At 41.2% G+C, this 144,179-nt stretch overlaps 2 protein-coding genes across 2 annotated transcripts; one reads left to right on the top strand and one right to left on the bottom strand.

The window, feature by feature from the left end:
* The first annotated feature begins 42,793 nt into the window (after positions 1 to 42,793).
* On the top strand, positions 42,794 to 54,178 carry LOC139696822 (uncharacterized). Its single transcript, XM_071595702.1, has 4 exons — positions 42,794 to 42,921; positions 44,263 to 44,334; positions 45,961 to 46,447; positions 51,208 to 54,178. Exons 1-4 carry the CDS (start codon positions 42,822 to 42,824, stop codon positions 53,927 to 53,929), a joined length of 3,381 nt encoding a protein of 1,126 aa, XP_071451803.1. The 5' UTR covers positions 42,794 to 42,821; the 3' UTR covers positions 53,930 to 54,178.
* A 5,259-nt stretch (positions 54,179 to 59,437) lies between these two features.
* Positions 59,438 to 124,800, bottom strand: LOC139696541 (uncharacterized). The gene is made up of 15 exons (XM_071595344.1): positions 124,770 to 124,800; positions 123,892 to 123,993; positions 118,456 to 118,593; positions 94,188 to 94,384; positions 91,536 to 92,090; positions 90,265 to 90,384; positions 88,865 to 88,998; positions 86,342 to 86,552; positions 81,406 to 81,584; positions 74,446 to 74,551; positions 72,138 to 72,316; positions 67,189 to 67,320; positions 66,504 to 66,675; positions 64,842 to 65,298; positions 59,438 to 63,052 (listed from the first exon to the last, which is right to left on the bottom strand). The coding sequence occupies exons 1-14, from the start codon at positions 124,798 to 124,800 to the stop codon at positions 65,143 to 65,145; spliced, it is 2,412 nt and encodes an 803-aa protein (XP_071451445.1). The 3' UTR covers positions 59,438 to 63,052; positions 64,842 to 65,142.
* Between the last annotated feature and the right edge of the window lie 19,379 nt (positions 124,801 to 144,179).

Raw genomic sequence — 144,179 nt, 5'->3', positions numbered from 1 at the left:
CAGCACTTCAAACGACAATCTCCAATCTGTTGGTCTTGTCACCCCTCTCGAAAACTAATTTATATATGTATTTATTTTTATTTTAAACATTTATAATGCCTTTTATATTGCAGTCGAATTGCAATGGTTTTCATCAGCAACAGGAGGAGTTGGCCATTTTAATTTGTGCTTTAATCCCTCTTGAACCTGTCTGTAAGAGGCACATTTTAAGGCCGATGACAAGGGTATTCTAAAGGGGTTCACCGTTTTTAGAACGGATGACACGACTGGCCAACGAGCTCAAGGTGGAGTAGCAGTTGCGACTCGTGAGGCCCTTTTCACCTCCCGAGTCCAAATGAACTCTCCATTTCAAGCCGTCGCTCTCACAGTGCACGCCCCTGAGAGGATGACGTTATGTAACGTCTATCTGCCGGAGGATGCACTAGTAACACGTTTTAACCTTGAAGCCCTAGTCCGTCAGCTACCTCGGCCAAAGAAATTGATTGGCGATTTTAATGCCCATGATCCTCTCTGGGCAGGGCCAACAACCACAAATAATAGGAGAGGACGAATTTTATCTTTTTTATTGAGGATTTTAACCTGTTTTTATTAAATAGTAGCGAAAAACTCGCTTTAACAGTTTTAATTTAACAGATATTGCTGAGAATTACCAATTAAATCAATTCCGCATTTTCTCTCTATTTGCGCAAGAAGTCTAGCCCCAAAGCTGAAGATATCCGCTCATAACGATGTCTGTGGGAGTGACCACTTTCCTCTCTACTCGCAAAAGAAGATATTCCGCCTAACATTTTACTATCTCCGGAAAACTGGCACATCAACCGTGGCTACTGTTGGCTATTCAAGCGCCTTTTTACTATTCAACATGTTGCTTGTTTCGACGCGTCGCACAACGTCGAGACAATAAGTTCAACGCTCTTAGCGGCAGCTACCCAAAGTGTCCCTCGTTCCTCGGGGAACCTTATTTGAGGACCTGTCCCTTGTTGGAACAAGGAATGCGACAGGGCGATCCGGATGAGGAAAATGGTGTTGAATGTTTTTCAATGATACCCCACGGCAACAAATCTGGCATCATTCCGCCGCCTGAGAGCGCGAGCTATATAGGCCGTGAAGCAGGCCAAAGGGCTTCCTGGACAAATACGTCTTTGTTGTTAATCATAGAACCCCACTTGCTCAGGTATGGGATAAAGTGAAGAAAATATCCGGGTCCAAGGGCTCAATTGTCATCTCACCATTGCATATAGTATAGCTGGCCGGTTGGTGACTTCACCCCCTTAAAAAAGCGACATATTTGCCAAGCAGTGAGCGGCCAACAGTAGTGACCAGGGCTGTGGCGCCCACTTTGTAAACGTAAAGAGGTGAGAGAGTCCCTCTTAATTTCGGTGAAGATCGAATACCGGCAGAATACAATGCGCCCTTCTCCCCTGGGAACTTAAATCCACCATCCAAGACTCCCACAACACCTCGCCAGGTGCGGACAAAATCCACAACGCTTCTCTCCAGAATATTTCGGAATCAGCGATGGGGCAGGTCCTCAATACCCTCAATCAGTTGTGGATCGAGGGTAATTTCCCAAGTTCCTGGCGGGAGTCCTTAATGATACCCGTTCCGAAACAGGGCAAGAACAAAAACGACCCGAATAGCTGTCGTGCCATCTCTCTTACCAGTTGCCTGTGCGAAGCGATGGTAAAAATGGTCATCTGATGTCTCGTATGGTGCTTGGAGAGACGACACCTTCTTTCAGACGCTCAGTGCGGCTTTCGGCGTGGGAGGTCCACGACAGACCATCTGGTCTGCACTGGCAATTTAATCGAGGATACCTTAGTACTACGCTAACACTTCGTACCAGTCTTCTTCGACCTGGAGAAGGCCTACGATACTGTTTGGCGAAGAAAAATTTTAAACACGTTGCATAAGAGGGGATTTAGAAGCAATATGGCCCTATTCATAAGGGATTTCTTAACAAACCGCTTTTCCAAAGGAAGGACTGGCAAGTAATTATCCTGATCCTTCATACAGGGGAACTGGGTACCTCAGGGATCAGTGCTGAGCGTGACGTTATTTGCCATCGCAATCAACGACGTGATGGAATGCATCAATGCTCCGGTGATGAAATCGCTCTATGTGGACGACCTAGCCATATTCCGTCAGTCCACACGATTGGCAAACGCCTCCATGCAAGCTCAGATGGCCCTAAAAAAACTGGGAGAGTGGTCGCGAAGGAACGGATTTCGTTTCTCTGCGGAGAAAACGAAATGTTTTCATTTCCACCGTCTTCGCGGAAAGCATATACCACCGACTTTTAGTCTGCTTGGCAGGAATCTCCCATTCACGGAGTCTATCCGCTTTCTCGGCATGATCCTGGACAAAAGGCTGAACTGGCGGGAACATATCCGCATATTACGCGAGAGGTGTCGCCAAACCCTTGATGTTTTAAGTCTTTTATTCCACTCCACATGGGAAGCAGATCACACTACCATGCTTTTATTGTATTGAGGCGTGGTCCGTTCGAAACTGGAATACGGTGCTATAATATACTCGTCAGGACGAGAGTCTTATTTGAGACCCCTTACTGGGTTCACAATGCTGGGATATGGTTGGCCACTTAGAACCAGCCCAGTCCAAGCCCACTTGCTGACGCAGGGGAGCCTCCGTGGCCTGGGCAAGCCCGAGACCGACTCCAGGTTGGTTGGACGTAAAGGCTGCCTGACGGAATTTAGTCCTAAACCAGTGGAAGACTGCTTGGCGGTCCTTTCAAAGCAACAAACTTAGGGCCATAAAATCAGTTGTTTCGACATTCTCTTCCATCCGGAACAATCGGAGGGAAGAGGTCACGATTACGCGCCTGAGGGTAGGGCACTCTGCCTTCACTCACTCGTACCTCTTTGCGGAGGTAAAAGAACAGCCCCGCTGCAATGAGTGCCTCCAACCCCTGGCAATAAAACATATCCTAACTGAATGTAGAACATGCCAAAGGGCCAGAGACATGTTTAATAAAAGGGGAGATTTAAGTAATATTTTAGGGGATGACCCTAACTCTTTAAAGAGAGTTTTTAATTTCCAAGGGAAACTGGCGTAATAGGGCAACTTTAATTGCGGTATCTTTTTTTCATGATTTTTTTAAATACATTTATTTTTTGTGTTTTATATACTTAATAAAATTGGTTTGAGGTGTGAAACGTTTTGACAGTCATGCAAAATGTTGATGCACCCTGTAAACCCCCAATACTGCTGCTATCGTCTTGATATACTAACGGGGGATGTATGGGAGGAGGGATAAGAGGACCGTGCCTCCACATCTTCTGCATCTCCCCATTTGCACCCATCTCGCCTCTCCCGCCTCACTCGGCTCCCGGCCCACTGAATGCAGCTCACGTCGGCCGCCGTCCCACCGCCCCATTACCGCATCAACTGCTCCATTGATGTGTTTTCAACGTCCATCATTTTGCGGCCAAGGTCACGCGCTGACCCAGGGTCACCCCCGCCCAGTGGTGGTGGGCGACCCAGGGACGGGAGGTGCGGGGGGGATCATCCAGCGAGCATTCGCTCCTCGTCCCTCGCCCCGCCGACACCTTTAAGAGTGCTCCTCATTCGTCGCTGCTATTGCCTCTCAGATTCGCTCTCGTATTCTTCATCCACTCGAGTCATATCCTGTAGGAGGGGGGTGAAATGTCGTAAATTTAATTTGAGGTAACTTTCCGGAATAAATTGCTGCATTTTTTTAAATCATTCTCACTTTCCGGTGATTTTCTGATTATGGCGTGACATTTTTTTTTAAATAAAAAGGCGTTTGAAAATAACTAACAGCGCTATCTAATTATCAGATGCGTTGGTTTTTTAGTTTAATTTTATTCACTACCCTGCGAGACACCACTAGGGTGTGTAGTAGGGGGTGATTACACACAAACGTTATATTATTTTGATCCTTTATCGTTTGTTGGAAAAATGACATTTTAAATCAGTCTGCACCAACCAGTCAGTCTGTTCTGCACCTAATCTCTCGAACTTATTTGACATGACCTTTCCTGCTGTAATACGAAGGGGGTAATAACACATTTTCAATATCATTGCTAACGAGAAATCCTTTCAATTTATGCAAGAGGCTTAATCTCCAATTTAGCCTACGCTTCGTGAGTGTTTCGTATAAATAAAGGGAAAGTTATAAATTAGAAAAAAATATAAGTAAAAAAAATTACCGCCATTCTTGAACATAAGGTTCCGCTAAAACATGAAATAACCCGGTTCACAGCACCCTATCTCTTGTGAAATTCAGAAAGTCATGATGTGGTCTTCCAATAATTTAGATACACTACTCAGTTTGTCATAATAGCGTTTCAGAAATCTAGCTCCTCTACGCCATTCCATTCCATTAGTCTATCCAACTTCATGAGGATCTCATATATTAGCATGGTATTCTAAATGAGGTCTAATGAGCGAAAGATAACATTTCGCTTTAACCTTTTCATCACATTTCCCTAACACTCTTTTAATAAATCCTAGTTTTTGTTAGCCAGCTTAATTATTTAGGAATGTGGGCATAGGGAATTAATTTTCAAAAGAAATGGAACTTGAGCCTTATCAATTTCTGCAATAATTTATTTTGATTATGAAGGTATGGCGAAGAACAAAAATTGTACTAATGAGACGCCATTCGACCTCTTTTGGTTACATTGTGATTAATTGGGACGATATGAAAACGTTCTGTATGTGGAAGGCGTAGTTCCGTCCATGTCAGCGTGAATGAACTACACCAAGCAAGCTAGCTTGCCATAGAACATACTGAAAACAATGATCATCATTAAAGAATTTTCCTAAAAATTTATTTCTGTAAGTTGAACACGGAAATGTATGTCGTAGCTTTCTGTAATAGTGGCATTTTCAGTCGCATAAATATTTTTAAAATATGTTAATAATGATGGGCCACCGGATAATATCCTGAGAGCAAAAGCTGGGCATGGTTGTATCTATTAAATAATATGTTGCATAAGACGTGCGAGTGAACGAATTCGCGCATATCACCAAAATATTTTGTTATTTTCAAATGTATCGAAGGGGAAGATCCACCCATTCCTAGGTTTTCTTCAAAAAGTGAGCCACTATTACTTTCAGATGGTTAGAATTTACCCGCTGAGTAGACCAACGTGTTTTCTCTCCACTGTCTATCTCTTGGTTGTTTTTATTATATTTTTGTAAATCACTCTTTAGCATAACTTTATTCCAGTTCTTTAAGGACATTGCAACGAGATTTATATAAAAATAATAATTCGATTGTACTTAATCCAGCCAATTAAAAACCGATGATGAAACTTTAAAACTTTCTAATTATAGAAAATTACTGTTGAATATTTCTTATTTCCATGATAATGGTACAGATACACTTACACTTGAAATATAATTAAGCCCATCCTGCTTCGAGTGAGCTGTGTACGAGAACTTCTTGGAACAATGAATTATGATATTACACTCCGTTTTAACTTCCTCGCGACAAAATCATTTGAATCATCAGATGGTTCAACCTTTATAAATGTGACCCTTCTCCGCAGATAGCTTTTTTCGGGGCATTTGGGGAAATTCCAGCAGATCAGTGGCCCGGGAAGCACCTCGATGCGGGACGACTTTAAGCAGCGAAAGCTTCCCGCTGCTTTAAGTCGGATTCGGCACCTTTCTACGTTTCTCGCCATCGCCCAGAGCGGGGCGTCCCATCACTCTTGGGCCACCGGCCGGAACGTTGCAGCGGTATCGCTTGCGCTGTTGAAAGCTTCACAAAGAAATGGAAAGTTTAAAAGTAAATGGAATTTTCTGAAAGGCTCTGAAGGTGAAGAACGCAATCTTTTGTCGCTATGTGAGGGATATTTAAATGCAGAGCCCATGGAAATAGAGGGAAGATGGTGTCATAGGCTGGCGATTCACGAGTGGGCGAACGATCCCCTATGCAGGCGGCTATGTATCTCGAGGCTGAGATGGCAGGCTGAGGCAGCACTCCGTGAGGTCAATTAATCGGAGCGATTCTGAACATCAAATGAATGCCGTGAGCGCTTGGCAAAGGAATTGATGACTTAACGACCTCTATCACAGGACCCTCTGCCAACACCCCTTTGACCACTAAGTCTATTGACGCAGAGCCTCTACGGAATGACTGCTTCTTTTGTTTTTATTGCTCTTCTCCTCTTGTTAAATAAAGAGGTCTGGACGAAGCCTCTGGATTCGAGGCCAACCCAACTCTCTGTGGTCTTGAAGAGCAAATGCTTAGTTCCCCTCACTTTCTCTGTCATTACTTTAAACTCGCAGCATAACTCACTTGAATGCATTCGTCTTTATGGAACACCTCTTTGGATATGTAAGTAATTACCATTCGGTCTCGTTTGCAGTTGTAGGATGTGTGGGCTTAAATTTCTTTTAACCTCCATTTAATAGTGAAACGAGGAGAACAGGAGGAAACATTTTTAAAAATGTGTATTTACAGAACGACGAAAAACCTGTGAAAAGTCGTGTATATTCAGGAAATATGAGAAAAATAAAATCACACTACACCTCGCCTGAATTTATTGAATATATTCAGAAGCACCAGAAATTCCGATTGCCATTCCAGCTTACATTGGTGTAAATTGCCCCCTTGATTCATGTCTTTCAGCTCCCGTTTATTTCCTTGCGGATGTCTGAAGAAAACTGTTTCTCAGAACAGACTGTATTCCTTGATTGAGTTTACGAGTAAGTCAAGTGATTGGGATAAGTAGATTGTAATGGAGATAGTCTGTTAGTCGTGAGCAATTGGCTTGAAGAATTACTGCAAGCATTGAGACGCATTGACTGACTTTGACCGATATTGTTTTAAAACATGTGATCTTTATAAATACAGTGCAGACAATTTATTTTTGCATTATTTTGATCAGCACGCACCCGAGGTTAGGGCGCTGCGCCCTAGACTCACGCGTATCTCTTCACTGGAGATTTCAAGTTGAACTATGGGGCGATGTCTGCAATTCCCTTCTGACTGCTTGTCATTTCTGACGATATTTAACAAAATAAGAGGCAGTTCGCTAACTACTAGGAGATACTTAAGTGGTATCCCCGTTGATGGCCATCTGCTGAGCACAATTACGTTATTGGAACTTTTTAAATGTTTCTTGTTATTATCTACAGGAATTTACTCGACATCACATACTAGTGTATTGTTCCGTGCGTGACGTGGATGACGTGAGAAGTTGGATTGTAAAAGTGTGTGATGCCAAAACGGTGCGTGATTTTGAAAGGGGTATGATGTTGGACCGTGCGTTGCTTTGTACGGTGTGAGCCTGGGCCATAATGTGATACTACAGGTACGTTTAGGAATTTCGAGAATCTTAAGGTGCCATTGTATTTAAATGCATTTTGTTTGACGCACATTTAATGTTCTTCTCGTGCGTTGTAAGGGTTCATCACTGAACCGTTTCAATCGGGCCATTTACTTAATTGTAACGAAATGTAAATAATAATAAGAATAAGCTTTCCTGTGATACTTTTCGTTTCATCGAGATTGGACGAGGAACATTGCGCAGACGCACTCGGGAAGCAGGAGAGGAAGTCGACCCGCACAGGGCGCGCGCCCTCCTAGCAGAGTGGAAATGAGCTCAGGAGGGTAAATCATCATGTCGGTAGCCTGGAAAGAATAAATATGTGTATTCGCCTCCCACTCCCATTTTTGGTCCAGCGGGAGTGCCTTCACAGAGTGGTTATTTGCTCAGGGAAGGCGGCGATAACGACAGGTTGCTGCATGTTCCCCTGCTTGGGAGATATCGCATCCGCATACGCACTTTCGAATTGCCAGCAGTCTTCGCCAGTTTTGGAATCCGAAAGGCACCGCGAAAACCGCGTGTGCGTGTCCCTCTCCCCCATCCACCCTCACTCAACCCCTTTCTCACATCCCTTTCGTCGTTCCTCTCTCTCACTCCATTCCTTTCTGTCTCTTACTACCAACGAATGCCCCTGCTTTACGCCCTCTTCCTCTCTCGTCACGCTCCCCGCCCTCACTTCTCCTCGCCCCGGCACTCTCCAAGCACGCAATTGTATCCATCACTGAAAGTTAACGAATATTACGCTCAAGCAAAGAGATTCATGACTTCAAATTTGAAAAGGAATAAAGGAGGAGGTCGATTAAACTTAAATACGTAGCGCAGCATTGTATTCTTCAAAAACTTGTTGTTTGACGAAATTCAATTCAATGTTCTAGAGGAGGATAGAAATAGTATAAAAAGTGAGGAACAGTTTCTAATGAGAAAACGGTAGAGTGAAAGTGGGAGGATGACTGAAGAAATGTTAGAGATGGCATAAGGAGGAATAGAGAAAGTTGTGCGAGAAATACGAAGGTAGAAATTGTGGATGAAGGAGATGTTGAGAGTTGGAGTGAGGTGTTGAGGTTGCGGTGGAAGAGGGACTATTGGCTAAATTAAGCTAAGAGGGATGATAAACGAAGGAAAGGCCTTGCGGACAGTTGAAGGGGTTTAGAAACTTCGTGATACCGAGGAAGAAAATAGTCTTCGCCACAAAGTTTAGAGTTTTATAAGTTTCAGAGTAAGTCGAATATTCGTTAGGAACAATCCAAGAGTTGAATTATTCAGCTTAATTACTGTAGGTCATCTTTAGTTAATATATTTCGTATATTCTGTCGACCTATCTCATGGGAGATTGTGAAAAGGCTGTACAAAATTAAATATTTGTGAAGAAGGTATCATTTGCGTAGCCAAAAACATTATTCTATCTAACTCTTAGTTTGTGCAACCCTAATGAAATCATCGTCTCGCATTGGGGGAGTATTTTACTCAAATTAACTACTGTGTTGCATGTATGTGGAGCTACTTATGAAGCTTATTTATGTTTTTGGATTGGTGTAATTTTACCGTTTGTCGGTGAGATTACATTTATTTTACTAACAATTGGTGAACTCATATTTAATAGATTTTCATGGTCTACGCCTATTGTGGAATCACCCCTACCAAAAACCTAGTTAGCTTGAGAAGTACCATATAGATTTACGATGCCCCGAATAAAATATGAGTCCCGAACAGTAAGCTACCGATGGACGCAAGGAACCATGCTCAACAATACTGCGGACCGCTACCTGCTCCTGCTTCATACACGACGCACCGCTTCCATTTTGATTTTTGCAACTCCTAGGGGGCGCAAATCTTGATATCGCGTGCTGTCACTAATATCATTCTCTGTAATTCTATTTTTCCCTGAAGTGAGCAGTTTTAGCATCACGGATCCTGCCTCTCACCTCCGGTGATTCGTGGCAGCATCGGGAATTGATATTTGGTTCGTTTTCCCAAATTTTAACAGCGTCTCCGTTACTCCTCGAGGTAATCACCGTAATGATAAGGCGTGCGCATTGTGAACATCTGATCTTGCCCCTATTCCTGATTAGTTAACGTCCCATATCCTGAAACAGTTAACTTTTTGATTTGTGCTTTAAAATAACTTTCCCAATGAGGACCACGGTTGCAAAGACGAGGAACGACAGAATTGATAAAATGATTTTTCCTTCGTGACCAAAGTCCTTATTCGGCGAACTCTCAAGAACCCCGCACGCGTGTGGATAAATGAAATGCCACTTAAAGAATAAAGGAACTGGATGGTCTCCAAATCTTTATATGCATTTTAAAGCCTTCTTCGAAGTGGTCTTCGAAAATGACAGTCATTATCCTGACGCTCACTTCCTTAATAAATAGGTCGTGACCCAAATGCTAGGTTTTCATAGCCAACCCAAATGTGGGTCGCGAAACACCATCACCCACATCTTGAGACCTTCGTCTGCAGTATCCTCTGGATCACGGATTCAACAATTGACAGAAGGTATGCGGTGCGACCGTCGCCCGGAAAGACTCTCATCACCCGCCCATTTTGTTGATCACAACGTTGTTCACAGATGGTCTGCGGCACGGTCGCGAGGAAACAATTTAATCCACAAGTTCTGGCCATTTTAGGTCAGTCGCCAATGAATTGAAGTTGAGCCAATGACGTATACCAGTGAATGAACAAAGCAAGATTAATAAAGTTTGCGGTGGAAACATTTGTGCTATCCAATGCTCTGACTGCATTTTGAGTGGATGTGAAGAATAATTCAAGACGGCAAAGTTGGGTCAAAACAGGATTTTGTAAATTACGATAAGTATTTTCATGTAAATGTACAAACAAGAATTTAAAAGGTTATTGTTCGTGAGAATGGATGGGAAGGTCTACCTAAACTTTCACAATGAATGATACCGTTGTCCTTGATTCATCCATTCTAAATGAAGTTTTACAATATTTACCGCTGAATGAAAATTAAGATAGAATGTGGAACTGTAAAACTATGAAATTATTGGCAAAACACGGAGAACAGAGCAGAATCTTTCAATAGATCCAATCGACACTTCCGCACGTTTGATGCAAGCTGACCCCGGTGGCGGCGGGGTAACGTCCTCGTCTGCCATTCCAAGGGTCGCGGGTTCGATTCCCGCCTGGGTGAGTTTTCCTCCACTTAGGGCTTGGGTGTTTGTAAATGTGACTATTGTTATCGTTGTTAATAGTTCGATGTAAAGGCCAAAATGTGCTGTTTTCGGACTCATACTAAATAAATAAATAAATGATCCTCCTGTGGTATTCCTGAGAAACTTCGAGCGGAAACCGATATCGCATTGGCACGGCAAAGACTCAAGCACACTTAAATGTGCCTTGCTCACCGCATTTGATGGGGCAGCACCTGATCGAAGGATTTCCGTTATGATCCAAAGAAATTGTTAACAACTTTCGCTCCATAAATATCCTCGGCCCTCTCTTAGCCATTCTTTATTTCTTACGTAGTGGTAATAGATGGTGGTGCTTGATGGTGTCCCCCCTCGATGCCTTCCCGTCCCCTCCGGCGTCCTCGGGTTCATTCCTCTCAGCCCTGAGCATCGATGATGTCGTTAACTGCGCTCTCTGCAACTCCCGTGGTATTAACATACGACCGCAAAATATCTAGAAGAATAACTACAGCTGTCAAAAATCAATCCCTCCAATCGTCATTTATTAACAAATCATGTTTTCGGAACAGTAAACATGTGGAATGCGTAACTAAATCGCATGTCCCACGCAATCATTAAAGTTTGTTCCAGAACTTCTGACGAGAAGTTGTGTTCGCGTAAATTTCTCATTGCAGCTGCTTTAAAGCGTAGCGTAAATACATATTCCAAGCTCACGTCATGGATGACTAACGTCATAGGGGTTTAAAATGTATGTTTGCATTCAACGACCATTGGATCAAATTTAGAAATCTTTTGATTTTTATACCTTAACTGCAGACAGCTTAAGAGTAGAGCTTAGACGCAATATAAGGAGCAGCAGAATATTTAAGAATTAAACTAAAGGAAATATTGGTTGCTAAGTGGAACACAACATAGCATATAACTAAACAATAATAACCTTGGGACTCTAAAACTCAAAGTCTCGCCTTGGACATCTTCCATCAGGACATGCGAGTGAGAGGATGTTATCGCCACGTGCCCGAAGCTTTAGCTTTAGCTTTAGCTTTAAAAGGAAGCTAGTCTATTCAAGATTGTATAATAACTTTTATGGTGGATTTAGATGTCGAATATTATTGTACATGACTAATGCATCATCAAAAGCACGTTCCAATTTTTAAAATTTCCTTTCTTTAATGTGGACCCAGTGGGATGCAATTGATATCAGTCGTTGAGGCATCTTAAAATTAAGTAGTTACTACACTACGAGAGGTAGGAAAATTGTGTTGATGTATGTATCTGGCGTATTATGACATCATGTATCGACATAACTTTACAACCTGCCGGAGCAAAAAAATGTCAAGTATTTTTAAAACTGTTGATATTTTGAAAGATAATTAGAACGACCATGGCGGTCGAATCGACCACGCTGCAGTAAACCTTAGGTTACGTCTCTCAAACGAGCGCACCGAAACACGGTGGGAAGGGAATTAGGAACCGAGGAAGAACCTATGCGATATGCGGGGGGTGCGGGGCTATGATGTATGTGGGACCGGGTGATATCTGATGTATTTATTGGGTATACTCATTAGCTTGTATTATTCCAGAATCTCCGACGTCATCACGGCATTGAATCGCACAAATCACCTGGTACGCATGTAGCAGCCACGTGATAGGACTTGTATCTTTAACAACTCTTGAGGAGACCCCCTCTCGCACGCACACGTTTGGACTAGAACATACGGTTCGACGAGTGATGTATGGCATTGAAACGGTAGCATGTTCCCATGGCCACGGCCGTCCCTCCATCCATTCTTCGTGCTGGAGGACTTTCGTCTCTACATGTACCATGTACAAATAAATAAATATGTATACACACACACATATAATTAATATTATATATATGTGTGTGTGTGTGTGTGTGTGTGTGCGTGTATATGTATATACTACCTTGATCAAAAATTTCCCGGAATTTATTCAGAAAATTAAAAATACAAGTTTATTCATCTAAATCTATATTGTCCCCTTCAAAGTAATCCCCATCGACTGTAACACACTTATGCCAGCGCTTGATCCAATCCTCGAAACATTTTTTATATTCGGTTTTCGGTATGTCCATCAGTGCTTCCTGCGATTTTTCCATTACTTCCTCTCGGCTGCTAAAACGCGTTCCCCGTAATGGTTTTTTAACTCGATTGAACAGAAAGAAGTCACAGGGAGCCAAATCAGGTGAATTCGGTGGCTGTTGGATGGTATTTGTTGCATTTTTCGTCAAAAAATTACGAATAATGATAGCACTGTGCGACAGTGCGTTATCATGGTGCAAAATCCACGAGTTTTATGCCCACATTTCTGGTCTCTTTCGGCGAATTGCTTCACGCAAACGTCTCATAACGCCCAAATAATACTCTTTGTTTACTGTCTGGCCTTCTGGCAAAAATTCATGATGCACTACACCGTTGTAATCCATGAAAACCGTCAGCATTGCCTTCTTTTTTGACTGAAAACGACGTCGTTTTTTTGGTCTCGGCTCATTTGGTGAACGCCATTCACTTGCCTGATGTCTGGATTGCGTGTCGTACTCATTAACCCACGTCTCGTCTCCAGTAATGATCCTTTTGATGAATGTGGGATCGGATTCAGCCTCGCAAATCATGTCTTTTGCGACGTCAACACGGTCTCTTTTTTGCATGAAATTGAGGTCTTTTGGCACCAACTTTGCTGCTACACGACGGAAACCCAAATCATTAACCACAATGTCTTGGGCGGATCCATAGGCAATGTTCAAGTCCTCCGCTATTTCTCTGATGGTTAATTTGCGGTTATTGACCAACATTTCTTTTACTTTATCAATTTTTTCACCGACTTTCGATGTCGATGGTCTGCCACTGCGTTCATCATCTTCGATTGACTCACGACCACTTCTGAACCGCTCGTGCCACTGGTAAAAGACCGTTTTTTTTAGAGAATCGTTGCCGAAACACTTTTCCAACATTTCCAACGTCCGTGCGCCACTAAATCCGTTTTTTACGCAAAATTTAATACAAGTTCGTTGTTGCAAATTTAAATCCATTTCTGCAATTGTAAAAAATCGCCAACACACACAGAGATAGATGTACTCTTGGCTACGTAACTTTTGCAAATGTCAAGTTATGACACTAAGATTTAAAGGGAATATCAACAACAGATGTACCAATTTAACAAAAAAACAGAACTCAAATCGGAACGATGGGAGCGCCACACGGTGGTTATTCCGGGAACTTTTTGATCAAGGTAGTATATACATGCAGATATATAAACATATATATATACATAAACATATATTTATATATTTATTTGTTTATTTATTATTATTGATAAGGTATTCTAATGGTAAAGGTAGGTTTTTGGATGTAGTTAACTACCTAATAAATTTTGTGAATCCTAACGAAGCACAATCCAGCAACCTAGTCTACATCAGGTCCCTCTTCATCTCTGAGTACTTCCTTCCTCCCTTCATTCCGTCTAACATCCCTATCCTGTCCCTGCCCTTTCCTCGTTTGCCTAACATTCTCCCCTCCATTACAGCCTTCAACATCCCACTACCGATCAATACACCCTTCATCCATTTTTCCTGCCTCCATAAGTTTTCTCCCAACAAACCCCTCTCTTCGCCCACCATACCAAGTACTTCTTCATTTGTTTTCTTCTCTGTCCATTTTACCTTCTCCATTCTTCTCCACACCCACATTTCAAAAGCCTCCAGTCTACGTCCATCCTCCTGCTTCGATGACTAAGTTTCCGCGCCGTACATAGCTACGCTCCGTATCAATGTTTTCACGAGTCATTTCTTAACATTCTTACTCAACGTCCCTGTCATCAACTCCCTCCTTGTGAAAGCCTCTTTGCCTAGCGCAATTCTTCTCCTTACGTCCCCACTACTTTGAACGTGTTGGTTCAAAACACTTCCGAGATACATAAACTGTTCTACCTGCTGTAGTTTTTCCCCTCCTATTTTAATTAAATCTATATATATATATATATATATATATATATATATATATATATATATATATATATGAATTAATAAAACAAAGGTTATGCGATTTTCTAGAAAGAAAAAGGCCAAGCTTAACATTAAAATAGGAGGGCAAAAGCTAGAGCAGGTAGAACAGTTTACGTATCTCGGTAGTGTTTTGGACCAACACGGTCAAAGTAGTAGGGACGTAAGGAGAAGAATTGCGCTAGGCAAAGAGGCTTTCACGAGGAGGAGGGAGTTGATGACGGGGACTTTGAGTAAGGATGTTAAGAAAAGACTCGTAAAAACTTTGATATGGAGCGTAGCTATGTACGGCGCGGAAACGTGGTCATTGAAGCAGGAGGATAGACGTAGACTGGAGGCTTTTGAAATGTGGGTGTGGAGAAGAATGGAGAAGGTGAAATGGACAGAGAAGAAAACAAATGAGGAAGTACTTGGTATGGTGGGCGAAGAGAGGGGTTTGTTGGGAGCAATCCTATGCAGGCAGGAAAAGTGGATGAAGGGGGTGTTGACCGGCAGTGGGATGTTGAAGACTGTGATAGAGGGTAGAATGTTGGGCAAAAGAGGAAAGGGAAGGAACAGGATAGGGTTGTTGGACGGGATGAAGGGAGGAAGGAAGTACTCAGAGATGAAGAGGGACCTGATATAGAGTAGGATGATTGATTTTGTGTTTTGTTGGGAGTGATAAGGTGTTTGTTTGGTAGTTGTGTCAGTCCAAAAACCTACCTTAACCGGTAGATTACTTAAAAAAAAAAAAAAAAAATATATATATATATGAGCCGCTTATTTTGAAAGTGACCTAACTCCATTTATCTTCAAATCGAGATATTTTAAGTTTTGCGCTTCAATGAATTAAAAAATATACGTATAGGATACTAATGAGTCATACTGCTTAAGCGCATCTAAGGATGTTAAATTTAAAGTTCCTATTAAAATTAACGGCAATGGCAATTCCTGGCAATTATTGAGTAAATAACGTGCGTATTCTTATCAAGAATGGAGTTGGACCACTTTCAAAATTAACAGCCAGATTCATTATAAAATTTGACGGTGCCCAAGTCCATTCAACATATTTTAAGTGTTTCAAATTGAAAAAAAACAATACTGAATTTCCAAAGAAACTGCGGGAGATGCCGCAACAGTAACTTTTAACGGAGCCTCGGTAGCTTAAGTGGCTAAAGCACTCGACCGGATATTGAGGGATCTAGGTTCGTATCACAGTCAAGGCGAATGATTTTTACACTCTGAAATTGTTGCATTGAAATACTGAATTTGTTTTACATATCTTGAAAATACTTCGGAAACATAATTTATGCGATTCAAAACATTTTTTAACTACAGAACATAGAAAATTACAAGCATAAGTTTATTACAAAACAATTTACTATTCGTCTACATTTTGTGCGTGTTTAAGGGATTTGAAGAAATCATGATGTTCTAGTGGTATTTATCGTAATAGGTCAATTATGTCCTTAAATTTTGCTGTTGTAATTTGTCTAATATTTTTATACAACGGTGTCAATACAATATTTTCGAACTTTCTTGGTCTACCCCGACGTGGTAATAAATTCAGGACTTAAAAATTTTCACTCTCATTCATTGATGTCTTATAGAAAATTTTATATGGTTCATTTCTGACAAAACGCATCCAACATATTCTCAACCAGTTTACTGATTCTCCATCAGAATTCTTTACCCTTTTAAAAATTACGTCTTCTAATAATTTTGTTGATACAAAATCTTCCTATCTCATTTCATTTACAATAAAATTATTACCCTTCCGACACTTTTTAATAATCTCGTAATAATCTTGGGGAACGAACAGTAAATTATTTTTTAATGCCATTTCTACCACGCCAAAATCTCTATCATTTGGTAAAATCGAATGTCCTGATATTAAAAATTTATGATCTATGATTTCCACATAATTATCCAAAGTTTGGACAATTTTAACCACATTAAAGCTACTTTAATGTTTCTATTTTGCCCGGTGCACATGTCACTGTAAGTTATAATGTGTCTTTCATTTCTTAAATTTTTCATATGTTTTAAGATGCATGAAACAACTTCTTGAGCACCTCTGGATGCAATAGTTTCATCCCAAACATTATTGTTATGAAAATTGTGTACACCTAAATTTAGAATATAAATATTGCGTTTGTAATATGCTACTGAAGTAGTCAGCTTGAGATACGGTAATGCTTTTTGCAAGTCGAACGAGAAAGCAAAATAATAATCCGAATTACGTGATACTTGTTCCTGAGCTTGTTTTAGTGAATTTCTGGCTGATTCTGCTAGTCTTAAATGGACATCGTGTTCTTCGGTGAGTTTATTCTTTTCTTCATCATTATTTGATGCTTTAATTTTAATGTTTAATAAGTCGCATTTTTGGCATGAATCTTTGCACGGTTGGTGGAAATGTAAATCAAAATCTCTTTTAAATATTTTCCTATAAGTCCACTCATTAACGGCTTTTATTCCATTTTCCTCACAGTGAAGCTCGTATAAATTAAACATTTTCCTGATAGTTAGATTTGGATGTAGATATCTTCCATTAGGATTATGAGATCTGGTATAATGGGATTCAAAATTAGGGAAACTTTTACTATGGTTTTGAACGTGCTTTTTCGCTTCTTCAGATAACTGTCTTGATGATCCAACCATCCTCCCACGTATATCATTGCCCACATTTGCAGAGTTTAGTACTCGTTTTAAGCGTCCATCGCTTACTTTAAAAGTATCAAAAAAGAATTTTTTACAGACGGGAATTTTTCCGTTTTTAGAACGTAACAAATATCTAAAACTAAAATTTCTTGGTGAACCTTTTCCGTTTGTTGGACGTCTTCGTTCCACAATTTTGCGCTCGACAGCTTCGTGAAGTAATACATTTTGTTTGTTAAAATCTGCCAAACCCCAAAACTTCTCAAAAATATTATTTCTTTCTTCTTCATTGCAATTTTTTGTGCAAGCATTCCGACAACCACAATCTTTATTTTCGAAATTTTTTTCAGGAACAATATTTCCGATTCGAGTGCAATATCTTTTTCCCGAATTCCGTTGAATCTTTCGCACTTTTTGGATGGATGATCCGTCAATCTTTTCTCCATTGTTTTTCGGATCCTCATCCTCTGAAGACGAATATTGTTCTATAATTCTCTTTCTTTTTTGATTTTTAAAAAATTATTAGTTACTATTTCTTCTTCACTATCTGAACTAATTAATGGTCTTGTTCTGTTTTTCCTCAAGGGTGAAATAATTTCTAAAATTTAATATTAAATTTTAAGTTTTATATTTATTAAACGTACTGGTTTTTCAACTAACGCAATTGTCCCAAAAATTAGGTTAACCTATAAATACTAATTAATTGAAATTACCGAGGTTTTACAAATCTAGCTCCTCTACGCTGCACGTGATCCTATTTGGCAATTAATCCAACTTAATGAGGGTCCAATATACTAGCAGCATATTCTAAATGAGACCTAACCAAGGACACATAATATTTCTCTTTGTTCTTTTCATCACATTTATGCAGTACACTTCTAATAAATCTTAATGCTTTGTTAGCTTGTCCACATATTCTCCGTATGTGTTTCACCCAGGAGTAGTCATAGGTGAGGATAAAGCCTAAGTATTTAATTGAGTCTACAAATTCCATTTCGGTGTACCTGATGTAGTAGGCGTTCGGAAGGGAATTGCTCTCTTTCCAAAAAATCATCACTATGCACTTTTGTACCTTTAATTCTTATTGCTAAGTGTTGAACCAGCATTGTAGAGCAATTAAGTCATCTGATCAAGCTGCTGTGTCCTCTTGATTACTTATATCACGGTAAACCACTGCATCGTTGGCAAATAAACGTGTATTACTAGTGACTATGGAGTCAGTGTATGGTTACTTGCTATATATGGTTATATGGTTACTATTCTTAATCAATCAGGCTCATGTCATCTAAGAATTTATTTCATTTATTGATTTGTAAATTACCATGAGGAAAAGTGGTTTTATGCCTTAAAAAATGCTCATAACTGCTCATGTCACTTCATTATAGTGTGAAATCATTTGATTTACTTTTCTATGAGAATCCATTTTATTTAATTTCATTCAGAGTTTTTCAAAAGAGGCAGTGCCATTTTTCTTGTCATCAAGACAACTAGCTACAGGTATGAAACCTTATTTTCAGGAAAATGAGGAGCTCAAGGTAGGTTGTAGTAAGTAGATATTTTAAGCAAACTCTCTCATTTAAATAGTCCTCGAAATGATTTCTACCTGATGAATAATTCTTTCAGACAATTAATAGCGCTGACATGAAGCAGCTGAGAACCATTGTACTATCCTTATAATGACTATTGCTATATTACCAGAACAAGGAAGTTGGTACATCTAATATGAGTATGTCACTATTTGGTATAAATATTATGCATTGCAATTCATCTTTTATTGAACTTTCAGTAATAATTCATTTTATTTAATTTCATTTTTTTTAATAGGTAGTTGTGTATTTCCTAGGCAACCTATAGAGAAATCTCACCAACAAATATTTCCTCAAGGCAGTGTATGCAGTCTGCAAAGAGTTCCAGCAAACTTGATCATGAGAATTTCTCACAATGGTGTCTAACCACAGAATAATTCTGCCGGAGAATCTAGAGCGCTGGATGTGTAATAGAAAGAAATGATTGTAATATTAAAGTTTTCACTCTTTAATAAAGTACCAAATAATATCAGGTGGTCTATCCAATAGATCACCATTTGGTTTCATATTATTTACAACTTTCACCTCATAACATTTTATTAAATTTTCTATAAGAATTTATTTTATTTACTTTTTTCTGAAATTTTCAAAATAGGTGTTCTGTATATCCTAGTCATCTAGTCAATGTATATTGAAATCTGAATGATATACTTAAGGCAGTGTGTATATCCCAGTCTTCATAGTTTCCTTTAAATGCATAGGATATGCATTCATCCAGTAATCTTAATCAAGAGATTGAAGCTCTCAAGGTATCATGTGCAGTTGGTATAGAATTCCACCAACTTCGCTGATGGAAACATCTCACAATGGTTTCCAATTGTTGAATAAATTTTTCAACCTCTGAGTCAAATGTTTGGTCTCTGACTTCTTCTAAGCCATCCTGGAAATATCCACAACCTCATATCAAGAAAGGTACTAAATCCAGGTTTAAATCAACGTTCAAGCAGCTGCAAATTCTTCCCACCTACTCTCCCGATGGCACTCTTACAAATGCAGGTAATGTCCTAAGTCATTTTTAGTAATTTCGTGCCAGCCCATAAACAATCATCATGTGGTGATTAAACACTATTTAAGAGTATTGAAATGAAATGAAATTATTGACTTTCCACACACTTTCGAAAGTGTAAGAAATTACAAAGTCAATAATTTCATTTAATTTCAATATGTTATGCAAATTCCATAAAGTTACGCTGGAGACAACAAACTATTTAAGAGGCTTAACATCAAAAAATAGCAAAACCGAGTTTGATGAAACTCATGGCATACTCCTGTGTTTGTGACTGTTTACAAGAGGATGAATGAGTTAAATCGTGGCCGCATACCCACATGTGATGAGCATTTTTCAGGACGACCAGTGGAAGTGATATCCTCAGAAATGATTGACTCAATCAACAATATGTTTTTGAGTGATCAATAAATAAAAATTTGCAAACCTGTGGAGGCCATACACTAATATCAAATTAGTGTTTTAAATTTTGCACAAAAAATTGGGTGTGAAAAAATAATATGGGTTCTGCATTTGCTCTCAGGGTCTATTTATTTATTTTAGTACCCTGCAAGCCACCGTTAGGGTATGTGGCATGGGGTGAATAGACACCAGACTAATTTTAACCCAAATATGACCCTATTGTAGTCGGACAATGTTATTCTGATCCTTATTTTTCGTGGAGAAAATTACATCTTAAATCTTTTCTGCCCTTGGTCTCTCTAATTTTATTGACATAATCTCTGTTACTGTAGTACAATGGAGGTAATAATGCATTTTCAACATGAAATGTTGATGTAGAGACTCCCTTCCAATACATGCAAGAGATTTAATCTGTAATTTAACCTTCGCGATGGGGGGGCTCCCCTGCCTAGCTGCTCTAATATTTTGGATGTGCTCCTAAGTTTATCATGACAACATGTCAATAAAATGAGAGAGATTAAGTGCAGAACAGAATGACCCAATGAGCAGAAAAACCATTAAACCCATAAAACATCCTAAGCTGCTCAACAAAAGCCTCCAGCTTCAATATTTGTTTAATCAGTTCTACATCACAATAATAAGGTATGGTATGAATAAATTTGTTCAGCCTTTAACATTGAGCAATACAAGTATTAGACTTACTGTTTTATTTATAAATTGTTACTTAAAGAAATCTAAATATTTATTAACATTTTATTATTCAAGAAATGAATGCTTACATAATTATATACTACAAAATTCAATGCTTATAAATGTTTCTCGTATTACACTTAGTTGAAACTCAAACAATGATCAAATCTGATGTCGATTGGTGGTTCTCGCAAATGTTTTGATCATTGTTAAGGTTGACCTACATGTCCCTGATTCCACTCCCTTCACTTTCATCCATTCCAGGCTGGACAACACATTCTCCTCCTTGAATCTGGTACGATGGTGCAACAGAAATATCTGTATCTTTGCATCTCCAATTGCCTGATCCTCCTTTCATCCTCTGTGGCAATGCAGTCCCTGGTGGGCAAGGCCAACATATAGCCACCTCTGATTAAAAGACTCCTTGGCATTGACTCTTCTCTCCCTCCTTTGCCAATGCACTCAGTGCACATTTCGTTAGCTGCATTTGAATTCAACCTGATGATTGGCGGCCATCTCAATACTGTTTTGGCCATTGTTGAGGCCAACTTTCATATCCTTGATTCCCCTCCCTTCACTCTCATCAATTCCAGGATGGACAAATCATTCTCCTCCTCAAAACCGGCACTATGACACAGCAGAAAAATCCACGCTTAAGCATCTCCATTTCACTGATCCTCCTGTTGGCCTTTGAAGTAGCACAATCCATGGAGGATGAAGGCAAAGTGACCACTTAGTGGTAACCTCTTCCCTGCTCTCCTTCCCAGTGCCCGTGGTGCCCTTGTAAGTGGAGAAGAGTGAGTATGGTGGTGCTAGGCTCATGTCCTCCATACAACTCTACCTTCCATTCTTTGATCAGGCTTATTTGTAGCAGTGCATATCCTGCAACAATTTTGTGCAAGCATTAATGCATATTAATATTATTTATTTATTTGTTTTTTATCAGTCCGAAAATAGAACTTCGACCTTTACATCAGACTTTGAATATTGATAATATAACTATTTGCCAATTTCATACACCCAAGCCCTAGGTGGAAGAAAAACCACCTATGTGGGAATTGAACCCGCGACCTCTGGGTTGGCAGAAGAGGATGTTATCCCGCCGCCACCGTGGCTGGAAAACGGCCAATTATCATAATTTATTCATTTTTTAAATTTATCGTGAAGGTCTGCATATGCTATACCATTGTGAGTGTATATCAATCATGATATATCGCCTATGATATTGAGAAGAGTCTCACAATAGGTTAATCGAATACTTAAGAGTTAATAGAGTTCAGTCAAAATATCTATAATAATGCTTGCAAAATTAAAAAATAATACTCCTCTGTCTTAGTACTATTTTGAAAAAAGCAGTTGCATGTTTGCAAAAATGGATGCAATTAGGAAATAGTTTATGAATTGGTGAATAAATCTTCTTTCTGCCATCCCCCTGATTCTCCTAGCCAAATCTCCTAACTCTTCAACCACCTCTTCCTCAAACTCACCCTCCAACTCATCCCCCAAATCCCCCCCAAATCATACCTCAAAACATCCCTATATCACCTCCCAAATCAACCCCCAAATCACATATCCTGGCAACAACGGGACTCGGTCCAATCGACCGTGTGTCGTGCCTGGCGGCCGGAGAGGCAAGGTTTCGGCAGTCGTCAACTCACGAAGTCCTTGGAAAGCAAAGCTGACAACAGCAGCACAGAAGGCATAGAAGAAGGCCGAATCAGTTAAAATAGGAACTTGGAACGTTAGGACAATGTTGAAGACTGGAAAATTAGAGAATATAAAGGGAGAAATGGGAAAAGGATGTAGAAGTTTTACGTTTATGCAATGTGAGATTTAAGGATAGCGGGGATTACTGGAGTGATACTTATAGAGTAATTTACGGCGAAGGGGATGAGACAATTTACGCCATCCACCTAAAAAAGAGGGGCTACTTACTTATTACGCTCTGGACAAAATATTCCCGCTGTTTAAAATGCTTGAAAATCGTGCGAGAAAGCGAAAAGGGAGGTTAAGGGAAACTTCTCAACAAACAGTAAAATTGCAGCGAGAGGTCGCCGAAAAACAAAGCCAATAGTAGTCTGCTCGCGATAACCTGACCAACACTCGTCTGTCTTCTTGCGCCGTGAGGTCGTCTAGTCCATTTTGGATCGCGCGAAAGTTCATGTTTACTCCGGGAGAGCAATGCTGCTGATATGGGGCAGAGAAGGAAAGGGAGAGTGGTGGAGAGGAAAGGCCAGTTTTCATTCTCACAACCGAGTAGGTGAGCTTTTTCCTATCTCTTTGACTGAACCCGATATTGAGTCATTTTAAAATTATTTTAGGTTATACATGTATTCGGCTCTCTTTTGCCCCATCCCCTTCTCTGTAAGGGTATGTGATTCATGCTTCTCCCATTTCCTCCCCCTCTCATGTTAAGGGTCGCAATCATCATTTAATCGAATTTGTAATTTTCCTCAAAGAAAAATAAAAATGCACATTTAAGTTTGATGGAAGCGTTTTTCACTGCTATCTCCTACGGCTGACTTCAATTAATTTTTTTCTGAAATTAAATTTTACTTTTAGTTTTATGTGTTACCCTGCGAACCATCCCTAGGATGTGTGACGGTGGGTTATTACACACCAGAATACCCTTGACCCAAATCACCTTTCCCTCCTACAGCGGTCCGGCAAACATTTTATTCTGATTCTTATCGGTGGAGGGAAAAATTACATCTTACATCTATTTCTTCTGTACGAGTACTTAATCTCTCCAATTTAGTTGACATGATCTCTCCTACCGTGAAACAATGAGGCTAGTAACACAAGTACGCCACCTAGAATGATATTTTAAAAAATTAAATGAAACAAAGTTTTCTAAACTCTTTTGCAAGATTTACAAGTTCTTGGACGATTCTGAGCGATATTTTCGCTCGGGAACATTGGGCCAACGTCGTTCTTTGATCATAAAAGCTCATAAAGATTCCCTTCATTGAAGTTATTGAAACAATCCAGTAATAAATCTACGGTAAGATTTTAGGCCCGCACCGAGAGTTGCCATAAGTCTTCGCACTCATGCGCCATAATCGCTTGCACTTCCTACAGAGAGTGGAAAAAAGCCTCATTCGAATTCGAAACATCATTTGTTTTAGCGAACAAAACAAAGGGAACCTTTGCCTTCCTCACGTAGACAACCTTCGAAAAGGAGATGAATATCCTTCCTAAAGGCTCGCTTCGTAGTTCGCTACTCTCGGCACGGGTCAACCCACCCTTGTCCACGATAAGGAGACTTGATGTAATGGCCCACACCACCGTCCCTCAAAAGCCTTGTGTCAAATTTAAGTACAGCAGCCCCAACTCGCCTCGTTTGGAAGGGCAGCCTACTAACTTGGGACTCGGCTTGAACAACACTCGGTCACTAATTTTGCCATGGTCGAATGGACCCGCGCTCATTGAAATCACTCCCACCCTCCACTTATTTCCCCTCCCACGTGCGAAGCCATCGGATTGGTCAGCATGAAAGGTCTTCCACCCCAACAACCTCATCCCCCTCCTCCTCATTTACTCATTTCACCATTCCAACACACTCATCAGCCAGGTCATCTAGAGAGGTCGAGTTTCTCCCCCCCTTTATTCTTGTCTCTCTCGTCCTAACTCTCCTTCCTTATATCCCCTTCCTGACCCAGGCGGGCGTCATAGTCTCCCATTGAAACCGCTAGCTCTCAAACATTTCCCGCGCCCGCATCTTCCAGTTCTTCATTCTCTGCATTCCTCCATCTCACCTATTTGCCTGCATTGCTTTATTCTGTTCCTAGCAGCATTCCTTCTCTCGAGCGGGGCATGAGAGGAGCTCTCTGGAAGCATTCTGTTCGTGGCAGCGGAGGGAGGACGAGGGGTGAACGTCGTAGTGAGGGAAGATTAAGCTGCTCCGGTGGGTAAATGGAATTACTGGACGCTGCTTCGCGTATTCCAGGTGGGCCGTCGATTAATATCTTCGTGATCGATCTGAAAGGATTTTTTGAATGATGAAGATGATTGTAAACCTGGCGAGCTCATAGCCGCCGAGAAACTCTTGAATACAGTGATTGGGAATATTCAAATCATATCTCTGTCCTAAAATATAGTTTTCCTCAATTTATGAACAACACATAACATTCCTATTGAAATTTTCAGATCTCTCCAAATATATCCACCATGATTTCATGCCGGGGACCACTTACCAGTGTGTAAAATTTCGGTCTTCTAGACTACCACGTCGCATCATTCAATGTGGAATATTAACGTGTAATACTTTTATCAAATTTTTGGAGCAGTTACTTGGCAAGGAAAGATCCAGGCAGATAAGTTGCTCATTCTTATCTCTTTTCATGTACATAAGTTAAAATTCGTTCTAAGTGAGTATAATTACTCATAGTCGAGTTATGTGTCATTTAAAACTGATGCCACGTAATTATGATCTGGTAAAAAATTTGCAACTTATAACAATCGTTACATAATATCAATAATTTTAGAATGTTTCTACATTCTAAGTTACTAGGTAAACATGTCTTCAATGAAGATCAGGTTGGTGCGGCAGCCAGTGTATTGGCTTCCCATGCTGAAGGTCTGGGTTCGAATCACAGTGATGCATGATTTTTCTAAGATATCACTACTTGGGTGCCATATGCTATAATAAAGTAATCCATCCATCAAATGGAGCATTAAATTGTGTAACCCCTAGGAATCTTTCCCTTATAGTAGACTAATGCTGACAATTTTGTCTTGTCCCCACCCCTATTCTCAGCTTGGTATCCTAGCTTATACAAGCACAATGAGAAGATTCATGAACTTCTACCTGAAATATGATCAAGGAGATGAAACTTTTGCTTTCTGTTTGTTTGATGATCCTTGTTTGCTTTTCTTCAAATGATAAATGAGCTTGAAATGAAATACAGGTATTTCAGGTATTTCTATCAGGTCTGAGATGTATCACATCCAGTGTGCCTATCTGTGCAAGTTATGCAGCTTCTTTTTCCCCAGAACTCTGTCAGCCCAAATGTATGTACTGAGTGGGAGCTTGCACCATGGTTTGCACCATTCCAACATCCTTTTATTACTGTGCACAAAATATTTTCACATTATTATGCCATCTTCAGGTACATTTGAGCACATGTGAACAAATGTGCCTCTTACTACTGGAATACAAATATAGATTCATACACAAAATATAACTAGGAGTAGTGCAGTCTTGCATTGTACTTGTATTTGGTAGTCATTTTCTGTAAGATTTTGTGGAAATAATTTTAATGAACAAATCATACAGACTGTGAGTAAATCAAGATTTAATGAATTTTCATAGTGTTGCATTTAATAGTAACTGAAAATAGGATTACTGTCAATGTAATCAGAATATACGTAGTTGTTTCTAAAATTAAAAAGTTTCAATGGTGAATTACTTTCATATACGTATTGGACAATTTACGGAAAAAAACTCAAACTCTCTAATCATACCCATCATATCAATCTGCATTCAAAAATATTACTTTTCTTACTTAATTTAGTCTTATTTTTATCTTGACCGTATTCATTTAACCATCTGCCATCCAGTTCGAATGACATGTTCAGAAAAAGTAAAATTAAAATTAGTTCAACCTCACAGATCCACAAATAGAGATTTTTTAACCAAATTTTCCTAGTTCCGTAACTTGTTGAATTTTTTCTTCGTTGCCTTGACCCCCAAACTTTTCATGTGGTTGAATGATTGGTACTTCTTTCAATCGCAAACTCCCCCATGCTGCCACCCCTCCCACTGTTGTACTTATCTAAATTTGTACTTCCTATCTAGAAATAAGATTGATGGGCCTCAACACTTACCGCAAGCCTAGAATGGACTCCACTTTGGAAGAAACTTTTTTATGATGTCTGCAACATCTCCTATTCATCATCAGCCTAACTTTGGTTTTGCCATTTGTAAGCTCTCGACCAAAAGAAGCCACGCTCTGATGTGTGCTCGACCACATGAGGTCTGCCGAGGCATAAGGGAGGATAGAGAGGAGAGCAAGATTCACTCTGCAAGTAGTGATGTAAGCTATTTTAAATCTTTATATATTTTATCCCTTCTGTGAAAATTTGGAGGTTAGGACTTAAAGATCTTTGCAGTGCTTCTACAAGAAGTAGTGAGGGATGTAGTTAGTGGCATGTCTCAAGCCAAAGGTGGTTTTTTGTTCTTCAAAAAGTTGAAAGCATTTAATTTTATTATTGAAATTTTGACTGAGTTTTCTTTTTCTTTCTCAAATGAATCTTTCAATCCAAGAAAAATGTTTCCAAATTAATTTCATATTTCTCTTTAACTGGTTTGATGCGAGTCAGCTAATGTGCTCTATGAAATGAAGTTTTCTTTGAACCTTGAGCATAAATTTGTTAGAGCACAGGCGTGTTGCTGTCTTTGTCTTTTAATTTATTTTAAAAAACACAAAAAACCTTGTTTAATCATAACAGTTTCAGGTTTAACTTTGTGGAATTCCTTCATCATGAGGGTAAAAAAGAAACTTAACACTTCCACAATAAAGATATAAAATTTCACGACCATGGTTTTGATGCTGTCCACCTGATGATGATGTGCAGCGTTGAAACCATGGTAATGAAATGTTAAATCTTTATTGTGGAAGAGTAAAGTTTCTTTTATACCCTCATAAAACCTTATGTTGATTGATGGATGGTGGCTAGGATGTTTTCTCTCCAATGAGCTCAAGGATGGATGGGGCACTTGGTCTTAGGAATAAAGGAGCTGGGTAGGGTGAGTTTTCAGAAAAAGGTTATAATAATCAGAGTATACATTAAATTCATTGGCCTTCATGGACCCTTGGTGATGTGAAGATGGTATCTCTGGTTTTCCTTAGTTTTGGCCATTTGAATTTTCACTTCCATGAGTTGGTGGGCATCCTCTATTGAAACTCAGCTTATTTGTATGATTTCTGTGGCTTCTATGATGATTGAAAGTTTCAACGACCCAGGTCATCATCAGGTGACCTGATGATGACTTTGTAAGTCAAAACCAAGGTAGTGTTTAATAAAATATATGTGGAATAACTAAGTATTTCTTTTCTAAATGAATTGCTTCCGCAAAGTGACATCTCAAACCATTCTATTCATTAGAATAAGCTCTAAATGGCCATTAATTTTGCCTCTCCAAATTACATGCTGAGCAAAGGCCACTCCACACATATTATGCAATCACCAATAAAGAGACCGGCTTGTTTTTTCAATGTCTCTCTTGTGTTATTGTAAGTGACAGTTGAGTTTCGTATGAATGGACAATGTAAGACTTGCCACATTAACCTTTCACCCTACAAATGCCTCCTGGGATGTTTTTAATAATAAAATTCTTTGGGTTAATTGCAAAACTGCTTTCAGGCCAGATGGACCAAAGCAGTGGAAAACCCAGGATGACTAATTCATTATTTCCCAGTCATTGCCTAACCCTCTGTTACTGCAATTAACACCTTAAACCCTTCTGTTACCTATTTTCTTCCCTATATATCCACCCCTCCCTCCACATTTATTTCAAATCTTTGCAATTTTCTCTGTACCTGCCTAATTTTCATTGCCTTGTTTTGCTCGGTCATATTGTCAAAGAAAGTCAGTTCACCTGCACCAGAATCTCACCGAAAAGTAATCTATAATGAACAAGATGTTTTGTATTTCAAGTGACCTTTCCTGGAACTCATGTGTCTGTATTGATAGCAATGATTAATTATAGCTTACTTCTTTTGAAATTTCACTCTTATTAACCAACTCTACTCACTGAAATTGATGCGGACTTGCCTGACGTGAAAATTTTTACTTTATCTGAGTAGAGAGAATTATTCAATCTTACTTACCTAAAGGGACCATTGAGTTTCTAATCAGTTATATCTATATGCCTTAATACTCAGGTTCTCATGGACCCATGGATTTTGACCCCAAATGGGACTCAGAAGGGTTTTATGTGGGATTTCCAGCTGAAATACACTAAAAATGATAAGTTTTTAACCCCCCCGCGGGTAGGGGGATAGAGAATACTCCCGCAGTATCCCTGCTTGTCGTAAGAGGCGACTAAAAGGGCGGGGAGAAAACCCCGAAAACAAACCCCAAGCCAGCAAGGGATGCGTCCGGACAGTGCTGTGGATCCACTGTCTGTGAGCGGCCATACCATCTGGCCTGCGATCCGCCCAGGTGTTTGCCGTGCCTGGAGACCCGTAAGGGAGAAAAGGGGATCCTGGAGGGTGAGCTTTCTGGTTCCCAGCAGGGTGTCGGATGCCCTGTATGGACCGGGGAGTGATACCCCTCTTCGGCCCCGGATTTCGTGTAAACGGGAGGCCGGGAGCTAGCCACTCCCGGTCAATCGGCTTCCGTCGCGTTTTCGCTCCGGTGGCGAGTGCCAAGGTTGTGGGGGTCTGCGTAGGGAGGTCGGAGATGTAAGGGTTTTGGTGGGCCCTTGCACCGAAGATCCACCCCGAAACAGACAACCACTCCAGAAGCGCTATATCCCTCGAGTTAGCCCTGGCGACCGCTCCGGTTTGGCGGAGTGGCGTCCCAAATGTGTGGCTCCGTGGTGGGTGGGGAGGCCGAGGGACGAATCATTTACTATTATGGAGGAAAAACCCTTTCCACCACTAAAAAGATCCCGTCCGGACACCGGCGGGGGAGAAAAGTGTATTGGCGCATGTAAGCGCTATTTAATTATGTCGTGCATAAAGGAAGGTGAAACCTTGAAAAAGGTTTCTCCTTTCTTAATTCGCAGAGTGTTGTCACAGATTGTGCCTGGGGACCCAAAGAGCGTGAAGAAGCTCCGGGATGGTACACTTCTTATAGAGACCCTGAACGATACACAAAGTGAAAAACTGCTTGCTATGGGAATGCTCCATGACATTCCGATTAAGGTGGAGGTGCACCGCACTCTTAACACCTGTCGGGGAGTCATCAGTCACTACGACCTCCTATACGTGGACATCGAAGAAATCAAGAGAGAAATGTTCTCTCAGGGAGTGACTGATTGTCGTCGACTCACCACGAGGCGCAACGGAGAAAACGTAAACAGCACCTCCGTGATCTTGACGTTTGCGCGTGATAGACTACCCGACAAGGTGTTTGTGGGCTATGAATCGGTACCAGTGAGGCCATTCATCCCGAATCCCGTGCGTTGTTTCAAATGCCAACGGTTCGGCCATGTCGCGTCGCGCTGCGAGGGCAAGGCCACCTGCCCGCGCTGTGGCAAAGACGCGCACGAGGATAAAGAGTGCTCTTCGGAACCTCTTTGTGTCAATTGCGAGGGTACACACCCAGTGTACTCTCGTGATTGCCCGAAGATGAAAGAAGAGAGGAAAGTCATGGAGATAAAAACACTGGAAAAAATCCCATATGCGGAAGCGAGGAGAAAATACAGGGCGCTAATCGCCCCAACTTTCTCCCGGTCCTTTGCTTCCGTTGCAACCACGCCATGTGTAAAGTGTACCATCGCCACGCAGACGGAGATACCGAAAGAATCCCCAAAGGAAAACACGCAAGTGCCTAAACCCAAAAGGGTGAAGGATGGAAAGAGTAAGGTGGACAAGGAGCCACCTACTCCTGTGGGCCCTTCAAAGAAGAGCCCACTAAAAACCACCAAGGGGAACACGCCAAAAGGGCGTGAGAATACACCTTCCCCGCCGCCTCCAGTGAAGCCAAAGAAGCCGGAGGTAATTGAAGAGGACCAGAGTATCTCTGATACAGAGGTCTTCGCAAACGAGTGGAAGAGGAAACATCGCTTCAAGCGATAACCTCAATAGAGTTGGTCATCTCCCTTTTTAGTCAACTTATTTATTTATATATTTATTTATTTATTTTAATTTAACATTTTAAATGTGTTCCATTCTGCAGTGGAACTGCAATGGTTTTTACCGGCACAAGGAGGAGCTGGCCATTTTAATCCAAGATTTTAAACCCTCTTGTATTTGTCTCCAAGAGACCCATTTTAAGGCTGAAGATAAGGGTATTCTGAAGGGGTTCACTGTTTTTAGAATGGATGACCTAAGTGGCCAACGAGCCCAAGGGGGAGTAGCAGTTGCGGCCCCTGAGGCCCTTTACACCTCGCGAGTCCAACTGAACTCTCCATTCCAGGCCGTCGCTGTCACGGTGCACACCCCTGAGAGGATGACGTTATGCAACGTGTATCTGCCAGAGGGTGCACCGGTGACTCGCCTGAACCTTGAAGCCCTTGTCCACCAGCTTCCTCAGCCGTTCATTTTGATGGGAGATTTTAATGCCCATGATCCTCTCTGGGGAGGGCCAGAAACCCAAAGTAATAGGAGAGGCCGAATTTTATCCAACTTTATTGAGGATTTTAACCTGTTTTTATTAAATAGCGGCGAAAAAACCCGTTTTAACAGCTTCAATGGGGAATTCTCAGCAATAGATCTTTGTCTATGCTCGAGAAGTCTAGCCCCAAAGCTGAAAATGTCCACCCACAACGATCTCTGTGGGAGTGACCATTTTCCTCTTCTACTCGTTAAAGAAGACTCTTCGCCCACCATTTCAAAACCTCCGGAAAAGTGGCGTATTAACCGTGCGGACTGGCCACTTTTCAAGCGTACGTTTACATATAAACACGACGCAAGTTTCGACGCGTTGCACAACGTCGATAAACTAAGTTCAACGCTGTTGGCGGCAGCTACCAAAAGTATCCCTCGTACGTCCGGGAATATAAATCGAGCTCCTGTCCCTTGGTGGAACGGGGAATGCGACCGGGCGATTCGGGCGAGGAAAAAAGCATTGAATATTTTTAAAAAATATCCCACGGCAACTAATCTGGCATCGTACCGCCGCCTGAGAGCGCGAGCTCGAAGGGCCGTGAAGGAGGCCAAGAGGGCTTCCTGGATAGAATACGTCTCTACCATCAACCATCGCACGCCACTTGGTCAGGTATGGGACAAAGTCAAGAAAATCTCCGGGTCCAAGGGCTCATTTGTCATCTCGCCATTGCTTGTTGCTGGCCGGGTGGTTAATTCACCTGCCGAAATAAGCAACATATTTGCCAGTCAGTTCGCGGCCAATAGCAGTGACGAGGGCTATGCCGCGGACTTTGCGAACCGGAAGAGGCGATGCGAGAGAGTCCCTCTCAATTTTGGTGCAGGTCCTACAAGCGAATATTACAATGAGCCTTTCACGTCCTGGGAGCTTAAATCCGCCATCGAAGACTCCCATTACACCTCGCCAGGGGCGGACGAAATCCACAACGCATTTCTCCGGAACATTCCGGAAACCGCGATTGGGGAGGTCCTAAATACCCTCAACCAACTCTGGAACGAGGGCAGTTTTCCAAATGCCTGGCGAGAGTCCATCGTGATACCAATCCCAAAACAGGGCAAGGACAAAAATGACCCGAACAACTACCGTCCCATATCTCTCACCAGCTGCCTGTGCAAGGTGATGGAACGGATGGTAAACCGACGTCTCATGTGGTGCTTGGAGAGTCGACACCTGCTCTCCGACGCTCAGTGCGGCTTTCGGCGTGGCAGGTCCACGACAGACCATCTGGTTCGCACTGAGAACTTCATCCAGGAAGCCTTTCTCCAACGTCAACACGTCATAGCAGTCTTCTTCGACCTGGAGAAGGCCTATGATAGTGTGTGGCGATGGAGAATCCTCAACACGCTCCACAAGTGGGGATTTAGAGGCAACATGGCCCTATTTATCAGAAATTTTTTAACCAACCGCCCTTTTAAAGTAAGGACTGGGAAGCACTTTTCCCGATCTTTTACACAGGAGAACGGGGTACCCCAGGGTTCAGTACTGAGCGTGACGTTATTTGCCATCGCCATCAACGACGTGGTGGAATGCATCAATGCCCCGGTGATGGCATCGCTCTATGTGGACGACCTAGCCATATTTTGCCGGTCGACACGACTGCCAAACGCTTCCAGGCAAGCCCAGGTGACTCTAAACAAACTGGGAGAGTGGTCGCGAAAGAACGGATTTCGTTTCTCCATGGAGAAAACGAAATGCGTGCACTTTCACCGTCTTCGCGGTTACCACGTTACCCCGACCCTAACCCTGTTGGGTAGGATTCTTCCATTTGTGGAGTCCGTCCGCTTTCTCGGCATGATCCTGGACCAAAAGCTGAACTGGCGGGAGCATATCCGCGTGTTACGTGAGAGGTGTCGCCAACCCCTCAACGTTTTAAAGTTTTTAACTCACTCCACTTGGGGAGCAGACCGCACCAGCATGCTTTTATTGTACAGAGGCTTGGTGCGATCCAAACTGGACTATGGTTCCATAGTGTATTCCTCAGGACGAGAGTCTTACTTGAGACCACTTACATGTGTCCACAATGCTGGGATACGGTTGGCCACCGGGGCATTTAGAACAAGCCCAGTCCCAAGCTTACTTGCAGACGCAGGGGAGCCTCCGTTGGAAACCCGCAGGATGATTTTAATGGGCAACTATGCCTGTAAAATTTTATCAGAGACAATCCACCCTTGTTTTAACATAGTTTTTAACCAACGGTTTTTAGACTTATTTAACAGGCGGAGAAGGGCAACTAGGCCCTTTGCCGTTCGTTTTAATGATTTTATTAACGCGGTAAATTTTACATTTCCTCAAGTATGCCCCGTCTCCTATGCTAAGTACCCGCCTTGGTTAACGCCAATGCCGGATATTAAACTCATTGCCAGTGCACGCCGCAAAGCCAAGACGACCGATTCCGAATACCAGCAGCTCTTCAGTGCCGTCCTCGGCTCACTTTCTGACTTTGTCCCGTTCTACACCGACGGGTCAAAGTCAGAATCTGCATGTGCCTATGCGGTCGTGTCCCACTACCATGGAGTCGTGAGGAAAAAACTGCACACTTCTTGCAGCATTTTCACAGCCGAGCTGTCAGCCATAAGGACGGCCCTAGGAGAAATAAAAGAAAGCGATGGCTCTTTCCTCATCTGCACCGACTCGTCGAGCGCCCTAAAATCTATATCGGTCTTTGCACCTGTGCACCCGATAGTCCAGGAGATCCATTATACCCTGTTGTCCCTTCAGAGAAAGGGGAACAGGGTCTCCTTTATATGGACTCCTGGTCACGTCGGCATAAGAGGTAACGAAAAAGCTGACCAGGCAGCGAAGGATGCCCTTCGAAAACCCGAGACCGACTCCACCTTGGTTCCAATGGAGGACGTAAAGGCTGCCTTGCGGAACTCGGTCCTGCATCAGTGGAAGGAGACTTGGCAGTCTCTGCAAAATAATAAACTCAGGGCAATAAAACCGGTCGTTTCACCATGGTCCTCTTCCATCCGGAAAATTCGGAGGGAAGAGGTCATGATTACGCGCCTGAGAATAGGACACTCTGCCCTCACTCATTCGTACCTCTTTGCGGAGGTAAAAGAACAGCCCCGCTGCAATGAGTGTTTCCAACCCCTGACGATAAAACATATCCTGACGGAATGCACAACATACCAAAGGGCCAGAGACATGTTGAAGATAAGGGGAGACTTAAAAAATATTTTAGGGGATGACTCTGGGTCTATTAACGTCTTAAGTTTTTTAAGGTCAACCGGTTTAATGGGGCAGCTTTAGCTTTGGAGCTCATAATTTTAATGCTTTTGATTTTAGCATTTTCCTTTTTTTTTATTTTATTTATTTATATATTAAAAATTAAAAAAAATGGAAATTTTCACTTGATATTTATATATATGGATAACCACATTGAAAAATCAGAGATATCAAGCTTTAAATAAAATTGAAATGAATGTCATACAAAATGAATTTTAGTGAAACAGATGCAATTCATCCATGACAATTTTTTGAAAATTATTTGATTAACAACTGCTGGTACTTCACTATTTCAATGTTTTATCCATTTGCCTAAAATTAATGGCTAGAACATTATTAAACAAATATATCCGTGATAAACAATGGTTAAGAATGGCTTTCAGAAATTAATAACTTCCGATCTTCGCTCATAAATACCATGTAAGAAGTTTGAATAGGTTAGGGCATGTTGATCAAATTAATTTTTTATAAGCATTTTTGTTTCAAAGAATTAAAATATATTCAAATAGTTGTCATATGAATGTGGACATTATTAGATTAAGTTAAAATAACAATTGAAACTCTTTGCTTTCAAGAAAAAGGAGACTAGGTACAATGGAACATGGAACAACATATTTTACTGTATCAAATATCTTTCTTTTATAGAAAATCACCTGGGTGTAATAATTAAGTTCACAACTTGTTTTTACAGATTTATTATGGATTTATAATTTTTCCTAAAGGAGCTCCAACCACTGCTTTGCTTCCCCTTCCACCCTCCTCACCTGCCCATGTATGTATATCCCAAAAAGGTGACCGAATATGAACCAAGGTATGCAGAAGATTGGGCTGTGAGAATAAGGACAGAATGAAAGTAGTGTTGGGCGAGTCCAAGGCAGGAGAGTAGGGAAACAGTGAGGGTAAACAAGGAAACGTCTCGCCAGTTATCAATCATAACATCTGCCTTGCTTAATATCCTTTGACAGAGGAAAGTAGCGCTTATTTAAACAAATTGCATTGCTATATCTTCACTTAAAACAATTATTAATGCCAGTGGATAAGCATATATCGGAAGCTTATGAAATGGTGTGGATATGGGAAAAAAATGAAATGGGAATGAACTTAATAAGTTTGCAGTATTGTAGGGGAGGAGGGAGAAGTTTTTTGGGAATAATTTGAAGAAAGGGGTAATTATTGCAGGGCATATTGAATGGGCATAAAAATTCAACAAACGTGATAGAAAGAAGAATGCTGGGTATGTGAGGTGGAAGGAAATAAGTAAGTTAGTTTTAATGTTTTAAGGGGGCGTCAACAGCTAAGGTCATTTTGCACCATTGCCAATTAATTTAAGAAAATATAGCTTATAAGTAAATTTAACGGCATTTTAGATTAAAAGGTAGGATGCAGGGAAAAAGTTGATACTCAGGCTGAAATTGAAAATATGTATTAAACTTGTGTGGTGGAATACCTGACACCCAGTAAACATCACAGCTTTGACAGAAGTGACCTAATGGACACCACAGGAGGAAAATCAATTGTAAACCTCAAGATCAGAATGTCTCCATCACTGAAGAACATCATTCATAGGAGAAATTTTTTGACCATCTGGTGAAATTGCTAATTACCTCGAAAACAAAAAAGAATGAAACGGAGAATTGTACAAACAATAACTAAAGGAATAAGAGCCCAATTGATATTTTTATTGTCCACAGACCATGCATATCATGTATGCATAGGAGTCTTCAAACAAAGAAATTTACAGAATACATTTTGGCACTATGAACATGCTTAAAAAAGTGTACATATTAAATTATGCAATAAAAACTAGGCATTACAATTACTTTGTGCGAAAATTTCCACAGCATTGCATTGCTTGTCTTTGCATTTCTAGGTTCTTCATCCTCGTTGATTATCTTTTGGTGACAACACTCTTCATATAGGGCTAGTAGTCAAGTTCTGTGATCCGATTGGATTGTCCTTTTCCATATACTATTAAATGAATATCCATCATCCATATTGATATTTCTTGGTCTGGGACAAGAAAGCTTTGAAAAATACCTTTGACCTGCGGACAAAGGCAGGATGACCAGCGAAACTGTCGTCACCAAAAGACAACCAACAAGGATGGAGAACCCGGAAATGCTCAAAGTAAGCATTAAAATTATTTGCTGTTTAAAAATTTAGTCAATAAAAATAACACTTCTTTAGAAGAAATTTCCCAAATTTCAATTTGAAACCACAATTTATCACTCATTTTCAATTGTGTTATAAGTTATTACATCCATTGTTTATAAATAGTGTGATAAATTATTATACATTACCATTGGGGTTTTTATTGCAAATTTTATTGCTGATTTGTGATAACTTGTGTGGATGTTATGATTTCTAGTATATATGTATGAATATTGCTATTTGTATGAAAGATATGGATATTATTTATGATGATGACAGATATGGCAAGTATATATTACATAGAAGGGATGATAAGAAAATTTGAATTTTTTGAATACGAGCCTAAAGGGCCTTGCAGGAACCAAATAGTGCACATCAAAGTGTGCAGTTCAGAACATTACTAACATCAATATTCCATGCACCAGTTTATTTAACGTCAAGACCTAAAACTTTGGTATTGAATGGATAAATAATTATTTATTATTGAAATTGAAATCAATATTCTCTTGCAATATTGCCTCATTAAATGCAAGGGCCTGTGTCTTTTTGCCAAATTAGTACATAAGTATGCTGAAACTCTGATAGTTTCACCTAAAATGAAAGTGTTAATTTACTTGGTTGAGTAACCTATACTGGTTTCATTTATCTTTCTATTGACATTTTGTCAAAATGAATTTTATAAGAAGGAACTAGGCAAAAATTGAAATATTAATAATTAATCCATCTTGCAAAAAGTGATTCTTATTGAAATAATTTTTCAATACAGAGAAAAGATGAAAGAATGAAAAGAGCAACTTTAACACGGCACTTTCACATTATTTAGAGTAATTTAAATTTTCATTAGCTTTCATAATGATTTATTTATCTCCAAGACAAATTGATCAAGTTATTGACATAACATTTACTATGAGTAAAAATACTTTATTAAATTTAGGCAAGGAATTAAAGCCAATTCTAATTTTACTGTGATCATTTTAATTTGGTTTAACTCAACTCTTTTAAAAATATATTACAGACAAACTAAGCAGGGGATATGTTAGTCCAATGGGTAGCATGTTGGTTTACTGGCCTGGAGGCCTGGATTTGATGCAGAGTGATGCCTCTTGTGACCGTCTACCTTCATCCATGCTGTGGGATTTTTTGGGTACCAGATCTTCCTGGGAAACCACAAAGTGGCACAAGAAAAGGAACTGGCCTCAATTATTACCCTGTTGATTTGTGAATGTCTCACAAAATTCAGCTTATTACTAGGTGAGGTATATCAAAGCCAACCTGAGAGTTTATTAATGTTGTCGGATAAAATGAAAATAACATCCCAGTCAGCATAAGCTTAGTATGTGCTATGGTATCACCCAAATCCATAATAATTAAAAGTCAAATTTGAAAATCAAACTGACCAAATGATTTAACACGAGTAACCACAGTGATCAGCACAAAGATTGATTTTTATAAATATGAGAGTGCAGCTCACCTCACAAAGGCCTAAGGTATTTGGGATTAAAAAGTTTGACAGAATACCTCACACCAGGTTGCAAAGGTGTTTGGCAAATCAGGGCATCATGCCAAAATTTAGGAACAGCGATGAGGCAGTTCATTTCCTTGGGCTGCCTGTGGTTTGCTTGTTGAGCACCCTAAAAAAAATAGAATTATGAAGAAGCTGGGAATTTTCCAAAGTCACCAGGAATCAGGCCTGGCCTTTCAGAGTTTACTGAATTATCTTATCCCTTGGCTACCACACTTCCCAGAAGAAATAATTGCATACTAAATGTCCATCATAAGATCATGTTAATTTAATGATGATATTTGAAAAATGACTCAAATAAATAATAAGATATTAAAAATTCACCATTTGGATTATTACAGATTGGGCTTCTATTGTTACTTTTTGAATTGTTCAGTCAAAGATGTGATGCTTTCAACATGGGTTACTCTACTCTAAAAAAAGCTAATTTGAATCTGTAATTGCACCTTAGGAGTCATAACACTGATTCCTAGTCAAATTACCATTGATCGCCAGTTTGTCATTCAATCAAAATTACCATTGATTGATTACCAGTTGGTCGAGTCAAACTTTAACGTTTACTTACGAGAATATGCGTTTTCCACAGAACGAAAACAGTTTGATTCCTGATTGTGCTATCGCATATAGTTTTAACATACATATGTAAAATATTCTAATACTTCGCATGGGCTGGGAGAAGAGAAAAAATAAAACCAATAACACGTCGAATATGACCTCTCGTGATTGGGAGCACATCATTCAGATCAATCAGCCAAATTATTCAATCATATCTCCACTTCAAAAAATTAGGATTTAATTTCAGAGAATGCTTGACTAATTTTTTGAAAGCATAAATTAATTTCCATAGGTTTCGGATTCGAATTGCAGAAAGTATGCGAGTATATTACTCATGGAAATTTTCACATGCAAACTAGGATTACAAGAAAATGAAAAATAAACGCTTGGACGGATGACATAACCACTGACCAGAGTGAAACATTTTAAAGAAGTCTATAATTAGAAAAGGAATTTTTAGAATTATCCGGAACCTATTGATGAACTAACTTCTCTTAGGGAATGGATCTTGGCAGGGTAAAACTTAAGAAAGGTCATCGAATGGATTACGGCAAATGAGTTGGTAAGATGTGAAAAATATGAGCAATGAAGGATTGTAAGAACTGGACAGCTGATTGAAGGACTACATGTAGAGGGACTTTCATGTAGAGATTAAATTGTTTATTAAATAGCAATAATGCTCGCAAGAGATTCATTTAATACTCACCTTCGTTGCAGTTCCTAAATACCTTAGCGTCGTAAAACGGTTGGGTCACAAGAAAACGCCATGTTTTTTCCATTTTCGTTTTTTTGCTAAAATTTTGTTGGTTCTATTAAATTTTTCTCGTTCGCTTTTTTATACCCTTATTCTGCCTTAATGTGAAATATATTTAAAAATAGGGTGCAAATATTATTATAGCATCCTCAAAACAGTATGGTTGCAAGAAAATGTCTAGTTTTTTATCAATTTTCGTGTTTTCGCTCAGATATGGTTTCTTTTCGCAAATTTTTCTCGCTGGTTTTAATGATGCATTATTTCTGTAAAAATGTGCAGTAATTCATTCTGTCAAAATGTGCAGCAAATGACAAAAAATAATAGCGAATTTGCCAAAAAATATCTTGTTTTTTTTTAATGTTCGTCTTTTCGCACAGAATTCGATCATTCTCGAAACGTTTTCTCATTTACTTGATTTGTTCACTTTTCTACAAAATTATTCAGAATATTAAGAAAAATTGGCCGCAAAAACTACCACAACATCCTTTACCAAATTTGGTCAAAAGATTCTTTCTTATTTTTTTCCTTTTCGTCTTTTCATTCGGATTTTGTTCGTTCTCGCATATTCTTTTCGTTGGAATATTTTATAAATTTCTTCTGCAATATGTGCCATATTATAAAAAATATTAAATAAATATATGGCGTATAAAAAAACCCGCCTACATTAGAAAGTTAAGAAATAATTTCAATGAATTTTCAGAAATCAGTGTTCAGAATATAACTATAAAGAAACATATAGTATAACGTAAAAATCAATTAACCTTTGTCAAAACGGTACTGTCAAAGGAAAATGTCAGGTTTTTTTCAATTTCCATGCTTTGACTCTGATTTTGCTCGTCCTTGCCAATTATACTCGCGACCTTAATTTGTTCACTTCTCCTGCCGGAATGCGCAATTCTTTTAAAAAATGAGGCGAATCAATAGCCTTAGCGTCTTTTAAACGGTTTGGTCCCATGAATCATACTTGTCTATTAAATTTCCATGTTTTCGCTCAGTTTTGCTGTGGTGCCGCGTAGTTTATTACGAAAAATAAGAGGCATATATTTCAAAAACGTCCTTAAATCGGTTTGCCCACAAAAGAAAACCTCTCCATTTTCGTGTTTTTGGCTAATTTTGCTTCTTTTTGCAAATTTCTGTCGTTTTTTTCATTTTTGGAGTACTTTTACCAGAAATTTAATAAAATAAGGAATATAGCGTGCATAAGTTACAAAAGCGTCCTTAAAAAAGTTTGGTCATAATTTCTTTTTTCTTTTAATTTTCGTGTTTTCGTTCTGCTTTCGCTTGTTTCTGCAAATTTTTAATCATTTGTTTGTTCTTGCCAATTCTACTCGCGTCCTTAATTTGTTCACTTCTCCTGCCGGAATGTGCAATGCTTTTAGAAAAATGTGTCGCATCAATAGCCTTAGCGTCTTTTAAACAGTAGGGTCGCATGAATTATACTTGTCTATTAAATTTCCATGTGTTCGCTCAGTTTTGCTGTGGTGCTGTGTAGTTTATTACGAAACATAAGAGGCATATATTTCAAAAACCTCCTTAAAACGGTTTTCCCACAAAAGAAAACCTCTCTATTTTCTTGTTTTAGAGCTAATTTTGCTTCTTTTTGCAAATTTTTGTCGTTTCATTCCTTTTTGGAGTACTTTTATCAGAATTTTAATAAACTAAAGAATATAGCCTGCATAAGTTACAAAAGCGACCTTAAAAATGTTTTGTAATAATTTTTTTCTTTTAATTTTCAAGTTTTCGTTCTGCTTTCGTTTGTTTCTGCAAATTTTTAATCATTGCCTTTCTATATGCATTTCTACCAGCCTACGACCTAGTTTTATTAGACGATTATGTCGCATTAATTACAAAAATTTTCTTAAAACAATTTCATCAAGAGAAAATGTCATGTTTTTCAATTTGCTTGCCACTGCTCTGATTTTGTTTGTTCTTGCCAAATTCTTTTAGAAAAATGTGGCGCATCAATAGCCTTAGCGTCTTTTAAACGGATTGGTCCCATGCATTATACTCGTCTTTTAAATTTCCATGTTTTCGCGCAGATTTTGCTGTGGTGCTGTGCAGTTTATTACGAAACATAAGAGGCATATATTTCAAAAACTTCCTTAAAACGGTTTGCCCACAAAAGAAAACCTCTCCATATTCGTGTTTTTGAGCTAATTTTGTTTCTTCTTACAAATTGCTCTCGTTTGATTTTTTTGTGCACTTCTTCAGAATTTATCAGTATATTAAGTATTAAAGAGTGTTTAAATATCGTCCTTTAAATAGTTTGGTCAGAAAAAAATTTCTGGTTTTTTTCAAATTTTCTTGTTTTTGCTGGTTTTACCCAAATTTTATCGTTCCTTTATCCATGCATTTCTTAATCCCTTGAAGTTAGGTATTTTTAAGAGGAACATGTTTCTTTCGTTGGGGGGGGGGTAGAGAAGATGTCTTAAGACACTGAACCTTCTGAACCTATTCATTTTAGTAAGGACAAAGTAAAGAATAAATTGAGAAACATGGCAAAAATACTTATTTTCAGTCGCAATTGTGACCCTGATAAAAAAATAAACTTTTTTATAAAAAGTATCTATATTGTTTCCATGTCCGTCATACCCGTACTATGGTAAAAAGATAATTCCAATGAGATGATAGAGGCCTATCAGGTATAAGGTGCCATACTTACCTCGAACGACGAATCAGAATCATTGCGAGTTGACGACAGTGTTCAATTGCTTGAAGTACATACAGTATTAGTTGACAACTAATATTTAGGCAACCCATGACACATAGTTAAGTGCCAAGTCTGCTTTTACCCCAGCCACACACCGCATTGTGACTTGCAGGATAGAATATTCATGACAGAAGGAAGAAAAGAAAAGGTAAAGTTTTTTGAATGTGTTGAAAGAGGTAGGGAAGCCAATGAAGGAACAAAATGGACGAAAAACAATAGTAGGTTGGCGCACTAAGAAAGTGCGATACAAAACCACTGTGGAAAACCCTAAGCCTTCCTTTACCAGGTAGACTACCTGCGATCTGATCACGTTTTAATGCTCACACCCCTAGCGTAAGAAGATATTCTAGAGAAGAGACTCAAGAAGTGAAATAAGAAACATATTCCACCTCAAATATCAGCGTGCAACACCTCCGCCGCGTCTAGATAGCGTTATCGCCGCCTGCTCCGTAGGATTGCCACCGAATCCACGGGGACGACACTATTCGCGAAACCATTCCTCGATCACGAACCCTCTCTACTAATACGGATTCCCTTTGCAAGGATGGTACGGCGTCGAAGTGTCGTACGGGGTCGACGTCAAGGTGACCCACGAACGGATACTCTCTGGTCTCGATTCTGAAACAGCGAGAGTCTTCATATGAGGAGATTGCGTAGCGAGAGGTCAAGAGGTCGGATTATTTATCTTTGGGACCGTATTGGCAGTGGGCGCCACTTCCTCACTTCGGCTTCATACGCCGCGCTGTCGCCGCCGTCAGCACTCGCTCGGCAACACCCAGTGCAGACGGTGGTCGTCCACCGAGATGACGGCGTACATTTGGTCCCGACTCCTCATCCCGGTGTCCCTCCTCTGCCTCTGCGGCGGTCTCTCCCTTAGCGGCGCTAAGGACGAGGGAATACAAGGTGGGCACTGATTAATTTATAATAATCGATTTGCGAAAAGGTAGAGGTTTGGGGGAGTGGATGAGGACGATGGGAGGGGTATTTCTAAGCGTAGGCACAGTCTTAAATCCCCAACTCTAAATGCATTAAATACTTTACCGCCTTTTGCTGCCTCTGGCACTAAATGAACTCCAATCAAACACGACAGGGAAATTTTTTTGGGCATTAGACCCATTATCCAGAGTGTACCTCTAGCAATGTACATGGTAATATAAACAGTGATAAGTATAAAAAAATGGCTAGTAATACCTTCTTTGATGGCACGTATTTTAATCAGCCCTCCATCCCTTCTTTTTTATGAATGGTTATAACTTGCTATAGAAAAGAATATTCATCCTGAGTTTTTATCATCCAGTAGAAATTGAAACCCAAATAGTGTAATTATTTCATTCTCACAGGAAAATGGGTTCTTTGATTTATTCTTCAGAGTGGCCAAAAGAAACAGAATGTAATGTAATGACTTCAGAGTTTAAGATATACCCATTGCAAATCATGTAATGAAAAAATGAATTTTCAAGTAATAAAGTTTAACATACGAGGGTCATCCGGAAAGTAGTACCCGTTCGTGCCGCATGAAGTGCTGACGACGCGAGTAGCCGCTGGACGAGGTCAGATAGCTTCAGTGGCTTGTCTGCCTTCTCTGAGCCAAGTTGCGTGACGCTAGCATTGCCTGTGTTGTTTCTGTGATTGTTTACAATGTTTAAAAAAATTGAGAACGCCGCCAGTTGTGAAGTGAGGGCAGTGATTAAATTCCCCAATGCAAGAAACGTTCGCCCATGTGATATTCATCGCCAATTAAAGGAGGTGTATGGAGACAATGTAATGGACGAGTCGTCTGTTCGGCGGTGGTGTCGCAACTTCAACATGGGGAGGGGGAACACACACGACGATGAGCGTTCGGGGAGACCGTCTGTCATTACAGACCAACTGGTGAGCTCAGTTGACGAATTCGTGAGGAACGATCGGCGCGTCACAATTGATGACATCTGTGAGCATTTTCCCAATGTTTCTCGAACAATTGTTCATGAAATTGTTAAACACCATCTGCATTATGCAAAAATTTGTGCAAGATGGGTCCCTCGCGTATCTCAATGAGCTGGCGGCGAAGGACTATGCAGCAGGAATACAGAAACTTGTCACACGTTATGACAAATGCCTTAATTTGCTTGGAGATTATGTTGAGAAGTAGTTTAAAGTATCCTCTTTCAAATAAAATTTTTTATGTTTGTTAATATTTACTTTTGTGTCTTTATTTCACGAACGGGTACTACTTTCCGGATGACCCTCGTACATTCCTTTCAGGTGATGAGGGGTCCAATACAGTTATAAAGGACTCTGTGACTGAACCTCAAAAGAAACCATCTTGTTATGAAGGTAAATAAGTGAAAACAATAAGAACTTAATATTTATGTATCGCGCAAATATGAATGTATACATCAAAACGAGATCAACGCCTAGATTAGCAAGTTAAATCTCATTACCTGAAACTTTTTTGAAATATCCTAACAATTATTTTCAATGAAATTATTTACTTTTCTTCATTTCGGTTGTTTTAAAAATTTACATTTCGGAACGGATATATTTGTCTCCACAGACATAGCAAAATACACATAGAAGAATACTAAGTTTTGAAATTGTATTTAAAAGTTGGCATTAATCTTCCAATCAAAAATAGGGACACGAAATCTATTTCTCTTAGCCGGACAAATGTTTTTTTATAGCTACCTCGGTCACTGGATCAATTTTCAGCATTTTTTGTCGTTCTCACGATTATTTACGTAGATACTATATATGTTAATTACGAGTATATTTTTGTTGTGATTCGAAATTCAGAGTCTCATAATACGTCCTATAGACCGCGAAGTATGGCATACAAGTATCTTTATTTTTACCCACGATGTATTAGTACTTATAGATTTTCAACACAACACCATTTTTTTCTTTTCATTTTTGAATTAAAGGCGTAAATAATATTCAAAAATATCAATATTAGCAAATATTCTAAAACAAACATGACCTCGTTGATCAATGGACCCTTGAGTCGGTGGAGTAGATATCACTCGTATACAAGGCCTATCCAAGAAGTAGTAGGACTGAGTCGATTAAAAACATTTATTGCCAAAATTGATACATTCACTTAAAAGGCTTCTAATTGGGACCAATGTGCGTCCAAACACCGTCTTCAGTGGGTTTTCCACGCCTACTGGAAGGTGGCGCCCGGAATGCTGCTAAGCTCCCTCGTCACGATCTGTTCTAACGTTTCCATCGAGCCGTGGTGACGCCCTTTCAGCCAAGATTTGGGGCGGAGGAAGAGGAAGAAGTCTGGTGGAGCATTGTCTAAAAAATTCGGCTTCCTCACTCACATGATCGAGAAGCACTTGGCGGATCCACGTGCGAATTTCCTTTAGTTCGTCCGAGAGCACTCGCGGCACCAACTTCGCGCACACGCCCACGTTTTCGCTCACAAGTCGATGTACATCACTTTTAGGGATTCCAAGTTCATCATCAACTATGCGAACACTTAATCCGCGATCCCTGTCCAGCAAAGCCATCACTCTTGCAGGATTTTCCTCACTTTTTGAGGTCAAAGGGCGTCCTGAACGATCCGTCGAACCCAGCCAGCGAAACCGCCGCCCATCCGTTCATCCGGGAAAAGATAAGTCATATTACTTCTGGGACAGACCTTATATGCCGTAGTTGTCATGCTAAAATTGAAAATAATATCAATCAATTAAATATTACATCACACCTTATGATAGACAGTTTTATGTTCAAAGCTTTGGCGGGTATTCTAATAGTATTAATATTAGTTCAGAAACTAGTCCTATTACAACAGAAACAATACTTTGAATATAATTATTAGTTACGGGAATTCAAATTATATTCATTTTACAGTTAAATAGCTTCATTAAAATGTTTAACTTAAGCCGAAGGGGAGGCCTGCATCCCTCGCCCGGATCTGGATACGCCTTTGTACTGATCGTCGACCACCATTCACAGATGACCGCAGATTCTCCACGATCATCTCGAGGGACGCGTGGGACGAGAAGAAGAAGAAGCTGTACACGATCCAGCCCATGCCGTACATCGTGGTGCGGGACGGCGGGAAGCGCTGCAAGACCCAAGCGGAGTGCCTCGTCTCCCTGTCGGAGGAGATGCGCCAGGCGGACGACCCCGAGTGCCGGCTCGCGGATAACTTTTACATCGGGGGCAACGGCGAGGTGTACGAGGGCCGCGGGTGGGACGCCGCACCCTTCTGGCATCTGCACGGCATGCGGCGGAGAGCGGTCACGGTCAAGTTCCTAGGGTCCCACGAGACCGAGGGCCCCGGCAAGAAGGCCCTGCGCGCCTTCTGGAGCACGGCTTTGACAGGGATGTCCGGCGGGAAGATGTCGGCCGACTACCGAGTCCTCTCCATGGGCCAGTTGTACAACGACAGCACTCTTGTGGGCGCTGCCCTTGGAAGAGTTTTCCGGGAGTCGAGCGTGTGAGTAGATATATGTTTCAACCCTTCCAACACCTGCGGTTGTGGGTCTCCCTTCTATAGGGCCTCTGTAAGTCTCTCGCTGAATGATAAATAAAATATTCCCCCTCGAACGACATAATATTTGCCGCCGTTTCTCGGTGCAAATGAATATACTTATTCAAATAATAACTGGATAAAAAAGTTTTGAAAATGGGTCGTGATAAAACTATTGCATGTATTTTTTATCATGTTAATGAAACAGTTTTAATTTATTTTTATAATGGAGACCTCTCCCTCTTTCATGTGCAATCAAATGAAAATATGAGGGGCAGTCAAATGAAAACCTAATACCTCCTACCTAATTCCTCGCTCCTGCGAGGAAATCAACAAAAATGTGAAGAGGGGGAATACCGACACAGTATACTAATTGGTGAATAAACATTTCGGAAGAAGGAAAATGAAAAGCAGCAACATCAGGAATTTAAACAGAGATATACTGATAAAAGGTGAAAATATTGGTAATAGATTGAAGCAATGCATCGAAGAACCCTGCCAAGGTCCAAGGCCGCTGGAAGAAAACCTGATGAAGGGCGAAAGTGAAACGTATAACGAAAACCAGGGCCCATACATATTGAGGTGCGAATTTGACAGAGTAGTAAAAGACGTTAAGAAAAAAAGCTCCTGGAGAAGACAAAATCGACGGAGACATCATCACGACACTCGGAAACAAAGCCAAGGACAATCTAAATGAATAATTAAAGATAGCTCCTAAGACGGAAACTTCCTGATATCTTTCAAAGGAGAGTGATGATCGAGATACCAAAGAAGACGAGGACAGATAAATGTGAGGAATACCGAACCTTGAGTCTTTGGTCACATGTATCAAAAATACTTGCGCGAATATAAGTCGAATGATGGGAAGGAAAATTGAAAATAACCTATCGGAAATCCAATTTGGCTTTATGAAGAACAGAGGAACCAGGGAAGCCATACTCTGTCTGAGAATCATGATAGAGAAAACAATACATGTGAACATGCAACTTTATGTGGCATTCGTGGAATTGGAGAAAACCTTCGACAATGTGGAATGGAAAAATATGTTTGGACTGCTGGAGAAACTCGGAATAGATTACAATGGCAGAAGAATAATCAGCTATAACGCATCAGCTATAATGTATCAGCTATACAAGAAGCAAGTAGCCACAATGCGAATGAGAAATGGAAGCCATATAGAGGCTAAAATTAATAAAGGAGTTGGACATGGATGCAACCTCTCACCTGCATTGTTCAACATGTACCTGGAGGAGGCAATAAGAGATGCACAAGGCATCGGATTAAACGGAATTAGGATCAATGGAGGAGAGATAAACATGCTACGCTTCGCCGACAATATTGCAATGATAGCGGAAAACCAAGAGGATATTCAAAGGTCACTAAATGTATTGGTTCAAGTTCTGCAAAGATACAACATGAGCATGAACAAGACGAAGACTAAAATCCTAGTATTTGGAAGAGAGAAGCGGAATACAGTAGTCACACTGAAAGGACAAAAATTAGAGCAATTTTATTCCTTCATCTATCTCGGAAGTACCATCACATGGGACGGAAGAAGAACTACAGAAATCAAGCGAAGAATAGCTCAAGCTAAGAGAGCATTCGCAATGGAAAGACAACCGCTGTGTTCAAAGAAGATAGAACTACAGACGAGGAAACAATACTTGAAAACATTCGTATGGAGAGTGGCACTCACTATATGGATCAGAAGGATCGGAAAAGTATACCAGAAAAGACTAGAAGCCTTCGAACCCTGGTGCTGGAGGAGGATTCTTAAGATCAAATGGACGGATAAAATAATAAATGAAGAAGTATATGGAAGAATAGACGAAGAACCAGACGGATTGGCCACACCCTGAGGCGCAATGGATTTGTGAAGAATATAATGGAAGGAAAAATAGAAAAGTCCCAAGAGGAAGGCCAAGGGATGAATACATGGGACAAATAAAGAAGAAAGTACATAGCAAAAATACCAGGAGGATAATTAGCATCAGGTAAGGTGGGATGGAGGGCTGCAGCCAGCCAATCTTAGAATTGAACGATCAATCATGATGATTGCGTTGTCTAAAAATGAATGCTTAAGAGATATAACATTTACAGAGTTGAGTAAACTAATACATATTAAGTGGAGTAATTTTAATATTAGGCTCTCAGGAAAAAAATTGCGGAATATTTATTTTTTTAATGAATATTTTAAATAAACTTATTTGGAGCTAATTTTCGGTTTTCTACAAAGAGAAAATCTGAAAGATAATCATATCCTTTAAAATTTCTATAGAAATTGAAAGCTTGAGATGTGAATTAGTTATGATGAACGAAAATGTAACAGCTTACAACTTGTGTCTATGTCACACAATGATTGCAAAGGGGAAAACTAGTAATATCTTACAAATCGCAATCATTAAGAGCAATTCCTTAAGGAAAATTAGTCATAAGCTTTACCTCTTAATCGCAATATACCAACACTTCATCGATACATTTATTAAATAAGAAAAGGCAAATAGAAGTCCATAAGTTATTTTTCCTTTTTCCTTGAAACAAATGTGTCAAAATATATCTTTGCGAAAATTCGCCATCGCTTTGGAAAATATCTGTATTAAGGATAAAGATTTGATGTTGATTTGGCTAATATGTTACTAACAATCACGATTTACATTTTTCCACAGAAAATTCATCTTCTTTAGTGACAATAGTTATGATAATTTTATTGGGATTGTGCTACACTTTTAATAGATTTAAACCCCTAAATAAGTAGGGTAAAACTTAACTAACATTACATTTTTTTGTGAATACCTTTTTCGTGAATATCCGTGGCATGGGAGAAATATGTTTAATATAACGATCCATACAGTTAACCTTTTTTGAACGCCTGGTTGTGTTGCCACAGGAATTGGCTTCTATCCAAACTATATAAACGAGTGAGGCCAAGTGGTAAGAGAATGGAATCACCCACTGAATCTTCCAGTTTTGGCCTCATTCCTTCTGGAGTATATTTTCCGATGCCAACAGTCGCTTCAGTTCTCAATTCCAGGCCGTCTATAAGGAGAGTGAAGCCCATGACCGGAGTAATTTTTACATCGAACTCGGGACTCGTGCGTCGAAAGCTATTTGAATGCAGCTTACGTGCAGTCAGGCAGGCAGTCAACGGAGTTCCCCTGAGCAGGCACTTCAATGCTTGGCAATCTCTCAACTCATGAACCAAGTGAAAAATTGAAGGCTCGATGCAATGACGGTCATATTAGTCTTAATAAGGAAATGGAGTAGGGAATTAGATAACTGGGAGTTAAAAAAATAAATCGTTATTTTTAATTTTTGTGTCTCAACTTATTTCTCTACTGAGTAAAGACTTGGCCCTCGTAAAAAAAGAAGAGAGAAAAAAGAAGAAATATTAAAACGGTCATTTTCTCTTAAATAACTTGGGGACTCTTTTCACTAATTCCGCATTATTACCTTCATCTTCAAAAGATTGAAGTTTTGGTGGACATCTTGTCCCGATATTTGCAATGTATTCCATGTAAATTACATGTTACTTAATATAAGAAAATCCATGGCTTGCAATATTAAAAAACGTTAATTTTAGGCATTAGGATTAACCATTATGGTATAAATGGCATATTTTCAAAACATTACAGTTATAAATAATTAACATTCTTTCTCAGTCTTATTTAATAATTGTATTTTCACTCATTCCCCTACTTGGAGGATACACAAAAAAAGCTTATCATTTGTTATATTCTTAGCAGACGACCACTTTAATTTCCACTTTTACCAAAATATTTGCAATTCTGAGCACGGTATTCGCTACTAAAGTGCGACCAGTTAAAAATAAGTTACATTTGCGAATCAAAGATTATCTCACTCTGTTTTTGAACGAAGAAATTAGTATTATTGAAGTATTGCGTCCACAATTACGTATTACCGCAAGAAATTTTAATATTCTAAAAGTCCAACACATTCAATAATTAGTACGGATAACTAAATAATTTAGAGTGCTCAGTTCCTTTCAATTCGTGGTGCATACTTTCATTCAAAAGGAGCCCTTATACGTGTACTTGTTAAAGAAACTAAATTAAACCATAGTATACAACATCTATTTTTATTGAATTCATGCTGCTTCCGGGAATTACCGCCGCGTAGATGAGTTGATGGACAGCTGTTTCGCCCCCAGTCCTGGAGGCGTCTTCAGGTCGAAGTGATTAGCGTTGTAATTTGGCCGCTATATATAGGGGACGCTGGCTGGCCAGGAGCTCTCTGATTGGCTCTTTCCAACTGGCCAAATTGCAACGCAAATAACTTCGACCTGAAGACGCCTCCAGGATTGGGACTGGACATGAATTCATCACATAGACGTCGCGGAAGCCTAAGGATTAATCAATATTTATTAATACTATATAAAAAACACCCTCTTCCTATAAGTTATTTCTTGGCAAAGAAATATTGATCAAGTGAAACCAAAGTGAATATACGGATGCACATAAATATAATGAAAACTATATTTAATGTATTGCACGAGCATATAGTGACCTTGAACCACTAGTAATATGACTGCATTGGAAAGAGAGATTGATGGCTTCTACAAGGACTTTTTGATCATTTATCTGATAATATCGAGAATACTTAACTGAAATATAAGACTTTAATATAAAAAGATATTCAGGCTCAATAGTTATCGTCATGCTCTGTGAGTTTTTCTCGTCATATTTCGTGACTTTTTAATTTCTCCGCAGGGGGGTCAACGAAGTCAATATGATGGCAACATGGGAAATAACTCCGGACAAAGGTCTGCCTCTGATTACGAGGGAGGAGTGGGGAGCGAAGAAACCAACAAAACCGCTGCCCAAAATTGAATTCAGAGCAGCATACATCATCATTTACGAAGGCGGAGAGCGCTGTTTTACTCCGGAAGACTGCGAGTCCCGCGTCAAGGCAGAACAAGAACAACAACTGCCGGCCTACGGGGATGTCATCGACAACTTCTACATAGGGGACGACGGTTACGTGTACGAGGGAAGGGGGTTCAATACAAAGCCTCTGTGGGACATAGACATAGGAAACGAAAACAGCAACCTATTTGGGACAGAAATAGTGACGGTAAAGTTCTTCGGAAACTTCCAGTCCGATCTCCCTTCCGAGAAAGCTATCGGCGCCCTTAAACTCCTAGCAAATAGTGGCTACTTGTGGAACGATAATTATAAACTATACTCCTTGCGCGATGTATACAACAACACCCATTTCCTGGGGGACAAATTTTACGAAATCGCAAGGAAATGGAATGCATGGGCGTCCGAGCTGGACGATCGTTTCGCGGGAGAATCGCCAAAAGAAGAACATTTTAGCGGAATGGTTAAACGTAGTGATTGGGAAGCCAGCGAATCCACAAAAGATATCCGAAGCATCAGTCATCCCGTTGACTTTGTCATCATTAAAGGGCATTCCGACAGCGGCAGTTGCCTCATTTCAGAGGAATGTACAACCCTTATGAAAAAAATACAGGTGAAAGAGCGGGAGGGCTATGGCGACCTCAAGGATAACTTTTACGTGTCGGATAGCGGGAGAGTTTACGAAGGGAGAGGGTGGAATAATGAACCGCACTTCCAAACAAAGTATTTCAATAATTCTTTGATCACGATAAACTTCCTTGGAAGTCATAAAGAGCGTGGAGCATCGATAGCGTCGCTTGCCGCTTTCGAAAATTTGATCAGAATCGGTGTAGAACTTGGCAAGATAGCGCCAAACTATCAAATCTACTCCTCCCGTAACGTATATGATGCCCCAGATATGTTACGAGATGGCTTGAACGACTACTTTCTAAACACCAAACAATGGTCAAAAAAATTAGACACACTGACGGAAAACGAACGATGGGACTCTGAAGTGCTTCCGATAGTTCGACAAGGAGAATGGACGGGGGTATCTTCTAATGTAACATATCACCCATATTCGGATCCCGTACAATACGTCGTCATCGGAAGCACAGGGGATCGCTGTTTCACCCACGATGAATGCAGTGACATCATGAAAGAGGGACCGACAAGGAACTTAACCAGTAGTCGAGGGTTCTTAAACAACTTTTATATCGGCGACGACGGACTGGCTTACGAGGGCAGAGGATGGAATTCCGCACCTGCCAATTATCTCGAGGGATTCAAGTCCCAGTTCTACTATGTTACTTTCTTCAGGCAGTACGGAGAGGTGGCACCTCCATCTACTCTCTCAATCGCCGCTTTCAACCGTTTGATGGAGAACGGAGTGAGGACGCAGAAGCTCTCTCCCGACTTCAAAATCATCTCGATCCACCAGATATTTGACAGTGACGCCGCATCGGAGGACATATTGTACAAAAACATTAAGACCTGGGATCGTTGGAGTTCAGAATTCACCGCATGGCCTAAGGATATGCCTTCAGGCCATGATGCATTCGTTAGCCGAGTTGGGTGGCATGCAGAGAAACCCTCCCGACAAGTCCCCATAATGGGTCATCCACTTGGCTACATCATTGTTCACAATGTGGGAGACCACTGTATTGACTTGTCTACCTGCACAAGAAGCCTGCAGGCGATCCAGAAGAACACTCCGGCGAAACATTGGGACGTCCCTGATAATTTCTACGTTGGAGACGATGGCCACATTTACGAGGGGAGAGGCTGGGATCATTCCTCTTTGTGGGGTGTTAAGGGGATAGATGATAATTTCATCTCGGTTGGATTTCTCGGCTCGTTCGAAAGCAATCCCCCTTCCCAGAAGGCCTTGCTCGCGTTTCACACTCTCCGAGAGACCGGTATCATAATGGGCAAACTCACCCCTGCTTCCAAGGTGATCTCTTTGGGAGAAATACTGAAGGAAAAAATTGCTGTGTCTGAGAAAGTAGTCGGTGCACTTCAGGGTACCGATTATTGGTCCAACGACGTCGATTTGGAATACGACAGTGCAAAACTGAAATCACTCTCCAGCCCATTCGTGTTGTCGAATGAGTGGAATCTTTCCGAACTACCAATCGGTAAGAGTTCAAAATTATCGTTTCCCATAAAATATGTTGCTATTTGTAATGGAGGAGCTTCCTGTAACACTTCGGAGGCATGTGCCAAACGTATCGTGAAAGAACATAAGGACAGGTATAGGATCGAGAACGGTATTACAGAAAACTTCTACGTTGGGGATGATGGGAACGTGTATGAAGGCAAAGGTTGGAATTGGGACATGAGTTGGAGTTTCGATGGTTGGCTAGGGACTGTCTCCGTTCAGTTTTTCGGCGACTACGAAAGTAGTTTACCGTCTGCAAAAGCAATTGAAGCATTCAATGCTGTAATCATTAGGGACGGAATAGAGACTGGAAAACTAGCGCCTGATTATAAAATCGTCCCAATTCCGGAAAATATTGGAATATCTATCGGGAAGAAGCTGAAGGAAGAGATTCTGACTTGGAAGAATGCGATTGAACGCATTGTGTAGATGTAATTACGGTAAAGTTCTATTTCTATGATCCATCTTTTAATTCTTCTACCCTGGAAATTAGCAACTGTCTCTCACTATCTTCAAAATAATGTATGGACTCCAATTTTATTTGTTGCATATCATACAAGGAAAATTTAAAAAATGTCAAGTTTTCAGCTGGTTTAAATAATAAGTGAACATAAATTAGATGTGCAATTTGAATTTTCCCGTGTTTTATGATTAAGACAATAAAATTAATTTATTATACTGGTCGTTCTCACACTTTATTTGCCAATTTTTGATTGCTGCTTCTATGTACAAAGACACGTCAAAGAAAGGCAATCCTAGAAGGAATCGAAGGGAATATCAAGGTGGCGTCGTGAAACTAAAGCGCACAAACGTATTTGAAACGAGATTCTGTTTTAAAATTGTATTTTATGATGATTAATGCGGTTTCTTAATTCGGGGATTTGTTTGAAGCAGCTCACCGTTGCACTAGCTGCGAATAGTTTTGTCCCCTGCAAATCTCTCCATTTCCTCGTTGCTCCTTGCACCGACTATTACTATTATGCCTCAGGGTATCTCCAATCAGTTTCCCCCTACTTCTTGTAACTGTCCTCCATAGGTTCCTGCCCACTCTGCCGATTCACATTATTTTCAATATTATTTTGTGGCGCTACATTTTCATAGCCGTCAGCATATTTTCCCTTTCCCATTTCGTCCAAGTCTCAGATCCATAGATAAAGAAACTCCACATACGATATAACTTTACTCTCATTGCATTCTTATGTGTATGCTTGCCGCTGGTAGTAGTTTGACATTACGCTGTCTGCCGTTGGCGTTTAAACTAATACCACTACGGTACAAGTGTACTACTCTTGTATAAAGGAGGAATAAAAGAGGTCCGATAACATTTCCCTGGGGAACACCATGCGAGACTTCCACTGCATGAAAACTAGCACCATCTATCACTACCCTTTGTACCCAAGCATTCAAAAAGTTTTTAATCCAACTCAGGATATTAGGCACCGTATCTGCATGGGACCACAACGTTGTGATTTCTGTCTCAAAGAAAGATTTTCTTCCCACTCATCTTTTACCTGCCTTGTACGACTTTCTTCCATCGCTTCACCTTCCACGACCACCTCGCCTTCCTTCATCTAAATTTCTTTTACTATTCTTTCACCAAACTCACATCGGAGCGACTAAGAGGTTTGTTAAATAAACTTCGGCCTCTTCCTCTGAAAACGCTCCAAAAATCACTTGTTTTTCTGGACGAAAGTGAAGCCTTGAAGAATTGGTACAATGAAAATTTTTCTTCTTCTTCTTCTTACAGAGGTAAATGACCTCTTAACGAGTACAAGTTGTGTGAGACAAATACTACGTAGTAAGTGTAAGAGCAGAAACACTACTTAGTAGTCATGTAATACTGATTGACTTCTGCTTACCCGAGCTGCTGAACTCGAATAGCGAACAGATAGCGGTTGAGACTGATAACGGAGAAGAAGGCGATCATCTTCCGCAAACGAACAGAAGGCGGTAGCAGGAACGCAGCAGTCGGTCCATGAACAAAACAGGCAGACCTTCTCCGTCATTGAGGTCGTCTGGTATCGTTTCCTTTAGTCACCTTCGAATATTTTTAATCCTTTCCTCGAACGTGTAATTGGTAAAAAAAGGCGTCCTTTCACATCCCATCCTCAGTCCCTCCACCACTTCGTATACCTCGGTATCTCAATGCGCACGCTTCCACGGGCACGAAGAACGTACGCCAGCGCATCCTAAGAACATGTACGTTTCTCCATCGTGACAGTCACCACAAACAACTGATCCAATGGAGTTTTCCCGGGGGAACTTCACGAAGCAGTAGGGACACAGGAGTTGGATTGCCAGTCCGCTTTGACCAGCGCTGCGCAAACGCCTGGAAGTGCCGCCAAGTAGCCTCCTTAGGCCAGTTATTTTTCAAGGCCCTACTGTGTGTTTGCTGATATGACAATATGAGCTCCTCCAGCTTCCTTTTTCTCGTAGTTGTCCCAGTTTTCTATGAGCCCTGGGAGAGATACGAGGGGAACCAAGTGTGTGCGTGGCTAAATGCCTTTCACTTCATGTTGAGAGTTGAGAGGCATCCCTCATTTGATTTTTTTCCCCCGTTTTTTGTTTTTTCCCGGCTCTGTCTAATTCGCATTCTCTCAAAATTCCTCTCCGTTCGAAATAAAAAGGGAAGTGGGATATCGAAGCTCCTTCTCAACAAGCTTACTATACACATGGGACGGACGCCGGTCCGTCATAAAAGTTTAATGCGTCATTTGTAGGCCCAGTATTTAAGTATATTTATGAGTAAACAGTTGAAAAAGAAAGTAATTTTTTTTCTTTAACACCTTGAGAATGCATCTTATTCAGGAAATAATTAGGGGAGGCGACCGATAGCTGGTCCCTTTTGTGCTATTTGGGATAGAGGGATGGATGGAAGGATTGAATGCAAGTGATGATGGGATAAGGAAAACTAACTTAAGTGTCTGGTTAATATCACTTTCTGAACATATTAGGCTTTTGAAGATACTTTCACCTACGGAAATTCGAATGCAGGAGTGAGGGCAGTCTACTTCTGTGTCCCTCAAAAAATATGCAACTGTCAGAAAACCTAGGTGATCCATAAAAATATTTTTGTATGAAGAGCTTCATTTCCTATCCATCCATAATGGCGCAAATGACCTTAGCTGTCCGTCGCCTCCAAACTGCTACTGAGAGTAACAACCTGCAATGGACTGAAAAAAACGGCAATGGTGAGAGACCAATGACTGCAACAAGAAGGCCTCTTTAGATGATGATGGTGACCATCGTAAAATTGCAAAATTTCAACTCACTCCCTTGTGAATAGTTTTAGCAAATGCAATTATCTAAACTAATAGCGTTTTCAAAACTTCCAGTTTAAAGAGGAGTAAACGAAGGCTCCCTACTATAAATTGCATCTTTGGCCGACGCAAATAGGGATAGCCTTCGCCGGTTACCGAATCGCGAAGAAATTCTACGTCAAGTTATTCACCTGAGGTAATTTAAATGTTTTTAAGCAATTTTATTATGCTTGCGATCCTATTAGGCAATCAATGTGTGTTATCCTAGTTAATAAAAGATTTATGGGCCGTGGTCCATATAATGGACGGTCATTAATCATGCAAACAAGTTTCCACTGCATCTCTCTTCTCCATCACCTACTTGGGCAACTTTAGGCCGTGATTAGAAAGCTAGAGATGTGTTATCGCTCTAATCTTGGCCATATTAAATATGTTACTACTCCTCATGGGTTGAGAGATCACAAGTAGTCCTCATAACGAAAGTCAGGAACGGTGATAAAGTATTACCGGTATCACCGAAATTCAAACACCAGCCCTCGTGATCGGAAGTAAATCGTCAAGCCAAAAATATGGCCTTAACTTTGAACTAAAATATAAAAAATGTCATCTTAACTTCATGTATATAGTTTTCGAGTTTTAGCCATAGAAAATGCAGAACAAAAGTAGCTTATATATGGACATTCGTATATATAAAAACGGAAACTAATGAAAAGATACACATCAGGACGGACGAAATAACTGTTGATCCGTGAAGACCTTCACTACGAGGAGCGCGTGGATTAGATCCAGTGGGAACCGATGAAGAATTGCCATGACAAACGAAGGATTTCGAGCCGATGGCGCGTCCCCCTGGGCTCAGCATGAAATAGGGTTGCTTCTTACGAATGCTTATCACGAGAGTGAATGCTCTATGTGCTTTGAACTTTAAAGACGGAGAATTTTATTGATAACATAATTAAAATGTCGGAAGTTTAGTGTTCACACAAAACACAATAAATGAATTTTTTTATTGGAAGATATTTAAATGAGTTACTCTTAAATGAAGAGACAAAAAAACACACATTACCACAAAAACTATGGCTAACTGTGCATCGATCATTTTCCCGCACACATTGATCAGATTAACATTACTGGGAATATGATCAATGTATTAATATATACTGATCATATTCCCAGTGATCATTTGAGAGAATTAACATCTAAAATTGATATTGCAAATTAAAATTTGTGAGGACACATTTATCTTATTTATACATCTTCCACGATTGATTTAAATAAAATTATTTAAAAATGATTGCAGTGCACTAACACAAAGAAAGTATTTTAAAAAGTCATATTTCTCACCCTCTAGTTCCAATTATACTTCATATTAGTAATTGCATGAGCATAAAAGTATAATTACATTAGTCTCACCATCTCACAGATTTGTTACGTAGGAATCACTCTGGAATCACAACCTCCAATACAAGGAACTTTTACCTTTTTAGTTTACAAGTAAAGAATTGACATTGAATCCGGGAAAACCATCACATTCCAAATAAATATTCAACATGAAACTCCTTTATCCATTGACTTACATTCCATCTTTTGACAAACTCAACTTCTATTTATTTGGCAATTGTCAGCAAAAAATATTCAATTCCAGCTGATAGCATAAGCACTCAGAGTTTATTGTACTCTGCAGAGTACAAAAAACTTCCAAATTCTCTGCACATAGCAAATTCAAGATTATAAAAATGTACATAATGTTTGGAGCCCACCTTCACCATATGTGCTATGAGGGATTTTAATGAATCTGGCATTTAGTTTTCATGAAAGTATATTTGAAAAATAGCTATTCAAAAGAGGGAATCTGAAAGGAAGAGGAGCTGAAGAATTATGGCCAGGAGCTATTCAAGATGATTTGCAAAGACTTGATCAGCACTAATCATACTGGTGAAATGAAGATGTCAATTTCAAAAACTGGAGACTCAACATCAACTCAAATTCACTGGCCTTTCAGTAATATCAATATAATAAATTGTTGCCTCACTATTGTTTGTGCATTAGAAATATAAACTATATGAGTTACACTTTATGGCTCTTGCCAAAGGAATAGTTGAGAACATGATGAGAGAAATAACTATTCAGGAAGGAGGTAGGACTTCAGCCAGAATCTTCCCAGTTAGGTCATAACCACTATAAATAATTTGCCAAAGTGATTAGTTGACTAATCGCCTATCATTGTTTAAGCAAATTATTGAATCCTAAATATAATCTTGACTGCCAATGGCTGGCTAAGAGAGTCTACGCTCCAAATTTATGGAATACCACTGGGCACCCCCAGTTAAACCAGGGCTCATGCTAGGGCAGGGCTCAGTGATGTTTGGATATTAAATACTTTTTGGAGCCAAGATATGGAAAGGAGATGATCACTATACCTACAATTATGCTCTGTTTTATTTGCATACCATATGGCTGAGTAGATGAGCTTCTAATTGAGCTTCTAATTCTATCACCAATTCTTGAGCTTCTAATTCTATCACCAATTGACGTTTGGGTTGAAGACAGACATTGACTATGTTTGGCAGCAGGTAGAAGAAAGGGTTTCACTTCAGAAATTTCAAACAAATTTTACACTTCATCCATAGGTAACTGAATAAAATAACAAGTTTGAAAAAAATTTTTTTATTTCTCTGACTTTCACATGATTTTCCATTGTAGTAGAACAGTTGAGAGTATTGTCTCTGCACAAATATCATCAATAAACTCAATTTATTTAAATATATAAAGAGAAACTTGAGACAAGTGCATCACAATGACCTTTTCCTAATATGGCTTCTGGATTCCCAAAATTACAATGGCAGTGTTCGCTCCTCCCAAATATTACCTTGGTGTGATTTCTACCTTTGTCTTGCTTTACACAAAAAATACTCTTTTAAATATCACAGTCAATAGTTCCTAGCAAACTTTGCATAATATCAGAGACTGTACAAAAGCAAGTACTCTGATAGATATTCACAATATTTTTGGATGATGGAACACTCCTTAACGGAATGAAATGATCCGCTTGAATGATGACATAGGCTAGGGTTTGTGTCAGAGAAGTAGTAATGAATTTCAATAAAATATTGAAAATGATTTCTGGCATATGAAACTTCACAATAACAACTGTACTATATAGAACATGCATATTTAGAACAGCAGCTGCTGTGCACACATGCAGTAGTTTAATTGAAAAGATAATTCAGATCCTGGTGCAATATTACCTATTAAAGTCCAAATTACACTTGGGGATAATTTTGCTACCATTAAGTGCTCCTCTCTCTCAATGACTTAATAGTTCAACAGTCATTTTAGCATTTTCATTACACAGGACATTAAGTGGTGCAATATATGCCGAGATTTTTGGACAAGTGAACTTTTGATCTTATCTGCCGTTGATGGATTATTTCTTCGCAATATTGGTATCAAGACACATGGATACATGAAGAAAACATATTTTTACAGTTTATTGGCAAAATAATCACCAGAGTGTTTTATAAAATTTTATTCTGATAAATGTCTTTCATGGCTGCCACTAAAGTTGTACAAATTATGCAATGGATAATTCACTTTTGCCATGACTTTTCATGTGGTTTCAATCGGAGATTCTGGAAGAGAATTTTTTCCTGTATATCTTGGTAGATGAAGAAACTCATGGCATTGTTACAAAGATTCAGTTCATGAGACTTGAATGAAGGCAAGTTCTTGTGATGATGAAAAACAGGTAGAATACTACATTTAGGCTCACATCACCACATTTAGTAATAATGCAATAACCTCAGAACTCATTTTTCAACACAAAAATAAACCATACAATCTGCTGTAGTATTTTCGAACTTCTTGATAATGCAATTTCTCGTGCACTCTTGAAAAACCAACTCCATGGCTAGATCATTGTCATATCAATGTTTTTACATACCTAGATTAACCTCTTGATAGTTTAAACTAACAACCAATAATTTCCCAAGCTCATAATGACAATGTTCATACCAACAGAATTTCCCATTGGATTTTTCAGAACAATTTGCTGCCCTGGGTAAAATCTCGGTCCATTCCAAGAATTGACCCTAACCATATTCTTACCATGTGAATCTTATTTAAATCTGAATTTAATCTCTTTTCATTACATTTAAATATAATATTATGTAAAATAAACATTTTGGGCAGTGATAACATTAAAGTAAGTTTATTGTGAATTACCAAAGAAAATTAAATTATATTTGTTTTTCCATTAATTTAAAAACATGAAGGATGGTTCATGTGATATAATGAGAGACAAGTATGGTGTGCTACCTCTCAAAATCTAGGTGGGAGTTCTTGCCTATTGTAGTATTTTGTCTATCCCCTGAATTCCATAGGATTTGGTACCATTTATACATTCTGCCGCCCTTCCTTGTCTCCCATTCTTGGCCATCCCAATTCCTCTCATCTGATCACACCCCAACCTGAATTCTTGTACTCATATCTTTTGATGACAAGATTAGGAAATATTATCAAAAGTTTTATCTGCCTTGGCGTAGGCCTGAGGTCAATATCACCAAATTTTAGCAGAAAGCTCAAAGAAACTTAGGATGGATACTTAGATGCCAAATGGAAATAACAATCCATGCTAAGGTCAAAAATAATTTGTACTTCCATCATCCCCTCTTGTTTTGGCCTAGAATGGTTTATTCAGTACAGAAATAAGGAGTCACTGATGAACCATTAGTATTAAACACAAAACCACCATTTAGATGCTTTGCACTGAAATAAGAATTAGGTAATACTCATTACTATTTGAAGAAGCATTCCAAGATAATACTTTGTTGCTTCATAACATCAATTTTTCACATAAATACAAGCAAATAAAATTGTTTGCAATGCTGCAATAGTGATTCTGGCCACAAAATGTGGTGATACTGCCCAAATAAACCTTTTTTAGTGCCTATTTACCAGATGTCAGAGTCAGGTTGAGCTAAACTTAAATCATTTTTCCCTGATGCCAAATAAAAATGTTAATAATGCCTTTGGTTGGAGGTCTATATGTTTTTCCATCATCTAATTAGCCCAATTATATATTTTTTAATTTGAGAAGACTTTGCTAAGCATTATCAGAAGATCTCTCACAGGTTTCATAATGATATATCCTTACCGTCCTTATATTTTATGCTGTTAGTTACATCAGAGATGGGATACATCTATTAATACAAACAGTGCAAATACCATAATTGCCATTCATTTTCCAAATTGTTACCAGAACCCTGAAAATACCTAGAACGCGTATGTACCTATAAACAGCTGAATTGTGCAATTTAAGTGAATATTAATTCTGGATTTTTCATGTAACTAACATTTTGCAGCATCTAGCAATATCATTCCAGGAGTGTAATATGTTATTACATAACACAAATAATTATCCATCACACATGCCTCATTAAAAGTCTTTCACATGTACCATATCCAATAGGAAAACCATTTTTATCATAAAACAACGCCATAAGTATGCACTTAGTCCAACCATTATCATGGTGTAATCACAAAGTTATAATCATTTAATATAAGCATAATAACAATTTTACTAAGTGTAATGACTGAATGGATTTAAAATCACAAGAGACCTTTTCTTCAGATGGTCAGCCTAATAGCACCAGAATCCGCCATCCACTTTCACAGCAATCCATTTACAAAAATATTTGCGCCTTTCTCTATCACTTCACAAAGGATTATTATTCGCACAGTCCTGAGCTGGCACTGGTGGAACTGAGTTGCAAACAATGAACGCTGTACCAAACTACTCAAAGTATCCTTAATATCAACAGTTCATCCTCACTTTGGAAAGTCTTAAACAATCGACTGACATGGCACTTACGGATATTAATAGAAACCCCTCTCCAGTGGTTTTAAGAAATTCTTGATTTCAATAGTTCCCTAAAAATTTGAACTCATATCACCACCTGAATTGTCTTTGTCACTCCTTTTTGGCTACATATGCAGAAGGGAATTTTCTATGGAAATTTCACGAATACTTAAAAATCATGTCACTTGCGAAGAGAACAGGAGATCTCACATCACAATGAGTAGGAATTTTAAAAAATCCAAGTTTTATACTAAAAGTGAGTATGGCCTTTCCAAATTTCACTATTAAGCCAATAGTCTCCCCTAAGATAAGCTATCAATATAAATTGATGAGTCACAAAACACAGCTGAATAATTCCTAGCCTATATGGTATTCAGCACTGCCGATGTTGTCAAATGACCAACAATAAGCTGGGACATTGATGACCAAAACCTATAAAAAAATTGCAGGCATGAGTTGAAATAAAATAAAATTGTGATTAATGCTGTTATGTGGATGCACATTTCAAATAGATTAAAAGATATCTGCTCATTATAATTATTCATTGGGTGCTGAAAATGATTCGAGAATATAGTAGAGGAATATTTTCAAGCCAGCTGCACCATCCACAACATTGATTCATCTCCACCAGGAAGTTTGGCGAATATGATATTAAATAAACGCATAACATAGGAAAGAACTCCTATTGAGCAAGAATCATGGCATTACCTTCATCATGAAATACTACACAACAGGATCTGAACAGTACGAAAACACTTGAAGAGCTGAGAGAATCCCCTTAAGCCTGAGATATGATATACCTGGGACTTAAAGCTATTTTTATTCAAAAAAGTATCAATGTACATATTACTAATTAAAGAGGAATAGCATCTTGTGATAAAAGCACTCATCTACAGGTTGGAAGGCTCACATTGGAATTCAGATGACTCTAGGCAACCTAAGCTTCCCGCAAGCCACGTGATTTCCCTCAGATCAGACCCTCCTGGGCCGCACACAAGAGGAACTGCCTCCCCCCACCCTACCTTGATATGCATACATTTTGTGACATTGTTGAGCCCCTAATAACAGGCATTCTCACCACTGGGCACAAAAAAGGCAAGGATCATCTCCTTTGAAATCACCACAACCCAAAGTTTGATTTGATACATGATGGTAGAGCCCACACAATACTAACTCCCCAATGGTGTGTGAAATTCACACATCAGCATAATAAGGGGGGCCAGTCCACTTCCCTGTGCCACCTCTGATTTCCCACAAAGATCTGGTACCTGAGAAATCACTCAGGGCGAAGCTGAGGGTGCCTGAGTGGTGCCTGTACCAGCACTCTACCCACTAGAATAGTACATCTCCTGCCTTCCTTGAAGAGAATTAATTCATTATTCTGCCAAAAATGGACCCTGATTAACAATTACACTTATTGCTTGTCTCTGCATTTCTGGGTTGTCCATCCGTGTTAGTTGTCTTCGGGTGACAAAAGTTCGCTGGCCATCCTGCCTACAAACGTGACCTTTGAGCTGAGGATGCAGGCAGAGTGGCCAGTGAACTACCATCACCCGAAGGCAAATAACATGGATGGACAACCCAGAAATGCAGAGGCAAGCAGTTCAATGCCACGGAAACCTTTGTACGAATTACATTTATAAGCACTTGTGGTCTGGCAGCTTCCACATTCCTAAAACCCAACATCTCTCATCAGCAATCAGTATCACCTCCTGACAGGTCAAAGGTCAATAGGGCTAATGGCAATGACATGAGAGGGAAGAAGTGAAAGAGATGAGGAAATCAGGTGGACATGGGGAGAGGCTTGAGATAGCACAAAAGAGGTGAGATTCCGGTTGAACACCGGTCATCTGGTGAACAACTGGTGATCAACAACCATTGGAGGGGGAGGATATAAGGTACCTGTGCCGTAAGTTTAAGACATGAATGTTATCCTAGCTTGAGACAAAAAGTTACATTACAGTTGATTCCATGGGCTCGTTTCTCTAAGCCACAAGTTGATTTGTAAGTCCTCCAACCTTAGTCTTAAATATGATACACATAAATTTTTCAAATCCCTATTCTGTTTAATATAAGCAAGTGACATTTTATAAATATCAATACCAAAGTTCATACAAGTAAATTTCAAGGACTTGTAAATTGACTTGGAGCTTTCAGAAATGGGCCCCATAAAGTTAACATGGAAAACAGGAAAACTAAAAGAGAACATTGTATTACTTACAATTGTCAGGCTCAACTTCTACTTCATCCAGTTGTTGAACAAATCACACTGGGAATATCCACTTGGACGCCACTGGATTTTGAAGGTTATTAATAGACTCTTTGGGCCACAATGAAAGTGGCTCCAAAGGCATGACAAAGAGTTCAAGGGAGTAAAATAAAAATTCCGATGGTGGTTGAGAACGTGGAATTCCCCCAAGCGTGCTCATGTGATGACTTCCAGGAGACGGTCAAGCCACGAGGGTGAGCGGCAATGGAGGTAACAATGCTCTAGGGTGGTGTCAGGAGCTGGGACATTGTCTTCAATCGTATGTGGGAGAAGGGGGTTCCCTTTTGACGAGGGCCACAGGGACAGCGGCAATGATTCCTGAGTCGGCTGGAGGAGAATGTATGGCTGGAGACATGGAGAGTGCTGGGTTAGCCACAGCAATAATATTGTTCCCACTTGAAGCTATCACCTGAAACGACATACGACAGCAATTTTATTCAGGAAACTCATTAAACTTAGAACTAGTTCAGTGCACATTTCAATATGGATTAACTTACGAGTTTTTAGCACCTATTGAAAAAGAACAATCGCACCTGATTTTGACATAAAACCATAAATACAGTAATCAACCCAAAGGTCGGTTTAGTAGGTGATGGTAGAGATCACCCAGTACTAAGCCCTAAATGGCATGTGAAAAATTCACACATCAGGGTAGGGGGGCCAGTTCCTTTCCCTGTGCCGGTTATGGTTTCCCAGGAAGACCTGGTACCCGAAAAATCACTTTTGCTTGGGTGGAGCTGCAGGTGCCCAGAGTGCCTTGCTTGGGAATCGAACCCGGGACCATCCGGTCAGCAGTCCAACGCTCTACCCAATGGGCTACCGCAAACCAGATTTTGACATAAAAAAGTAAAACATTTGATGCCATTAAACTTTTACTAAAGTGCTTTGCTTGTTCCTTTTCAGCCAATTTTCCATATGCATTTCGGTTTGTTATTACTGTCACATTTATTCATATTATTTGGGGGTATCCCAATCCCTAGGGTGTCAGGTGGAGTGAGAACACTTCAAATTCTACTCTCAATCCATCAAAACATTGCATAAACAGGCTGCAGTCTACTGACAATGAAAGACTTCTTCCTAGACATCCCTCCACTTCTTTAAGTCCTACCAAAAGCTACCCATTTATTCTATCTATCCATGAAGTTTAATGCATAAGGAACAATTCAATTGTGATACTTTTTAGTAAACTTGATAACATACATTGATTAAGTTGGTACCTAGAATGGCAGCTATTACCTTCAGCCAATGTAAAAATACTTGTCAATACACTTTGGAGGACACTTTTTTGGTGGCACACTTTTACTAACCCCAAAGCTGGAAGATGTTGCTGTTTGTGTAAAGGATCTCAGAAATTAATCGTTCAATTAACAGGTGCTACTATTCCGCAGAGTTGAAATCAATCGAAAAAAAGATTTTAGGGCAACGATTGTAATTGAGACACCTAAATGCTACTGGTTATTCAATCACTTATGGATTTCATTAGACTCACTCCACAAGTTCTCCACTCTCCACAACTCCACACATATGCATTTTCATAAGCATGTACACCACTGTGATTTATATAATTTCAGCAGCTGATGTGTACAACCCCATTAAAAAGCCTCTGGTACCGACCTTGTTCTCATGAAAGAATGAATCCTGAGTTGGAGACGCAGCACCAGTATCCACACCACCATCTCGTCCTCTTCCAGACACCAGCTCCCTCACGACCCTCAAGCCTTCATCCATAAGAGTTTCGCGCACCATCTGTTGTACCTCAGGATGAAGAAGAAGGGGAGATATGTAATAGGTTTACTCAATTCTTCAAACACAGCGGATATCTTAAATAAATTTTTTAGCTAAGGTACATACTTATGTACATAGATATGAAGTTATGGAAATAAATAGTACCAAATGCAAGTAATAAAATGAATGAATTCAAAACTGACTGGAAACTTTTAATCTACTGTTACATAATTAAAAATATTTCGTAAGCATAACTCTTGTCATCTTTAATTATTACTGTTATGTACATATATACATTAGATTGAAAAGCAAAAAAATGATACAATGCAATCATTAAATATCTCAAACTTATATATGTTAGTTCGTCACTTGGCACTTCAAAATTATTGGACTAATATACCATTACATGTCATATATGTATACAATAATGCAGTCAATAAAACTCTAGGCAGAATAAATTGGGCAAAATGCGCTTAAAAAGATCAGGAAGACTAACCATAGAACTCATTTCTCTTTACCAGGAAAGGTGATCAGTGCCACCCTGAGGGAGTGTTTTTGGACTTAATTCACTCACGGTTCACCCTCCTGTCCCATCGGCGTCAAACCTGGAGCTCCAGCAAGACTGCACTGGCCACTGGGGTTAGTCCCCACCACCCAAAGCGTTTGTGATGGGGGTGCCAACATCAAAAGAGGCTCCAAGATTTTGCTGCGTGCAACATTAATGTCAAAAGCAGAGCAGGGGCACAAAAGTGGATGGATTACAGGGTGCAGCACTGGGGTGGGATGCCATGCGGGAAGGGTAAGGGGGAGTGGGATGACGGAGGAGAGCATGTAAAATAAGGCAAGGGGTCATTGGGGGACAGCGAGAAGAAACCACAGTTCTGGTAAAAAGGTGCTGAATGTTTAACTCCAAGCCTCATTTTTTGCAAATAAAATGTTTCTCAAAAGATCATTATTGTTTTCAGATACAATGTTCTTTCCCATGGTATCATTCTGTGCTGTGAGACATTCATATCTAATTCCACAGAATATTTACTTCATTGCATAAGGATAGACCACTAGTGTGAATTATTTCTCATTATTAAAAAAAACCATGTTAACTGGCAAATGGGTACTTTGAAGCTAAACAGAGAGCCTGCACTTAAAATCTGAATGATCACTGGAAGACTAGCTGTGTAAATTTCCGTAGCTGAGTACATGCCACATCATATTCATTGGAGAAGCTACATGTCACTGGTCTCACACACTACGCTGAAACTCTCTACTACTACTACACTCGCATTCCCTGCCTTTTACAGACTATTTGGGGGTAGAGTGTTTCGTGGTGCATTTTCATGTGGTAGTGATGTTTCAATTTCTTGCTTGTTGTGTCCTGGCTTCCGTGTTGTAGGATGGCTTTCGTGCTGCATCATGGGGTGCAGTTTTTTAGTTGTTTTGCAGTATATGTGTTTGCATGAGTATTGGATGAAGGGATTTTTGCATGAGTGTGTGCGCTGCTGTGGGTGTAATTTTCCGTGTTGTTTTTTTGCATGTGGTATTTTTCCTTTTTACGGTTGGTGACCTAACACCCCCCGCCACACGCCCTTGTGGCGGCTTGCAGGGTATTATGTAGATGTAGATGTAGATGAACATGTACCAATTCTGACTGTTGGTTTTGCTAGGTTCTAACCTCATCCATGGATGAGTAACTGATTACCATCCATCACATGAGTAATAACCAGTTATTCTTAAAAACTTAGCACTGACAAATTCTAATGAAATGCTTAAAATCTATTTGAAATGAAATATGTTAAATCCAGATACATTTAAATTCACTTGAAATCCAGCTACATTATATGTTATTTCGATTTCTGTAGCAGAACCTATGAAAATGTGCATTGTAAATTAAAACAAGATTGGCTCACTCAAATACATTCCTGTAAGATGGGATTCATATGGGTAATTCAAGGTATCATTAGAAATGAATTTTAATTTGCCCATGTTAGCATGGTTTAGGTCAAAACAAGAAAATTAGGTGACTTCACAGGAGGATCAAGACACCAATATTTATTCCAGATCAATTAAGATTTTCCTCCCTCTCAAACAGGAGGTATTTTTGTTTCCAGAATGGGCTAGAAAGGCCTCAAAAAGCATTAATAGCCAAATAGGAGGGCAATGGAGGTTTAAACGATGGGATGATGGAGAAATAAGCTTCATTTAGCATATGATATTCAGATCCAGGCATCTTATAGAACTGTTTTCTTCAATAGCTATCAAGTAAAATAGCATCATCCGCTGTCATCATGTGACTCCTCTTACATTTATCTGCTTTTTGAGCTTGAGTCCAAATTTAAGCAAAATTTAGCAACAATTTTCTTCAACAAAGGATTTTTTGCTCGAAGCTTAAATGCATACCAAAATGCTTTATAATGCCAATTTTAGGTGTGGAAACAAAATAGAAACCCTAAATCTGGAAAAGCTTTATAATGGAGATGGATAGATGTAGTATATTTGATGTGACTGGTTGATTGGAGAGGGTTAAACATTGGGAATGTTGAACAGCTCATGCAAAACACAAAAAATATTGCAAAAAAATCCAAATTTTTAGAAAACACATGCCACAGACATTTTTCAAAATAAATTAATGCCGTCACGCTATGCTTTTCTTTTTTCAAATTGATGAAGGCCAAGAGTGCAGTGCAATGCGTTAATTAAAAGCTTCATTTAGATACTTAGATGCTTACTTCAGTTATTCACCGATTTCAAAGCAAAAAGTAGTGCCTCTTGAACAAAAAAGGACACTAGCTTCCTAAAGGTAATGGAACTGAATATGTTCCCATTTCATTTCAACATTTAATCATGTTTATTCAACAACATTTATGCGAGTGATGAAATATACTTCATTCAGCATTGGAGCAATTTCTGATTTAACACTGACAAATACTTATTATGGTGCATTCTACTTCAATTTTCTTTGCTTACAGTAGTTACCTACGTATGTTATGCATATATTTTTCACGGCAAGTTATTGAAAAAAATAAACGATAATTCACTATGAATTACTTTGGGGGCAACCCTAGAGTACAACATGATTAAATTGCATGACTATAAAATATATTGAAGACATAAAATTACATTTAAAAAAATCTAAACAGACCTATATATTTATTCAGTAATATTTGGCAAAAGTAGGATCTATTGTCCTTCCAGATCATTATCAGAGATGGCAAGATCATACAATACTTTTGCTAGTTTACATACATAGAATCTAACAGTGGTTACAACTAGATATGTGGGTCCACTACAGTACATTAATTCAAAAACAATTCAGTAAAATCATTTCAAGTTTAAATTAAACTATGCTGTATGTTTGTAAAGGATAAAGGAATGGAATGGTAACTCAGTGAGTTTGGTTTTCAACTGCTAATTGGAGGGTGTCTAGTTTCAAAATTTATGGTAATGCATTGAACAATCCCATCTAAGAATCCAAGTGATGCAATTTTCTTGCTGTCATGACATTGTGGGAAACCAAGTGGTGATACAGAGAAAAGAACTTGCTCCATTGCCTTGAATGTGTGAATTTCACATGCCTTGAGGCTCATGTTACGTGAGCTCCACACTCATCTATCAAAATCAACCTAAACTAATCAATGTAGTTTAAGAGCAAATGTCAAAATGTATAGGAAAATAAACTGAAGAAGCAAAATATTTACTTCAGTTGTCATTTATTGCTTGCACCAATTATAGAATTTCAGACTTTTGTACTTGTTACTACAGCCTTCATGATTGTGAACTTAACAAAAGCATAGATAGATGACTCATTAGAAACCACAGCTCAGCCTTTGATTGTCAATGAACTACCGCAGGGGCACCTATGATAGGTACACTTTGTATAAGAATTTCATAGCAATATTGGCACAGTTATTTACCTAATTCAAATTTTGGTTAAAATATCATGATGTTCTGGTGATAGCAACAGCATGATGAATATGATCAAATTTTAGAAATATGCACAAACATACATGTAGGAAATGTTTTTCTACAGCTGTATGAATCGAAATTGCAAACAATCAGTGAAGTGAAAAAGTTAAGTAATCCCAAAAATTGCATTATGACACTATGCAAGTGACTCCTACCTATACATAAAATATAAATCAAATAATAAGAAAAGCAATAACTAAACTATAAATATCACCATTAACTTTTCCCACCCACCCTCAATTAATATTAAAATTCTTTCATAAATAACCTACCTAAGTCAAGGAAACATTGCAAGTAATAGTTATAGGTAATGGGAATGAAATTGAATTACTATTTATACACCTGAGGTGTCCTTAAACATGAAATATCAAATATCTTAATCCATTTATGTCAGACCAATTTTTGTAGCAAAGACAATTGCAAAAGTTCACGAACTGGAGAATGTTCATACTGTCTTTCAATTTTTTAGTGAAAAGTGGGGGTGATGGCTACCTAATGATAGCTTAACAGACTTTTATAAATGACCCAAGAGAAAGAAGGAGGTAGTAATTAATGTCGATTGCTTGAGAGACATGAAAAATTTTATGACTGTGGATATATGGTGTTACAATTTCAATGCCCTATTCAGGATTTGATTCACCTGTATCCACTATTTCTAAAGATTAGGGCATGGGTATTATTTAAGTGTGTCAAACTACTTATATGCTAAGATGTAAAGAAGTTTAGGATACATGTCCAGGATTTTTGTTGCTTGAATGAAGACACAAACATATAGCCCTACTGTAAATCACATAATGGCAGGGAAATGGAGATGTTTCTGAATCTTCCATAGCAATATGATTTATATCAAATATTGGTAAGTAACGCATTTTAAATCTTATTTGAAACTTTTCAGATGACTAGTTAAAAATTGACTCTGCCATGAACTATGATAAAGAAACTTTGCTCCCATAAGCCCATGACCTGACACTGCAATAGTAAGCACCTCTGTGTCACACTGGTTATGATAGTTTTAAACAAACTTTGAGCATTTAATTCAACTGGATGATTTAGGCCAAAGCCACCAAAATAACTGTGCCATTGTTCTGCTTTAATAGCCCTAGTGTCGTAAAGCTCCTTACATTCCATTGGTTAAGAGACACCACAAAAAAATCAAAGGGTAGAGAGAAAACACACATAGAGAGAGAGAGAGAGAGAGAGCCTTAAAAGTAAATGCTGCCACTTACCCAATGAAAGATGGGCTACCGTTATGGGTGGAGGACCAAGTCGTTCCCCACCCCTCCCCAAAACCTGAAACCAACGATCACCTTTGCAAACCAGCAGCAACCCAGCCGAGACCAATCAACCCACGCACACCAACGAGCCAAAGGAGAGAAAAAATTGTGTGCGCATTCACACCCTAACCACCATCACCTCCCGTCCCACCCCCCCGATTACAGTGAAAGGGATACCAATAGGCCAAGACGATCACACACACAAGCACGCTTTCACACATATGCACACACACACAACCTCAGTCACACCCGTCTCTCTCACTCTTTGCCTTTATGACTTCAATAGCACGCCCCGTCGGATGCAGCCGCCTCCTCCTTCACCACGACCCCTCCTCCACCCACACCCACCTGCTTGGAGATGATCTTGGTCGATGGGCTCCCCCCCTTACCACCCCCACACCTCTGCCCCTCGACACCCTCAACCCCTCCGCCCACAGACTCCCTTGAGTCGCCACCTCCAACGCCCTCCTGCAACGACCAAGGAAGTTAACATGAGTTGTGCACGTTCAGCAAGTGAGGGAATCACCCAGACCACCACCAATGTGACACATTGGTAGGTCTGGCAAGTGGTCTCCAAACTCTATGCGCAAACCTTTGAACGGGTATGATCCATGAATCGGAATTGAATACCTTGAGCCACTTTCTTTGTGGAATGGTATTGGTCCTTGGAAAAAAATTTGGAAAACTCTAGGCTATAGACTTAGATAGACATTAATTAATGGGGTAAGGCTTAAAAAAACTGAAATTCATCAGGAGCTAATTCCTGTGTTAACAGACTCAGCCTGTGTTAGGTACAGATTATTGATCAAACATATTTTTTATTTTACTAATTCTAGCCGTAACACAAAAACATAGGTGGAATTTTGTGCAGTATTAAAACCAGGGATGCAAAAATTTCTAAAATAGAATTGAAATAAAATATGCTGCACTTCAGAGTCACGTCTCTGGATATTTGCTATCATTTATATGTTATGATACTGCATAAGAATTTGCCTGGAAATGCTACTGAACTTTTCGTAATATTCTATTTTCACCATAGTTTGGCAACTGTCTCCAAGTCAAACTTTTTCCTAATATTTTATTCGTTTGACATCTCTTAAGTTTCTTGAGTTACATATTCTCTCGATATGTCATCATGGCTCGAGTGTATTAATTGGGGAAAATTTCCATCCGTAAGTTTCGACTGAAAGACCATCTCTTGTGGAAAAATACAAAGCCAATGGTTCAAGGAACAGCTGAGTACCTATACTTTCGGGGCAATTCGACAGTAAAGGACCTCTTCCTCCTAGATTATGACGTAAATGTCTGCAATAAACTTCCAAATTATGTTGAAATTCAATGAACCCATTGCAACGAAAGTAAACTGTAAAAATGTGCAATTAGGAAGGTACGTGTATCTTGATTCAGGACTTTTCTACACAATCTTTGCTCACCGGGGACACCGTTTAGTACATCTTATGTACTCGTAGTATTTGGTCACCGGGTTCCCCATGGACTGAAAACACGCGGAGATACATACCACCCATGCCCAAGGCGGCAGTATACCCTCTGATTAAGCGATTGCCTAAGCCCCTGACTAAAACCGATTAATTCTTCTGCTACATCTACTGATTAACTTCTGCTATTTCATGATTTTAAAAGGAAATTTGCGTACGAAAATATTCCTGAACGATTTCAAGAACGAAGTTCATTTTTACGACCACTGCCCAAAGATTCCACCGTCCCCTATGGAAAAACACTCCGATCGTTCTCAGTTGGTGCTTCTCAATGACGGTTTAAGAGCTTAAACTAATAGGCAACTCTCTGGATGGGCTTTGATTATCACTACCCTTGAAAGTACAAAATAGGCGACATTATGCGACTCGAATAAGCGCCGGTACAACAGGGAAAACATTCCTTGCGAGGAACGACCAACCAACGCCCTTAATGGATTTTCCCCGCTTCTATTCAATTCAGTCACCAGGGATACAGGGAGAAAATTTCTTCAAACTTTTGTGAAACCCTGCTAGCAGTATACTCGTTTTCATAACCTACGTGGTTGGTTACCTAGCGCCAAGCTATCAAGATTTTACGCGAGGCGTCAACACGGGCAGCAGATAACCATACTCTCTGGAAGATCGAGAATCGATCCCCTGACTTCCCCGCTGAAAGCCAATTAAACCATCCCTTCCAGGTTGATTGCCCCCTTGGACACCGCCTCACAGTCGGTGTCGTTGTGCCTCATTTCTGATGCCGGCGTGTTTGTCATTTTCTCACTCGACGTACTCTTCCCACAAAAAGAATAGACAAGCCTGGATGAACGAGCAGAGATACTGGCCAGACTAGTCTGACATGTCCCGCTGTAGAAAGTTTTTTTTATCAAATAGCAAATCTAATGCCTTTGCGGCGTTATCTCCTAAAAAGGATATTATCTCCTCAGCACTACAACTTTTAATTGAGAGAAATCAAGCTTGATGTATTAGAAAAACTTAACAACCTGTGCTCAAGATGACTCAATGATTCTCACATTAAAAACAAAAATATAAAAGGAGACATAATTTACACCAGTGAGAAAAAAACCCTGACAGATGGCTTTAGGTTTCTACAGTAGATATTACCTGGTAGGGTGAGCTTCCTCCAGAATCGGTGTCATCAGTGTCTGGTCTCTCTGGGTCGAGGCAGGACGAGGAAGAAGAAACGCGGCCGCTACGACGATGGCACCATCTGGCGGAAAGAACCATTAAAATTAAATTAACCCAGTCTTCGAAACGGTATGTTTTGCATCAATTTTCATTTTCGTGAATTCTAACCCACACGCTGGAAATTAGAAATGCAGAAACTTGGATAGTGCCTCTAATGTTATTCTTGAGTGGCAGACTTTTTCAGCAGAATATATTTTCATTTTCAGTAACAACGTGCATGCATAGATACATATATTATACCCAATCATCGTAAGCCGATAATGATGCCATACGTTGGAGGATTTATCGGCATACATAATTTCATTCAGTGTAAAATTTCAATTATTGTTCGTGTAGCATGCTTATTTCAAGTGTTCAATCAGCAAAAAGATAGAGACAGCCCAAATTTTGGGAACTTTCATGAAAATTTCAGGTTTCTAGCGACGGTAACTTGCGGATAATTTACAAATTATGCCTTCGAGAATTTTTCTCGATCCTTGAGTAAATTGAACTATTTAGTTTTGAAGAATAAATTAACACTAGCGAGAAGTGAATGCAAAGTTATCTTTCGAAAGATTAATATCACATAAAATAATCGATCTACAGATGTTCTTCAGCATTTTTAATTTTGGTGAGTCCTAGTCCGCACGCTGGAAATTAATTTTGTAATGTAACTAGAGCCCTAAGACAGCAACTACGATTCTTTATTGAAAAATAATTAAAAGAGAATGTGGCACCTAGGAAACATGAAGAAAATACGTATTTCTACGAATATTCCGCCATCCGCAAGCAAGTACGTGACACATGAGTGCATCCGGGACACTGAAGTGGAAGCCTCATCGCTTCTTACAACCCTTCTTGGATTCACATAATAGGGGAGGAGAAATCGCTCTTTGGGAATTGGAAATCATAACATTTTTCTGGGAGTCAATTTTTTATGCTGGAATAACACTACATCATACGAGAAGGATGCTCAAAAATGCACTTGAATCTAAGTTTAGAAATAATGTAAAAATAAATTTTGAGGTAAGGCTTTCTGTGAGAAAATAACGAGCGCAGAGTCAGTAGTCTCAGTATTTACACTTTTACACGGAAGGGAACGCGGATGTGATTTATGTTTACTTAAATTACAAACTCGGGCTACAAATTCAAAACGAAATTAATATTTTAAATACTTGATCTATTAAAATTTATTGTTGGAATAACGGGAAGAAACGTTCGTTGCCTCGTCAAATATTGTTCCCCTGTACAAATGTCGCTTTCATTTAATAATGGCAGTCAAATTTTCAAATCGCCCTCTGGTAAGAGGGGATGTGAAGTTGAAGTATTGGTTGAAGAAAGAAAGTATTAAATGTACCGGAAGGTTAAAAAAAAAATCCTCGGAAAAACTACGGAAAGAACTACAAACATTCTGGTCCCCTGATTTTTACGAAGTCATGAGTAATGGCGTCGCAAAATAGGCGGATCCGAAAGAATTAAATGTGTTCTTATGGAGACCCAACTTTCAGTGAACATATAGGGCTGAAAGAAAGCCTTTTGCTAACTAAATCTTCCCATGTAACGATAATATAGTAGTCGAGACTGAAGAGTGTTAGGACAACCTAAAACGACAATCTAACGCAATTCCAGCGTTTGTCAATTTTTGTCTTTCACCGTGAATTTGTTTTCTGTACATCAGTCACAGCAACATTTCGACCACAGAAGCAGACGGCAAGTAACATAAAAACCCCTACAAATTTTGCAGTGTGAAAATCATGGAAGTTTGGAACTCGAAGTCGGAAGCCATTACAACAAGGCAGGGACACATTTCGACGCTCGAAGAAGAATGACGGAAAGGCATCTTACTCGACCCCCTTCCCAGCTGTGGAAGTCGGAAGGATAGACTCTGGGAGCTTGCTTATGTTGAAGAACCCGATCGTAAATCGGAAGATGACGCAAATCGCCTCCCGGGGTCAAATCAAATGATTCCCCACCTAAACATTCATTCCATCTTGTGCGTGCGTGTACACTTCGGTTTCAATCGCTTTGAGTCGTCCACGCGATGAATGACATGCAGTTGAGGACAACGGTGCGCCGGGCGGGGAGCAATGATTCATCATTCCGACTCGCGGCGGGCCGCACTGGGAGACGGTTGGTTCGCCAGCGGCCGCGGGGGCCGATCCCTGGCGCGGAAGGGGGGAGGGGGACGGCGCGGAGGGAAAGGGGGGGGTCTGCCGGGCTGCGGCGGGGGTAGGTGGGGTGTCCCGGGGGAGAAAAAAATGGACACGGGGTGGGGACAGGCAGGGATAGATGAGGGGAGGGGAGCCTGGGTGGGGGCCTGTGGGTGGGTCCCCGTCAACGAGGAGGCCGTGCTGCCTGGCCATTCTAAAATTAGTCGCTGCACTGAGAATAAATACCACATGCGTGAGTGGAATAAGGCAAGAGATGGCGAACCGAGTGGTGGGGGTGAGGGTGAAGTGGGGTGGGGAAGGGGAAAGGGTTGGGATGGTGGCGGGAGGGGACCGCTGTGGGGGGAGGGAGAGGAGAGAGACCTCATGGGGGGGTTTGGCGGGGGTTCGTGGGGGACTCGGCGTTGATATTGTATGTATGAGGGGGGAGGATGAGGAAGGAGGGGGCAAAGGGGGGTGGGGGGCTACCAGTGCAACCCACCTCCGCTCAACAATGCCAACGCCACTAGCGCACTCGCAAGGGACCCTGGGGCTGCCAAGTTATTTTTTATGGTGTTTCTTGTTCTCAAGTCGGCAAGGCTCTGGCGGCACGACTCCCGAGCGCGTGTCGTCATTGCCGCGGCGGACGCAAGAACTCCGAAGCCCGAGTGGGGAGGGCGGAGGTGAGGAGTAGGGCGAAGGCCGCTGTGTCGCGGCACGCAGGCCGTCGGCGGGCCGATTTGGTGCCCGTGATGGAAAATAATATTGATACACGGACCGAGTTCGCTAAATACACCGGCGTCCTTAATATTCCTTGTCATACTTTTCTGGAAAGGAGGATTTTTGCATAAAATTTGTTTTACAGACTAAACCCTTTTGATACGCATCCACCCAAAAAACATAATGGGAGTGACGGAATCCCTCTCCAAACTAAGTACGGTGGCGTGATTCAATATGTCATGGGCAGAAGTAGTCAGGAACTCGGTAATGAAATATATTTTCGGTGTTAAAAGTAACATGAACTATTGTACGAAGGGTGGCAAAGAGCCCTCCCGATGAGGCAATGTTTCATGGATTTGGAAACCAGATTTTGTGCAAGAAATTTTAAATAAGAGATAAAAAATCTTCCTGTTATTTAAGTTTGGCTACGGAAAGTTAAATCGATGTTAAATGCAATTCCGTATTTTGCGATAAATGATCTGACTTGACCTCAATTATTTCACACCTAGTAATTTTGCCGGAGGGGCATCGAAAACGAGAGGGAATTCATCGGAAAAGACTGCGACTTCAGGGGATTTGAGATAGTCCAGGAAGGAAGTTATTTTTGTAGTGTGACTAAATTAGACGAGGAAATGGAAATAACAATTTCGCGCCGTGTTTTTTCCCTAGTAATGCTTCTTAATAAATCAAAGCACTAAAAATTCAACTTGAAAAATGCTTCTTGTAGGGTCTAACTGTATTGACTATTTTTTTCATTTCATGCTATGCTATGTTTTCTATTATTTTCACTAATTAATACCTCACAATTCACCGTTTTCGTCAAATGCCAGAATTCAAGTCCATATACGGATCCAGAAGCTGGTGTTTGATGCAAGAAGATGAAGGTGGTGGCTTTTGACACGTGGGTATGAGGAAGAATGGAGAGAGTAAGTTTGCCAGAGGGGAAGACGAGTGTTTGAGATATGAAAGAGTAGGAAACAGTCGTGGGATAAGAGAAGAGGGGAAGTTGCAGAGTGAAATCCGAAGAAGGCAGACGAAGTGGGCGGAGGAATTGTTGAACGCCACGATAGAAGAATGCTAGGTTAGAGGGGTAGAGGATTGAAGAGAATTGGGTAATTAGGCAACTAGAAGACAGTTAACATATAAGATGACATAAATATGGAAATAATTCAGGGAAAACAAAAGGAAGTTTATGCGTTATGTAACACATAAGTAGTAGTTTTTGGGGACTCTCAAAAAATACCATAAATGGGTAGATTACTTTTGATCATCGTAATCAAAGAAATAGGTAGAATTTAGGTTCAAATGAATAATATGTTCATGTGTTTAAGTGAATACGATAATATTTCTCATAATGGACCAATCAGTGTGTACTCATATTCAGGTAGGTAATTTGATTAATTTATTAGATTGATTAAGGAATACATTTTTTTTATCTAAAAGCAAAGATCAAGTGCGTACCTCTAAACCCTAATATCCTAAAGTTTTCAACTTCTCACGAAAAATATCTTTATAAAATTCAATCTTTGAGAATATCTTAGCAAAATATAACGAGAATTCCAGGGTAAAAATGAACACGGAAAGAAGAAGATAAAAATTCGGAAGATAGCATAGATGAATAAAAACCGCCCAAAAAGAACCAATTCGCTTATTTTTTCCCCATTAAGAAACATTTCCAAGTGGTCTAACTGAATCGGATGTGTCTTCCGTAGAATCACAGCAACTAATTGTCAACTAAGAATCGTATTAATCCTCCTCGTGACTCTTACCTAGAAAAAACGGTTTGCAACACAAAGTCGATTTCTCACAATAAAATTCAATATACTTTTATTATTTGCTTCTAAACATTTACGCTAACACGTGCTCTTTGGCAACACTTTCAGTTAAATCATATTTACAAATTGAGATCTTCAAGATATTATGAATTGACACTTCGCAGCCTTCCTTAGTTGGGAGCGTTACCATGTAGGCATGCCTTTCATCCCAACCACGGCATAAAATGCGGAGAAAATAAAAAAAAGTGGGATTCGTCATGCTCTATCGCCCCATCGTCGGAAGAAACGATGCACGAAGTACGGTGAGAGTCCGGGTGCCACTTAGGTACCGTCTACTGCCCATAAAAATCACATTGATCGCCTTCAGAAATCAAGGAAAAAACCTGTTTGTGGTTGCTGTTTCCCATACATTTACATCACGTTTATGTTATCCAGTTAAACTTTATTACACGTAATTAATTTATGAAGTCGTCTATTTTCTATGAGTGTGACGTAAAGAACTCCCTAATAAAACTGCCCACCTTCAACCACCAGATGCATGAGTTGAACTACTGCACAGAGCAAGAACACATCAGGGGGACCTGCACGAGAACGCGTGAATTCTGCTGAAAAGATTTGATCGCGACTAATTATTTCCGGAAGAAAATATTGAAAACAATTTACGTAATTCAAATTCATATTTTCTTACTCGAGGACTATTTTTCACTGAGGGGAAAGCATAAAATGTTCTCGCTCGATTGATTTGAAATTGACATTTCGCCATAATTTTCCAACTCTGGTCGCGAAAAAAACGTCGAATATATAAGTCAATTTAGCAGTTAATGTCACCTAGCGGAAATTTTGTGCACCACACACTATTAAAGTGGTCACGGCAATGTAAACATTCTAGATCTTATTGCATGCTTTCTTTTGCGGCATCAAAGATAATTAAATTCCCATGATATAAAGGTTTTTAAGAGACTAATCACACTTTCCGTTTGCAGTTGGAAGGAAACGGTGAATTTGTCATGGGCCGATGTAAATGCTCTGTGAAAAAGTAGCTAGGATTTTATTGTCTTCATCAAGAGTATTTCTTATGTGATTTGAAAAAAGTATCTCTACCTTTACTTTCGAGCATCTTCGGTTCCGGAAGTTCTGGACCATTATCGATCGACATACAGGCATCGATATACATGCATGATCTCCCAATGTCTGCTTTTCATGTACCACACAAAAGTTTCATGTACCACACGAATTCCGTGCCCCAAGCGGAAATCGGACTCACGGCATTAGAGATAACGGAAAGATACCCTGTGGGAATGGCTCGGTCCCTGAGGTCACTAAATATATGCACGTATGGTGTGTTTGTGTGAGTTGATAGTTCTATGCTAGGAGTGGAATTTTATCGTGGATGTTATCCACGATCAGTTCCACCATAACTCCAACTTCCACTCCACAAGCGGGTATGAAGAAAAATTGAGTTGGACGGAAATGAACACTACCGGCGAAATTTTTTATGCGCTGGGAGAGAGTAGGAAATTGCTGCGTGAAATCCGAAGAAGGTAGAAAAGGTGGGTGGGTATTAGTGAGGGGGTAAAAGGATGAAAGCCGTGAGAGAAGGCGGAATGCCATGTTAGAGGAAGGAAGAGAAGTGGCCTTTTAGACGGCATTTTAAGTGCGTAGAAATGAAGAAGGAAGTGACAGTGGCAAACAGAAGGAAGCTCAGGAGAGAAGGAGTACAGAATACATGTTAAGGACCGTCAAATTCCTACCTTCAATAGCGACGATAGATTACGTACCTCGATGACAATGATATCTAACGGCATGCGCAAAAAGTTTGCCCAACTGTACTCTTACGTGCGCCATTCACACACGTCCTCATGCTATGTTACCAAAGCACAATCAATTGGAATCCTTTCTGCTCAACATGGAAAGCTCAATTCACGCCTGAAATTACAATGCGCACCTGCCATCTTTCGCAGGAAGGACTATTGATTATACCAACTTCCCCACATAACCCTCCAGAGGACAAATTAATGTACCAGCATCGTGATTCATGCCCAGAAGACCGTGAAAAATTCTTCTGTCACGAACGTGATCATTCATGGTCGCTTCAAATTCATGCAGACTTGGATCTGCCGTGCCCAAAACAACAAACTATCAACTTATGTTTCCAAACCAAGGGGCGTGAACCCAGATGAACGCGGCCGTGGAGGACCGGTTCCCTGCACACCATGAACGGGCACTACACGCCCCATCCGAGCTTCATTCCTTACCCTATCGGCGTGCGATGGTGCTCCGAGGGTGCTGGTGCTCGTGGTGTGCTTCTGCTGCCCGCTTCCGCCGCGACGACGGCGCCCGAGCGCAGGGGGGATCTCCCGCGGGTGGCAACGGCTGACGAGGACGAAGATGTCGCAGCCTCTGCGGCTGCCGCTCCCACCTCGCCGACGCATTCCTGCTCGCGGGGGACGAGAAGGGAGAGCACCGCTGGACACCGGGCGTCGGCCGGCGTCATTGCACATAATAATGACGCCTGCTTTACTAAGCAACGGCATTTAGCGGTCGCCCAAACACAGCGACCACTGCCTTCTAGAATTGAGCGTGACTGTATCCCACACAATCAACTCAAATTTCTTCTGCTGTCGGCTAACTCATTCTTTAAAGCCCAACGGCCACTCGATATTTGGCCGATAAGTAATAAGTATCTATAAAAATTATTCTACGAATAATAAATTATATGATAATAAATAATTACGACCGCTTAGTACCGTATCGTCAGTCGTCACTGAAGTATAAGTGCGCTCTTGTTGCAGATCATGCCCGAGTAGCTCATTTTTAAGCCTTCTTGAGGAAATGCGAAGCATTTGTTCCTAAATTGTGAGATATTTCGTATTAGAGTGAACACAGTGACGTCTGACGATGAGGCCCTTGGGCACAACATTCTTCGGCTGAGAAGAAAAAATCTTGTCTGTTTCCTACCCCAGGAAGTACAATAACAAATAAATGTCTGCACTTCACAAATTATCTGTAAAAGATTATTATGTTAATGCACATAGAATTTTTGAATAACACAAATATTCTCGATACACGAGACCAAAATGTTATCGAAAGCCGTCCATTCCTTAGATTCGTTCTTCCCAAAACAACTTCTCCTCCATAAAAAGGACACCTCTTCAAGTGGCCATTTTATGTTGGGCCTAAGACAGTTTTCACTCCATATGCCAACATCCATCCCCAAAAACTAGAACTTCAATAGGCTCACTCAAGAAGTAAGTACGATATATCTGACGACGACGCACACGCTAATGCGTAGCGGCAACCACCGAAAATTTACCTACTTGTCCGTCATTTGGTAGACGTTTCTCGAGACCCGGATTGTAAAAGAAGCCTTTGCTAAAACAAATTTTTTCTTGATCCCGACCTTATTTTATACGGCCAGAGGTCCGTTTCTCAAAGCTGCCAGTCATATTTCGACTCGTCCGAAGGCAATAGTAAATTCAATATAAGCTATTTATAGTCACATCACGTGATATGAAGACATGTGAAAAAGGTTGTAACGGACTGCTTGTCACAACAATATCTTGCAAATTGGCCACCAGCTTCCAGATACTGACCTTAGGTTGTGGAAAACAGAAAAAACGTTTTAAGGGTGTGGATTAAGTATCAATGAAATAACAATTTCAATATTCACTTAATTAAAAACAGTACTTATTTCCATTTATAATCCCTCAAGATCCATTGTGTGTCAAATTCCATAGTATAACTTGCACATGAACATTTCCAAGAGAAATGCCATTGTTATAAACAAAATTTCTCAACCACATGAAAGCATTCCATAGCCATTCATTTTCAATCCAGTCCTCCATGAATGCCATAACTTTTATTTCGGTCTTTATCAATTGTCTACCTTCCCCATTAGAATTTCGTCACAATTTCCAAAAAAATATTTCAATGGCCACCTTTTCTCCATTTTTGTCTTGCCTAGAACTAACAATGTTTTCTACTGGAATGACATTTTTTTACACCTGGCATAACTTTTTTTTCAAATCTCCGCCATCGCTGAGCTTGGCCATACCCCCAAGGACCCTAACCCTCCACAATTCGTGCTACAGATTTCTTGCATACCGTAGAAAAACATTTAAAAATAAATCGATACAGATGAACTTTAAAATGGCTGACTTACATTTAATATCCAAATATTTCTCTGTATTTACCTGATTGTGCGTTCCGCGAGTCGCTTGGGTCCTTGTTATGTTACTCTAATCGATGTTAGAGTAGATTCAGTGTAATACACGTAGAAAGTCGTTCAAAAATGTTATTTTGACTTTTAAATTGCAATTAAGAACGTAGCTTGCCAATGAATGCCATTTGGAACGAGGGAGAAAACGTTTAAAAAATGCAATTATTTTTTTTTCAAGAGGAGGGCTTTTTTTCTCAAGCGTCTGATCCTCAATATGAGGTAAAATAAAATTTTTAACGGGAAAAATCAGAATGAAATTTGGATAATACCATGCCCCGAATCATGGTATGCACAGAAAAACACTTTTAGGGTAAAAGTGAACACGTTTCCAACCCACAAGGAGTAATAGCGATCGAGTTGTGGAAAAACTAAATAAATCACAGGTAGAATAGCTATCAAAGCAGAACTTTTGCGAAAAGATTTTCCTGCAGCCCTTTTTCTTACACGCCCAAGAGAAGCTTTGTACCATCCGTACAAATACCATCAGTATTCGTGACGTATTTACGAAATGTTTCTAAGCTTGCATGTGTGTGTGTGTATATATATATATATATATATATATATATATATATATATATATATATATATATATATATATATATATATATATATATGTGCATGAACGCATCTGTGGGTGCATGGCTTTAAGTCTATTTATACTTTTGCATGCATATTTTTTCATGGTCGTTTGTGTGGCTACTAGGAGAAGTAATAAAGGCTAAATTTAATAATTAGCACATCAATCTGATTGCATAATTTCACTAGAAATTGGGATGGTCCCCTGTGCATTCTTCTGGAATTGGAGTAGTGGTAGGCAGTTATGTCTCATGCATGGTGCGTGACTTTATCTGTTCGTGTGCTGTGCATGCCTGATGTAGATAATCCCGCTGCCACGTACCTTCGAGGTGAGTAGCAGGTTGTTATGTAGATATAGATGATGTAGATACACTACGCCGCTAAACTTATCGACACTTGAAGCAGAGAACGCAGCATCTTTGCTCCAGGGAAATGCTCCGTAAATAGTTATTTGGAGTTTGGAATAATTGCATTCCTGGTTTTCAGTGTCGAATCTGCACCTATTACTGCTCCTGAAATCTCTTCCCATTGGTAGGGCGCGCGTCCCAATTTATTAGGGCCCAACCCGGAATATTTTCCTGGCCGCCGTGCGGGCGACGTGCAGTTGCGAGGACTACCAGCAGGCCGGGGATCGCTGGAGAGGAGCCAAGAGGCCCCTGCATAAACGTCCCGAGGTTTTTTCGCAGAGTTCCCATAAATCACCACATCCTCGCAATCCTTCACAACTCCACATCCCAGATACAAAGTGGTATTCTCTGACCCAGCTTTTGGATCGCGAGGATATACTATTAAAAATACTACTTTCAGAGTTTAGAGGCAATTTAAGGACAAAAAGAGTCCAACGTGTATTTAGCGAACATGTTTAAAAAACTCGATGAGTTTCTTTCTCAGAAATTATGTTTTTGATCGTCTGAGTATTCACCATCTTGTGAGTCTAACCCAGAAAGCTAAACAAGTAGCAAGACGATGATACGAATTGATTGGATTTTTTAACAGGAGGTGCAGATTAATCCTGCACGTAAAAGAATTAATTTAAAACAATTTTAATTCTAAACGAAAATTTATTTACTCTTTTTAGCGAACATGATTAAATCACAGTGCATTTATTATATATTACAAATCAAATGCATTTCAATGCTATACAAAAGTGTCAAGTTGCTTGACTCTCACTGCTGAGTGACATTTTCTGGGAAGTGGCTAATGAATCGAGTCATTTCCATTATCTCGCTCCACGCATACCTCGATCGAGTGATGTTTACGGCCAGCTACCCTGCCATAAAATCAAGCAGCTCAACAGAAAGATACAATTATGATTTGGACAACGTAATATCCATCCTGAGTGCAGGGAACCGAATAATTCGTCGTCCGAAAGCCTTTTTCCGAAGTCCGCAACAGTGACCTCGATTTTTTAATTAAGACTAGTGGCCCTCGAGTTCAACAACATATTTTTACATATTATACATTACATACAATGAAAGACTGATCAGCCTAACAAGACTAATCTGACCAAATCAGATTTTTTCACAACCATCTCAAGAGTAGAACCTACACATACTCTGCTCAGGCCTAAAATTCAACGACTGTGTTCAGTCTCGGCCCAGGACATTTTTCACCCAATTTACACCATTAAGCATTCAGTATTGCCTACCGATTTTTTCCAAACTTTTCACACCTTTAAACTGAATCGGAAATCTGAGGGCTTCATTATAATTTAGAAAAATATATTAATTCTTGAAATTGTAATGGATTGCGAAAGAAAACTTGAATGGACCACCGAACAGCAAAGTACTCGATGCCAACACACTGGGTAATTTCATTATCTGTGGTCAATTCATCTTTTCTGTGACAACACATCATAATTTCCTATATAAAAACAATTTAGTTAACGTTCTCAACATAATACACAGGAGCCTTTATAATTAAGACTTAATAACAACCATAAAATAATAAACAATCCTAATATTGGCCCTATTTGTTACTATAGTAATTGGACTCGAGTATCAAGGCGTTTAACACCTATACTGCCCAAAGATTCCAGATATCACTAATCTAGGATACTGTGTTGGAAGGGCAGAAGCCCATCGTCGTTCCGATGACCGCTCTCCAGTTATATCTGCCGACGAGAATTAATAAAGACCCCGTACCCGGCAGGCACGCCAACGGGATTCGATCCCGGGAGCCTCGGGTTCAACGAATCGGCCCGCTCCTCTCGAGCCGATAAGCCGGTCCTCTGCCCCGTCGACCTCTCCGCCGCCGCTTCAAGCCTGCGGCGGAGAGGTCGACGGGGCAAGGGGCGAGAATGCCGTGTGCGTGGGAGGGAGGGGTGTCAAGGGGGTGGAGGGCGGGAACGGTCACCTTCCCTTGGCCGCCCCTCCCGCCCACACCGCCGCACCCACCTGCAGTCTCTTGGCCACGCGGGTGGGGGAACCCTCCCCGATGTCCGACCGCGGCCTCTTGCCGCCGAGGAGGGCGGGGGCGCCGTGGTGCGAGGCCAGGGCGGAGAGCTCGTCGGGGGCAGGGAGGGTGGTCCCGTTGGCACCGGAGGACATGCAGAGGCCGCCGCGGCCACCGGAGCAAGCCTCCGAGGGGCAGACGGCCGACGAGGGGCTGTGGAAACGGAAAGGGGAGGAAACAATCAGTGTCATCACAACAGCAGTCAATCGCACAAAAACGCCCTACGGGCGGGGTGGTGGGGATCGTCTCTCGGGGACATTCCACCGCTGGAGCAGGGTGACACCTTCGCGAGAGACCCCCCACAAGTGTTACGTTTTGTACGAGAGTAACCGATATATGCTTAACTTAAACTTGTTGACTTGTACTTGATGCCGCTGCACATCATAAAATAGCAAATTTAGCGGGTGCATCACTGATTCTGCAGTGTAAGTTTTTGTTTATACCTCGCGGAAATCATAATGACTGTGAAAGGGCATATAAGTCCCTCGAAAAGAACGGAAGACAAAGTATGCACTGCCCACAAATTCACAAACACATACACGCACATACATAGATACATACACACACCCATAACTACATTTTTTTTAGCCCATACTTTCATTCTATTTACGTATTTGAAACACCAATCCGAATTTTAAAATCTCATTTCTCAAAAAATGTAACATTCCCTTTGAATTTAAATGCTTTTTTGCCATGGCACAGAACACCTCCATTATGTAATTTATGACCCCAAAAAAATAGAACTGCAAGATTTCTACTATTTCTAATAGGGATATATCGCCGCGATTTTTGGAGCACCTTCAATTTATTCACTACACTTTTTTGCATGATTGGCGATATTCCCTCTTACCCAAGATCATAAAAACTTCGGGACAACTCGGATACACAAATGCCAAATAATGCTCCCGCAAAAATATATATTCATGACAGAGGCTGCTGCCTTTTGCATTGCTAACATATTCGGGTAAATTATGAGGCTATTAGCAGAAGTACATAATACTAATTATTGGAGAATGTAATGAAAATAGTTTATCTGTACGGAGTATTGCAAATTATACTCATTGTGTTTAAATAAATGAATGGTGGGGATAGATAAAAGTTACTGCGCACCTTCTTTGAACGCGAGATGCGCGGCACTAACGAACAATGGGTGACCAATAACGGCGTAACTATATGAAAAATGAAAACTAAAAATTTACCTCGTTGAGGATATACATGAGGGATAGCCTATCATTAGGAAATACATGATTATAATTTGACTTTATTGCGGGGCGTGACAGCTATAAGCACGTACTAGGGTCTGCCGAAGTAAAATACCTACGGTCCAATGAAATATTTATTCTTAATGAACGGCTATTTTCCTTAATCATATTAGACGAGCCAAAATGTAACATCTTCTATTTATATAAATCAGAATGTCTGATATTTACTTGGAGATTATTGAACAGTTCGACCAATCTGACGGAAATTATGCATGGGCGCATTTGATGATCTTTAGAGGGTGCCACCGCATCATACATATATTAATATACCTAAATTTACCCATCAGTTGCCTACACATGGTGAGATAGTGAATTAAAATATTGGACAGACTCACTTTGAATGTGTCAACGTTGGAGGCACAACTCAAAATTACTCACTGGAAGCCGACAACAACGTTTTGAGGCCCTATGGCCAGGGCACATGTAAATCGCACAAAAAGCCCACCTGCCTCAGCAGGCAATATCCTCGAAACTTTCACACGTCGCCCTACCCTCTTAATTTGACCACCCACATTTTAATAGTGTGATTACTATATCAAATTACAGATGTCTACACTAGAATGTAGCATCTGCGTGGAATCTCATCGGATACAACATTGTACCACAGACCGGAGAGTCCTGAGGTCATATTCCGGGTGATATCTTCTGAACTTTACCGTAAAATAATTGCGGAGTGTGATTTTACTGCCACTAAAACTTCATGGGAAACCGGACGGTTAAAAATAGAGATAGAAAATGAATGAACTCACTACCCTGAATACATGACTTTCTTATACCAATGATATTAAAATAAGGTGATCCCAGGCCTCACTTATCAAAACAAACCTTCAGGTTTATTAATGCGATGATGATGAACATGAAAATTATTAAAATCCAAACTTGAACTTGAACCAAAAACAGAAAATTAAACATTATGAATCACAGCCGAGCAGAGCTGGGAGCGTCAGATAGAATGCGTCAGTGTTGGTGAACCTAGAGCGTCGATCCATGGTGTCTCCTCATCACATGCACTGATGATATTTCGTTAGAGATAACACTTGCTCAAATCTGTGGCGTGGCCAATCTGGTCTGTAATAAGACCATCATGCAATGACAGGGAGGCAATCGGATCTCTTAAACGCAGTTACCGCTGCCCTCTTCGCCAGGTAACTTCGGATCCAAGTCGGTGGAATGAAATCCTTCGGAGAGCGAATGGATACTCACTGTGAAGCGCCCTTGGAGTACTGATAGCCGGAATCTCGGACAACTTGCCTGGCCAAGGGGAAGAGTTCGTCCCGCCTGCTCAGCAGGGCGGGGACCAGCCGGCATATCTGCGCCGCGGCCTCGTTCACCGAAACCTGCAAGCAATGTGCAAGACGGGAATCCATGAAAAAAACTGAATGTTTATCGAAGGAAGATAACGCTAACAAAACATAGCAATGCACACGGAAAAACGCTCGAGGTCACTTCTGGTACCAAGCTTATGAAGTGCTAAAATCGCACAAATTACGTTCAGAACAGAGGATATTACAAGGTAGCAAACAGAAAATGCAGTTTGAGAAATTGGGAATTTCCTCGTTTGCGATAGTTGTAGGGAGCTTTGAACTACTACGAAGAATATTAACTAAAGTAAACATTCAACTCTTAAAGCCCAAAAATATACACACTTCTGCATATAATAACTGTTTTAGGAGCTTTAGCATTCAATGGAATATCCTCAATGCATAGGGGTAACATTTTTTTCGGGCAATCTAATCAATAACACAATAAATACATTTGAATATTTTAATCACACAATGAAAGAAAAAAGGGTCATACACATTGCTCGATCTTCAACGATAGTGCCTCAAGAGTGGGAGTGAATTTTCCAGACTTTTAAAATATAAGGTCAGACTGACATACTGTGTGAGTTAAAGCTATTTGTGTTCAGATCTGGGAAGATCAAAAGCATCAGTGATAATGATATCGACTGGGTGTATTTCGTGCCCAGGTCGAATTATAACTTTTGATGGAACATTTTTCATGGCCAAACTAATGTGAAATAGAGTGATAGTACGGATATCGCCAAATAATTTAATGTACAGTATATTTAACCGACAACAACTATTGATGGCCACAGATGATGAATCCTTCGTGGATGATTAGCTGGAATAAGTTGGCGGAGACTTGAATGACCGAATGGGAGGGTACGTTGTAACGACTGCAAAAGCATAAAATATTCGATACAGAAGTAAACGTTAGCGTTGATGTTTATGATAAAGGCAATATATGACAAATTTAGGAGAATTCTTTCCATTTCTCCGGTGATAACCAGAGTAAGTGACGAGCTGAGCCATCGTCATTAAGGGGTTTGGTAATCAATAATTATGAAATTGAAGAAGATGGTAAAAAAGGAAAATTGCATGCATCATCTGATGTTTCACCTCGCGCTTTAAAGAGCAAAAAATAAATAAAATCAATTTCTCGATGAGGACCACAGGATACAATATGTTATTCACGCATATTAATTGGTATAGTCAACAGATGGCTTAACTTAATTGGAGAAGTTAATGGTGACGTGAAAATAATACATTCATTGATGATGGTAATCACTCTCTCTGTCTCTCCCACTTTTGGCCACTCACCTCGTGCAGAGTCAGCGGCTTCTCGGGCTTCCTCTTGCAGTCAAATCGACCGTAAATGGCGGCGTATTTCCGGATCTCATCCATGCGCCTTGGGTCGTCTTCCGACATTGCCATCACAGCCTGCAAACATTGATTATGGGGTATTAGAAGATGCTGTTGCAAATTAGGAGCAAACAGCGACGGGGTAAGTGATAATATTGCGTACAGTCATTTACAAAATTTCAACCTTGAGCGTACTGAACCTATGACACCAGGGAATAAATTTTAAGGGCAAAAATGGCAACATTATGTTTATATTTTAAATTCCTGTATATTTTATCCAAAGTTCAATCATCTCATATGAAATATCTCTCATGCATTAAAAATAATCCGATAGTTGTCACCCGGGAAGTTAATAAATACTGATTACCTCCTATTTGTTCGCTTAATTTAGATGGACACATATCCACAAAAGCTTTTCGTTCAAGAGACGTAATAAAAATTTTGTTAACCGAAATATTTGAGTACAAAATTTTGAAGGGCTACCGCCTCCTTTTTTATTTTTATGAAGTTATCGTTGAATTCAATTAATGCTATTAAGTTAAAAGAAAACAAAATAAATAAAAGTTCATGTATACCATTAGTAAAATATTCAAAAGTACAACAGTTACTATCGGAACATAATTGAGTAAAGCTGCAATTTCAAATTTTAACGAAATTTTAGACCCTTAAACGAATCCGGAGAGAGAGAATATTGCGAACATCATGCTTACATATGTGCAAATAAGAGGGCTCACTAAACAAATAGAGTTTATTAACAGTATTAATATTACGCATTATTATTAACAGTATTGATATTACACTTCCTATGCCGGAAAAGAGTTATCGACTACGAATAGAATCGGAGGATATCCAAAGGCTCCCACCATCGAAGTGCTGCCCTTCCAGTTGACATATCCTCCACATGCATTTTTATATGACCTTTTCAATCTTTCCAACTCAAAGCAACATTCCCTTGGCAAACTATTAGCAATTAGAAATACGTTCAACATTTAATTGAAGTAAACAACACTGCAAAATTTCAATTTCCTGAATCGTGGACTACGCGGGACAGATAATCGAATCCGAATCATATAAAGGTAGGAGTTCCGGCCGATGTCTTCATTTCCGTTTCGAAATTGACTGAAAATTGAATCCAAATAGATTCGACTTGGGAGTGAACTCCCCGGTCTTGGCACGCCTCTGAGCGGGTTCCTCCCAGTGCGGCCCTTTCCGGTCCGTGGTGCACCCACCTCGAGATCCCTGCAGATCCTCTTCTTGGCGTTATGCGGCCGGGGCTCGAAGGGCGGCAGGCAGCGAGAGAGGCGTTCCGCCGCCTCCGCGAGGCGGGCCACCTGGGCGTCGAGGAGCACGGGCTGTCCGCCGGGGGGCGGGGACTCGGGGCTGCAGGGCGGGGGCCAGCCGCCGCCCCCGCACCCCCCGTCCCCCGACGACTCCTCGGAGCCGAACCAGCAGCCCTGCGAGGAGGCGGCGGGCGGAAGGTGGTGTCGGGGCGGGGCGGTGCGGGGCGAGGATGGGGCGTCGGGGGGCGAGGGGGGGCCGCCCTCGCCGCACGAGGACCCGGGGGACGCGTGGGAGGGCGAGGGACCGGAGGTGGAGGGGGCCGCGGAGGAGGCGGGGCAGGCGGACGAGGGGCAGGGGGCGGCGGCGTCGGGCGCCTGCGACTGGGGGGTGACGGCGGCGGGGGACACGGGGGGTCGCGGGGACTGCGGGAGGACGTGGACGGCAGGCGGGGGCGGCGGGGGGCACGGGGGTGGCGGTGTGGGGTTCGCCGCTTGGACTGCAACCTGCGGTGGGGGAGGAAACGGGACATCACGTCCAGTGTTAAAACATGTTCAATGCCAAAAATAAGTAATCACTGATGCAGACTCGCTACCAAACATGAAATAGAACATGCAGAAGTGGGCTAAATGCCATCCGAGTTGCACCTAACCAAAGACCGTTTATTATTATTAAGTTGCCTGGTTAACTAAATCGGGTTCAGGCCACCCATTATATCATGCAGGCACATCAAAATTAATCTTATCTTCTGGAATGTACGCAGAATGATGTAGTTTATATCCAACTTAGGAACAATACTCATGATCCCCAGGAGCCAAACTAACTAAAGAGTCAATTCTAATTTATTAGAACAATTTTCTCTGAATCTAAGCGGAGGAAATCGCCTTAGGAAAATAACTCTCATAATAAAGGTAGAAAGATAATACAAAATTGTAGAATTTCGCTCCGGCTTTCGCAGTGCAGTTTAGTATTGACTTCATATTAAGTATCCTACCGAATAACATGGAACCACATAGTTTAGGCTTTGAGAGTAAACTTCAATCCTAAAATTGGTTGGAAGTGAACTTCCACACGATAGCTCTACTGGAAAGTCATGAGTTCCATAATAGAAGGATTTTCAGGATCGAGAATGTCAAACGTGAAAAATTTAATGACACAAGAGACAATTTAACACAGTAAAAAATTAAGAGTCAGATTGCCATCGGTAATAGTTTACCTATTCTGGAAAAATAGAGCAAAACTCACACAGGATTGCGTATTTCTCGCTAATCACCTCAGAGATTCAAAGGAACTTCATACAAATGCCCTTCAAAATCGATATGTTTGTTATTCATTTTAGATTTAATTGAAACCAAAGTATATAACGTGCCTCTCATAATCCTGGGTTATTGATTTATTATCATTGATGTGATATTATCATTTACATTCTGCTATTATGTCAATAATATGTTCTATGGGCGAAAGCATCAATGACGAAAAAGCTAAATAGTCACAAGGACTAATGTACAGCCTAAAAGAAATTCATCCTTTCGCAATCTGAAGCGAATTTAAGAGTCATGCTATGTGAATGTAACTCCCAATTTTTTATTTTGGCAATCCAAACCCAATTATTCCAAAATGTTGACTACTAATCAAATTTTTTCACTGATTCTCATAGAAAAATATGGTTCAATGAAAAAGGAATGTATTAGGTATCAGCGCATACGCTCCGTAATGGTGAAGTATACCGGAGATTTAGCACAGCAATCTCAGAATTAACACACATTCGAATTGATAAAATATTATCACTTAAAAAAAAGAATATTATCATTAAATTGCAGATCATTCGAAAAATAAAAATCTGTTTGATAACTAACAAAAGAGGAGAGCCGTTCAATCCGGCTAAATCACACCGTAGGAATTGGTTCTTCTCGGGAGGGTAAGACTATCGTGCGAACAATAAGGCATCAGAGTGTGTCCAGACAAAACGCATTCGTGGAAATTCGCGGCATCCGATCTTCACAATGAAAGCTAGCAATCTGGATGCGATCGCGCTAATGAGAATTGCCGAACATTAATAATGATGTCAGTGTTGTTTAATACAAGAAAATGCCGTCGTTTGAGTCCAAGAAAGAATTTTGTATGTACGCCATGAGTATCAATTCTTTGGGGGTTTAAAATAATATTTATCCTTTGCGATAAACATTATGCCAAGCGAATCATTCACGGGAATCGAATTTATAGGGTGATGAAATTCAGGATGGAAATTTGAACCGGGAGATATTATTTCTCGTTGGTCGATATTTCGCTTGAAGCTTTTTATTATTTTGATCACAACGAGACCAAAAGGAGACACTATTCGCAGTCCGTTAGCCCTTATTAAAAAAAATAAGTTTAAGTTTACGCTTACAGAACAATTCAAAGGGAGTTACGAATCAATTGAGGAAACATTTGGATCATAAAATCGTAATTTACACCCGAAATATATAGAAATGTTCATCCGGAAAAACTTTTCCCGGGGAATTAAAAGGATTGATCAACCAACTCGCGTCACTTTGGCTAAGGGAGGTGTCCCGCGCCCCTCAAGGCGAGCGGGAGGGCGGACGGGGATGACCACTACCCACCTGAGGCGCCGCAACGACGAGGAAGGGGTGGCCCCGGAGGGCCTGGTGTCCGGGCGAGGTGGGCGGGGGTGGGGCGGAGTGCGTGGCCAGGGGCGGCGGGGCCACCACACCTGGCATGGACCGGGGCCCCGTAGCCGAGGGTGGGAACACGAGAGGCCCCGAGGGCCCACCCGGCACCAGTGGAGTCTGGAACGGCGCTGCAAGCAAAGAGAAGGATGGGAGAGGTTAGTTGTGCGGCTAATTTTATTCAATGAGGATGGGAGGTACCCAATGAAGTATTATTAGTAGAGGAGGTATTTTTAGATGAGTACACATATAACTGTAATTTTACTGCTCACTCGGTACTCCAACAGTAAAATAAACGCCCACATTTCTGGGCGTTCATACATGCAAAATTATGAACTGTGTAAATATGCATTATAAATCTCTGCCTCTATTTTAGATGGGTATACACAAATAAAATGTCCAAACTATTACTAATTTCCAAAAACCCAAACCCTGTAACCCAAAAAAGCACGTCGGGAAGGGTGGGTAGAGGTAATATGAACAGCAGGTACTATGATCGAAATATATGACGCATTAGTAAAACCAGCAACTGCCGTAAAATCGCTACTTTACCTGAAATTATATTTTTATAAGATGTATCTATACGCTATAAAAGTCCGAAAATATTTACAATGACAATAGAGAAATGTTATTAAGAATTTGGTACCAAATGAATGCAGCAGGATATGCTCAAGTTCAAACGCTTCAAACGTAATCAAGTTTGAATGGAGTACGTGTAGGTAAGCCATTCGTGTGTGAATTTAGTAGGGTACACAGTTACAGGGTATCATCTCAGCACTCCTCAGCATAGGCTTATTTAGTATTTTGTATAAATTAGATCGGCAGTTCGTAAGAAAAAATTAAGAGCCAACCATACTTAAAAAATGAGCCATTTTGTTTGCCCGTGCTTTAAGTTGCATGGCCCTCGACACTAGGAAGCGTACGATACGTACTAATTTGAACACCAAAATTCTAACGGAATTAAGAGGGAGAGAATTTGTTGGACCACAGACACGAAATATTTGAAGGTGAGTTTAAGTTTTGAGTTTAATTTTGCTTACCCTAAGTTAGATGGTCCAGGACCATTTTGCCTTTTGTTATTCGCTGTGATCCCATCTCTTAAATCATTAATCAATTTAAATTGATTTTGCATTTTCTAGAATGTATGTAAGATATGTTATAAATAATAAAACGAGACAAAATAAATAAAATTCGCAAAGAAGAGTTAAGTTTTGAATTTATTGGTTAAGAATTATTCAGTTACATTTAACATATACAGTAACACAATATAACGGTTTCGCCTAGGACCTCGAAGCAAAGCTTGCATTGAAAAATGATGCTAAATATTGAATGAATACAAAGATTTATTGCTTATGAAAGGAAAGGATGCTTTCCCTGATTTATAGTTCAATAAATTATATTTAATAGGCTGTTTATAACTACAGAAAAGAGGAAAAAGAAATATGTGAAGCAATAATGGGAGATATGAAATGTTGGGAGATAAGAAGATATGATGAAGTGAGCTCATATGGTTTTTATTCTCAGAAGAATCAAGAAATAAACCTCAGGCACAGTCATATCCCTATAAGTTCTTTCCCCCTTAAAAAGGACAATGATTTCAAGCGTTGCACTCTATGAATTAGAGTTCCATTACTAAACCAAATGCAGCAATTCAATGGGAAATTGTGCATTTCGTATCAAATTAATCCTTCAACTGAATACGAAATTACTATTGTGGGAGAGCCGTGGAAGTAGCATCCATACAAAGCCCTATGTTTTATCGTCCCATATATTAGGCCCACAGATCAGACATTGCTGTGAGACTTGATGACATTTGATTCTGTTGGCAACGCAGAAAACATATTAGGCGCACTGAAATTATATAAGTAGAAGAAAAAATTCAGCTATAGCGATTAATAAAATAACAATATGTGACGGAACTGATTGATTGGAATACACATCGCACACTGCTCCAGAGATGTGTTCTTAAATGTCTCTTTAAAAAATCACTGAAATGAAAGTAGGCAAAAGAGTTCAAATATTGGATAACAAAATATATGCAGTCTCCTGGAAGGAAGGTATGATATAGATGCCTTTTACACTGACCACCCCATTGAAATTCAAATAAAATCTGTAACATTACCCGAAGATAAACATCCAACAAATTCACAAGCACGAAAATATTGGGTATAATTATATATATAGACCCGTCACTAACTTTAGAGAGACATACAACAAATAAGACCTCTTCCTGGATTCATAGAAAAAAATGTGACTTTCTCGAAAGGAATCTGTCATGCCAGATAAATTGTAAATTTTACAGGATGCAAAATATTCGGCTACAAATGGCTAAATGAAATTGTGCTCCAAGGACGGCTAATAGCAGAATTGATTCACTCAAGTTTTTTCTTTGTTTCTTTGTCTCTCATTTTTACCGCCCACAAAGAGGGCGAGACAATAATTACAACCGATGGGTATCATTTTTAAACGGTGTGCATCGACCGGCCTCGCGTCCGCCTCCGACCCGGCACTCCCGGCGTCACTCAAAGAGACAACGAAAGCCACATAATTCCATCCGCCCTTTAATAAACCCCATTGTCTCCACGCCCACTCTCTCTCTCTTGCTCCCCTCCGAGCCCACAGCCCCCCCCCCCTCCCAGCTACGTCACGAGCAGAATCGTCCATCGCCTTGGTTGGGCTCCTCAAGGAAGAAAGTATTGATCCTGTCAGCCACCCCGTTTCTCCCCCCCTCAAGAAGTCCCCCTCCCCTGTGCACTCATCTACCCTCTCCCCACTTCTTCTCTCCCACCCAACCGCCTTTGCTATCGCTATCCCTTCCCATTAGGGTCGACCCGAAGGGCCGACGCGCAGGGCCAATGTCCCTAGGAGAACGGATTCTGGTCGGAGTTTCGGGGCGATTAATTCTCTCGGGAGACGGCAGACGATACGCGGACCAATGCCGGGAGACCCAAGTCACCACCGACATAAGGGTCACAACCATACCCCTATCGATGCCAGCGCCCATTCTCTTTCGAGGTCTACAAACTTTTGATTGGACAATACGCCGCGAGTGAGTTGTTTATCTGCTAAGGATTATCAATGTGACCAAGCAAGTTAAGTATCAATTTTGATACATTAAATAGATATTACTATGGTTTTCTTCTTTCACAATTTCAGTAGTTCCAGGTTGCGATGGCATAAAAATTTCAAGTTTTCTAGTAAACTGCCAAACCATACTAACCAATACTGCACTACCTCAGGTAAAATTTGCCAAAAAAACAAGGAAGTAGACTATTTCTGATCTCACTCCATTCAAAGTCCATTGGACGATCGAATCGAAAAATTCCCGGTTATGTTTAAAGATCAGTGCCACTAATATTAATGCTGCTGTTCATTTACGTGAACAAGTGATGGCGATTGACGAATCTGACTTTCATCAAACGCATCAATCTAATTTGTTAGTATTATGGAGCATGAAATGCGTTTTATTACCTATGTTGTTCTGAAATTACTAAACTACACGACCGATCCCAAATTAGACATTTGACGTAATTTCCAAATGAGGCCATTCTATACAGCAGATTAATAGATGAAACGGCACGAATAATCACACAAAGTTCAACTTATCAAAATAAAATCTTTTACTAGAACACTGTCTCGAATGAGAGGCTGCGGATTCCAGAGTATGGAAATGACCAGATGCTTTATTGTCCGCAGAACCTATAAAGATCTGACAGCTTAAGTCTAAACTTTATTAAAATAGTAAAATTGTCTTTCATGAAGTCTTTTGGAGTAGAATAAATGAGTCTATAAATGCGTCGCAGGGGGTATTCCACAACTCCCAAGCTTGTGATAACTGGATACGGGAAGAAAGTCAAATAGGGAACATTCACACTCACAAAACTATATCGCAGATAAAAATACCGGGCATACGCACCGGTGTCAATTTATCTACTCTTTTTTACTTTCCGAATGACAACATTTGGACATTTTAAATGAAAATTTGAAAACTAAATACATAACTAGGAAACCATCCCGCAACTTTCAATGGAAATCAAAGCACGTGTTTGTTCAGTTATCCAACAAGGTAAGATTTGAAAGTCGAAAATGGATTAAGGAGGAATTTATTTCAAAAATGGAGGTAGCTTCGACAGTTTGGAAAATTTATTCCTAATGGTAGATCATAAGGGGGTAGCAGTCGAGTGGGTAGAGCGCTGAGCTATTGACTGGAGATCCCAGTTTCGATTTCGGATGACACCTCGGGACATCCTCATTTTCAAACAAACTGTGCAATTTTACGGGTTCAAGTTCTTTCTGGGAAGCCGCAGGCGGCACTGGGGATAAAAAACTTCGCACTCTCCCTTTACCGTTATGAGTGCAAATTCCACACCACTGCAGAGGTTACATGAGGTGATATCCACCACACCAAACTTCACGTTAATTACTATTTGTGTGGGTAATTTTCACAGAAAAACAGTAAATTATAATACATTCTCCATGATCAGGACAAGAAAGATGGGCGATCAGCGAAAGCCAACTGGAATTCGCTATAATGCCAAGAAAAGCAACTTTTTCTCGGTAATAAAAGCGTGGTGGCATTATGGTTGTTACAGAACAAATATTTATTCAGAGAATATACTTTTGACTTCCTTCGCGGAAATTATACAACTAAGTTGCAGGATTAGATGTTTCTCCTTATCAATGAACCTGGCCAATTGAAGTCCCCAATTAACATTCAACAACCATCTGGGAGATTCAAACGGCCTAACCGAAGCAACGTGAAAGGCCATTAAAAGAGGAAAGCCAACCAAAAAGAGAGTCGAGCACATCCGCAGAAGTGAGTTCCGATTCACCACAAGTGGTGGATACCAACACCCCATTTATATATTTCCGCGTGATGCACGATCAGCTACTTGATTTCAACATGGCGCGCGGCGTGGCTTCCGAACAGGATGGAGGGAAAAGAATTAAGCCGGCGGGCGTGGTGCGGAGAGGGGTGGGGGGGTGGAGGGGAGTGGCAATCGCCTTGCGGGATAGGGAAGTTGCGAGCGCTGAAACAAAGCTTGGGGAGAAGCTGCCAACAATGAGCTGGCCAACAATGACAGACCCTGTTGCGAGTGAGTCTGCACAATAAGGAGGGGCACGACCCATTGTTTGGCCAAGTCCGGAGGAAAGAATTGAGGGGTATGAGCACGGTTAAGTGAGGGGACAGGGGGAAAGGGGCGCGCGTGGTGGACCCGGAAGGGGGGGGGAGATCGGGGGAGACTAGAAGGGTGCTGTAGGAGTGAGGGGCCTCGAAGACAGGCCATGGGAGGGGCTGAAAGGACGAAAGACCGGGGAAAAAAGAGGGTTTTCCCCACGCACACACGATATTCTTCACTGGTTGGGCCAAGTGAGGGGAGGACGGGACTCCTTTGAAACCATAAGGGCGAGGAAGGAAGGAAGGGCTCAGGGGAGATGAATGGGCCAGGGACGTAAAGGGGATGGGGGAGTGGTGGAGATGGGCTGAAGGGGCTCGCGTTACGGCCTTTGCTGGAAGGGGAAAAGGGTACGACGAGCGATCCTGGCGCGAAGGGGTGTGTGTGTGGGGGGAGGGATTTTTATTCGACCGATGGGCGCGTGTCGCATTAATTCCTCCGGCCGCCGCAAGGGCCCACCGTGGAGGGTGATTGTCTTGCCCACACCAAGGCCTCTCCTGGCCTCGGCCCTCTGATGGGGCGGATGGCTTAACGAGGTCGTGCGGGCAGTGAGTGTTTGTTTGCGGGCCTCCCCATTCTCCTCTGGCCGACGGCGCACCATCGACCCCACGCGAGGCGTGGCACGCGCGCCGGGCGTGCCGCGCGATTTTTGGCAAAGGTCACCCTTGCCGCCATGCTGACCCGACGCGATGGGATCGCGACGATAATCGAGTAGCACTCTGCCCGCGCATCGAAGTTTAATGATTCAAACGAATCCGTTTGGTATTGACATCTGAATCGAACGCACCAAGCCACCTCGAGGGCCTGTGGCAGGGTGCGTGAGGTCACAAGCCATTTGGAGTAAATGACGACGGGTGATAAATAACAGCCGAGAAGTTCCAATTGCCGTACATAATAGTCACGAATTGTATGAGGAAAAAAATGCTTTGTACTCGCAATTATCGGTTTGGGAGTCAATTGCTTTTTGAATGTTCACTGTAGTCTCGCAAGTAAAGCAATGAGAGAGAGTCATACTAAGATGTCAGTACTAAACTCGAATGAATTGAATTAATTCAAAAGAATAAGAAGTGGATGTAATCTTCGTGCTTTCAAAGTCTCCTAACTCAGGCTTTCAAATAGTTCGAAAGGAGAGCTGTATCCAGTGAAATATCGGAAATACAATCCTCGTCATAAAGTGTTCCAGATTCTCGACGTTTATTCAAGGCGACTTCTAATAATTATTATTCACATTTCGTTATGATTTGTCATATGGCCCGAAATAATCAAAACAAAAAAGCACCTCCCTTTAAGTTTTCATTTGAATATTTCCCCCTATTTCATAAAACTTAAATTTCATAAAGCAGTCCCTCGGATGCCACTAACATACTTACCCCCTGTAATTTACGGGGTCGTCAGAGCGGTCAACGGGAGCTGTTGATCAGTGTGGAGACTCTTCGGCCGCTGAGTGAAAGACAGGATTCAAGTCCGGATGAGCCTTTAGACTGAGTCCTGTGGTTAGGACTTTGGGGGACTGTCCAGGGGACACGAGTTCCACTTTGGATGACGCCTCTGGGCAACCTCTGCATCACCATAGCAGGGCGAATTTTCGGGTTCCTTCCAGATATTCCTGGACCATCGCAGGCGGCGCAGAGAAACGAAATTTCCCCATTGAATATTTGCGAAGTTCAATCACTGTAGGGCTTACTATGAGGTGAAGTCTAACCCTCGCCAAGCACATCAAACTTCCGGTTTAGCTTTACTGCACCGATAATGATTTAGATATCCTCACTAGCGAGTGGTTTTATTTGAGTACCAAATATTATTACAGGCAAGTCAGTATTACAGCACAGGGAAAGGAATTTACCTCCCAAATGAATACATTTGATAAAGGTGTAAGTACGATATAAGCTCCACCTCTACCTAATGAACCAGCTGCTTCACCAAATTCACCGTTGAGCTTTACTAAGTATTTGAGGAACAAAGTACGCTTAGCATTGAATTCAAATCCAAAAGAAACCACAATAATCTGGCCGACGAGCGAAGCTATTATGTTAATTTGTCAAATATTAAAGTTAACTACGAAGAAATATTTTCTCATTCTCCCGGTGCCTCTTTTATGTAAACTGCTGCTTCCTCTTCAGGTAGAAACTTTAATTGCTCCACTTTGAGGACGGATGGTTAGTGCCCGCTAGGGACACCGTAATTGACGGAGGAGTCCCTGATTCTCAAAAGGGCCGAAGATGAAGACACATTCGCCACAAGGAGAATTGCCAAAATTACACCAAAAATGAAGGAAGACCTTTCCGATGAAAAACGACTGAACAAATTATCTTTGGGATGAAATCGCAGATACCACCAGTTGGAAGGTAGCCACAGTGACATCCGTGAAAGGTAATCGCGTGACTTCAAAGGTTGCCTATACCCACCTGTCTCTTTGCGCGGCCCTTTTTTTATGAATCATATAATAATGCCCACTGGGGCCTTTCATTCCTACCCACATCGGATCGCTTCCGAATAACAACTTTGTGCCTTCGTGTTTTTAAGCCTCTCATACTTCCCTGCCTCGTTTCTCGCCAGTCCTCCTCCTTGCCATGCGCCTCTCTGAAAATACTCTATCGCTTCCCCGCACATCCAAAGACCAATAAATTGTCTGTTTGAAACTTCCAGCTAAATTGAGAAATTAAATACAGACGGTAAACCCATTCAATCGACAGTGCTGCAGAATGTCGACAGGAAACGGATGGAATCATCCGAGTAGGCAATTCCGCCTTCGCAAAATTAAACGTATCTCAAGATAAAGCATTTTGTATGGGTTGTGCACCAGACCGTGGCCCGAGTGCTTTTTCACCCACTTCGACGCATTTCTCTTCGCATCGTGAGTCGTGATGAGCATGCTACTGCATTCACGTCAATCACTGACTCTGCTCAAGCATCCAACACCCCACACTATAATCGTTTGCGTACTTTTACTCTCATGAGTAATCTGAGATGACTTCAAAATGGTTAGTCGCTCGTATAAGAAAACCAAATTGCTTATCAATAACACATGGTCACTTATACACGTGTAAGACAGCTATGTATAACTGCATTCGTGTGCGTATATTCATATATATATATATATATATATATATATATATATATATATATATATATATATATATATATATATATATATATATATATCTGAAGATATAGAAGTAATCTTTCTGATTACTTCTATATCTTCAGATGAAGACGGATTGTTTCCGTCGAAATATCAAGAAATAACGTGTGAGTGTTCGACTTTTTTTGTGTTTCTATATCGTGTGTTACTGTGTGTATATATATATATATATATATATATATATATATATATATATATATATATATATATATATATATATATATATTGAAGTGTGTGTGTTTATATGTATATATATATACATACACACACACTTCAATATATATTTATAGGGTGGCAAAAGATATTTTTGTGGAAACGTGAAATCTATTGAACGGAAAGCCTACCGATTCAGACTGAATTATCACCAGAATGTTACATAAATTGGCAAATAACTTCTTCACTCATTCTACTAAAACAGCTGTGAGTTAAAGGTTACAAATCTAAGGAAATAAGATCGCGCATGTACTCTCCCACGAGTAGATATAAGAAAAGGCCGAACGATTCACAGGTATCCGACATAGTAGCAGGTCGATACTAGCTCTTGACTTAAACACTGCTTTATCCTCTATTTTCCCAGTCGTAAGTAACATGAGGCCTTGGATACTACCTTGATCAAAAATTTCCCGGAATTTATTCAGAAAATTAAAAATACAAGTTTATTCATCTAAATCTACATTGTCCCCTTCAAAGTAATCCCCATCGACTGCAACACACTTATGCCAGCGCTTGATCCAATCCTCGAAACATTTTTTATATTCGGTTTTCGGTATGTCCATCAGTGCTTCCTGCGATTTTTCCATTACTTCCTCTCGGCTGCTAAAACGCGTTCCCCGTAATGGTTTTTTAACTCGATTGAACAGAAAGAAGTCACAGGGAGCCAAATCAGGTGAATTCGGTGGCTGTTGGATGGTATTTGTTGCATTTTTCGTCAAAAAATTACGAATAATGATAGCACTGTGCGACGGTGCGTTATCATGGTGCAAAATCCACGAGTTTTCTGCCCACATTTCTGGTCTCTTTCGGCGAATTGCTTCACGCAAACGTCTCATAACGCCCAAATAATACTCTTTGTTTACTGTCTGGCCTTCTGGCAAAAATTCATGATGCACTACACCGTTGTAATCCATGAAAACCGTCAGCATTGCCTTCTTTTTTGACTGAAAACGACGTGGTTTTTTTGGTCTCGGCTCATTTGGTGAACGCCATTCACTTGCCTGATGTCTGGATTGCGTGTCCTACTCATAAACCCACGTCTCGTCTCCAGTAATGATCCTTTTGATGAATGTGGGATCGGATTCAGCCTCGCAAATCATGTCTTTTGCGACGTCAACACGGTCTCTTTTTTGCATGAGATTGAGGTCTTTTGGCACCAACTTTGCTGCTACACGACGGAAACCCAAATCATTAACCACAATGTCTTGGGCGGATCCATAGGCAATGTTCAAGTCCTCCGCTATTTCTCTGATGGTTAATTTGCGGTTATTGACCAACATTTCTTTTACTTTATCAATTTTTTCACCGACTTTCGATGTCGATGGTCTGCCACTGCGTTCATCATCTTCGATTGACTCACGACCACTTCTGAACCGCTCGTGCCACTGGTAAACGACCGTTTTTTTTAGAGAATCGTTGCCCAAACACTTTTCCAACATTTCCAACGTCCGTGCGCCACTAAATCCGTTTTTTACGCAAAATTTAATACAAGTTCGTTGTTGCAAATTTAAATCCATTTCTGAAATTGTAAAAAATCGCCAACACACACAGAGATAGATGTACTCTTGGCTACGTAACTTTTGCAAATGTCAAGTTATGACACTAAGATTTAAAGGGAATATCAACAACAGATGTACCAATTTAACAAAAAAAACAGAACTCAAATCGGAACGATGGGAGCGCCACACGGTGGTTATTCCGGGAACCTTTTGATCAAGGTAGTATATCGATAGGAAGCACTTAAACATGTGGATTTAATGCTGAAGGCATATTTGCCGTTGATTCCGTTTCGCATTCCTACTAGATATGCATAGGCCCCTGAATCCCCGATTCCAGCCATATAAGGGGTTTTGTAAAAATCGCTCTCCAGCCCTTGGGACGATGGGAATGGCTCGCTCCCCTCAACAAAGAGAAGGGTATGTGAGTGAGTGCCCCCCATTCCACCAGACAGAGAGAGAAAGAAGATGAAACTTCCGCACGGGTTGGGTGAAGGGATGGGCGGGCACATACATATGTACAGGGTGGCCGCTTTGTGGACGCTTACACGCTTTCACTCGATACGCATCTGAACATGAATATTTGGCCAAATTTATTCAGCGCTTCCCACCGGAGAGCTCTTGAAGATTGCGGGACGATGACTGCGTGACCAGCGGTTACGTTTTTGCCTGGTATAGGCACTTCGCTAATGATATTCAATGTCTCTGACTGAGGAGTAGGTACTTAGGAGTGATTTTCATTACCATGTGACCACGTGAATTAAGACTTTTAACCTCAACATTATTTTCTGTTTTTTTTAAATCCCAATGCTACTTGAATACTAAATTCCATATGGAGAGCCATCTCGTGGGTATGATGAAAAGCATGCTCTTGGTCAGACGGACATAAGTCAAACAACACTATGACTAAACTATTTGCTGCCAAACTTTCAGTTTAGTGTGCAGATAACAGGCGCTGAAATCCGTGAAAGGCAAAATTCTTGTATCACCCAGATGGAGAGTTTTTATCGAATCATATCAGTAGATTTTTTGGGTTATATTTGGAGGTATCAGCGGATTTTATAGGTAAACATATTAGAGTCATCAGTCAGTAAGAGTTTTTGTCAGTTTGGAAAGTGTGTTTCACGGCCAATCAACGACCAAATTCCACAGGGCACATAAATCTATCTAATAACTGGGGACAGCGACTTCAAATCACCAATCACAACAGAAAAACCGGGGGTACATTTTTGCACAGAATCAACCTTACATGCGTAGATGAATAATTCAGACACTTCACTTTGTTCCCTTCAGAAGTGGAAAAAAGCCGGATTGTAGATTGAATCAGGAAACTTAACTCCCTTCTAATAATTCCTTCCATAATACCCTACCCGTGGATTCATCTTTCGACTCTTCGGCATTCAGTCATTTTATGATTCAAGCTCTTTCGTTTAGAGTTTCCTAATATTCCTCTCCCAGAGAGTATCTTCGATCACATTTACCATCCATGATTTTCTCGGTCTACCCCTTCCACACTCTCTTTCAACCCATTTACGATGCCTTCAGTTCGGTGATTCCACTCTCACCCATTCTCACAACACGATCGAACCAGCACACTTCTTTCTTGTTCTTCTAGTTCCCTCACCATATCTAGCCAATTTTTATCGACCAAAAACACTTCCCAAGTGTCCAAATAAACAAGGAATTTATTCTACATTTATAGTTGGCACAACAAAGTTTCACTCCCAAAAAATAATGATAGTAGGGAAGCACAAACATTTTTCGTTCTTTTTCCCTTCGGATATGATTCGGTTTTCATTTACTCTTCAAAGAACAAAAGAATTCTTTTTACACTTCTTTCTGGCTTTATACGACATACTTTGTCGTCATCATCCTCGTACTTCCTATAACACTCCTGTTGTAGCTGTCGTTCGTGAAAATTTGAAAAAAATCCCCCCATCAAAATGGCACTATGAGAGGTAAAAAGGGTCCGATAAAAATAATTTTAAATCACGGATTATCCCAGGGGAAAATTTGAAATTCACTCTCCCTCAATTTAAAATTGTTGGTGTACACCATCTTTATTCCCCATATCTCGAATTCCACTCTCCACATCTGACGATTTATTTTATTAATATTCCTGTCAACAAAAAGTACATAAAAGTCCCTGCAGTTTGAATTTATGTCAAATGGCGTATTTTATAATTATTCGAATATAACTTTAGAAGATAAGAATTGGTGTACAGGTTTCTTTGAACGGAATAATATAAATATCCGGAATATAAAATCCGCAGGAACATTCATATTTTATAAAGTATTTGTACAATATAGTCACGGAAATAAAAGCAAGGCAAGGAACTCAAAACAATGAAAACCGAATGCGAGAGGCATTCGCATGAATAGCTGAAAGCTAACGAAAAACAGGCGTAAAAGCATACACGAAAATATCCCTGAAAATTCATCCACCGCTTATTTTCCACGACAGATGATGAAAGGCTGTCAGATAAACTAAACTATTTAGAAAATTACAATTACGTTTCTCTCTAAAAGATCTCTCAATGAGCATAAACATAAACTACAATTAAGGAAAACATCGTTTAAACTTTATCGCTTCCTACCTAGACTTAGTACGCATGCTAATTTCATAAAAGACATGCATGAACATGCATTTGTGAATTTGACAGTAAAACCATGGAACAATATAAAACAAAATGTGACTGCATCCCCAACTTTCTTTTAAATATTTCATCCAAATCATACTCAGCTTGCAGCTCTCAGACCTCCCAAAGAAAGAAAGAGCACTCTCCTACCGAGAATACAAGGTACGCTGGAGATTTACTTTTGTTTGAACTGCTCTTTCATTGTTTATTCGTCACGTGAAGATCGCGGATTATTGTAATCACACCTTCCGAGCTTGAAGAGAGAGAGAGATGCAATATAAAAAGCATCGCGTCATATGGAAACTTCTCGGAATGCATCTTGGCTGGGGCGTCGTGGAAGGAGTCTTTGTCCTAACCAACACCAAGTCGAATGAAGCGTCGTAAATCCGAATCTAAATTTCCCAGCCTCCACGCACCCCCACCGCCCGACCCCCTCCTCCTCCCCGCCCCTCGCTTCTCCCGACCTACTCCACGCCGGGATTCCGCGGGGCCTCTCCCTCATCCCTCCCGGACCCACGCTCCCGAAAAACTCCCCCCGTCCACCTCCTCCTCCGCCTTCCTCCACCGATACCACCCCCCCTCCCTTTCCCTCCCTCCCACCGGGACAACCCTTTTACGCGACTCCACTTGGCGCCAGCCAGCCAGCGGGTGGGCGGGCGGGCGGGCGGGCGAGTAGGGGGTGGAGGGGGAGGGCGGAACACCTCCCCTTTGGCGCCCCGAGGGAATGTATAAAAGGAGGAAGGGGCAGGGAAGGCGGAAGGGACGGGGGCGGAGGGGGCCGCGTATGTAAGTCGAAGACGAAGGAGAAGGGAGGAGGAAGGAGGCGAGGGCAAGGAGGAGACGGGACGAAAAAATCAATATGTAGCATGAGGAGCCTGCGCCATGCACCCTAGTTTAACCTCACCCCCCCCCCCGCCCCCACACGCACGCACCCCTCCATTTTTTTCATCCCTCCCCACTTCCCTGGTCGGGTGGAGGAAGCGAGGCCGGTGCGAGACGCAACCCCTCCCTCCCACCCGACGACTCCCTGCCTAACGTCTCCCACCACGCCCCGAGTCACCGGAAGGGGTCAGAGAAGACGGCGGGAGGGGTGGGGTGGGCACCAAGGGGGGTGGTTGTGGCAGGGAAATGTCGGAAGTAAGTGAGGAGTGGTGCTCTGTAAGGAATGGGGGGCTAGTTGTTGGCGAACGGGGCGACGGTCCTCCAGGGCCGTTCCCTCCGAGCATTCGCGGGCTCTTCCTCGTTACGTTGTCGACAAACCCTGCTTTTCTGGTGGCATCAATGTCTTCGAAATTCCCGATATATATTTCGGATAAATTTAAATGCCCGAGGGTCAATAATAACGAGACTGATTTTGGATCCAATCGCTTTGAGTGAAACTCGAGAGTGTAATCACACGGCATCACCGCAATGAATCGCGACGCAACTTCTTGAAATTCCTTCGTCATGCATCACTACCATAATGCATGGCTAATGAACCTTTTCTATTCCCTCATTTATCTAAATTAACTACCGAACGCAAATCACGGCTATTCTCTCAAAATCGCCACGAATGGATGCACTGTCTCGGATGCCTGGGAACGGCTTCCTATTCACCTTTTAAAATCCTAATTTCATATTTTCTTTCAATTTCTACTTCGGTGTCGCATAGGTCGAGCGGATCTTTTCGATTGGCTTTGATTAACGGTATATACGAAGATATATGGTCCTAAAATATAATGGTTCGAATATCTCCGCTATTAGCTGGCACCTCTTCCAAAATCCTCAACTCCCAAAGTATGTTGCTTGCAAAAAACGAAATATGAATATTTGAGATTTATTTTAGGAGATTTCAAACAAAGCGGGAGCATACATACGTGAACTTAAACCATACGTCCCTGTTGAATCGGTATAAATAAGTTTTTTTTCGGGAGGCAGTATTTGTAAATGTTGAGTAGTTTTATGGCAAAACAATTCCTTCACTGAACCCTTATTTCATGCTCAACGAAGTACTTTTTTCCCTCCTGTTCGTAAAATATTTTCCATTCCGCTAATGTTCGCTCGTAATAAGGTTAATTTAAGCATCCTGGAGTGAATAAAACAGATGAGACGATGAACTAAGAGAATCAATGTGACTCCGATAGGGCAAAGAAAGAAGTGATCTTAGTTAAAACACATAAAACCAAAGCCTTATCACCACTGTGTCCCTTGTTTATGCGTTCATCCAATGAGAAAGAAATGCGTCCATCCAAAGAGAAGCTGTTTTTTTTTACATTTCGTCAATTTAAGTAAATAATGGACGTAAAATCTTCAAAAGGAATTCAGTGCACTATTGCAAGAACTGCCGCACTGTTACGGCTGAAAGATAAATCAAATTGGCCCCATTTTCAATCCGCCTGCCGACAGTTATCCCGTGAATGATGCAATGGCATTGGCAAACGATACTAATACTGTCAACCTGATTTATAAACTTGTATCAAGTAAAATACTTAAAACAAAAGAGAAGTTCGCTGAAATAAAAAGAGAAATATGCAACTCGTTCCAGTCTATTGGCAAGTGAAAAAAAAATCCCGATTTCACTTCATAGTGATCACAGAATTACCTATCAAAATATTTCGAAGGCAAGGGATAAGTTGGCAGAAGAAGTAGAAAATCCGCGGCGGAGAGTGTAGAGTTTTCATGAAAGCCAAATCTGGAGCGGAAAAGTTGGAAAGAAAAATTGAAGACCGATTTGACTCAAAGCTTGGTCTTCCTCGCTCGAGAAGTTTATTTGTCCGCAGACGACGGCAAATCAATAGAGATAGTAACTATGAGCAGACATTCTCATGATCAATATCTGTTACTCTGAAAGGCAATAGTCCATGCTTAAAAAGAAGCACCAATAGTACACGTACCATGTGGCTTCAATTTTGCGTAATACGGCGAAGATTTAATAGGAAAAAGATCGCTTGCGCACGGTCATTCGGCAATCCTGTGATTTGTGAACTGTACTTCATGCGGCTTCAAGTTGAATAATCTCCTAAGACTTAATACGGTGTAGCTTTAATAAAAACAACTTGTGAAATCGTAAATTTCTAATTAGTGGGAAGTGCGCTCCGCAAGTGATCGTCATGTTTTCATGTACACTTGAAAAACTACGGCATTCTACAGTGCACAGACCAATCATAAAATAAACTCTGGTTATTTTATGTAAAAAAGGTGTTAACCTTTCAATAATTAAGAGTTGACCAGTCACTGACAGCACAAAATTACAAATTATGTTGAAAAACAGGTCAAAAGAGCATTCAAACTGGTCGATAATACGAGGGTCATCCGGAAAGTAGTACCCGTTCGTGAAATAAAGACACAAAAGTAAATATTAACAAACATAAAGAATTTTATTTGAAAGAGGATACTTTAAACTACTTCTCAACATAATCTCCAAGCAAATTAAGGCATTTGTCATAACGTGTGACAAGTTTCTGTATTCCTGCTGCATAGTCCTTCGCCGCCAGCTCATTGAGATACGCGAGGGACCCATCTTGCACAAATTTTTGCATAATGCAGATGGTGTTTAACAATTTCATGAACAATTGTTCGAGAAACATTGGGAAAATGCTCACAGATGTCATCAATTGTGACGCGCCGATCGTTCCTCACGAATTCGTCAACTGAGCTCACCAGTTGGTCTGTAATGACAGACGGTCTCTCCGAACGCTCATCGTCGTGTGTGTTCCCCCTCCCCATGTTGAAGTTGCGACAGCACCGCCGAACAGACGACTCCTCCATTACATTGTCTCCATACACCTCCTTTAATTGGCGATGAATATCACATGGGCGAACGTTTCTTGCATTGAGGAATTTAATCACTGCCCTCACTTCACAACTGGCGGCGTTCTCAATTTTTTTAAACATTGTAAACAATCACAGAAACAACACAGGCAATGCTAGCGTCACGCAACTTGGCTCAGAGAAGGCAGACAAGCCACTGAAGCTATCTGACCTCGTCCAGCGGCTACTCGCGTCGTCAGCACTTCATGCGGCACGAACGGGTACTACTTTCCGGATGACCCTCGTACATTACCACCGGAGAAAGTATCTATTCCGGCATGCGAAAACCAACAACGATTCGTTTTCTGAGGTCAACACGGCAACTCTTTGCCAATAAAATATTTTCAGCCGCGAAAAACACGTGTTTGGAACTTGGCGAAGACATAGGCGCACAAAGAAAACACCTCAGCCACGGGTAGCTAGTTCCTTGAACGTGATTTCTCCTAGCGACACCCTCGCGGTTACGGTGAGCTGAGCAGTCAACAAGTCATCTAGAATATCTTTCGACATCAAAGGAAGAGACACGGGAATTAATTATACTTTGCGTTTAAAAATCCTCTACTCACGGTTGGACACCATACGCAGGCGTAAGCTAAAAAAACGAATCCGAATATGCCAACGCTATTCTTCGTCGTATATTCGAATATTCGGATTCGTTCCGCGGTCCTACGCGCATGAGATCCGGCGATACCTTAATAACTGACAACGCCGTTCCTGGCTGGATATCGCCAGCAGTAACACGCCGACCCAAAAAGTGGGCGATAAACGCCGCGGAAGAAAGAGGAATCGAGAAGATGAGTAGGAAGAGGAGAGGAATGGGAGGAGAGAGAATGGGAGGGAGGAAACGAGAGGGGGAGAAGGGAAAACTGGAAGGAGGCGCGAAGCGAAGGATGAAATCGGGAGAGCGAGGATATATTTTCTCTCGGGTAAACTAGGCAATTGCCCAAGGGAGCGTTTTGAGAATAAAAATTAATAAAAAAAATAGCAGAGCGCTGCACAGAAATACCTATAAATCCCTTCGCACTCGCTCTCAAGCCGTTGGACGCAGACTAAGAACCACCGCCGAATAAAAAAATGCACGCGTAGTTTCCATCATATAACCTAGGCTAACACTCACCTGCTTCATCCAGTCACAGGACTTGATCAGCATGAGTAATATTTTATCCCAAGGCTAACCTACATAATTTAAGGGAAGGAGATGAAAATATGGTGGCAAAAAAATTCGCGCTCTCTTTAGGGGCAACAGGAAAAACGCGAGATTCACACATATTCCGCTGAAACTATGAAGAGCGACTTTTCTTTTGGGCCTTTCCCACGTATCCCGGCTTTGTCCGAGAAAAGCAGACGACGGTAAAAAAACAAACAGTGACCACTTCTGACGCAAGAAAAAGGTTGGGGGAACGAAAGGTCACGCCGCGGAAACTTGCAGCCCCAATCACTCCATATTGACGAAAAAGAAATCAGAAGAGAACTGTACATTGTCGCGGAAGGCTTATCAATTTGATCGTGACTCAGAGAACACTGAGTGGTGCAAGAACGGTGATAATCGACGCTATGGCATAAACCCAAGAAATATTATTTAAATATGAGACCTGGAGCATAAGGGCCGACTTCAATTGAAAAAGCTCTTTTTTTAATCTAAAGATTCTTTTGAAGAAACCCCAAAAAATGGCGGTTAACGAGATAACCGACTTGTTCGTTTGAGCGAACCAAAATCATCTCAGGGAAGAGAGTAAGCAGTGCTGAAACCGTATTAAAGTTAAGTCAATCATCAAACCGCATATTGCTAGCGGGCAATGGACATTTTTATATAAGACCAATGGAAATGTTAAATTAAATTTATTGCAAAGCACCAACGGTCGACATTTTTAACGAGAAAATTGTCTTTCTTAAGAAGAAGTAACGTGTCACGAATGAGGACGGAATTATAAGGGAGTAGGCAGATTTAAGGAAAATATTCTATGCAGCTGATGATTTAACATTTGGACACCGTGGCACCCGGAAGGAAGGAGGGGGGAGACCGCCAGCTCTTGATCGAGATGGCGGCTAAAAGCAGGACAGCGTGTTGCATGAGAAATTGTTTGAGCGCGGGCGGCGGGAGGTGGGGGTGGGGGAATTGTTCGTTCTTTTTGAAAGAGAGGAGGCCCGGGGCAAAAGGTACAGGGTCACCACCTCCCACTGGGAGTGCTTCTTCATTCAGAGGCGGTGAGAAGTAGGCGGGGGCGAGAGAGGGAACTGGTGTCGAAGAACGGAACAAGAATGGGACGAAGAGGCAAAGGAATGCGAGAGAAATATCCCGGAACCACCCGAGCAAATCGTTTGTGACAAATTGAGTCGGAGCGCACACTCCGAGAAATATATATTTTTTTTCCTTTTGGAAGGATAACAGTTGCGATGACTGAATTTAGAAATTGCTGAATAAGAGTGTTTTGGGCTCGTGAACGTGAACAATTCCACTCAAGGTCCCGGATTCACTTTGTTGGATTTCTGTTTGCGCTCATGTTTGCACTCGTAATAATTAGCACTGATAGCCGACAACGTGAAAACAAAATGACAAAAGAATTAATCAAGCGAAACGACGAGAGTGAAAACGTACATTCTAAAGGTAAATTGAAACAAAATAATTTACTTGATTGGCTTCCAATCAGTATGTTAAAATCTTCAATGATATCGGAACGTCTTGCATCGGCAGCGATAAAATCTTGCGGAAATAAGAGCAAAACTCACATTAGTGAAGAAAATCTTTAATCACGATTATCGTGAAAAAACTTAGGGCCGTACGTGGCTGAATAATTTTTAAATGCGTGCGTCAAATGTGTAGCTTAAGGCAAACACATTATATTTATGTTTATATATATTTATATTAATTTTTTTCAATCAATCTTCGAGACGCAGCTTTTTTACATTCAATGCTATATTACACAGAAATATCATATCTCACTATAACTGTCGCAGAATTTCTACCTTTCAAATAAGAACTAACATTGGGAGACTCATGCGAAACTAGCAGTGCGAAGGTGACTGATACCTCATTAAAGTTTCAAATTTATTAAACGTCAACTTATTTTCAGCTATGATTAACTTATCTCCCTCTTAATATTAACTATTAAACCTGAATAAAAGAACCTTGTAATGTACATTTTTCAATTCTCTTTAGGATCTCGAGAACTAGACAGCCCGTTAAAAAACTGTGCACATCAATCGTCTGACCTTTAATCAATGTTGTACGAACTACTGAAATATTTCATGAAACCAAATTGCAACGCGTCAGGCAGCGTGAAAAAACGAAAACGTTCCCATTGTGAAAACTCTATTACTCTCTTTATGATTCCGAGAAGAATTGAAAAAATAATAATCTTCCCGCGTGGTCCTGGACCTTCCTTTCATGGCGAATTCTAAACTCCCGAAGGTAATCCATTGATCAACTGCCTAGCCCTCATACTTGAGCGTACGTTCTTTAAAACGAAATCCCCAAGACCTCCCCTTCTTTCATGGTTTCTGAATGAGGCGAGGTTCATTGTCTCTTTTCGAGTCTGCGGAACCGACTTCGGAGGGGATTCTTTCACGCCGGCCAGGAGGCGAGGCATTATGAGGATCAATTAAGCCGACTCCCATTCATCCCATCCTCCAACCCCTTTCTCCCAGCATTCCCTCGACCCTGCCCCCTCTCAGTGCAGCTCGGCAAACTCTCCTCCCGCCTCAGTATGGCCCGGCCGTCCCTACCCCCGGGAACGACACACGACCTGCCCCGTCTCAAAATTCGAGGATTCACTCGAACCAAACCGGAGGCCCGTCTTTCCATTTTAGAACCCTCCCTCTCACCCTCGGTCTCGGCTACGACTACACCCCCCCCCCACCCTTCCGACTCCCGAAGCGATTAAGGAGCCCTCCTTCTAAAGGGAGCATAAAAGGCCCCATTTTCTCTCTCCCCCCCTTGGGAAAAGGAAAATTCTTTCTCCTCGACCATGGCGATTAAGTCATTCCAGGCGATTCATCCCAAAAACGTTACCGGGGCGTCTTAGAATGTAAATATGTACACGAGGGAAAAGATTGGTTTCCTTTAATGAGGTCCGCTCCTCAAGCATAAAGACCTGTTATCTGAAATCCGAAGAATTTTAAGCACACGCCGAGAGGACTGGCATTAGGTTCCCATGACTTAAGTACATTTCGTGAGGATTATTAAGTGGCATTAATTCTTTCGAAGAGTGCTGTAAAATTATGGTTTTTTTGTGTTTTCATAATGCTTAAGGCTGCCTTTCTTTTTACACAGCGAATCTTGGTAGCATCCAAAGATACCAAGAATTATTTCCTTAATATTCAGCCTAATCAATGCAGAAACAGAGAAAAATACGAATGTTGAAAAAACTCCTAAAGTTAAGAATTAGTGATTCTTTTAGAACTTAACATGAAAACTTCCATTCATATTTTCTCCTGTGGATTAATAAGTAATGCCGATTACACCAAGATAATTATCTCGCAATGGGTACAGAAATGACGCAAATATTAAGTGGATTTAATTGCAATCACAAAATGAATATATCACTAGAAATAAGGAATAATTAACTGTTAGTAACATGGCATTAATAATGCCAAAAATTCCATAACCGCTCCTTGCGCAGAGGCAATCGTCACATTAGCACGCATGAAATCAATTTCACTGAAGTAGGGATTCCGTTTCTGACTGTGCTCCTGCAGTTGAGACTAGCCGCACTGAAAATTTGAGACCAAATTCAATACCCTATCGAACAATGTCCATTCCAGAGGCTGGAGTCGAACCCGCGACATTTGGGTTGGCTGACTAAAAATTTCCTCCGTGATCCAGCCGGGTGTGCTGGGATAAAGAGAGCATATATTACAAGTCATTTGCCTCAGAGAGGAATGTTGTCGGGATTATTGTGTCTGCTTTGGTTTGGCAAGCTCGATACGTCTACTAGAGAAGAGATGCTCACCCCGGTGGGCTAAAACATTTGATCCGGGCGAAGACTTTATATTGTCTCGTACAATCCCTGCGGCACTATATATTTGCGGAGACTAATATTCTGGCATCACCGGGGTAATTCATTCTGGCTGGCGTAAGTTAGACCGCGTAGACGCGTGGTACGGAGTGTTAGTTTACCAGGCATCAGGAATAAACCCAGACCAGGACGAACAGACAACCGTAGTGAAAAAATAACAAGCACATAGGAAAATATCATACGTAGCATTTAAATGAGCGCGAAATAAAAAAAATTAAAAGGCGGATGAATTCCATAATATAGCATTATTTTAACTTTAACCAGATAGTAACATTCTTCTGACAGTGATAAAGCATGACTACGCTTACGAATATTCCGTGCTAGGCATGCTAGACGTACTAAATCTCCTTTGTCGAATACGGGAGAGGAATTATGATTTCCAGCCTGAGAGATAAAAAAAAGGTCGGAAAATGTAACATCACATCAAAACGTCCGATTCGATTCTTCATGTTGACGTGACATTAAAATGAGACCCGGACACATTTTCGATGAAATAAAATGTAGTTCAGAGTCATAATAATAGCGAGAGCATTCTACATATAGTGCGGGCCTCGTAATTTGTACGCAGTTTCAGAATGGAGTGGGTGGGTAGGGAGAGGGACGGCCTATTAAAATACGCCGTCTGTCAGATGAGTCCGCCGAGGTAAAAAGAGGTCCGTCCCGTTCTATGCGCGCCCCTCCAAACGGGAACGCGGGCAGCAGAACGAATTTTCCACGATGGCCTCGCATCCCGGTTTCGCGAGAATGTGGATTAAGCGTATTCCGATTGCCTTCGCCGCGGGAGGGAGGGAGAGAGAGAGAAAGAGAAGCTGAGTGCGCGGGTGTGTACTGGCCACGCACGTGCTCTCCTTCCCGCTCCTCCGGATCGAACCTCCCGCCCCCATCACGTCCCGTTTTCATACACGAGAGCGGATTCCGATCCCACCTGTTGTTGTCTCCCGACCGCCCGGCGTAATTGCGCCGATGGACGAAGCGCGATTGTTCGCTTTCGAAAAAGGAAATCAGCCAGACGGGAGCGGGGGGAAATCATCGGCGAGAATAAATACACACTACGCCCCACGCCACTCTTTTGTTATCGGGTCGCTGGAATGAAACGAAAAAAAAAGAATTCATAGATTGAACTCGAGTTACGTTTCAGTTTGCTTGTTGTTTTTTTTCATCCGACTCTCCTCAAATTTTTTTTATCTCTCTCCCGTTCGTTCGTAATTGGTGAAAACTCCCGGTTGCGCCTTATTATTTTTTTTTATGGGCGTTCAATGAGGTTGAGGAGGAGGTGGAATAGGGAGCGGTTCCCTTTTTGCGAGATTTTTCAGAGACATCCTCCTTGTTTCTGAAGCCAAGGGGGGAGGAGGTACACGCAAATGGCCGCCTTTTTAGAGCGGCGAGGTGGGGGGGGTGGTAGGGGGGGAGGAGGGGGGGAGGAAGGGAGATGTTGGGGGGCGCGCCGAATGTTGTGGCCCAGGGACCGTCGCCGTAAACCGCTGGCGCGTCGCCAGGGGCGGCGGCTCTCGCCAGGATACCAAAAAGAGATATAAATATAAAGAAACACGAAATGGGGCGGGTCCCGCTCCCTCCCCACCGGGGGCATTCCTGGCCTCCTCCTCCTCCTTCTCACCCCGCCCCCCGCCAACCCCCCGTGACCTGCATCTCCGCTTGCATTCCGACAATTCGCTGATAAAGGACCGACCGGGGAGGTTTTACGCAACTACTAAACGCGAAGGCAGCCATGATAAAACACACGAAATTACGTCGAATACAAACTTGCTGCAGTGAATCCGGACGTGAAAAGTTATGTTTCAACGAGTAAAGTTTCGCTTCGAAAAGACAAAGCCATAATGACTCAAGGTATCCTTAACGAGGAATTGGAAAATGATCAAAGTTCTTGTGTTTAGTATCGTCCGTGCTCATCGAGAAATTGAAGTTTTCTTAGAAATGATTACCATTTTATGGCATGCATAAACAAAGGGTACCAGAACTATCTTGTTGGCCGGATTTTCCCCAACCCGAACCTAGATCCACAGTTTCCATCGGTATGTTTTGTTTGGAGTTGAGGAAGGCAAAAAGTCATCTCACGGTTATTCACGGTTTGAATATTGATCTTCAGGGAGGCTGCATGACAAACTGAAACCTGCTAAGCCGGTTTCCATTAGTACTCTTTACCACTGCGTTGAAAAAATGTGGTTGGGTCGAATTTTGATTGAGTACTGATGTCGCTTTTATGCTGAAAAATTCACAATACTTCGTTGAGCACAAGGGAATACATAGCGTAGCACCAGTTTAGTCATTTTTGTAAATTCAAATGTAAAATAACGCACGCTTATGACATGCATATGCGATATTTCTACATTTGTTTTTACTCCTCCATCAAAGTTTTCACAAAAAAACTGATATAGTGTATGCAATATAATAAAATAAGCAGTTGCTGTACACGTGTCAAAAACTTAATTGTTCGAATAAAACCGCTTATCCGAATTTGGGTTGTGTTTTCGAATTTCGAATCATGAAAATTTTGAACGCATGTGGCATTTTGTCACTGTTATTCAAAACAATTGAAACGGTACACATTTCTGGTAACATACCCTCGCATTATCAATATGTTCTAATATTTTCCAAATGCAAATACAAAAATAGGAAAATCACCAGCACCTGGAGACCAATTTCTCCAAGCACCTTAACCCTCAAATTCCAATCGAGTATGACTTATTCAGAAGTGGTTTTTATCGTGTCTTACCGGGGTTGCCGACCCACTCCTGGAGTGCCTTCTGGAGCCTCCGGACGTGCAAGGGTTTGGAAGCCATCCCCACCAGGGCCATGATCTCTAAGAACTCCTCCTCCCCTGCATCACAGAGTTGCTGGACGTCGTCTCCACCTGCGGAAAAAAATAGAAGGGGTGAGTTCTCTCATTACCATGCGCCATCTGTGTGGGAACCTTTCGACCCTTTTCCTCCGGGAATCATCCGAACTTCCGGTAACTGTTAATTCAAAGTTTATCAAGGCACATCTTTTTACAGTGCATCCTGGCCGAACTATTAATTAAGTAATTAATTAAATATTACTAATTAGGTAAGTATATAGGTACTACTAGGTAGCTAATTAATCAAGTGTATAATATAGGTGATTTTTCGGGTACCAAATCTTCCTGGGAAACCATAACCGGCACAGGGAAAGGAACTGACCCCCCTACCCTGATGTGTAACTTTCACAAGCCATATACGCGCTTAGTACTGGGTGAACTTTACCATCGCCCTCCTCCCCGACCTTCGGGTTGATTACTGTGTGTAAATGGCATTTTTAATGATTAAGATACTGCACGGAATGGGCACGGGAGATGTCAATAGGTGTTTCAAGGCCTTTTGATCTAAAAGTACTTGAACGTATTAAATGGGATAAGCTAATGGGTATTCTGAAAACAAAATAGGTGGATCGGATAACAGAAGACTACAAGGAAATCTACATGATACGCAAGGCAACAATACGCTTCAATACAACATTGACTGAATGGACAGAGATTGGTAGAGGAGGGTTCCTATCTCTCACCTACTTTATTCAACGTCTATAGAGAGGAAATGATTAGCAGCCCCCTAACAGGAGAAAATGGATATAGGGGGTGAGGAAAAGTGTTGGGGGTCAGTTGATAAGCAGCATAAGATTCGTAGATTAAATAGAGTTACTTGCGGATGATTTGCAGGTATTGCAAATTTTGCCGACTCAAGAAAAAGGAATGGAAGAGTATGGAATGGAAATTAATATTAGAAAGACAAAAGTGATGATAATTGATGATGAGAAAGCGCATGAATGTGATAATAAATTGAGCAAGGATTGATCAAGTTGGAAAGGACAGATATCTGGGAGGTGTGATAGTTGAAAACTTGAAGATTGATGTGGAAATTAGAACGAGACTAGCCATGGCAAAGCAAGCGTTCAATCGAATGAAAACGCTCATTTGCAGTAGTCTTGAACTGGAGCTGAGGAAGAAAATAATGAAATGCTACGTGTGGGATGTAGGGATGTATGGATGTGAAACGTGGACCTTGGGTAAAAGAGTGGAATACAGAATTGAGGCATTCGAGATGTGAATGAACTTGGAGGAGATTGGAAAGAATAAGATGGTGGGCCGAGGGAAGAATGAGGAAGTGCTGAAGAAGATTGGAGAAGAGAGAACTCTCCTCGAGGCGATAAGGACACATAACAAGAGAAGAAGGAATATTACAAGGAGCGATTGAGAGGACAGTGGAAGGGGAAAAGGGAAGAGAAATAGAGAGATTGAAAATATTAGATGACATCATGGATGGAAAGCGTTATAATGAATCAAAAGATCAGGCGAAGTACATGGATGAATGGAGACGAAAATGGAATGCGGGGCCCTCCATGCCGCAGAGTTCGAGATGGCGATGATGATGCTACTACATTAAGTAAGTTAGCAGTACAATTATGTAAATTATTGAATAATTATCTTTGAGGCATGCTTTAAATCTATGCCCCTCGCCAGAGCGTAACCCTGGGTCCTGATCCGCGAAGGCGAAGGCTAGAACCGAGAAAGGGCAGGTAAGGTCATTTTCTGTCTTAAGTAGACAGTGGAGCAGTTATATATTTTAAAGAACAGAACCCACTGGGGTTCTCATTAGTAGGTCAAGATTATATATTTAGGAGTGGGTGGATCGCGGAATTGGTCGCAGAACTGAGGTGAGGAAGGCAGCGAGCAACACCCTTCCCTGGAATGTGTACCTAATTCTGCACTTAAGATCCCGTGATGGCATTAATTCCACTAAAATGCCAAAAGGGTGGGAAGCACTGGGAGGGAAACATAACTCAAATTGGCGGAGTGCGGGTAAATTTAATTTTCCTCTTCAAAATTTTCAATAATTTAAAAATTTAGAGAGCCTAGAGTATCAAATAATTTAGTCCCCACCCCAAGTTTTTTCAATAGTATTTGGTATACATTTGATAGCCTTAGCCACCTCACCGACTCAGTCTACGATACATTCAAGACGCTTCAAATATAAATGAATAGCACGGATTCACATGCACGAGTAGCCGTCGTATCTGGCGTATTCCAAAATCGAATTACAGGAAATTGTTTTCTGGAGCCCCTGCACTTTTGGTGTAAGAGACCGTGCTGTCTTCTGCGCACCTCATGATGCATACAAAGCTAAACCGCAGTTCCTCCAACGGGATGCTCCTCCTGGGGCAGTCGACACCACATTGCAAAGTGGGCGCCACTCTTCCGGAACGCTCTGAAGTGAGCCGAGAATGGCACCGACGCCACGGGCGGGCTGGGCTCTCATCAAGGCGGACTCAATAGCACCGACGAGTTGAGCATAACCAGAGCACGGTCGTGAACATTTCAGCTGGGCACGAACTACGTGCTTTGATGTGATGGGAGTGCGTAATTTCGTGACACCGAATGGTTTCTGCGATGCAACTAGTACTGATTAATTCAAACAATAAAATTGAGATGTGTACATACAGGTGCATGTTACTCTCTCCATATTACGGGCTTACGAATATCGTGCAGAAGGAAATAATGAGCGACGGGACTTAAATTGCTTCTTTTCCATCATATAAAGAGAGAGATCGATCCATCACCGATGTAGGTAAATGCCTCCTTAAACGCTAATACCACTTCGACGGCGTCAAATACATTGAAATAACTTATATTGGAATGGTACTCCATTCGATGCTTATCCCTGAGCTATTCTAAAATAATTATCCCTCCGTCATATTTCCTTTTATGTGCGTAGATAATGCTTCCTTCCACAAGAATACCACTTCGTCAGCGTTTTATATAGTTCATATAAAAATATTCACCCCCACCAACATTCTTACCTGAGAAATAAATTCACCATAAATACGGATGGGATGAGCGGAACCCGCTGGCATTGAGCTCAGCGCTCTTAGCGTAACACAAAAGAACGATCACTTGGAGATCTAACTCTGAGGAATCCACGCTTTCCTAACAGATGGCCTGCGCCTACATCCTTCTCCCGAAGTACCTTCACTCTCGGTTTCAAAATTGTCCAACATGTCTGTTGGATGGCATGGAGGGTTTTTCAGTAAAAAATCTCAAGAGGTCCCGTGGCTGTAGACGGAGGTCGTCTGACAAACAAGCCGTGTTTGTGTGGGTTGGTTCGCGCCTCCTCCCGCATATATCACTATCGCAATACTCGGTCCTCTCGAGACGGGTCGATGAGGTGTTCGGGGGAACACCCTCGTGAGCACCGCTCCGCCCCCGACCACCTCCGCGTACGGCGACGGGAGGAATCCCGGGGGAGGGCGAGTGATTTATTGGGGACTTCCGCCCTCATCTTCCGGGGAGGGGGTGGCGCGAAGAGTGAGTGGCTGCATCGGAAGGGTAAAAGGGTGCGAAGGAAAGGGAAAGGTCGGGGCGGGGTGGAGGGGGGGGGAAGGGGGCGACGAAAGGGAAAGGAGGGGACGAAAGCACCACGCGTGCACGCGGTCCCACCTTTTCCGAGTGGAGGGTCGTGCGTGGGGAGAGGACGGGAATCAAAACGGGTCGGGATCGGAAGGTGTGATTTAAGGCTTTCGGGTGAGAGGATTGCGCGGGAGGGAGTGGGGGGAGGAGTGAGTGAATCGGGACGCTAAACGAATGCACGCATGCGTGGAGGGAGGCAGGGTTGGTTGAGGTGGGCGCCGCCTTCATCCTTCCATAAACTCGGCCCAGCTGACTTCCGCTCGCATGTCGCGGCGAAGATCCATCTGCATCTCCTTGAGCGAGGACTCGGAAGGCAACGTGTTCGCGCATTTCGTGGCGCTGAACATTTATTCCCGAGGAAGAAACGCTTTCTCGGCAGCCTTCCGGATAGAAGTACTGTCTCCACAGGCCGATAGTACCTGCGGGCCAACGCTCGAAGAAGAATACCGATGATAATGCCCGAATCATATTTGATCGACAGGAAAATTCATTTTTCTTATTCGAAATTCGCAACAAAAATAGCTAGAAACAGTACGGACGAATTTTTAAACTCGGCAAAAATAAAAAGTGCTTTAAACACAAATAACCAACACCAATTGATTACTAATGGGTGGTAACCTAATAATCCCCGTCACAACCCTCGTGGAAGCTTGCAGGGTAAGGTGTCTACTCATGAGTATGCAGGAAAAAATGATAGTCATGGAATTCATTGGAGATAGCGGATGGAATAAAACAGAAAATGGCAATTACGTGTGCTGCTGCAAGCTTCATCCAAATGGAATTATTCCGTAAAAGTTAATGATAACAAATTCTTAATTCTCAACACAGAATATTCTCATCTATACCCATTTTCGACTTCTATGCATAATTTTCGCGAGTAGTTTACCTCAATCAGGTATTCTTTATCCTTGAAGACGAGGCATGACCACTGAAATCGCGATTGGGGCTGCCAAATTAAAAGTGGAAAACAAGATCGGCCTGTTTATTTCATTGTAGAAAGGGCGACATTCTATAAGAATGCCAAAATATGAAACCATCATTTGTGATATATTAACAACGTAACCACGTCTCATTACAGTGCTAATTTTAAACAAGCCCATTCATCTAATGCAACAAGTTGAGGGTTTAAAAATCATCCGCCTTGACCGGGATTCGAACCCGGATCCCTCGATGTCCGGCCGAGTCCGGTCAGTTAAGCAATCGACGCGTCCTATTACACTCTGAGTTTAGCTTAGCTAAACTCGATAGCTTAGCTGGCTAAAGCACTTTGCCGGATATCGAGGGATCCGGGTTCGAATCCCGGTCAATGCGAATGATTTTTACCCTTTGAAATTGTTGCACTGAAATGCATATTAACGGATGACTCCGTTAAAAGTTACTGTTGCGGCATCTCCCGCAGTTTCTTGGAACCCAATCATCTAATTATACAAGAAATGGTTTCCCATGTAAATTTGTGGAATTGCTCCATGAACATGTAAACCAATGACATTTTGTGATTTCACTCCATAACAATATTTATCTTCCACATTCTAGGTTTCGTAGCAACTTCATCACCTGATGGCGTAACCCCACAACAAAATCTAGGCCGTGGGAAATAAACGATACCATTTAGTGGAATCAAGAAGTGTTTTGGGGTACGTGATTATATTGAATAACCAAAGTCGTTCATGGGGTTTTATTTGCGACTAATGTCTGCGAGTGAGGGTCCCGATGGCGTGGGAGGCGCGCACTTACCCATCTCAAGGAGGGTGTCGTAGTAGGCCAGGAGACTCGCCCGCTGCATCACTCTGTAGAGTTGAAGCTCTGCCTCATTGGCCGGGGCGGATGTGGCAACGACTGTCGGAACAAAGGAGAGGGCATTAATAGAAACTGCAACAGATTAAAGTTGAATCAAGTACTGCATGCAAGCTTACAATCACGGAAAAAAAACAAAAAAGTCATGCATAAATTGAGTTTCACATGCTTCAATGACGACCCGACTGATTTCACGACAGAACGATGAAAAATGCATGAATTGAACGCAACGGCAAATAAATGAACAACAGGAAAACATTACAGCGATAAAATTCATCCATTGAACACGACAAACAATATGACTGCGCGATCAAAATTTCTTCTTATTCGACGTGAGTTTCAGTCAAAATGCAGAAATAAACACAGTCGAATGGCCCCGTCCACATACTTCGAACTGTGAGTAGCTGCTCTGGACTTGACACAGTGAAAAGAGAATGAGCACGATAGGATACGAAGGAATTTCTGCTGGGTGGTGCTAGGAAAACCTTTTATTCAAGTATCCATTGCTCAATGCAAAACAGCGGATGATTAATATCAGCCAGCTGTGAATAATGAAGTGACATTCGCACCTAATATTAGAGCATAAACAACTCTCAGGCCAAGAATAGCCACCAATTAGGTAGCCAATGTAAGAGCATGAAGACAGGTTCCTTTGGCCGACACACATACTTCATTCCCAAGTGAATGCAAATTCGCAGAATAGTCGAGAGAATGGAACCAAATGGCCGAATTAAATGTTTCGAAGAATGGAGAGTACCAGGAAGTACGAAGAACACATTTCCAATTCCATCCTGTGCTGATTAACTCGCTCCATTTACGGACAGGCAAACGGGGCTTGCTAAAATCCATGTTGGCAAAAGCGGGGAATAATTTGGCACTGCCCGCGAGACGAACACAGGTATATCAATCTTCAAGGTGCTTTCTCAACAACTTTAAATCTAACGGAGAAAAAATTATCAAAGACAGTCGTCCGTCAAACATGCAACCACTCGGAGCGCACTCAAACATTCCTTTTATCATTATTAACCTCCTCACGAGCATAGGTCTGCTTACCTATTCCGAGTGCATCACTTCATGTTAACTCATCGTCGGAGAGTTAGTTACTAATCAAACTCCATTACTCATCCTAAACTGCGTTCACGTTAGCGCCTATGCTAAGCGCCAACGGAAGATGCAGGTCGCCTTTCAAATGGGTTTTATTGATGGCTGCAGTTGTAGGGAGACGTGGCAACAGGTTTTACCCTTATTTCCATTCAGGCGGAGAAAAAGGGAGTGCCGGACCATTGGTTGCTCTAATACCCTCGAACTCACTCTCCCGACACCGGCAACCAACCCCTTCTCCTCCCGCCCGAAACAAAAACCCTCTCCCGCTAAACTTTCACGCCCCGCACAATGACTGCTCCGTGAAGAGGCAGTTAATTCCATTACCTGGAAAGGGAAGTACATCGATCCGAGGCATCACGATCGCGGCAAGCTTGGTTGAAGCTCGTTAGATTCACCTGTTCCCTGGGAACAAGGGTTTCTCGCATTCACCGGCTCGCTGCACCGGTTCTAACTATATTATTAACAACACCTTCGGGAAAACCTTATTCATATGCCAACGGAGGACTTCATCACGGGTACGGAAGAAGATCGTTCGGCTAGTAAGTCATACGACAGGCGTTTCAGCGGGAAAGGTCACTACTTTTTGGGGGAAGTAGGTACGTTTAGTTAAGTAGGTTTTAAGGAGAAGTCTCCCTTAATTAAACAAGATTCGATCCAACAATACTCGAAAAACGTGAGACTAAGTAAGCAGAGAAAATGAATAAAAAATGACATCGCAAAACTCATCGCTTCGACGATAAAATTGCAAAAGGGAACCAAAGTTAACAGTAAACACGAAAAATTAAAAAAAAAGTTAACGAGTCTTCAAAAACGTTCTTTCAATCTTTCAGGATAGCATACGGATGGTTTCTGAAGGCAATATCGAGGAAACGATTTTTAGAAATTTTATTTTAAAAAAACCCAAAAAGAAATATTTGGAAATGGAAAAAAATGACCTGATTTCGATAATGATGGATATTTTAACCAATTACAATGAATACATGCCAGTCGCGGGAGAAGCCCCGAGTTCTAGCCGCGGGTTTCAAATCATTCTCGCGAAAAATTTGACCCCCGCGGCCAGAATACGAATGTCGCGCACCACATATTAATCGGGATGCCGATTGATGCTCGTTGACGAGAGAAGGGTCGCGACACGATCGAGTAGTCGATGCAAACCGATTAACGGGAAGAAAACACGCAATTCCCCAACGCGGCGCGTTAATTATCGAAACATCACATTAAGGGCCTGATCCCTCGTCCTTGCCAATTCATGGCCGCCTTCCCTCTGACGAGGATAAATAACCTAAACCAGCCACTCGATACTCCATTGACATCCATCGCCGATTCCTCTTGCGGTGGCAACTTTCAATCTCCGTCAGTTATATGCCATTTTTCGACATTTTGATCCACCAAATCGAGTCGGACGGAAAACCAGGAGAATCAACGAGAAAGGAACAAGAAACAGTATTAGGAAACGACGGGGCTGAGTCATAAAATCACATGCTGCTGGAATAATTCACTTCTCCTCATCAACCGACGTTTCGATCCACTTCAATGTGTGCTTATCCTCCGCTCACACCTCCTCCAATTACACTGGAAGCAAATGGGCGCCGCGTCTCTTGAATGCCGAGTTTTGGAAGCACTGTAAAACCGTCCCGTGAGCGTCATCACGATTGTTTGAATCAACGCGAATCCCCGTTCGGACCATTGCCGAGTCTTAAGGGAAACGAGGAAGCAAGCGAATCGGAATTTGAAACATTAGTACGGGTGGTCATCGCCCTCACAGACTTTCCCCTCGAGAATCACAGCACCGGAAAACCTTCCTTGATTTAAAATTAAAATATTTTTCAAAGTTTTTTTTTGCTCTTCGATGTCAATCTTTCCCCTCGCCAGGAGAAAAAACGGAGATCTCGTGGGATTAGGGGCATAAAAATTCATTTGATGGGGGAGTCGAGCGAGTGCACGCAACCAAGCCACTAAATCAGATATTCCACTCGACTGAAGTAATGAAAAGTGTCATTCCGAGTTTTTTTTCCGGCAACTTCTTTACCATGGATGTATTTTTTTTAAATATTTTTATTAATCGCAACAGAATTTTATTTCCAGGTTTTCCGTGGGTCTTGTAGGAAGTGAACAATGTAATTTCCTCTCTCTCTCTCTTTGAATTCCGCAGTAGTAATTTTACGGAATAAAGCACGAATCAGATGGCAGACGTCTTGTTTGTCGCTGAAAATTAATTCTCCCCGCATTCTACTTCCCTAAGTATTTACGGTGAGCAGCGTGTGTTTGTGAGCGTATACACGGGGAAGTCCATTCTATAACTCACGAGGGTAATTCTCGGATCGCATCGTATAGTTGTAGCTCAACAATGTGGCATTTCCGCTGACGGATAGCAACGTGGCACCCTCGTCCCCCACCCCCCTCCACCCCTCCCCCCAAACCCCACAACTAAGAGCGGCACGGCGATGGAAATGAAGATCTTACACGAGACAGCATCCGCCGAAGGGAAGCAAAACCTCATTACCTCCGACGAGGACGAAGAATTTTCAACTCGCGCGCACACTCGTTTACCCGTAAACTTTCCACTCTTTTTACCCTCCAACTATATTGCCGTATGGGCGTTCTAAAGAAAAAGGCATCTCGATAAAACCCCCGCGGGGTGGGCGGAATTTAGTCCGCTCGGCCCAAAGGGAACTCATCCCCTGGCTGAATAACGGCAGACAACCATAAGATTTGCGCGTGAGCTACGGACACAAAAAACAACGCGAAATATCCCCTGCAAAAATATGACGCACGGGGGACCGAAATCGCTCGCGCTTTTCCGCATTGTGTAATTTTTACCTTCACGGTGACCACCGCTCCCTCCTCCCGTCCGTTTGGGATTGGGGAGGGAAAAAGGCGGCGGTGGCGGCGAAAAAATTACGACGACGCAGCGCTATTACCGAACGTACGCTATTTTTTTTCTATCCCTCTCCTTCGCTTGAGCTCCGTGATCGCATAACGACCCGAGTCCACCGAATTGGGGCGACATTAAGCTCCGTAATGAAAGATATGGACGTAAAAAAAGGAGCGAATACCGAAAGAAAGCACGGGGGTGGGGAAGTGAGTGTGGAGAGATGATTTTTTCCCTTTTGCTACACCAGTCTAATCCGTGCAGACTCCTTTGCCTCACAAACCACAAATTTTGAAACAAGACGCATCCGCAACGCGGAATTCCGACCAACAAGAAGAGAGAGGGAGGAAAAAAAAGAAGGAATATTTTTCGCGGAAACAACCCCGCCCACCAGTTTCGTCTGGCCCGGACCCGCTGAGAGAGAAAACTTGACGGGGATCCGTGACATCACTCCCCGCAGCGCGAAAACCAAACTGCAAAGACGCGTGTAGTAATAATATCCGGGGTGCAAATGGACACGTCGGGAAAGCGGGCAGCATCCCTCGGTGGAATGCTCGGGTTACTTCCTCCCTCCCTCCCCACGTCCGTCCGTCATCCCCCGCGGCCCGAGCCGATCCCCCAGACGCCGTTTTTACCAGCCAGCCGCATCAAGAGATCCCCGCCCCTCTCCCGTCACTCCCCTCGACCCCCGCCGGTGGCAGTGCGTCCGTTTTTTGGCCCCCGCGGAGCATGGTGGGGAGCAGGAGGGCGTGGGTCGAGAGCCTCCTCTCCCGAAAATTCCTCGCGACCGCGATGATGACGGCGATGAGCACCTTATGAGTACTCACTCCGGGAGAGCGTCGGCCGTTTTGAATAACGCGAGGAATGCTGCCGCCCCTCCTTCACTTGCTCCTTGAAAGCGGACTCGGGGACGCTACGGGGTCTCGCGCGACACGGGACCCCGGCGGCGCACGAATGTGAGACTTCTCACGGCGAAAAAAACATTCGAACCGGATCCCTCGATCTGCGGCCGAATCCTACGGCCATTTCAGCTGAAGAGGCTTCCGCGGATGACTTGGTGGCTTAACTGACTAAAACACTCGACTGGAAATTGAAGATCCGGGTTCGAATTCCGGTCAAGGCGAAAGATATTTGAACCAAAATGTCTTACGTCAACGGTATATGAAGTCACACAGGTCGAAGATATCATTTACACCATTATTGAGCTCTAAAAGTAATGTGCGGAATCGGAATAGTGCGGTGGCTACGGCATTGGCTACCCACCCCGAGGGCCTTGGTACGAATCCCGGTGGTGGCCGGATTTTTCAATGGTATCCCGGGTCATACTAACGGTGCCATGTGGAGAACCCTCTAAGTGTATTCGCCGTCAGATGGGACGTTAAATTGTATACTCGTTTGGAGTAGGCTAATACTGACCTAATCCCAACTAACTCTCTCTAATAACTCCCCTAATAACTACTCACAATACAAAAACAATGGCGAAGTGTATGTTTCCTTCAAGAGATAAACATAAGATTTTGCAACCGAAAAGGTTTAGTCTCTCGCCACACTGGTGAAAGGGAACAACAATTGACTTTCCATAAACATTCTGCGTGCGTGAGCGTCTTGTGGGTAGAGCATTCGGTTACCGACCCGAGGGTTCCGGATTCAAATCCCAGTCGATGCCCTAGGCCACACCCATCTATAAATTTGCGCGGTTGTCTTTTCTGGTTATTAGGACTTCGTGGGCAAATCGAATGTTGGAACAGGAGTAACAACTGACCCTCTCATTATCATGAACGTGCAAACGAATAAAGAATTTATTCGCGGTGAACTCCTCAGCTATTGACAAGCAACCTTCGGCTTGATTGCCGCAAATGGTTATTCCATATCGTTATACAGGGAGTATATCCCTGTACGTAGGGAAAAATCTTGAATTTCTTCGTTTCTTAACTAAGGTTCTTGAATACACCTCGTGTACACCTGCGTGTACCTTAGTGAAAACGCCATTTCAACAAAAAAGAATGAATCAAACAACAAAAATTATACCCGTAACGACGTACATACGAAATCAAATGTTTAAAAGCAACGAATAAAAATGAGGAAATTCGCTCAAATAGAACGCCTTCCCGAAAATGGAAATTAAGCCTATCCTGCCCCACTCAAGTCAAACAAGGATCCCAAAAAACATTTTAAAAAAGGAGAAATCAACGAACGCTCAAAAATCACAACTCACTTTAAAAAAATTAAACTCGACCCTCCCTATCACAAATGGGACAGTTAGTACTAAATCCCATCGCTAGATTCAAGGAAACGGCGCGTATTTCAAGAGTGGTCGCTTTGGGAAATGAACGAATTCACATGTGCAGGGAACATCAATCCAACACGTAACAAGGTTTCAATAAAATAGTGAATTTTCATACGAACTCAGAAAAAGCCTAAAAAAATCATATGATCTATGAAGAATTCACTTGCATGAACAATAAATCTCATGTCACCTGCAATACACGATTTATTTTGGCATCAAAATACAAAGCCAATGGCTAGTATTTCCCTATTTGTTTTCCTTTCCGTCCATTTTACATTTTCTATTCGTCTCCACACCCTTACCTCATTAGCCTGTGATTTGTAGGAATGATACTTAATATATGCTTAATTATTCGTCTCTTATATATGACTTGTGGCGGGGAAAATGGCGAGAGGTCCTGGGAAAGAAACACGACCTGCGTTAGTTAACTGCGGGCCGCTACAGTCTGCGGGTCGATGCTAGACTGAACCGCCGTTCGAGGGTAGCGTCACAAATTCACGATGCCACTTTCAATGGTGCAATGGTATGCGATGGAATTTTGCGTTAAACTCGGGAAAACGGGTTCCGAGACCATAACCATGGTTAAGAATGCTTATGAAGATGGAGAAACGTCCCAAGTGATAGTTTTCCGCTAGCACAGGGTTTTATGGGAGATTAACTAGCATGTTGACGATGAGGAATGCTCTGGACATCCATCAACGGTACAGTGTGATAAATATGTGCAAAAAGTGAGACACATGCTCAATTTTGCTTGAACCTCAAGTGTCAGGATTTTAGCATACTAGGACAATATTCAGAAAACCACAGTGCATTGCATTCTTACAGAAGATTTAGCCATCAGAATGGTGAGCCATCTCAAGCAGGTGCTGTTGGAATACTGCTCGTGTGACAATCTTGCCTTGGACCTCTTGGACCAATATGAAAAAAACCTTAAAGAGTACCATTTTGGACTACTGGATTATGTCAAAGAGGCTGTGACCAGATGCCTGAACGAGATTGCCGTCGACGCCTTCTAGGAAGCATACCAAAGGTTCTAATATAGCTGTGTTGTTGCTCGACGCACAAGGGTGCTGTTTTGAAGAGTTTTAGTAATTTGTTCTTTGATCTGCAATATAATTTTTCCCAATTAATGCTACTCATTTTTTAGGACTGACCATATGTGTGTGTGTGTGTGTGTGTATATATATATATACATATATATATATATATATATATATACATATATATGTATATATATATGTATATATATGAATATATATATATATATATATGTATATATATATGTATATATATGAATATATATATATGTATGTATGTATGTGTATATATATATATATATATATATATATATATATATATATATATATATATATATATATATATATATATGCTTTCGTAGACGTAACACGGAAGTGCCGAATAGTACAATACACAGTAACACACAATATAGAAACACAAAAAAAGAAGAACACTCACACGTTATTTCTTGATATTTCGACGGAAACAATCCGTCTTCCTCTGAAGATATAGAAGTAATTCATTACTTCTATATCTTCAGAGGAAGACGGATTGTTTCCGTCGAAATATCAAGAAATAACGTGTGAGTGTTCTTCTTTTTTTGTGTTTCTATATTGTGTTACTGTGTATTGTACTATATATATATATATATATATATATATATATATATATATATGAATATATATATATATATATATATATATATATATATGTATATATATGTATATGTATGTATGTATGTATATATATATATATATATATATATATATATATATATATATATATATATATATGTATATATATGTATATGTATGTATGTATGTATATATATATATATATATATATATATATATATATATATATATATATATTCTTCCGTATACAGTATAATCTGTTTGGTGATTCGTTCACCCACTCTCTCCGTATGACCAAACCAATCCAGCACACTTATTTGATGCCCTTCCATTATCGATATATGCACTGTCCATTATTTGATAACTTACTCAATTCCTCACTTCATCCTATTGCTTTTACGAAGACTCCTCACGTACCCCACGACCCACGAAATTAAGCCGAAATTGGCGTTTATCTTGGCCTACCTATGATTTCACTTCCATAGAATAACTAGGGGCGGAGAACACTTATTTTTGTTCTCTTGTGAAGTAAATCATCTTTTTTTATCTTCTCCCTCACTTTACCAACAGAATTTTCACTCTTTTTTCACTTCTTTGACATTTCATATGATACGTCCGCCTCTCACTACCCTCATTATTTTCATATCACTCGCGTTCGCGTAGTTCTGCTTAATGGAGGATGGAAAAAAACGTCTTAAAATAGAATTGTAAGAGGAAAAATAGCCTGATGAAAAATAATTTTCACCTTAACATGAGCAAATCAGTCGTGCTTCCTCCTTTCTTGATTTTCTATCACCGGAGCGCTGAACAAATGCGAAAGAAAAAATTGAACAGTAATGATACTCACGGGAACTAGGGGTAAAAATATCTTTGCCTCGAAGATGCAGTTGCAGCTTAGGGCATCTTTTATGCAAAAACAAATTCATGGCTCGGACCGTAAAAGGTAGACCGGTTAGGTTCGGATGTGCCAAAGACGCATTGTGTCCATAAAACAGCTTCGAGTTCGTGAGAGATGGGCGAAGGGAAAAACTCTTCGCTAGAGCCGTAGAGATAGCCTAAGGCGCTGAGTGCGGAGTTCCTAGCTGAACAATAAAAGCCAAGATAGCTCTCCTAGAGAACCCATGCGTGAAATTCAGGACAAAGGAGCAGGCACAAGCGCTTCGTCCTTTGGAGTTTAATAATTGCCTTTACACCATCAAGTAGGCAAAATTGAAAACACACCTAAATCGTAAAATCACAAGAAAATAGCACGATCTCCAAGGATAAACTGATTTCTTCCTTCCCTCCTCTGGTTTGAAAAAAATGCACAATACACGAAAGAATTCATTCCCTCCATACTTGCAGAAGCCTATGATTGTCCGGGCTAACCTCGAATTGAGCAATTACGTAAAACAGTGGAAACTTATACAATATTTACGTAGATAAATGTAAAGATAGTCAGTTGTTTCGAGGAAACATTAAAGAGAGGCTCTCTGATTTGTTATCATTAGACAATATGGTTACAAAAACTAAGAATCCATTGCAGGAAAGTAGCCTAGAGCCTAGCCTACAGTTACATTAAGTATAAAAAGAATTATCTCACACGATAGTGTATGGCAGTTATTGCACGTCCTACTTACACCTAAGTACGTACGCCTCAGTGCTAACATTTTAATAATAAAAGCGCGTTCTGATTCACACGCTTAATTATTTCCCGACCCGAGAATTAACAACCATTTTTTCGTTTTAAAGGTACTTAATTTTGAAGTTTAATGGAGAAAATAAAAATCACCCGCTAGAAAACTACATACGAAGTTAACACTTTAAATGAACAACAGTAACCCTGACAAACAAGAACCAACAACACCACCCTGGTTCTCCCGTTAGCATAATTTTCCTTACTCAAACATGTGAGAACTCATGACGTTTTCAACGTCAATTTCTGTTTTGTACTCTTCGTACTTGTCTAATGGCATTTGACTATTATCAATCAATGCCGTTGACTATGGTAAACATTTGAGGGCCTTCGTGCGTCGAAGCATTCACCACAAACCGAGATCAAGGTTGAAACCAGCGAGAGGCATTGCCACACTCTATGGAGACGAATTCTTTGAGGAAGAATTTTTAGACATTTACCCACAGGGCACCCAAAAACAAATCTACTGCTATAAGCACTGTTCCGCTGAGAGTACATCTGTTAAAAAAATTCTTTGGGTTGTGTGGCAGCATTTTAGAGGAAGATGATAAAATAAAAAAGTAGCGGACGGTTTCAAAATGGCTGTGAACACCCAAAAATACCAGAAAGAGTAAGTAGCGTCACTGTGAACGACCTCACAACCAAAATCAAAACAACAAGACTTGTAAGAAAATATGGAGCATCGGATCGAGGAAATAACATTCTGCGCGTAAAATGTGCTCATTAAAACCGGGCGCCAATCCGTTTTCCAATTATCCTATTTTTTTTTAAATAATATCTTATGGCTCGTTCCCATAATCAATAGACGGAATATTTTGAGCATATGGAAAATCGTTTCTACTGGTCGTCTGAGCTATCAACGATGTGTCATTTCAAGACTTTTGCCATTTGTTTTAAATAACTTTTGTTATCTTGCCATCAAAAAATGCCGACTGCAGTTTATCGTGCAATTTACAAAAAATATTCATAATAAAAAAATATCTTGCATTCATCCCAAGGTGATATCGAAGAATCTTCCCGGTTGGCGAGAGAACATATGAAAGGGAAGACGAAATAAAATGAGGAATAGCGTTAAAGCAAAAGCTTATGGTCCTTTAGCCATTAGGTGACTACGTATCCCCGTTTTCTCCATGGCAACGAGGGAAACTGTTATAATCGTCCACTGAAATGGGATTACGCTTTGGAGAAATTGGGTGTGCTCTGGGCGCTTTCAATTCGAGATAAAATCATTCACCAAGCATTTCTGATGATTCATTTGGCACCAAAACTTTATTTTCGGAGTTGCAACACAGCAAGTTTTCCATCGGTGACGACGAAACACCAAGGATATTCAGTCTCACGGTGTCTTTTCTACGTACCTAAAATATGGCCGATGAGAATTGCTGGCCAACTGGCACCCGAAGACCCGCCATATATCAAAGCGTCTTAAATCGCAACATTGTTCCACAAAAGGGCCGAATTGTGGAATACACTGCTCCTTGTGAAATAAACTTTTACATTATTCGTATCTTCGGAGGTCTTCTATTGGACAATAAGAATATCGAGGTTTGTCTCGTAATTACTCAAAAGGATGACCGCAATTCGGATTCAATGGAAACAAGTCACTCATTCAAATGATAAGAAAACTTAATGCGACAGATTCCAAAGTATGTCGTCAATTGAAAAAATAACCGTCTATTTTACTGATATTTTATGCCAAGGATAAGTTGTTAGTTCGTAATTAGGTGACCACCTTCTGATTAAAAAATAAACTCACAAAAAACACGACGAGACGTTAAATGTTTAATACGCAAGCCGTCATGACATTGTAAATCTTTAATCGGCGGCAATCAATGGCCTTTCTTTTACCGAAAACCGGAGGGATCTCCTTAAAAAAATAGGTGAGTGGGTAATCTCAAACCTCAACGTGGGAAATGCGCCAAACCTCCGCCGCCGCCGCCGTGAAATTAGACGTGGCACTTCCCCCGGGGGCACATTTCGTATTAAAAAAGGAAATTAATGAAAAAAGTATTTTCAGAGAGACGGACGAATGTTTAATTTAGGGAGAAATGGCCGGAGCGCTGGGTTTACGCGCGGTGCCCACGTGAGGGACAGGAGGGAATGAACCAGGGGCTTGCATAAAAAAATCTCCCGTGAGGAATGAATAGGGCGGAATGGGCGAGGAGGGGACTTAATGAGAAAGAAATGGGCGCGGAGTAATGCGGACGGTTGACTGAGGTGTGCCGGACACCTTGGTCGGCATTGCAGCGGGAAATAAGCAAATAATATGTATACTATATCGTCTTAATGTGTGCATGCTGAATTAAGGGCGTACACACACACAAATACACACACACATAGAAATATATGTATATAAATATATATATAGTACAATACACAGTAACACACAATATAGAAACACAAAAAAAGAAGAACACTCAAACGTTATTTCTTGATATTTCGACGGAAACAATCCGTCTTCATCTGAAGATATAGTATGATATATATATAGATATATATAATGATAATATATGTATATATATATATATATATATATATATATATATATATATATACACACACACACACACACACACACATACAAACAAACACGAGCATATAACCCATGCATGATCATAAGAGAATAATAGAACATTGATGGAAATTAGTCATTCATCAAATATTTCCTTGATTTTTTTCCATTTTAATCTAAAAGTCTACTCATGACTCACTCTGCGTAAAATAAATGCCACCAATGCCAAACTAAACTGATGGAGTTTTCAAGCATAAAACTTGGGACATACAGGTAAATTAAAATTCGTCTCAGTGCCACCACGAGCTCTGTGGTTTATCCACAAAATATCAACTCTCACTCGGAAGAACAGAAAAAAAAGACGACTCAACCTTCAACACCTTTCCTTTCTCAGTTTAGAATGCATTTACTTTTATGGTTTACCGTTAAAGTGATGATCGTTTTAAAGTCCTTCAATGAGCGTCCATCGGGGCACGACGGGTCCCGTCGGTCGGGGGGAAGGAGGGAGGGCCGTAAAAGGCACGGCGAGAAGACGACTCGGAAAGGGAGGAAAAAAGTAAAATCCTTTGCGACTTGAGTTTCGGGGTTGGGCGTTGGGGGAGAGATTGGGAGCTATCGAAATCTCAATCGAACCTCGCGGTCCCGCGGGAGGGGCTACGTAGAGGACGAAGAGGAAGGTGTTTCGAAGGGGGAGTCGCGACGGGGGAGAGGGGTTTCCATCGGGTCGACGACGCAATTAATGCGGAGTTATCGCGGGACGAACGGGAAGCGGAGGAGGGAGGGATCCTCACGAAATTAAATGCTGCCGAGCAGTCAGTCTGTCGCCAGGGTCTTGCCGGAGGAGGGAAAGGAGACCACCTCTGGAAGATCTGCCCCCTCCAGCGTCTTTAACTCCCGGGCATCACTCATTGTCCGTCAGGAAAGAGCGGAGGCGGTGGCGGACGGCGAGCGTGGAGCAGGGTGCGGTGCGGGGAACATGGGGCGGGGGGACGGGTGAGGGGCTGAAGGGTTGATACGCTAGTGGCTCGCCCCCCGCCCGCCCTACCTCGTCGGGAGGTGGGGGCCGAGGCGAAAATAGTCGACCGACCGCCCCTCCTCTCATCCCCCCGATCCCCTCCCACGTACACTACACCTAACCACCCCTTGCGTCCGTGTGCCGGGGGAGGGGGGGAGGAAGGGAGGAGTCGGGCGGGGAGTGATGAGGAGGTGGGTGGGTGGGAGGGAGCCGAGAAGCCGCCCGCTTCCCCTTCACGCAGTTTTTCATCTCCTCCCACCGACACTCCCCTCCCATCTCCCCCCCTCCTTCCCTTACCCCCCCCCCTCCCTCCTTCCATCCGACTTCCCTTTTTTTTTACTCCCGTCTCCGCCACCACCACCGCTTGCACTCACCTGCAAAAAACCCACGGGTGAGATAAATATGCGGTGTTGCCGGATCTGGACGTAGAGAGAGGGAGGGGAGGGGGCGGACCCCACTACACACATACACTCCAAGCCGAGGCCTCTCTTTCTCTAAATCCGACGTTGCCGCGTACCCAGCGTTTATATGTTCGTGTACAAAAAACGCGCATACGTATATAAAACCCCTCTCTGGACACCATATGGCCGTTTCGGTGGTCCCACCGCTGTGAGGGGCCGCGGGTAGGTCGTGGCGAAGGATTTCCAGTGGGGACTGGGGTCGGGCCATGGTCGGGGAAGGGGATGGTCGGGGGGGGGGGTCTCTCCGGAGGCGGTAGCCGACCCCGGGGGTCGCCGTTTCGAACCCCGAGACGAGAGCTGCGAAGGGTTCGGTAGGGATACCATATTTTTTTCCTTCGGAAAAGGAAGGGCAGAGAACTATCCTCGGGGATGGATAGGGTTTCCCGGTCTTATTTTTTCCTGACACGAAGAAGGAGGCGTGGGTTTTCCGAAAGAACCCTTGGGAACGTATTATTCATCCCTAAGGATACGTTTCCCGCCGGACGCCCCGCGTGATCTCCCCCACCCACCGCCCCTCTAGAGTCTCGCTGTCCCGCGGGCGAGGTCGAAATGATTGGCACGCGCTCGGAGGCGATGAAGAGGGGGGAGGGTGCGATCTACGAAGACGCTCCCGATCCAATGGGTCGCGACTGCGGTCCCCCCCTTGGGCCGGTGGGGATAATTCCGAGGATCCAAGAGGAAATAGATCGAGAAACAAAACGTGAACGCAGTGCGCATGGAAGACAGACGCTCGACAAACCACCGAGACACTTAACTTGGACCGAACAAAATATTAATAGCAATGGTCTACCGGTCAAATGTGTGATGGCCCCAGAACCCGAGTATTTAGCTTCCCCAACGATTGGAATTCAGTGCCACCGAAGGAATAACTACAACCACACACACATACACGATATCAGTTGATCACACCAACCAAAGTCTTAACTGAAAGATTTAAAGGCTATTCTTTCCCTAAAATACTGTGATTAAGGAAAATCAAGGATAAAACACCATAGATACATAATCCTCATTATAATGTGACTAATTCGTTTTTATGAATTCTTTAGAAGATAATTCAATATTTCTTTGCATTTATAGGCGAATGGGGCTCCATAACTACCACCCTTGTGTTCGTCTGCCGGGATGTTTATGAAGATGGATACTTGAAAGTCATCCAAAGGTGAAATATTGCAACTTACTTTTTTTCCATCCCACGTCGAGGGCTCAATGTTGAATTTAGGCGGTGGTCGATCCTTCAAACACATCGATACTCCTCGTACTTATCGCTCGGCGGAAAACTTGGGTGCGGTATTTAACCCATCCGATAGAACGTTATAAAAGGTATGACGAATGTCCTTTTCGGCAGTCTATAGCTGACACTAGGTTTCTCTCCACACTTCCTCCTCTCCCTTATACCCACTCAATAAAACCCTATTTCTCTAATAACCCTAAAGGGAACATCTCTCATTAAAAAAGAGCACATTCTCACAATGCGGGAAAAGGAGTGACGTCCTCTTCCATGTTTTTTTATATCATTTACGGAATATTTCAGCAGCGTGTTGCAGAAATAAATAATAAAAAGCTCCACTGCTCGACAAGCAGAGAATTTTTATTGCCACCGGATCTTGATAAACGTTAATAACAATGGCAATAAACGCTTCTTTTTGCCCTAACTGCAAATACTTTTTTTCATTTTTATTATGCTCGTGGACTTTGCGAAGTATCAATCATCAGCGCCGATTTTATTACGCTATTTGTACTTAAATTTCGAAAAATAATCCTGCTCATTCATTTACCCACGGCTACTTTGGTTTTCAATTCCTAAATATAACTAATGTTTATCAATGAAAAGTTGAACATTTCAGTTATTCGTGAGCGGAAATAAAAAATGAGTTCCATCATTAGCATTTATTTTTACAAGATTAAAAAAATTAAAACCTTCAAATCCTGTGGAAATTCAATTAGAGGAAGCCATTTATGATTATGTGTGTCCTGAAAAGAGCTGTTCCACCAGTCAAGCTCACCAAACATACGTGAAACTGATGGAAAATTTCTTCCGAGATTCCAACAAAAAATTCAGTCGACAGCAATCTCGTCGACAAAGTGATGTCGTGACAACGCCTCACCACGCCAACACAAAATGATATTTTTATTATCCTAATGACCTCGTCATTTACGGAAAAAATTATCATAAAGCACCGTTTGGCAAGTCCTCCGCCGGTTACACACATCCAAACGAACAACTCGCATTTCGACACCCACAGCCGAAAATAGCAACGCGGCGCAAACGTAAGAGTGGAGTCGACAAAAAACCCCTCAGACATTTCTCTCAAAAACTGCTCACAGAATGATGTGTGGGAAACCTTAAACGTGAGATCTCCTCCTTATAGTTGTAAACTCCAAAGAACGGTGGAACGTGAGAGAGCGCGAAGAATATTAGCGAGGGTCATCATGCCCAACAATTGACGCCATAAACACAAAAAAAATATATAAGCGACTCTTCGGCTAATTTAAATCAATGCTCGTTTCGCACAAAGGGTTAAAAAATCCAAACCCGATCGACTGCTTCCGAATGCGTGGTTAATCAACATAATGCTAAATGAGTTTGTTGCTGAAGTCAAATAACTTCTTCTAGGAAATCGAGGCCTTTGGACATAATAGTCACCCCCACCAAACAGAGAGAGAGAGAGAGAGGATGGTGGAAACCAAAATCAACGCGGCACCCCCTCAAACTCGAGTAATAAAAACTCGGAGAACTGGATTAAAACACACAACAATAGTATAATTACAAAAATTTTACGAGATTACGGATGTGAAAAAAATACATAGGGGCAACACCTCAAAGGCGTTCTCGTATGAAGAAGTGGTCCGGTGAGAAAAACGAGAAAGGAACGATGATGTGGGAGGGGAGGGAGGGAGAGGGAGAGAAGAAGAGAGAGAAAGGAGGAGAGAGAGAGAGAGAGAAGGAAAGAAATGGTTTTTCTCCCTCCCTCCCCTGGCCAGCCGTTCCAAATCCTCCAGCTCCACTTTTTCCCACACCACAAGAAGCTCCCGCTACTCGCCTTAGCCATTCTACCTCCCTTGTTTTTCTTTCAACCCCGCCCGACGAAAAACTTCCGCGGATCTAACGACTGCCGAATTATATAGTATACATGAAAGGCGGGCGAGGAGGGGCCGGCCGGAGGCGGGAGGAACGGAACCGACGACGACGGACTCCTCGCAGTCGATCGGGTCACGCCACACACACGCACGAGGAGGGGAGAACTGTGGACGACTCCTCGGACGATAATGCGCACCTCCAGCAACAGTTTGGGGGCACCTGAAAGGGCTCTCGATGCACGCGACTCATCTACTAATAAACGATGAGACAAGTAATTCAACGCGGAGGAGCCCCCGGTTGTGCCAAGGCCGGCAACTAAAAAACATTAACGCCGTCAAATTATCTCGGCACGAGATGCCTTAGCACCAATGAGTAGCGTTCGGCTGAGTTTGAACTGACGTGAAATTAATGGAGGAGCACGCTGTCTGCATTGGTGGAACGTTCCTTCTTAGCCGATGTCAGTTTTTCGATTTTTCAACTGGTATCGCAAGTAACGCGGGAAGTTATTGTCTAAAAATATGGCAAAAGAGGAATGTTGATTACAAGATATTTATCTCAAATATAGTACTTCATTGTTAATTATCCGAACACAAAATCACAGCATTCGGTAAGTACAATACTTCATGTTTCAAATGTATATACAACAATTACATTTATCTATGTTAATTTTCAAGCTGAACACACTTATTTTAAAGTTAATTTGAATTGTATTTCAGGTGATGTATTTACGAGTTCTTAAACAGTAAAGGGCCTTAATATATTGATTGTAACCCGGAAGTAAGTTGCTCGAAGCTAAGGTAAGTAATAAGGGAGAAAGGTTAAATATAAGCTTAATGATGACCCACGGAGTAACTCAGCATTGACCATTCCTCCAAACATGTTTTTTTAAACATTTAACGCAATCCGACAACCTTTCTATGCTTTTTAACGCTCTACAATCTTTCAGTGCAGAAGTCTAACGACCACTATAAACACACGACTGGAAACGACAATACTTCATTGAAAATATATGAAGCGTTCCTTATAATGAGAAAGAGGAAAATTAGAATGGAATAGGCGAATCACTGAAGAGGCACCCAAAAGTTCTGCGGCGCCCAGAGAGGAGAAGGAAGAAAATAATTTGTGAGAACCAATATTTGCAATTGGAAAAAGAGAGGAATTCACTTTCAGAGGCATTGAAGTCTCTTAAAGACAATGGCAGAAGGACAAACGGGAAGAAATGACGGAGGAGAGAGGCATGGAATGGAATATATGATGTCCGCTTAAATATGTGAAGTTAAGGGACTTGAGAAGGAATGAAAAAGGTATGTGAGAGGGAAAGGAGTGGAGAGCGAATGAAACCCACGTCGGGAAAGCTAAACTTAAATGATGTAGGCAAACGTGAGATTTATGTCCAAAATAATCCACCGTCCTATCTTAATAACACGATCTGTCAAAGGGATTTGGATCGGTGATTGAGCTCATTCTCTGCATATCCAGAAGGTCTTTATTCATTTCCCCCCGGATCGATCAGTGAAACATAAAAATTTTACTAAACGTTCCCCCAAGCTACATGACGAGTCAGATCCCGATAATAGCTCAAGGGATTGGTAGAATAGTCGTCTTTTAATCCATTTCCTACAAGTATATTAAAGGGGCTTTATTAAACAATCCAAAGAATAGGTATTTTCCATTGTCTATAAGCTACGATATGTGCAACATTGCATCTTATAAATAAATTATTTGACTATGTAACAATCAAGTGATTATTCTTCTTCAATCTAAATTGATCGTCATTAAAAATGGTGTATGGTCAAAATTACTTCGACTCAATATTTTTTAACGAATTTAAACAGAAATTAAGATTAAAGAATACAGCCCGAAAACAACTTTCACCTTTTCCGGCTAGTCACTTTTTAATGAATACATCGTAGGATATATTTTATCAAGTTTTTGCGTAAAAAGAGAGAAATGGCGCGCGGGCAATGGTTAGTCATGGAATTGAAAAGTACGAACGCTCCGACTATTTTTATTAATAGCGCCATCGTCAGGGGGTGACGGCAACGCAAGTGGCCGAGGAAGGCAAATTTCAACACTTCAAGAATAGGTAGTTTCAAGAAAGGAATTCGTCCACCCTTTCGTGGATTCTTAGAAAATCATGACGGGCCGTGAATCCTCACAGGTACGAAATATTGCACGCACGAAATATTCGCGCGATAAAAGGAAAAGAAAGCGTGGAGAAATCAAGAGGGTGAAACGAATTGTACGCCGATATAACAGAGAACCTTTAAAAACGGCATGGAGCCAACATTTTCGGGGGAAGCTCCCCTCGGCCGGGTGTGAGCGTGTGCCAGGGGGTCCCTCTTCCGCCACCGCCCGGCCCCCTCCCTTGTTACGCCACGCGAAGATATCCCCCTCCCGGCAAGTGTGAGGGAGTTGGTGGGGTGGGTGGGTGGGTGCGTGATGATGACTTCGGTGTCTATTACACGGCGCCAGCACTGCCAAAGGTCCCTCCGGATTATGCTGGCACGGAGCTGGTGCGTTCCCTGATTATGACTGCTCGCAACCGCTCATCGAGAGAAAATGGACACTACCTCTAACCTTTCAGGTGTCAGAAATACAAGACGATGCTCTCGTGTTATTGATATAATTTGATAAATATCTTTTTGTACTCGGAAGTTTATCTGAGGCACTGAATAATAAGCTCAATTGCGGATTTTTGCACGACACCGAGCATAAGGAAAATTACACCTCGAATTTGTATTCTGATAAAGTCAATTTATGGCTAAGATGAACCCCAAAAAGCAAATCAAAAATGTATTTAATTTATAAGTGAGTTCTAAATTAAATAACTCGTCTCGTGTGAAATAATTCTACACCTTGTGGCATATCCAATGAAAAATTCTCTGTATTGAGATGGATGCAGCCTGCAAAGAAGCAACTCCTGATGATAGTCTTTGCAGAGATTCCAAGAGCCAAAGGTGAAAGCATTTCCAAACCTTCGCCATAACTGAGATACTCCCAAAAATTGACTTTAATGGCATCATGGGGGGAATTTTCTTATATATTAATCTAAATGCGTCTCAATTAAAATCTCAATGATCCTTAAGTAGCATAGAAATCTAATGCCAACGAGTATTTAAAAAAAAGGGAACTCAGTCAAGTTTTCAAGCTAAACCTTAAATTTTCGACTGTTAATTAAAGCGGCCCATACAGCATTCAAGCAATGGCCTCTTTGAAACGTAAAATTTTGAGAACGATATTAATTAGCAAAAAATCGCAGCCTCTCAAACAAGCCTGTATTTATGGAATGGTAAAACTCCCTCCTGTCCCTCCTGTTAATGAGAGACAGATTTTTCCATTATTATTTACCAACTCGTTAAAATGTCATTTCAACCATTTGTGTCGGAGGGAAAGGAAGGAAAAAAGGCCACCACTTTACTCAAAAGGTGGCCTTTTTTTCCGTCAACTCCCGGAGAAATTAAATCGAGGAAACTTAAAGGAGCAGCCAAAAGGACGTGTCGTCGGGAGGGATGTATTTATCTGATGATTTTTCGCAAGTGCGCCGTTAATCACACGAGTGGCGAATGTC

Source organism: Hetaerina americana, unplaced genomic scaffold (genome assembly GCF_022747635.1).
Source record: "Hetaerina americana unplaced genomic scaffold, ioHetAmer1.1.p SCAF_7, whole genome shotgun sequence".
Classification (NCBI taxonomy): domain Eukaryota; kingdom Metazoa; phylum Arthropoda; class Insecta; order Odonata; family Calopterygidae; genus Hetaerina; species Hetaerina americana.
The sequence above is the reverse complement of the archived record's forward strand: the minus strand, read 5'-3'. Positions and strand labels throughout refer to the sequence as shown.

What these genes read in the sequence shown, in the direction of transcription:
- LOC139696822 (XM_071595702.1), top strand. Translation starts at nt 42,822, where the DNA reads ATGACGGCGTACATTTGGTCCCGACTCCTCATCCCGGTGTCCCTCCTC. An exon ending in TAAGGACGAGGGAATACAAG is followed by an intron (nt 42,922 to 44,262) that starts GTGGGCACTGAT and finishes CATTCCTTTCAG; the next exon opens with GTGATGAGGGGTCCAATACA. An exon ending in GTTTTCCGGGAGTCGAGCGT is followed by an intron (nt 46,448 to 51,207) that starts GTGAGTAGATAT and finishes ATTTCTCCGCAG; the next exon opens with GGGGGTCAACGAAGTCAATA.
- LOC139696541 (XM_071595344.1), bottom strand. Translation starts at nt 124,800, where the DNA reads ATGGATTTTAGCAAGCCCCGTTTGCCTGTCC. An exon ending in GGAGTGGGTCGGCAACCCCG is followed by an intron (nt 94,385 to 118,455) that starts GTAAGACACGAT and finishes CTTTGCTTGCAG; the next exon opens with CGCCGTTCCAGACTCCACTG. An exon ending in GAGGAAGCTCACCCTACCAG is followed by an intron (nt 72,317 to 74,445) that starts GTAATATCTACT and finishes TGGTCGTTGCAG; the next exon opens with GAGGGCGTTGGAGGTGGCGA.